The sequence below is a fragment of the Lynx rufus genome, unplaced genomic scaffold (genome assembly GCF_022079265.1).
Source record: "Lynx rufus isolate CCGP_SWC_20201006 ecotype Redwood Valley unplaced genomic scaffold, mLynRuf1.p SCAF_6, whole genome shotgun sequence".
Taxonomy (NCBI): domain Eukaryota; kingdom Metazoa; phylum Chordata; class Mammalia; order Carnivora; family Felidae; genus Lynx; species Lynx rufus.
In genome coordinates this window covers 47,802,505-47,946,683 of record NW_025814878.1, presented here as the reverse complement: position 1 = coordinate 47,946,683, position 144,179 = coordinate 47,802,505, and the positions used below count along the sequence as shown (strand labels likewise).

Below are 144,179 nucleotides of genomic sequence, written 5' to 3'. Positions count from 1 at the left end.
CTGAGAATAATACCTTGAACGTAGTTAACTCTTGATAAATATATGTTGATTGATGGTGGGTCCAACTTTTTATAAGGACATTGTCAAGAAAGTGGCACCTCGACTGTTGATGGCAATTGTCTGTGCTAATTGTGGAAGGCACATGGGATAGAATTCCACAGCCTACTAGATAAGCCTACTTTTTACATTAATCACTTTTCACAACAAGCTTTTATTGTTTTGGCAAACTGGAGTAAGATGTTTTTGCAATTTTTCTTATTTTCTCTCCTTTCAACTTTCATAAAGTTAGATGCTAGTTGACCCTTTATAAACTTGGAGCAAGATATTAAATCAGAATTTTAAGAAGCTAGGAAAGCAATTTAGTCTAAATAAGAAGGAATCAAAAACCCTAAAGGACAGTGGGCTTTGAGATGGGCAGGAGACCATTGGGCACATTTAAAAATTATTTTCCTACTTTGGGGCACCTGGGTGGCTCAGTTAGTTAAGCGGTTAACCAACTTCGGCTCAGGTCATGATCTCATGGTTTGTGAGTTTGAGCCCTGCATTGGGCTCTGTGCTGACAGCTCAGAGCCTGGAGCCTGCTTCTGATTCTGTGTCTCCTCTCTCTCTGCCCCTCCCCCACTCGCTCTCTCTCTGTCTCTCAAAAAAAAATAAGTAAATGTTAAAAAACATTTTTAATAATAAAAAAAATTATTTTCCTACTTAAAAGCAAGGCTTACTCCATAACTCATTTGACAAAAGCATACCAAAAAGCTCTAGTTCTTTTGTGCCAAATAATGATGCATACAAAGGATATTGTCAATCTAAAGAAGACTTATTTATTTCTGCCATCTCACTCGCCTAAGGATCTCAGTTGACTTTCTATAAATATATACAATGTAGCGAACTAAAAATGAACAGAGATAGGGAAAAGGAAAATGAAGGAAAATGAATACAGAATTGTAAGATAAAGACAAGGATAAAGTTAGTATGCAGACATGTATGCTAAAAATTCTTGAACTTCTCAGTTTGGATCGGAGTTTCCTGGGGACCAAAGCAAAGAAGGGAACAAAGTGGGTAATGAATTTCACAGTGTGTTTAAAATCAAACCTACTTCTTCTGTGTTTGCATGCCAAATACTGCATACCACTTCTCAGCGTTTTTCTCCACTTAGGGTTAGTTAATCTGATACCTGCCATGGTGGATCAAGTGTTTGAAACTGTAGTGTGGAGGGGAGCCCTCAGGTCAGTCTGTGGAGCAGCTGTCCTGTGTATAAGCACCATGCCCATTCTTTTCATGAGTCACCCCAATGAGGTTAGCTTTGTGAGAAAGGTCGGAGAGAGAAGAACTCATTCTCCATGACGGTAGCACATACAGGGTTGTCAGCAGTGGTCACAGACATGAGAGTTACTCCCAAAAAGACCCCAGAAAAGTTGAAAGAGGCAAGAGTCTTTAACATGTCCTTTGCACTTGACATCTTTCCTCTCTCTGCCTTTCAGAAACTAGGAGATTCTCTGGTGCTGAAAGTCCCAGTGGGCTTCTCTCAGAGTCCTCTGCCAGGTGCCCCTGGCCCCACGACTGCCTCTCTTCCTTTTCCAAAGGGGGGAAAGATGACACATTCTCTGTCAGATGGCTGGGAGGAGGAAAGCCATGTAAGCAAAACAATTAATACAATGATGTGCATGACTGATACATAAACCTCCCGGGAATAGATTTTATTTTTTAAGAGTGGCTTTTTAACCCACTTACAACTCTAATTGACTGACTAGAAGGTTGATTGAGTAATAGATTGTGAGCGTGTAGAGCAGAGTTAGAGACTGTAGAACAATGGCATCTTCTCTGTATCTCTCACACATTTTAGTGACCGTTTTGTCATCCGTCAAAGGCAAAGCATTCAGCAACTTGAACTCCAATGTCTAAAAATTTATAGCTATTGCCCTAGTGGTACATGAAACATACTGGGGTCACTTAAGCCAGTTACCTCACTAAGCTTTGATCTTATTTATAAAGGGGAATAACGATAGAATCATTTTAGGAAATTTGGACATGAGAGTAATAGGAATACTTTCTCTTCCCTCTTTTCCTATCACTTACCCTACCTCCCTCATCCTGTTGTCAAATGTAAACCTAATTGGGGCGCCTAGGTGGCTCAGTTGGTTGGGGGTCTAACTTCACCTCAGGTCATGATCTCGTGGTCTGTGGTTTCCAACCCTGCATCAGGCTCTGTGCTGACAGCTCAGAGCCTGGAGCCTGCTTCAGATTCTTTGTCTCCCTCTCTCTCTGCCCATCCCCCACTCATGTTCTGTCTCTCTCCATCTCTCAAAAATGAATAAACGTTTTAAAATTTTTAAATGTAAACCTGATTAATAACTGGTTTCATGCTTGAAATGAATGGCCTTAAAAGCACTTTTCTCTTTTCTAATTTTGTTTTTTGAGAGAGAGAGAGTTTGCATGAGAGCAGGGCAGGGGTAGAGAGAGAGAGAGAGAGAAAGAATCTTAAGAAGGCTTCGAGCTGGGCAAGGAGCCCATTGTGAGGCTCGATCTCATGACGGTGAGATCATGACCTGAGCCAAAATCAAGAGTCTAAAGATTAACTGACTGGACCACCCAGGCACCCCAAAGCACTTTCCTTTATACCATTCCTAAAGTTGCTCTGCTTCTGGAGAGTATACCATTTCTGCTCATGTATGACTCCACTGTCCAACTTCCACATAAATCATTCCAATTTGGTGTTGTCTTGCAAATAAGGCTATAATCCTGATGGTAGGGTCCTTGTGTCAAGGGGTTAGATGTGGGGTACTCACTGCTTACCACTCAAGGTGGCCCGTGCCACCTACCCCAGACTGCTCTGTCCTGCACCACTTGCCAATGGAATTGTCAGCAGCAATTATCAAGGGACAGTACCTTGTGGAGATACATATATTCTGTGCAATTTTTGTATTGAGGCCCAAATTTTGCTATAGTTTGTCCTACATATAGCTAGGTTCCAGAGATGAGCATTGGGGTCATTTTGAACTTCTCAATAAACAATTTCCAATATTTTGAACACACTCTATTTATTATTTTTAAATTCCAGTATAATTCATGTACAGTGTTATATTTTTTTAGGTATACAATATAGTTGATGCAACAATTCTATACATTACTCAGTGCTCATCACAATAAGTATAATCTTAATCTCCTTACCTATTTCTCCTATCCCTCTACCTACCTCCCCTCTGGTTACCAACAGTTTGTTGTCTGTATTTAGAGTCTGGTTTGGTTTTTTGTTTTTTGGTTTTTTTTGTCTCTTTTTCTTTGTTCATTTGTTTTGTTTCTTAAATTCCACATATAAGTGAAATCATATGGTATTTGTCTTTCTCTGACTGACTTATTTCACTTAGCACTACACCCTCCAGGTCCACCCATGTTGTTGCAAATGACAAGATTTCATTGTTTTTTATGGCCGAATAATATTCCATTGTATATATACATATAACCTCTTCTTTTTAGATTCATCTATCGATGGAAACGTGGGCTCCTTCCATAATTTGGCTATTGTAAATAACGCTGCTATAAACATATGGGTGCATATATCTTTTCAAATTAGTATTTTCATATTCTTTGGGTAAATACCCGGTGGTGGAGTTACTGAATCATATGATTAATCCTATTTTTGATTTTTTGAGGAAACTCCATCCTGTCTTATACAGTGGCTGTACCAATTTACATTCCCACCAAGAGTGCCCAAGTTTCCTTTTTCTCCCTATCCTTGCCAATACTGGTTGTTTCCTGTGTTTTTTATTTTAGCCATTCTGACAGGTATGAGGTGATATTTCACTGTGGTTTTGATTTACATTTCCCTGGTGGTTAGTGATGTGGAGCATCTTTTCATGTGTCTGTTGGCCATCTGGATGTCTTCTTTGGAGAAATGTCCATTCATGTCTTCTGCTCATTTTTTAATTGGGTTATTTGGGGTTTTTTGGTATTGAATTATGTGTTATTTATATATTTTGGATACTAACCCCTTTTTGGATTTATCATTTGCAAAGATCTTCTCCCATTCAGTAGGCTTTTAGTTTTGTTGATTTCTTTGCTCTGCAGAAGGTTTTTATTTTGATGGAGTCTCAACAGTTTATTTTTGCTTTTGTTTCCCTTGCCTTAGGAGACATAGCTAGAAAAATGTTGCTAGGGCCAACGTCAGAGAAATTACTTCCTGTGCTCTCTTCTAGAATTTTTATGGTTTCAGGTCTCACATTTAGGTCTTTCATCATTTTGAGTTTATTTTCATGTATCGTGTAAGAAAGTGGTTTCATTCTTTTGCACTTAGTTGTCTATTTTCCCAATGCAATTTGTTGAAGAGACTCTTTTTCTCATTGCATAGTCTTGCTTTCTTTGTTGATGATTAATTGACCATATAAATGTGGATTTATTTCTGGGCCTTCTATTCTGTTTCATTGAACTGTGGGTCTACTTTTGTGCCAGCACCATACTGTCTTGATTACTACAAGTTTGTACTATATCTCAAAATCTGGAATTGTGATAACTCCAGTTTTGTTCTTCTTTTTATTTTGAACATTTAAGAGTCTTCTCTCTCAAATACAGAGAACAAGAGAACAAATACAGAGAACAAACTGAGGGTTGCTGGGGGGTTGGGAGAGAGGGGAAAATGGGTGATGGGGATTGAGGAGGGCACTTGTGGGGATGAGCACTGGGTGTTGTATGTAAGCAATGAATCATGGGAATGTACTCCCAAAGCCAAGAGCACTCTGTACACACTGTATATTATCCAGTTTGACAATAAATTATATTAAAAAAAGAGTCTCGGGGCGCCTGGGTGGCGCAGTCGGTTAAGCGCCCGACTTCAGCCAGGTCACGATCTCGCGGTCTGTGAGTTCGAGCCCCGCGTCAGGCTCTGGGCTGATGGCTCAGAGCCTGGAGCCTGTTTCCGATTCTGTGTCTCCCTCTCTCTCTGCCCCTCCCCCGTTCATGCTCTGTCTCCCTCTGTCCCAAAAATAAATAAACATTGAAAAAAAAATTAAAAAAAAAAGAGTCTCTTATGGTTTGCCTCCTTTTCTGTTTTTATCTTATTTTTCCTTCTTTCCCCTATGTTCAACTGTTGTGTTTCTTAAATTCCACATATGAGTGAAATCATATGGTATTTGTCTTTCTCTGACTGACTGTGCTTAGTACAATACACTCTAGTTCCATTCACATTGTTGCAAATGGCAAGATTTCATTCTTTTTGATCGCCGAGTAGTATTCTATTGTATGTATATATGTATACACATGCACGCACACACACACATACACACACACACACACACACACACACACAGACACAGATACACACCACATCTTCTTTATCCATTCATTAGCATTCATTAGTCAATGGACATCTAGGCTCTTTCCACAACTTGACTATTGTGATAGCACTGCTATAAACATTGGGGTACATGCGTACCTTCAAATCAGCATTTTTTGTATCCTTGGGATAAATTCCTAGTAGTACAATTTTCTGGGTTGTAGGGTGGCTCTATTTTTAATTTTTTGAGGAACCTCCGCACTGTTTTCCAGAGTGACTGCACCAGTTTGCATTTCCACCAACAATGCAAAAGTCTTCCCCTTACTCCACATCCTCACCAACATCTGTTATTTCCTGACTTGTTCAGTTCAGCCATTCTGACAGGTGTGAGGTGGTATCTCATTATGGTTTTGATTTGTATTTCCCTGATGATGAGTGATGTTGAGAGCATCTTTTCATGTGTCTGTTAGCCATCTGGATGTCTTCTTTGGGAAAGCATCTATTCATGTCTTCTGCCCATTTCTTCACTGGATTATTTGGCTTTTGGGTGTTGAGTTTGGTAAGTTCTTTATAGATTTTGGATACTAATCCTTTATCTGGTATGTCATTTGCAAATATCTTCTCCCATTCCATCGGTTGCCTTTTAGTGTTGTTGTTTGCTTCACTGTGCAGAATCTTTTTTATCTTGATAAGGTCCCAAGAGTTCATTTTTGCTTTTGTTTCCCTTGCCTCTGGAGATATGTCTAGTAAGAAGTTGCTGCTACTAAGGTCAAAGAAGTCACTGTCTGTTTTCTCCTATAGGATTTTAATGGTTTCTTCTCTCACATTTAGGTCTTTCATCCGTTTTGAGTTTATTTTGTGTATGGTGTAAGAAAGTGGTCCAGGTTCATTCTTCTGCATGTCGCTGTCCAGTTTTCCCAGCACCATTTGCTGAAGAGACTGTCTTTATTCCATTGGATATTCTTTCCTGCTTTGTCAAAGATTAGTGGGCCATGGGTTTGTGGGTCCATTTCTGGGTTCTCTATTCTGTTCCCTTGATCTTTGTGTCTGTATTTGTGCTAGTACCATATTATCTTGATTACAACTTTGTAATACAGCTTGAAGTCCGGAATTGTGATACCTCCAGCTTTGGTTTTCTTTTTTAACATTACTTTGGCTATCCAGGGTCTTTTGTTCAATTTTAGGGTCGAATTTTAAAATTGTTCTAGCTCTCTGAAGAATGCTGGTGTTATTTGATAGGAATTGCATTAAATATGTATATTGCTTTGAGTAGTATGGACATTTTAACAATATTTGTTTTTCCAATCCATGAACATGAAACGTTTTTTCCATTTCTTTGTGTCTTCTTCAATTTCTTTCATAAGCGTTACATAGTTTTCAGCATTCAGATCTTTTACCTCTTTGGTTAGGTTTATTCGTAGGTATCTTATGGTTTTTGTTGCAGTTGTAAATGAGATCAATTCCTTGACTTCTCTTTCTGCTGCTTCATTATTGGTGTATAGAAATGCAACTGGTTTCTGTACATTAACTTTATACCCTGAAACTTTGCTGAAATCATGTATGAATAGCAATTTTTTGATGGTGTCTTTCAGGTTTTCCACACAGAGTATCATGTCATTTGATAACTTTTCAATATGTGCACAGCTTTCTTCCAGGGGCAGCAGACAACCACAGTCTCACTAAGTTGAGGAGTCAAATGGCTGGGTTTGGGGGAGAGGAAAGATTTAGGAAGGGAAGGAGACCTAGATGCAATGAATACCAAATCTGTAAAAAAAAAGAAACTCTTAGACTGACCATTAGATGATGTACTTGTGAAGAAATCTTAGGGCCCTGATGGAAAAACAGCAGCTGGAAATAAAACAAATTAACAGCCTACATCTCAGCTGCTTCCCATTACAGGGAAAGCAAAGCTTGAAGTTTGATCCAATAATGTTAACTATTTGCTAAAACAAAAATCACTCTTTTTTTTTTTAATTTTTTTTTCAACGTTTATTTATTTTTGGGATAGAGAGAGACAGAGCATGAACGGGGGAGGGGCAGAGAGAGAAGGAGACACAGAATCGGAAACAGGCTCCAGGCTCTGAGCCATCAGCCCAGAGCCTGACGCGGGGCTCGAACTCACAGACCACGAGATCGTGACCTGGCTGAAGTCGGACGCTTAACCGACTGCGCCACCCAGGCGCCCCAAAAATCACTCTTTAAAGTAACACAACAGAATCCAGAGACCCTGTTTTGAATCATTTATAATGTCCAGTGTGCATTTTTAAAAAGTCGCATTTTAAAAAGTGAGGGAAACAGGAAAATGTAACCCGTACTCAAGAAAAATAAAATTAATAAATTCTAATGCTGAGAAGTTGCAATAGTAGAAAAGGACTTTAAGTAAAGCAGCTCTTATAAATATGTTCAAGGAGTGAAAGAGAACAATACATAATAAACAGACAGGTGAAGGCGAAACTCAGCAGAGAAATTAGCTATACAAATAAAACACATAGAAATTCTAAAGGAGAAAAGTGTAACAATTAAAACAATAAATTCACTCAATAGATTTAACATTATATCGGAGTTGGCAGAAAAACGAGTTAATAACTGGAAGGTAATTGAATAGCAATCCAATCTGAAGAACAGAGAGAAAAAAAATTGAAGAAAAATAAATAGTCATAGACTTGTAGGATAATATCAAATCATCTAACATATCATTGGAGTCCAAGAAGGAAAGGAGAGAGAATCAATAAGAAAAAGTATCTGAAGAAGTAAGTCAGAACTTTCCAATGTAGTTAAAGATATAAACTTACACGTTGAGGTAGTTGAACAAACTTTAAGTAAAATAAATATACATCTAGTGGGATAGAAAACAGATCTAGGCATAGTATATAAAATCTCATGCAACATAAGAAAGTTTTGAAAGTTTTCAGAGTAAAATAATACATTTCATACAGGGGATCAACAATACAAATTACATTTTTCCTGTTCTAAGAAACAATAGAGGCTAGAAGACAATGGAATAAAATTTTTAAAGAACTGAAAAAAGAAATAAACCCATTCAGTATTGAATTCTGTCAGACATTTAGTGAAGTAATAATACCAACTCCATACAAAATCCTTTAGAAAACAAGGAGAAAAATACTCTTTAGAGACCACCATAATCCTGGTACCAAAATCCGACACAGGCATTAACAGAAAGGAAAATTAAAGATCAACATATCTTGCAAATATAAGACACAAAAATTCTTTTAAGTAGGCTTCACACCCAGTGTGGAGCTCAATGTGGAGTTCGAACTCATGACCCTGAGATCAAGACCTGACCTGAGATGGAATGTCGGATGCTTAACTGACCGAGCCACCCAGGTGCCCCAAGACACAAAAATTCCTAATAAAATAATCCATTATCACAAAGAAAATTTTATCCAAAGAATGCAAGATTGGTTACCATTTAAAATTCCAATAAATATATTCCGTTGTAATAACAGAATAACAAACGGATGATCAATAGAAAAGTCGGTTGACAGAATTCAACACTCATTCATGAAAACTTGAAATGAAACAGAACATCCTCAATCTGATGAAGGGCACCTATGAAAACCCTACAACTAATACCATACCTATTGTTGTAAGATGAATACTTTTCTCTAGGATATTGGGGAATATCTGCTCTTATCATTTCTATTCGACATTATACTGGAGCTGTTAGCCATCGTTATAAAGCAAGATGTGAAATTCAAATTAATAAATGTTAGAAAAGAAGAAGCAAAACTGTCCCTATTTACAGATGTTCATAAAAATCTATAAACAAAGGTAATTTGTATTTCTATGTAGTAGCAGAAAATAATTGGAAGAGACAATGAAAACCTCAAATGATGTAATTTATAATGGTAACAAATTATAAAATGTTTCACATTAAATTTAGCAAAAGACCCTTTATGTGGGTACAAAACCTCTGCACTGCAAACTCTGAAACACTGCTGAGGGAAATTAAGGGACACCTAAATGAATAGAAAGGTATGCTATGTCCACATGTTGGGTGATTTGATGTTTTTAAGGTGAGTATTTCCTCCAAATTAATGAATAGGTCCAATGAATCCCAACTGTAATCCCAGCAGGATTATGATTTTTGTGATAGTAATTGACAAATGGTTCTAAAATGCATATAAAAATGCAAAAGACCTGGGGCACCTGGGTGGCTCAGTCAGTTAAGTGTCTGACTTCAGCTCAGGTCATGATCTTGCAGTCAGAGAGCTGACAGCTCAGAGCCTGGAGCCTGCTTCTGATTCTGTGTCTGCTTCTCTCTCTGCCCCTCCCCCACTTGCTCTCTGTCTCTCTCTCTCTCTCTCTCTCTCTCTCTCTCTCAAAAAATAAAAAGCATTCAAAATTTTTTTAAAAAAATTGAAAAGACCTAAAATAACCAAAACATTCTTGAATAAGATCAAAGGACTTACCTACCGTGGTGGGCTAAATAATAGCCCCCTAAAGATGTTCATGTCCTAATCTCCAGAACCTGTGAATATGCTACCTTATTTGACCAGAGTCTTTGCAGACGAATTAAGAATTGTGAGATAGGACAATATTGTAGATGGTTCTGGCAGGATGAATCTGAAGGTTTGTGTAAGAGGGGCAATAGGATTAGAGTCAGAGAAGGTGATATCATTTCAGAAGCAGAGATGGGAACGCCATAGTCATGAGCCAAAGAATGCTGGCAACCTTTGGAACCTGAAAGAGGCGAGCAATGAATTCTCCCCTGGAGGCTCCAGAAGGAACCAGCCTGGACAGCATCTTGATTTTAGCCCTTAGCACTCACCTCAGACTTCTAACCTCCACAACTTTAAGAGACTAAATTTAGTGTTTTTAGCCCCCAAGTTTGTGGCAATCTGTTACAGCAGCATTAGAAACTAATACAGCTACTCTAAAAGATATACATTAGAAAGCTACGTAATAAAAACAGTGTGGTATTAGCATAGAAATAGTCATCACAATTAATGAAACAAAATAGAATCCAGAAATAGAGCCGCACATATACAGTCTATTGATTTTTCAGAAAGGTGCCAAGGTAATTTAATGGGAAAAGAGTAGTATTTTCAAAATGGTGCTGAACAACTGGATATGCACACTTGAAAAATGAACCTTCACTTCACATAATACACAATAATTATTTTGAGATGGACTATAGATAAAAAATAAAAGCTAAAATAAAAAATACATATAAGAAAATGTAAGATAATATCTTTACATCCTTGGATTTGGCAAAAATTGCTCAGATAGGAAATAAAAGTAATAACCATAAAAGAAAATAATTAACAAATTAGTCTTTATCAAAATTAAAATATTCTGCTTGTCAAAAGACATCATTAATAAAGTGAATAGACAAAGCACAGACTAGAAAATATTCATAAAATATGTTCTGACAAAGGTCTTACATTAGAATATATAAAAGAATCCTTACAACTCCATAATTTAAAAAATGAACAACATAATTTATTAAAGAAAAGGAAAAATACTTGAACAGACATTTCACAAAAATGAAGACAACAACAAATAGCATGTGAAAAAGTACTTAACCTCGTTAGTCACCAGGGAAATGGAAACTAAAACCACAATGAGATACCACACTATATCCATCAGAATGGCTAAAATTTAGAGGATCAATAAAGCTAAATGTTAGCCAGGATGTGGAGTAACTGGAACCTTCATATGTTGATGTATAATGTTGGATATATATGTTGGACTATAAAATAGTACAATCACTTGGAAAATGGCTTGACAGTGAGCTACGCTTTTACTCAGCAATTCCATTCCTACATATTTATTTACCCAAGAGAAATGAAAACTTACACACACACACACACACACACACACACCATTTGTACAAGAATGTTCACAGCAGCCTTTTCCTCAACAGTCAAGCTGGAAGCAAATCCATGCCCTCAATCAGATAGTAAGACCCATCTTACTATGGTTCTTCCACTGTAAGAACCAATATTCTCACCCTGAAATACTGCTCAGCAATAATAACGAAGGATTTACTCAAAAATATGGATGAACTAGGGCACCTAGAAGGCTCAGTTGGTTAAGCGTCCAACTCTTGGTTTCAACTCAGGTCATGCTCTCACTGTTCTTAGTTCCAGTCCAGCTGATAGCACAAAGCCTACTTGGGATTCTCTCTTTCCTTCTTTCTCTGCCCTCCCCCTCCCTCAAAATAAGTAAAAAATAAACTTAAAAAAAGAGTAAAAAAATATAGATGAATCTCCCAAACATTATGGTAAATGAAAGAAGGAAAATTCAAAAGAGTATGGTTCCATTTATGTGAAGAGATCTAGAACAGACAAAAATAACCCAAAGTGGAAAAGTCAAACCAGTGGCTGTCTCCAAGGAGGAGACATGGGGGAGCTCTCTGGGGGAAATGAAATGTTCTCCATTGTGATAGAGATGCAGGTTATGTGGGAGTATTCATTTGTCAAAATTGTACAGTTAACATTTGTATGTTTTAATGTGCTGAAATTACTTTCAAAAATGAACAGCAAAAATTATAATAATTGGTGGAGTGGGGGATAAAGATATACATGAAGCAATTTTGGCAGAATATTAATAATTGTTGAAGCTGTGGGTTGAGAACTTGGGGGTTCATGATACTGTTCTGTTTGCTTTGTATACATTGGAAATTTTCCATAATAAAGTTTTAAAAATATAATAGTCAATGTGTAATTCCTTTTGGCTATAGCAAGACCCACTGAACATTCTCTAGTATTTTTATTTTTTTTTATTTTTTATTTTATCTTATTTTTTTTTTTCAACGTTTATTTATTTTTGGGACAGAGAGAGACAGAGCATGAACGGGGGAGGGGCAGAGAGAGAGGGAGACACAGAATCGGAAACAGGCTCCAGGCTCTGAGCCATCAGCCCAGAGCCCGACGCGGGGCTCGAACTCACGGACCGCGAGATCGTGACCTGGCTGAAGTCGGACGCTTAACCGACTGCGCCACCCAGGCGCCCCTATTTTATCTTATTTTTTAAATAGGCTTTACACCCAGCATGGAGGCCAACATGGGTCTTGAACTCACGCCCCTGAGATCAAGACCTGAGCTGAGATCAAGAGTCAGTTGCTTAACCGACTGAGTCACCCAGGTGCCCTTCTATTATTTTTAACTAGCTGGAGGTTAAAAATAAGAAATTAAGTGGCTTGCTTCAGGAATGCATTTCTCTTTATTTCTTGGATCATCTTCATTTGTTTCCATGTTCAGAAATAGAAGGGATCACAGGAAGGCTGGAACTCTACAAGAAAGTGTATTGAGCTTTATAACTAACATTTCCTCAGAGAGCAGACTCAAGAATCTGATTTTATCAGAAAATTCACAAGTCTTCATGTTAGCAAACTGCATGAGAATGTATTTAATAAACCCAAAACATTAAATTTTCTGATTTTTAAAAAATTCCACTGAACTACAACACTTAAAACTGGTTAGGATGTTAAATTTTATGTTATGTTATGTTATGTTATGTTATGTTTGCCACAATTTAAAAATATTTATACAAGTAAAAGTTCCAAATGAAGAAATGAAATGTTTTCCTTTTTCCTCCATATACTAAATATTTATTTCTCTTGCCCTTAGATGTCACACGGGACTCACTGTCACAGTTCCTGGAAATAAAATACTTACAAAAATATTTCAAATAATTGTCAACTTTCCAACAAAGATCTGGGATACCAACATTCCCTGAAATTTATAAACATAAATGTTTCCTGAATAGTTGATTTGTCTGTTTACGCTTCTTGATGATTTTAAGTTTAGCAGTTTGTTTTATACCAGTCTTTTTATTTCATAATTTACAAGTCCCAATTTTGGTGTGGGAGTAAGAAGAAGAAACAGGGTGGATTCCATGTATAAAGAATATTTCCATATAAATTCACTGAAGCAATCCTTAGAGAAAGAGGTAGAATTGTTGAACTGACTTTTCACAAGGCTCTAATTTAGATTTTCTTCAAGTGTGTAAGCTTTCACACTGGAATGTCTCTGGCTGGGCTGCTGGGGGTTTTGAAATCTCTGTTTCCTGGGAACATGGTGGTTTTAGAAACAGAACAGATATTCCTCCAGGGCAGCTTTGGGTAACCAGGGATCAGGAACAACTCAGCAGACCTGGCCGGATAGTAGCACTGGAGTGGGAGTTTTCTGAAATGAATAAACACCCACTGCTATATTCTGTCCTTGAGTCACTTGGCTGGAGATGTAAAGTCCTGAGGGAAAGAGTGTAATTGACTGAACTTAGGTCTTGAGTCCGCCCCTGGCTGCTCTGGGGAGTAACAGGAGGTTTCTGCCAGAAAGAACCTCCAGGAACTCCTTCAGCGTTCTTCGTGATAGGATAGGCTGTCTCCAGTTACTGAACATAATGGAGGAAATGAAATTTCACAAAAGGAAATACGGTGCTGTTGCAGAAGGGGTGTGGATACTGAGTCTACTTCTGAGAGGGAAAGCTGTTTAGAAGGAACGCTTTTAATATGGCCACATGTTACCTATCATTTCATTTTCACTGGTAACATCCTCAGGCTCCGCCAGCCCCCAAAGATAGTCATGACTATGTTCCTGTTTCTCTCAGCCATCCTTGCAACACTGGACAGAGTGGGTAGATCAGGGTCCTTGGAGCTGCAAGGAAAGCCTCAATTCCATAATACGGAAAAGTATTATTTCACATAACAAGTAATCTGGAGATAAGATGGGTTGGTTGAGTCAGTAGCTAAGTAACATTATTAAGGATTTAGATTAATTCCGTCTTTCGGTTCTGCCATTTTAATGATGTCAGTCACTAGATGGCTACAGTAGCTCCAGGCTTCAAATCCTCACACACCACTATCCAGAGGCAGAACAAGGGGATTATTATGTCCTTGTGTCTCTTTTTAAAAGCTAAGAAACCTTTTTCAGAAGTCCCTCAACAGATGTCTCTCCATGCCTTATTGGTCAGAATTGGGTCATATGCCTCTTTTGCATCAAGGAGAATGGAATTTCCACAACTGGCTTAGTTAAAAAAGTTTTTTGTCCACCTAGACAAAGTTGGGTAAAGTTTTATGGGTATTTGTCATATTTATGGCTCCCTGCATTTGAGAAATTTCCCCCATTAAGAGTCCTGCCTACCTAAGATGGAAGCAAAACTCACCAGTAGGCAGGTATGTTTGGGTTACGTGTATGCTACCTGAACTCCACTAATAAGACACACCTACATAAGTCTTAAATTCAGAACAGAACAAAGTAAGGAATTAGGTGCCAGGCAGGATCCTTTTTCTAGTGAAGTTGAAGGAGCATTGCAGAAAGGCAGGGTGTTTTTCAGAGACAACTGCGTGGGAACATTCTGCGCATCGCATCCATGTTATAGGCAGCAATGGCCCTTGGTCTCCACTGGAGCAGTTTAGTGGTTTAATTTGGGTACTATTCCAGGTTATATAGCTTTCAAGCCTGAGTTTCCAGCCCTCCTTGGGATTTCATAAGCTCCCTACGTTCCTAAATAAATTCCTTTCCGGCTTAAACTAGCTTGAGTTGGTTCTGTTGTTTGCTACCAGGAACTCTGCAAGGAAGAAATGAAGGATGCTGTTGGGTGGGCAAAACCATGTCTACTGCAGTAGGGGATCAATATGTACTTGGCATTATAAAATACCAGCGGGCTGTATTCTGTTGGGGGTACCCCACTTACAGAGAAGGAAAGGTAAACAACGCCCCAGAAGCGGTGTCCTGCTGCCCAACCTGGCTTCCTTTGGGATGGCCCGAGGACTTTTACCTTTCTCTGGAAATCTGCTCTTCCTACTTCTCTCCTTAAGTGTTTCCGATGAATGGCTTCACACCCTGAGAATTTTTCCCCTTTGCCTAATGGGTAGGTGTAACTTAATCCCAAAGAGATCACAGACCAGTCTAACCAAGTCAAGCCAAGCATCAATTTAAAAAACTGAGGTACTGTATATGCTCAATTTTGTATCCTCTTACAAATAACTAAAAGGAAATGAAGCTCCCTTGCAATTTATTTCACATTTTTATTAAGAAAAAAAAATCATGGAAGCGAATGCAACTTCCAGTAACAGAAGGAACCGCTTTTATGATTCTGTCTCCTGGCCTTGACAGGGTCACTTGTGCCTCTTAACATTGCATTATTTGCATATCCCCACTGGGCCTTTATATTCACTGAGTTCAACATAGTTTACCTAACCACCAGCTACCCCTACTAGATATTTAGGAGGCTGCCAGCTTATAAACATTCTTATTTTAATTTGATATTAAACAGGTATAAAACATTGTCCTCCTTTCAGATAATGCAAGTCACTGAATCACATGACTATTTTGAATGCATTTGCCTAAAATTGCTGTTTTGCATTGCCATCAGAAATGTACGTGTGGAGGGGCACCTGGGTGGCTCAGTGGGTTAAGCGACCACTGTCAGCTCAGGTCATGATCTCGCCGTTTCCGAGTTCGAGCCCCGCATAGGGCTCTCTGCTGACAGCTCAGAGCCTGGAGCCCTGAGGCTTTAGATTTTGTGCCTCCCTCTCTCTCTCTTCCCCTTCCCCACTCATGCTCTGTCTTTCTCTCTCAAAAATAAATAAACATTAAAAAAAATTAAAAAAAAAAGAAATGTACGTGTGGACCAGTTTTACTACACCATCTCCAGCAATGAGTATGTTTTAAATATTTTACTAATTTAATAGAAGCAGAATGGAACATTATTGCTCTTCTATTTTGTAGGTTTTAATTATTGTTGAGGTTTTCCTATGATTCCAAGTGTAGAGTCCCTCATTCAATATTGTCATAGAATGTTCTAAGACAGAGTGAGCACCAGGCTCATGGATTGCAAATATAATAAAGATGTGCACATTATCAAGAATGTTTCAGACAGTGCCATGTGGTTTTTTTCAGGAGCTGGTTTTAGGCAGAATTAATCCTTTTAGAGGGTTATTATATTGGATTGTCCTACTTATGTCAAAGGATGGCCTGGGGGAGGGGATTTCTTCAATTTGTCTGAACATTGCTGTACATTTAATTTCAAATTTTCTGCTTAGTGCATAATGGAAAACATTCACCGAATTCGTAGGAGTGAACGTAAACTGTATTTTTGGCATTTGAAACATTTAAAATAGATTAATATTACAGAACTACATAGTTCTCTCGGACATCCCTTCCCAAAAATAAAACTGCTCTTTTCCAGATATATTACTCCTCCTTTTTTTTTTTTTCTTATTTTCTCCACTATAGACATTACCAGTCACTTAAAAAAAAATTGCCATTGAAAGAAATTTATATTCTGGCAAATGTGGCTTAATTTTGAATGCTTGTATAGAATTTCCCAGGTCCTGGAAACAGAATGTTCTTTTTTGAACCACATTTTGAAAAGGGAAATTAATTGTAACTCTTGCTTTTCCAGGCTGTGCCCTCTTGGGGGCGGACAGGCAAAAAGTAACAAAAATACTTTTTGGCTCCGAGGGCCCACCAGTGGAAATGCTGAAACTCACGTCCTCAAAATCCTTCCTTCTCCTAGGAGAGGCCCCTCTGGGTAAAACCTGCACAGTGGTGACCTGGCTGTTTATTATGCTTCCACTTAGAATCCTCTTCAGCTCCACCCCGTGGTGGCCTCAGGCTACCATTGCCGCCGCTTCCACTCAATTTGACCTTGTTGCTGTGCAAAAGCCACCTGTTCTCTGTCACTGCCCCCACCATCCTGCCAGCCTCAGGTGTCTTGCTGAAGCTGTGCTGGCTGAGGGAGGAGCAGGCTTTGTTTCCTCAGTGTGTTATGCAACTCAAGTGGAAGACCTCTTTGATAAGCTCACACCCTGAGGATCTTACAGCCCCTTTTCTTGAAACGCTCTACTCAGGTGGTTCCCCTGGCCCTGGATCAAAGGACATTCAAGTGGCACAATGTTTTATAGCCTCAAAGCCTTTCCCCTTCCTCAACAGCTGGGACAACTGGATAGCCGCTGTAAAAGAATGAAGTGTGACCGTTACCTACATTATATAGAAGAATGAACTCAAAATGGGTCGAAGACATCTAAAAAAGAGCTAAAACTAGAAAACTCTTAAAAGAAAATAGGAGAGGGGCGCCTAGCTGGTTCAGTCGGTTAAGCATCTGACTTTGGCTCAGATCATGATCTCAAGGTTTGTGAGTTGGAGCCCCACATTGGGCTGTCTGCTGTCAGCACAGAGCCTGCTTCAGATCCTCTCTCTCCTTCTCTGCCCCAACCCCATTCACAGACACACACTCCGTCTCCCTCAAAAATAAACATTTAAAAAAAAAAGAAAAGAGGAGAAAATCTTCATGACCTTGGATTTGGCAATGGATTCTTAGGTATGACACCAAAAGCACAAGCAATAAAAGAAGAAAAAAAAAACCTGGAGTGTGGCCAGCCATCTTGTATGACTGCACAAAGAGCCACGTCTGCTCTCCCACCTGCAGAAGCTCCTGGAAGCTGAATGGTGAACCTCCCCTAAGAGGTGACTTTGACTTCTACCTCTGCACTTGGCTACGTAAGCTGCGGTGGTTAGCTTCTGGGTGGGCTGTTTCCACTCAGTGCCCAGAGGAATGAACCCTCCTGACATGCCTTTCTTGGCTAACCGTTGATTTCCCACCACTCAGTCTCCTTTCTGTGCTTTTGTCGTCACTTCTCTCTCCTATATCCCATGGGACCATAGACTGATAAAACCCATTTTATTTAGCAGACCCAGGAACTGAGGGCCACAGAGCTCCCATGCTTTCTCCCACATTACCAAGTGGTTGAAAGAAAGAAAGATGTGAGGCTTGCCCTTGGACCCCAGGCCCTGAGCCCAGGGCTCTTTCCTGGATAGTTCATACCAGCACTCTGCTGAGTATAGATCTGGGAGGCTGGTGGCCAGGTACTTATTTGCAGGAGCATCATTGGCTCTGGCTGGTGTAAAAGGAAGGAGTCTTTTGGTGTGGAGAGGGAAAAAAATGGAGTGAGAGGGAAGTGAGAGAGATGGAGGAGAGTCTGACCCTTAGCCAGGCCTGTGGACTGGTTTTGAGCTCCTCGAGGGAGGTGCAAGGGAGAAGCTGAGGGTGCTGCCTGTGAGTGGCTGTGTCAGACTCTGGGCAGAAGCATTGCTGCCCCAGGGCTCTGCGACAGGTGTGCACAGAATCGGGGGAGCCTACCCCACCCCAGAGTGGCACCAGTGGGGAAGATGGCAGAACCATACTTTCCTGAAGGAAGGGCTCCCGTGGCTGGGGCAGCAAGGGGCCCTTGAGATGATGGGAGTTGGGGAGCATGAGCAGGCTTGTTTCTAAGCACAGGTGAGATGGCAGAGCCATGGGCATGCCTAGAAATAACTGGCAGGAGGCTAAGGGTGACTGTCAATGGAAAGATATCCTGGCTCATAAGGGCTACATATTATGATATGCTGACCCTGAATATCATGTTCTCAAGCCCACATTCATTTGTTCACTTATTCAAAAAATATTGACCATCCACATGCTCCAGCCACCATGCCTGTAGTGAGGATACCCAAAAGTGAGCAAGAGGACAAGATCTCTGCTCTCAGGTGCTTACCCGAGCTTAGCATTCCTATTCTACTCTTCTCGGGGCTCTCCTCTCTGTGACCCAAATGCACAAAAAGCATAATATAGGGTGAAAAACACAGTAACCAAAAAGACATGGTTTGGAGCATCTCTTAAAACATTCTGCAGAGGCATGGATCTTTCTTCTTGGTAAGCTGCTTGAAAGCAAGGACTATGTGTCAGCATAGGACTCCTGTACTGAGTGCTTGGGGAACATGAAATGATGCTGCTCCCTTCAGGATGAGCTTTCCTCGAAGCCAATCATGACCTCAGGGTGGCTTCTGGCTGGAGAACCACAGTGCCCTCCGTCTGGAGCTGCTCTAGGAGACCAGCTGGTACAAGATGCAGTCACATGGCTTAAGAACTTAAGCCACTTAGTGCAAAGCCTGGCAGTGCTTTAATGTGGGTGCTAGGCCGAGGCAGGAGGTGGTGCGTGGAGTGGTGAGCCAGGGTTGACTGGGGGCGTGGTCCCAGCAGCTTAAGAGGGACATAGGACCAGTGTGGGGCCTGGAACAGCTGCAGCCAATGGGCAGAGAGCAGCGGGGGGCCTGGTGGAGCCAGGGAGGGGGTCTCCACTCCTGATAGAAAATGAACTGCTTTGAACACTGCTGTCTATGCCAAAAATTCCTTCTCTTCGTTTGAGTCTGAACTCCCCAAATCAAACATGGTTTAAAAACTGAAAAGTTTGTTTCTTTCTATACCCTAATAAGAACTGTGACACTGATATTAAAAAAAAAAATTATAAGCCAATTATAACTCAATAAAGCTGAAAGTTTTAAAAATAAAATAAAAAAAAAAACCCTGTGATTGACACACTGTTTATTTTAACAATCTCTGGGTGTGAACTTTGAAAACGTCAAGAAACAATAATTTCACTGAGGTTTTCAGTGCTGAAATCCAATTTTCTTGGTCAGTTGAGGCCAATCCACTGCTTTCCAAGTTCCAGACAGAAATTGTTTTATCCAGACTTCATCGTGGAATAATCATCCTGTTTATTTCCCGATTTCTATGTCCTCTAAGTTGGCATCTAGGAGCCTTGCGGAAATGACATAGGAAGTGAGAGTGAAGCAGCTTATTTTAAACTTTTTCTTTTGAGATCACTGTGGATTCACATGCAGCTGTAAGAAATAATACAGAGAGGTGCTGAGAAGTCCCACACACGCTTTGCTCAGCTTCCCCAAAGGTGCCCTTTTGCAGAACTACATAGCACAATATCACAGCCAGGATATTGACATGGATTCAGTCCATCACCATATTCAGATTTCCTCTGTTTCACGTGTGTGTGCGTATGTGTGTGTGTATTTAGTTCTATGAAATGTGTTTTGAGCTCTGATGAAGAAAAGTGTTTTGTGAGTGCACAAGTGATTATTATGAGGTTTTAATTTTTTTTTTGTGGCTATTACTTTTGCATTCTTGGTAGATAATATTGTATATACCTATTTATCTAATACCTTTTGTCTGAATAGCATAAAGAATCATGACTATTCTCTTCCCAGTGAACATGTGTGCTTAACATCTTTAGCTCTTAAAGATGTTGCTATCAGAAGTTCAAACACCTTTGAGGCGACTGGGTGGTTCAGTCGGTTAAGTGTCTGACTTCAGCTCAGGTCATGATCTCAAACTCATGAGTTTGAGCCCAGCGTTGGGCTGACTCTTGGAGCCTGGAGCCTGTTTTGGATTCTGTGTCTCCCTCTCTCTTTGCCCCTCCCCCATTTACACTCTGTCTCTGTTTCTCAAAAATTAATAAACATTAAAGAAAAAAAAAAAAGAAGCCCAAATACTTTCAGTTAGATTTAGGACCTTCTGGGATTCCTCCTGTCTGAATATTTAAACCTCAAGCTGGACTCCGTATTTCCTTGACCACCTGAATTCCCACAGTTAAATTACACTTTGTTTTCCTCTATTTAAATTTCCTTCTTGTCATATTGCCAAGAGAATACATTCTTGGGCTGATAACTCAATAGTGTGTAAGCATATTGTTTTAAGAAAAGAAAAAAAAAGCTGAATTTGCGAGCTCCAAGAAACGGCAAAATCAGTGTCCTGGGTGGCCCTCTCTAAGCCCACAGGGTCTCCACACTAGTTAGAGGGTTCCTTCTCAGGGCAACCCACTGCTGTCATCACCCAGGAGAAACAGGAGGCCTATCTCTCCTGGAGTCCCAAGCCCTAGGGGCTGAAGGCTCTGTAGGGTGGCCCCAGGTTAGCATAGCACAAGAGTCTTGAGGAGCACACTACTGACAGGTCCGGTTCTTCTCTTCCCCTGCTCCCTCTCCATCAGTGCCTCCCATCACCCTGACTTTCTCCAGGGCAGCAGCCAGCCAGGCCACACCTTGGACCTCCTTTGGCTCTCACAACTGAGCCACCTCCCAAATCTCTAACCCTCAGTCCCCTCTCTGACTATAGCCTGTCCCATTCTGGAGAATTCTAGAGCTTGGCTGTCTCTTGGGGGTCGTTTAGTTCAACCTCCATATCTCATAGGTGAGAAAACTGCAGCTATTAGGTGATGCGCCCACAGTCACCCAGCTGAATGACGGCAGAAGCAGCAGTTGAATTAAGGTCTCCTGACTCTCAGCTCAGGGCTCTTTCTACCAAAGCACACCTCTCACTGCCCGCCTCAAACCGCCTTGTCTGCTCTGGGCCCTGGTGTGGCCTCAGTCCTCCACCCTCTCCCAGACCTCCCAGACCAGCATACTCCCCTCTCACTCTACTTCCCCGTGCAGCCCAGGCTTTCTGCCTTTACCCTCTGAGCCATCCCCAATCCTAGGTACTGCTCTTCTTTCTGGGCTGTGGGGTGTTGTATAGAAAGCCACAGAAGTGTCTTGACTAGATCCACCATGAACTTGACCGGTGGAAAACAGGAGGCAGGAGGGAATGGGCAGATATATTTTATCTTCTTTGTCTCTCCTATGGACTACTCCAGGGTAAGTGCCTCCTTGCAATACTTCCAATGTTCCATGAACATCATGGCTGAGTGCCTGGGGTTTCGAAGAGAGAGGCACCATCCAAAGCCAAGGCACAAAGGTGGGGAGATGCAGGGAGAGTCCAGGCAGTGGCAGTAGTCAGTCTGGCTGAGCACATGGTGTGTGTAGGGATATGGCCTTCAGAGTCAGACCAACTGGGCTTGAAGCCTAGATCCACCATTTTTACTACCCATGTGACCTGAGCAGGTGAGGACACTAAACCTCAATTCTCTTGCATGTAAAGTGAGGATAATCCTTGTGCTTTTAGTTTTGAAAGATTTACTGGTTTAAAGTCATCAAAGCACCTAGCACAGGGTCTGTTAGAACCGTCAAAGTAATCCTAGTTATCATAATAAGGCAGAAGTATAGGCTGTAGTACAGATTTCAGAGGATCTGGGATTTAATTTGGTGGTCAGCAGGCAGACACTGAGAGCTTGTGAGCAGAGACAGGCACATCCAGGAATGTGGTTCATGACAGTTACTTTGGTGGTGGAGTGAGAGAGGGGCAGAGAGAGAGCGGGAGACAGAAGTCTGAAGCAGGCTCCAGGCTCCAAGCTGCTAGCACAGAGCCAGATGTAGGGTGGCCTTGGAGCAGGTGGAGAATAGAGTGGGATCAACGGGGCCTAGTTGGAGAGTAGATCTAAAAAGTGCCCAAGACGGCAGTGAAACAGAAGGGAGGGATACCGAGGATAGCATGAGAGTCAGTGAGATCCATTCTTTCATCTCTGGGCATGCTGAGTCCTAATCTTTTTGCTCTGAAAGCCAAGGATTCTTTTTACATCCCTGCTTCTTCTTGGGTCCTGGCTGAGGCCCTCAGGTAGGAGAGCTCTGGTCTTCCCTAAGGCTGGGTTTCTCCATGCTGGCTGCTGCACATTCCAGCATTTTCCATGGCCCTAAAAACTGCAAAACCCATTCCCCTGTGCTCCCTTCTCCTGCAATGGAATCAGAACATCTGGGGTGCTGGGCAGAGATGGCTTTGGAAGCTCCCAGGGTAATTTAAACGGCAGCTAAGATTGAGCAGTGGTGAGACCAGGGACCATGGCCTCACTTTGGGAGTTAACACCAGACTAGGGTATCCGGCCTTGGTGTTACTTTCAGCTCTCTCCTTCCAATCAGAATGAGTAGCCTTCAAAATCTCTTATCAGGAGATACTCTTGGGGCACCTGGGTGGCTCAATAGGTTAAGCTTCCAACTGTTGATTTTGGCTCAGGTCATGATCTCATGGTTCATGAGTTCAAGCCCCATGTTGGGCTCTGCGCTGGCAGTGAGGAGCCTGCTTGGGATTCTCTCTCTCTCCCTCCCTCCCTCTCTCTCAGCACTTCCTTTGCTTGTGTTCTGTCTCTCCCTCACAAAATACTAAATAATAAATAAAAAAATAAAGTTAATTTAAAAATTAATTAAAAAAAAAAAAAAAGGAGACACTCTTCACTAGGTTAAGTTCACCCAGGCCATTGCAGCTGATGTCAGCATCTAACCCCACAGATGCTGGAAAGAACTCCCATTTGGTTCAGGTTGTGGCAGCAAAGTGTGCAGAGAAGATGGAATCCCCCAGGAGGCCCCAAACCCCAGGGGATGAACATTGACTGATGTAAATCAATCATAGTAATAGTGATCCATTCGTCTCTGGCAGGAACTGGCACTGTGGGCATGTGACACAGTTCTGAACAGCAAGATGTAAGGACAACACAGCTAAGAGGCTTCTGGGAAAATTTTCCCTTCCCCCATGTAAAGAGATGTACATGGAGAGGGCCGTGCCCTACCCCTACTCTGTCTTCCCTGTTTTGAGATGCTATCATGTGAGAATGCACAGCTTAGTCCTGCCACAGCCATCTTGTGACCATGTGGGGAGGCATTACTGATAGTTTTTAATGCCATCCCTGAGTTGCAGGAACAACACTGAAGCAGCCTGCTTTGAGATTTATTGTTTTTTTTTTCATTAAAAAAATTTTTTTAATGTTTATTTTTTGAGAGAGACAGAGTGTGAACGAGGGAGGGGCAGACAGAGAGAAGCAGAGTGAGAGTGAGGGAGGGGCAGAGAAAGAGCGGGAGATAGAAGTCTGAAGCAGGCTCCAGGCTCCAAGCTGTTAGCACAGAGCCAGATGCAGGGCTTGAACTCATGAACCATGAAACCTTGACTTGAGCCAAAGTTGGATGGTTAACTGATTGAGCCACCCAGGCTCCCTGAGATTTATTGTTAAAATAATAAATGTCCTTGGTATTTAAGCTACTTTGGATGGGGCATTCTGTCATTTGCACGCCCAAGCTCCCAGGCATGCTCACTTAGTAATCTTAGTAATCTAAGCAGTCTCACAGGTGAGGATGACCAAAAAAAAAAAAAAAAAAAAAAAAAAAAAGCTGCTTTCTGGTCTTAGTAGGTCTCTTTCAACATATCAGTCGGCAATTTAAGATGAAGCAATTCAGACGTAAGACTCCTACTGACTCAGGGGCGCCTGAGTGGCTCAGTCCATTGAGCATCTTGATATTGGCTCAGTTCATGATCTCACAGTCATGGGATCAAGCCCCGTGTGGGGCTCCATGCTGAGCATGGAGCCTGCTTGGGATTCTCTCCCTCCCTCTCTGCCCCTCCTCCCTGTGTGTCCACTCTCTCTTTCCTTCTTTCTCTCTCTCAAAATAAATAAATGAACTTAAGAAAAGACTGACTCCTACTGACTCAATCCCTGAAAACTAGAACACTCTCTCCTCCAATGAAATCCTAAGTAGTTAGAAATTCTTTGTAATAAACTGGTAATTAAATGAACCCTCATTCATTAGCATCCCTAGCAACAATTTGACTTGACTACTTCTGAGAACATGGCCTAGGGTGGTAGGGCTGCTCTGGTGGGAATGACGTGCTTAAAGGCAAAGTAACACTTAAGATGCACAGGTAAAAGCTGAGCCCCATTAAATAGAGAATTTTCATGTAGTTTTTTTTTTCAGCTGATAAATTTTAGCACCATTCCACAGTCTTGTAGTTATGCAGTTCCACTGAAGTTAGTTAATTTTCATTGCATTGTAAATTTCCACCAAGTTGCATTTTAATGTATTTGTACCTTGAAATTTGTATGCAGAGATTGCACAGGCTATCAATTTGATGAACTCCTCACAGAAATTATGTGATAAATATAATTAAAGCACCAAGATTCCATATTGACAACAGCAGAAAGTGTCTTGAAGTGAATGTTAGAGTTCTAAATTGGTGATTTTTATTCCATGCCAGAAGCAGTTCCCCCACCCCCCCCACCCCCACCCCGGGAGTCCATCTCTGTTATGTCATAAAAATCACTGGGGGAATTGTGAGCATTAGGGAAGTATTTATTTAACATGCATCTTTTCAAGAATATACCTAATATATAAACCAAGACAAACTTACAGATATTAAATATGAGATGTGTGTGATGGACACTATAATATAAACTATAAAATCCACTGGTAGCCTGTGGATAAAAGTAGGAGTTCAATATCTTGTTGCATTTTTGTATCGTAGAGTGTGTAAGATAACATTATTACCCATCCTAACACCTGTGTAATTCTCATCTTAACTCAAAATCCAAAAGTCCAACAGGCATTTTCAAGTGAATGTAAAGATTCTTAAGTTCCTCTTGATCCCTATAGCCCTACACAGGATGTACTCAGAGATAAGTGAAAGGAGAAAATGAACAGCATATCTTAACTGTTTCAGCAGCCTAGGAAGTACCTCTCAGTGCCTCTCAGAGGCGTCAGCCTGAAAAATTGCATTTATCTGTGTACAATGACAGGTGGCACATGGGACTGGGCATCAAAAACACCAGGTCTTACGTCACTTTACTAGCTCTGTGGCAGTGGGCAGATCAGATCACTTACCTTCTCTGAACTTCAATTTTGGCCAGTTTCAAATTGGGATAAGAATCCCAGAACTAATCACCTCTCAGGCTAATTGTAAACTCCAAATAACGCAATGAAAATGAAATGCTTCAAATAGATGCAATTTGGAAATTATAAAATGCTTTATAAATGTCAGGTACTTACAATTAATATTTTGTTTTCCCCTTTAATCTTTCTAAGGTGTAAAAAATAGCAATTTTGTGTCTAAAATAATTCCACTTGCAAATTTAATTATGTCAGATTCTGTTAAATAGCCATCAGGTAGCCATGTAGGAATAGCCAGGTCAGTATAACAGTCCATTGTTATGATAGCCTCAATATTTTCTCACGTCATGTCTTTCAGTGAGATAATCTGGGCAGCTTTATTGCTTTAAATAATTTCTTCCTAAAAGTCTTCCCTTGTCACTCTTTTCAATTGTTCTAATCTGTCTGGCAGACATTTTCCTGGCTATCTGAGTTAGCTGGCTTCAGGGTCCAGGAGTGAGCTTTCTTGTGTATTTTAGACCAAGACCCTGGGTGCAAAACCATAGTTAGCAATTGGCTGCACCACAGCTTTTTAAACTGCAGTTTCAGCTGAGATGGTAATTGAATAATCACCAGTCCCAATGTAAAGGTAAGGCAGAGTCTCCATAGGGCAAGTTATAGGGAATTATATAGACTCCTTGGACCCAAGTGTCCAGGCTGAAGCTAAACATGAGAAGCTAGAGAATGTGTGGGGAGGATGGGTGAGGAGATTTCTTTGGAGAATAGTGTGGGGTGCCAACTCCTTCATCTCAAACCCAGTGTGAGGACTTCCCAGAGGGGTCTACAAGAGACTGCAGTTAGGTAGTCTAGAAGACTGGAGTCTGACTTACTCTGGGAAAGCTAAAGCTCCACCCTATGACAGCATGGGGGGGCCACAGGAGGCTGCATTAGGATGTGCCTGCCCTCGCACTCTCAGAGTCACCGGGGAAAGAGATGTCTGTCGTTTTTCTTGGACAAGATGTGGTGCTGTCTTGGGACCCATCTCAAGGGGCTGGAGTAAACCCTGGATTTCTAGGGTCAGAGGAGGAGTTGTAAGCAAGCAGTGGATAGCTCTGCATCCACCTGAAGAGTTCCCTTGGAGAGAGATCTTCATTAATGGGAAACTCTGAAGAACCCAGGAGTGACCTGCATGGGCTGCTTTAATCATAGCCCAGGCACAGCAAGCTCAAGGCTATTCAAATCCAGGAAGAAGTGCTCCATCTCCTGGCTTCTCTTCTCCCCACTTCCTGCTCACCTCCGTCCAGGTGGTGTCTTTTTTTCTTTATGTTTATTTATTTATTTATTTTAAGAGAGAGAGAGAGAGAGAGAGAGAGCAGGGGAGGGGCAGAAAGAGAGGGAGAGAGAGAATCCCATGCAGGCGCCACGCTGTTAGTGCTAAGCCAGATGCCAATTGTGAGATTGTGACCTGAGCCGAGATCAAGAGCCAGACAGACAATCACCTGAATAAGCCACCCAGGGACCTCCACCCAGGTTGGGTCTTAAAGTAGCTTCTAGTGAATGGGGGAGTGGAGCCTAAGCCAATTGCATCCCTGCTGGGAAAGTCATCTGGAGACCTGTTACTGGAGAGGGGAATGAAGGGGGCGACTATCAGGTATCTAAAAATGAGCAGAAAATACAAGGACTTGACCCAACTTTCCATCTGGGGTCAGGGGAAGATAACCAACACTGAATATATCTTAAAACAGCTGTGAGACACAAAAATATAGTTGCATTTTAATTACATGTCACAAGTTGTGAATTCAAAACATTAGTTATGGTTTTATATTAAGTAGTCAAAGTTTCCTTTGCACAATGGAGTCCAGTGGCCAGTAAAAGGGAGTTGATGATGTGATAAGTCATGTTGACTCACTGGAAAAAAATTCCATCCCGGAAGAACACAAATACTTCGCTTCAGATCTTAAAATTACCCAACCAACTAAGTGTGTATTGTCTGCTATGTGTAAAGTCCTGTTGGATACTTTGAAGAATACTTACATTCCTTTAGTTTTCAGTTAGTATTTCCCAGCTAGCATGATGCCTTACACATAATATGCACTCAAGAATATTTTCAATTTAATTATTCTTTACAAGATACTTAGCACCAAGGCATGTGGCATTTTTTATGTTGACAACACTTCAGCTGAAAAATCCCCATATTTATAAAACGCAGTGCAAACCTGAATGGAGTGATTATGGTCTCACTTGTATTTAACACTGTAAATAAAGTGTTGCTGAATAGTCTAAATAGGAGAGAACAGAATTTAAACCAAAAACATATAAATGGGGTACTTTTTGCCAATCAACGGTAATGGCGCAATAAGAACAAAAAATGTTTGCCTATGGGAAGCCAAGACTTGAATCTATCACTGTCACTCACTACACCCTGGAACCCTATTTTGTCTCCTGTGAATGGGGACACCAGGCTTGCTAGGTCAGAGTGGCAGGGACGCTTCAAAAGAAAATATACAGTAAAACACCCTTTGTAAACGCTAAAGCGCTGCACCCATGCAAGGGCTTAAAAATAGCTAACAGTTCAACATTCATTCCTTGCCACGTGCATAGCGCTTTGTATCTATTTTCTCATTCAGTCTTGCCACAGCCACAAGACCTAGCTAGGTACTCCTAATTCCTTTCATTTTACACATGAGGAAACTGAGAGGTTAAGCAACTAGTTCAAGTCTATACAGCCCTGCAACTTGAATGAGTATACCCTGACTCTTAACCCTAAAGCACTAAGCTGCCATCCTGCATATTGTTACTTAATAGTGGTGCTGAGTTCTCGTAGGGTCTCAACAAATGTGGTTCCTAAGCTGCTAATTTAAAAGGTAACTCCTCGCCACCCGTCTTCCAAGGCGATGCAGCGCGCTCCCCGCTCGCAGCTTTTGCCCAGGATCCTCCCGCCAACGCACCGACCCGCGAGCCTCAGCATTTCTACGCATGCGCGGGGAAGGGCGGGGGCGGTGGTGGTGGGGGGGTGGGTGTTGTGGGTGACCCGCGCAGGCCCAGTGGCCGAGCGACGCCGGGAGACCTCCCAGTCTTGCCTCTCCGGGCCCCGCCCCGCCCCACCCCACGCCGCTCCGCCCCGCCCCGCCCCACCCTGCCCGCGCCTTCGCGGCAGACGCTGCCTCGGGAGAGCTCAAGGATGAGCTGAACCTCCGCAGCTGTTAATGTCACCAGCGCTAATCACAGGGACTTTGGGGCTGGCCGGAAGCCCCCTTCCCTGCGCCCACTCCCGGTTCATTTCCTGTCCCGTTCCGCCCGCCCAGCAGCGACCTGGCTCAGCAGGCAGGCGGCCCAGGCGCCCCGGGTAGGTAGTTTGTGTACGGTTACCATGGAGACGCTGGCAGGCCTAGTGGAGCGGGCGGGCTAGCGGGCCGGGAGGAGGGTGGGCTGGCAGGCAGGGTGACCACTCTGTGCCCTGGCCTGAACCCGTGGAGGAGGGGGCATTGCCGGGAGTGGGGAAGCTGCTGTCCGTACGGGAAGTGAGGTGTCCCTCGTGGGTTCACCGGGGACCTCTCCTGCCCTGGTCCCCCAATGTGGGGAGAGAGGCCCTGTGTATGCTCTAGGGGTCGGTTCGCGGCTGTCCTTATTTCTTCTGTACACTGCTCATTTAGCTAAGTGCATGGCGCTTAACAGAAGCTTGGAAATACTTGTTGGATGCCAGAGTGGTAAACCAAGGGGCTTTGTCTAGACAGCGACCTCGCCACCGTCACACAGATTGTACCCTTTTAGGCAACAGATAAGGAGGGCCCCAATAAATAAATAAAGGTGTGTGTAACAATATACAGTAAACTATATCGTATGTACATATAATGCCTCTTATTATCAGTTCCCACGACTATCACAGCAGGCCTTCCATCCCTAGAATTGTTTTAACTTGGTAGAAAAGCAAGTAGCACTCTGTTTGTATCCTGTTTTGTAAATCTACAAAACTGCTTAGTTGTTGATTTGGCCTACCTGATATTCGATAAAATACCTATTAAAAATTCTCCCTTTTCATAAAAAAACACTCCTCATGTAAACTTGAACTTGTGAAATTTATGGAAACACTGAAGAAACATCATTTACTTTCATTTTGCCATTTCTTATTTTAAATGCATTTTTTTTTATTCATGGGAGAATTCTTATTGTATCCTTTTATGACATAGTACCTGGGTAGTAGTTAACTTTTCCTTAAGGGCCAGGCACCATGCTAAAGCACTTTACATGAATTATGTCATTTAGTTATCAGAACAATCCTATGAGGCAATCAATTATTGTCACCATCGTCATTTTACAGATGAGGAAAAGGAAGCTTAGAGTCATTACAATCCTTGCCAAGGTCACCTAGCTGTGAATTGCCAGAGAGTATTTGGGCCCCTGTTCGAGCACTGCACTTTAACCACTGCCCCTCTGGGTGCTCAGATCAACAGAAAAGTATTTCAAAATCATGGAAAGGGTCTTGAGTACAGATGGCCCTGACTCACAGTGGTTCAACTTAAAAATTTTCAGCTTTACAACGGTGTGAAAGCAATATATATTCAGTAGAAACCATACTTTGAATTTTGATCTTTTCCCGGGCTGGCACTATGTTCTACGATACTCTCTTGTGATGCTGGGTAGTGGCAGCCAGTGGTAGCCCTCCAGTCAGCCATGAAATCATGAGGGTAAATGATTGATATGCTTACAACCATCCTGTACTCATACTGCCATTCTGGTTTTTACTTTCAGCATAGTATTCAATAAATTACATGAGCCCTTCAACACTCATTCTAAAATAGGCTTTGTGCTAGACCATTTTGCCCAACTGGGGGCTAATGTAAGTATTTCTGAGCATGTTTAGGCTGTGCTGTCCTATGATGTTCAGTAGGTTAGGTGTATTGAATGAATTTTCAACTTAATGATATTTTCAACTCACGACAGGTTTTTCAGGATGTCACTCTATTAGAAATTGAGGATGATCTGCATTTGATTTGCAAGGAATAGAGAGGTGGAGATGGTCAGCCTTTCTCTTGTCGCCAACATCTTGATAGTGCAGTGCTGCGTTTAGCAAGAAGGCTCTGGTTCAGGTGACTACTGGCAGCAAAGGTAAAGACAGGTCTTTATAATGAACTATGAATTTTTACAAATAATGACTCTGAAATGTTCCCCCAACGAGTGAGAAATATTTTGTTAAAAATGAAGTTCTCCAGCTTCAAGTATCCTACTGCTGGTGGTGTTCATCCTCTAGGGATCCTATGGACGTCGTAAACTCAGGACAATGATGCAAGACAGAACGCAACCTTTTTCTTCTTTCCCTTCAAAGTCTACTCCTGTTTTCTTTTAAAAAAGATCCCCTTGCCCTCTGATCCCACCCCTTCAGGTTTGCATAAAGTGTCACCTCTGGCTCCTTCCTGTCCTCTCTGACACCAAATCCTATTAGTTCTTCTGTTCTTGTTGTCCCTCACTTATTCTCATCTCTCTTCTTCCCTTTGTTTTGCCTTTACTCCTTTATCTCAGGCTTTCCATGCTGCATTCACAGATCACCCCGTTTATCAAGTCTTACTCCATGCCAGGCAACTTGAAGTAAAGGCAAGGAAGGAAAAGGGGACTGAATTTGATCTCATATCACCACATGGCATCAAGAATCAGATACCATTTGAGATAAAGTCCCATATGCCTTTCTAATCCATTGTAACAAATGTCTCCAATGAAAGAAGCCATATTGCCTTCAGCTGGATATTTCTTAGATCTATATTTGAAAATGGAGTTCAGCGATTCTACGAGTGTTGACCTCCACACCTTCAGCTGTGCCTCACATAAAGAATTGTGGCTCAGAGTCTGGTGAGGCAACACCAGGAGCACAGTGGGAGGGTGTACTGATAGAGGCCAACCAGTGACCTTGCAGAGTATGGAGGAGGAACACCTAACTGAGGCTGGAGGAGGGGGAGAGGCATGTCCAGGAATGCTTCCTTGAGGACCTCTAAGAGTTAGTTGGCTGATTACACAAGAACTACCTGATTTTGTCCCTTCTAGTCTTTTTCCTTTTCGTCCTACCCACCCCTGCCGGATCATATCATGCCTCAAAATCTATTAATTAATTTGCTCAGCAGCTTTTATTTATTTTCTTGACCTGCTATTCCATTTTCTCTCTGGTCCAACTCCAGTTTATATTTCCAGAGCTCATTCTTGTCCAGCACACACCCCATATGTTCTTGGCACTCTGCCTTGGCTCACCCATTGACTTTCCTGGAAATTCCTTCTCTACTGCAGCCCTGATATCAGCCATTGCCTCATGCTTCAAATTCAGCATTTTTCAGAACCCAGCTCAAGGACCAGCTCCTCCAGGAAGTCTCCCTGACACCTTCTCCCAGTCAGAAATCCCTTCCTTTTTTTGTAATAACATGGGAGTTATCTCAGTTTTTTTCATTGACCCCATCAGTTTCTACATTGTATTAAGATTATTTGGAAGCAGGGCTGACATTTACCTTGTACACTCCAAGAAAGCTGCTCCTGTTGTGAAAATATTGGCATGTCTCTATATTGGTGCATAAATAGCTGTAGCCCCAGGGCCTCTGACTGCCCTGCTCCTCCCACCCCATCTCATGAGTAACAGTTTGAATATCATCTCTGGGCATATGTCATAGCTTTTGTACTATTGTCTAAGACTCCCTCCCTCACAGAACTGCTGTAGGGATTAACTGAGAGGATGTACTTGAGACTGTTTAGCATAGTGCTTGGTATTTAATCCATACTAACTGAATGGATTTGTTCCAATTGTTAGGAGAATTTTTATAAAGTTAAAATTTCTGTGATACTATTGTCTTCTAGTTCAGGTGTACTTTACTATAAACAGACAAGCTTTCAAACTCTGAGTGATTGTTGAAGTTGGCAAAAATCCTCTTTGATAAGAATTTGTAATTTAACAAATATAAAGAAAAAAAATACTTCCCTACCCCCCAAAAACAAACTTCTAACTCAGTTCACTTATATCACTGAACATTTCCATATTTGATTTAATGACATATTAACATTAATATAATAATAATAATAGATTAACTGTGTAGATCTTACATTATTGAAACTGCTTCTCACAATGTAACTGTTAAGGTTTGGGAGGAGGAGAAAGGAAGAGGGAGAGAGAAAGTTGTGTTAGAATTAGTGGTAAAATTTATGTACAAAAATATTTTTAAGCCCATTATCTATATTATTTCCTCCAATATTTAATCAATTTAAATTCCTGTGTGCCCAAATAAAGTACAAAATCGTTAGCATTTGACCTGAGTAAATATTCCTGCTTCCTTACTCCATGAAAGAATGTAGTTTTCCATGCAAACTAAAATACAGAACCTCAGTCAGGAATGATGGTCCATTATCACTCATCCAAAGCACTTTCTCTAATCTTTATTGTTTGCCAGATTACCTTTGATATTGCTAGACTTATTAGTGCTATATGGGTCCAAAGGAATCACAAACCTGATTTGGGCTCTGGGGGACACCTGTTCATTATATAGAACTTCTTCTCACTGAGTGGTATACTTTCTTTACTGCAGTGGGCCTTTTAAAAACAAACAGGGCAAACAAAAGTGATATGGCCACTTGAAGTAGATGTGATGGGACTGAATTCATATTATTTTGCATCCAGAAAGAATACAGGTATGTCCTACTTCTGAAGATACATGTTATATCACTTTGCTTTTATGCAAGACCTGCATTAGGGCTTTCTTTGTAAAAGTGAAAATCCTCTTCAGATTTCTACTGGTGAGTGAAAACAGGTTATTAATGTAGGTCTTTTGTAAAAGCAAACTGGCAAAAAGTGGGGGATACCGTACTCTTTACGCCATTTCGGCTTACCAGAGTTTTCATAGGAATGCTCTACTTTTCGATAGCAGGGGAAACGTATATATGGCTCTATAAAAAACACTTTAGCGGTGCCTGGGTGGCTCAATCAGTTAAGCATCCGACTTTGGTTCAAGTCATGATCTCATGACTTGTGGGTTCGAGCCCCACGTCGGGCTCTGTGCTGACATCTCAGAGCCTGGAGCCTGCTTTGGATTCTGTCTCTGTCTCTCTCTGCCCCTCCCCTGCTCATGCTCTGTCTTTCTGTCTCTCAAAAATAAATAAACATTTAAAAAATTAAAAAACACTTTATACATATTTTTAATAATTAGCATTGAATATTTTAAAAAGAAACAGGCAATCATATCAGAAGCATTAGAAGCAAAATGTACTTGGCCTGTCAGTTTTTTGTGTTTTATTTTTAAACTTTTATTTTTTTTTTTATTTTTATTTTTTTTTAATTTTTTTTTTTCAACGTTTATTTATTTTTGGGACAGAGAGAGACAGAGCATGAACGGGGGAGGGGCAGAGAGAGAGGGAGACGCAGAATCAGAAACAGGCTCCAGGCTCCGAGCCATCAGCCCAGAGCCTGACGCGGGGCTCGAACTCACGGACCGCGAGATCGTGACCTGGCTGAAGTCGGACGCTTAACCGACTGCGCCACCCAGGCGCCCCGTAAACCTTTTTTATTTAAGAGAGAGAGTGAGCATGAGTGGGGGAGGGGCAGAGAGAGAGAGTGAGAATCCCAAGCAGGATCCATGCCATCAGTGCAGAGCCCCGTGTGGGGCACAATCATATGACCCTGGGATCATGACCTGAGCCAAAATCAAGAGTTGGATGCTCAACTGACTGAGCCATCCAGGCGCCCCTGGCCTGTCATAGTTTTTGTTAGTTGTATTAATGTACATGATTTTGGAGACTTTGCTTAAGTTCAAAATCCTAGATCAAAAATTCCTAGAATATGACTGCTTAAAGTAATTTTTTACTGTTTTACCTCACTGGGCCTTTCCATATGAAAGGAATGGCATATTGTTTGTGGTTTTCATCATGCTCTTTTCCTCAAAAACTTTTAGGGTAGGGCCTGGGTAGAATGAAACACATGTTCTTGTTGTCTGTTGTTATATAACAACTTAATGTATACAATCATAATATAGTAAATCCTCTTTACTTGTCTAAGGAATCATCTGTTGACTCTACTTATGGAAATGAAGTCTTTTTAGTTTCCTTGGGCATATGTCACAAAAAATTTTTTCTTTTTTGCAGAAGTTATTCTAAAATTGGGCACTGAAATATAGGAATAATTTCCAGTCCTCTTTCTCTTTAGAGATATAACATTTTCAGGACATCTGAGTAGTTACTGTTTGTTTTAATGAACACCTATTACCATATACTAATTAGAGTTATGTTTTTAAAATCCCTTTTTAAAGTTTAGAGCTGTAGAGGTGTCTTGCCATGTTAACCAGACCTCCATGGGGACACATCAGCATTTAAGAAGGATCTGCATTCTCAGGGTATCTGGGTGGCTCAATCAGTTAAGCATCCAACTCACAGAATCTGAAGCAGGCTCCAGTCCCCAGCTGTTAGCACAGAGCCTGACACAGGGCTCAAACCCACGAGCTGTGAGATCATGACCTGAGCTGGAGTCAGATGCTTAACCAACTGAGGCACCCAGACACCCCAAGCATCCAAATCTTAATCTCAGCTCAGGTCTTGATCTCAGGGTCTTGGGTTCAAGCCCTGTGTTGGGCTCCATGCTGGGCATGGAGCCTACTTAAAAAAAAAAAAAAAAAGAAGGATCTGCATTCTCATTGCCCTTGGACATGACTTTAACTCCTTAACTGAGAGAGTGAGCCTGGAAAAGGATATTTGATATTGATATTTAGCATTTATTCATCTAAGACACTATCTCAAATTGAAGGGGACTTGAATCAATTCATTCAAATACATCATGGGCAAAGGTGGGGCAGAAACTTAACCTGAGTTTACAAACTACTTTTAGAAAAGCAAATATAGCTTGGAAATAGGACTCATCTGCCTAAATCTAACCTTATACTAGCAGTTTGTGTGGAGGACAGTGGGGGGGAAAGGAAACTTTAGTTAAAATTTTAACAGATCCCCCCAGTGTTGTTGTTGTTGTTGTTGTTTTTTAACATATTAGAGAATATGAGATGATTTTCTCTTCCTAGTCTGTCTTCTTTCACGATTTATCGTCTTTCTCTCCAGGTTTAGCTTTCATCTTGACTCTCTTCCTTGAACATCATTTCCCTCGAGTAAGTATATTCCCACAGGCATAACTGTGCACATCAACCTATATTTTTGAAAGCTTTTTTTCCACCCTGATCTTGTAACTGTAACTGTCTGGTAGATTTTTAATTAAAAAATGTTTGTGACTTTTTCTAGTTTAGTTATAGAGGAATGGCTTAAGCATGTGTGGATGAGTTTAAGTACTCCTTTCTTTCTTTTTTTCTTATATTTTAACTTTATTTTTTAAAATTTACATCCAAATTAGTTAGTATATAGTGAAACAATGATTTCAGGAGTAGATTCCTTAGTGCCCCTTACCCATTTAGCCCATGCCCCCTCCCACATCCCCTCCAGCAACCCTCAGTTTGTTCTCCATATTTTTGAGTCTCTTGTTTTGTCCCCCTCCCTGTTTTTATATTATTTTTGTTTCCCTTCCCTTATGTTCATCTGTTTTGTCTCTTAAAGTCCTCATATGAGTGAAGTCATAGGATTTTTGTCTTTCTCTGACTGACTAATTTCACTTAGCATAATACCCTCTAGTTCCATCCACGTAGTTGCAAATGGCAAGGTTTCATTCTTTTTGATTGCCGAGTAATACTCCATTGTATATATATACCACTTCTTTATCCATTCATCCATCGATGGACATTTGGGCTTTTTCCATACTTTGGCTATTGTTAATAGTGCTGCTATAAACATGGGGGTGCATGTGTCCCTTCAAAACAGCACACCTGTATCCCTTGGATAAATGCCTAGTAGTGCAGTTGCTGAGTTGTAGGGTAGTTCTATTTTTAGTTTTCTGAGGAACCTCCATACTGTTTTCCAGAGTGGCTGCAGCAGCTTGCATTCCCACCAACAATGCAAAAGAGATCCTCTTTCTCCGCATCCTTGCCAACATCTGTTGTTGCCTGAGTTGTTCATGTTAGCCATTCTGACAGGTGTCAGGTGGTATCTCATTGTGATTTTGATTTGTATTTCCCTGATGATGAGTGATGTTGAGCATTTTTTCAGGTGTTGGTTGGCCATCTGAATGTCTTCTTTGGAGAAGTGTCTATTCATGTCTTTTGCCCATTTCTTCACTGGATTATTTGTTTTTTGGGTGTTGAGTTTGATAAGTTCTTTGTAGATTTTGGATACTAACCCTTTATCTGATATGTCATTTGCAAATATCTTCTCCCATTCTGTCAGTTGCCTTTTAGTTTTGCTGATTGTTTCCTTCGCTGTGCAGAAGCTTTTTATTTTGATGAGGTTCCAATAGTTCATTTTTGCTTTTGTTTCCCTTGCCTCTGGAGATGTGTTGGGTAAGAAATTGCTGCGGGCAAGATCAAAGAGGTTTTTGCCTGCTTTCTCCTCTAGGATTTTGATGGCTTCCTGTCTTACATTGAGGTCTTTCATCCATTTTGAGTTTATTTTTGTGTATGGTGTAAGAAAGTGGTCCAGGTTCATTCTTCTGCATGTTGCTGTCCAGTTTTCCCAGCACCACTTGCTGAAGAGACTGTCTTTATTCCATTGGATATTCTTTCCTGCTTTGTCAAAGATTAGTTCCCATACGTTTGTGGGTCCATTTCTGGGTTCTGTATTCTATTCCATTGATCTGAGTGTCTGTTCTTGTAAGCACTCCTTTCTAAAGTCCTGGATGAAAACAGTTAATATTTTGTACCATATGTTTGCAGAGTGTGGTGTCTACCTGAAGGACATTTTATTTTAAAAGGAAAGATGCTATCTCCAAATGATAAAAAGTTAGAAAAGCTGGATCCATTTTTTCGACCTTCTATGTCCAAGCAGAAGACCAGCGCAGAGATCATAAGTGAAGCACGAAATGCATTAAGAACAGTTAGGACCCAACGACCATTTACACCACGGGAAGACCAAAGAAAGCTATTTGGGTCTGCATCTTCAAGAACACCAGAAAATAGACCTCCTTCCTCCTTTAGGTAATGACATTTCTCTTGCCTGTACACTTGGATATGTAAGCTACCAGATGACATTTTCCCTTAATTCTAGTTATGGATAGTTGCTTTCTAAAGTTGGATGTCTGCTAATTGCACCTCTTGTATCTATTCAAGATTCCTAAAGATTAAGTCCAGACCTCGGGTCCCAGAAGTTGCTTTGGTTTAAAATGGTAAATAGTGGTTGTCACAGCAAATCTGTAAAGCAATATGAACAAAGCTTTTTTAAAAAATCACTGTATACATTTCTTCTCTTCATTATTCGGTAACTTTTAATCCCCCTGAAAGTAATGAAAAGACTTACTAATAAAATGTTCTAAGTACTGTGATTTTTTTTAAATTGCTTCTTCCTCAAGGCTTATGCATTAAATGCTTTTACTTGTTTTGGGCTAAAGTTAACTAACATATACTAGAAATAAATGATTCTTCACAAACTAATATTTCTGTTCCATCTCCTCTGCTAGCCTCCATGCATCCAGTTTTGAGTCATCTGATTCCAGGCCTATCTCCAGTGCTCGTCTCAGTCCACTAGAGCTTGTGAGTACTTTATATTTAAGTGCTGTGAAATGGAATTGGCCCAAAATACTTGGAATCAGTACCTATATATGCTAAGAAAAGGATCACATAGACCTAAGTATACTAATAATTTAATATGAAAGTAATTTATTTTATATTTTTTCAAATATATTTCATGTCTAATGAAACACTTCTGTTATTTATCTATAATTTCATAATAAAGAAGAATTTAGAAATATACAGTGACCTGGCAAACAGAATGTTTGCAACATTTTTTTGTTTTTCACAATTTTTTGGGTTTTTTAAAGTTTTGCATGTATATTATTTTTAATAGTTATGTATACAAATAAATTATATATATGTGTACATAAAGTTTCAAAGATTTGTTACCCAAAACATTCCAGTGGTCTCCTGTCCTCTTATTCTTCATTTTATCCTTCCCATTGGTTCTCACTTTAAACTCTTTTAGCACATTCTTTTGGTATATACATCCAAAATTTTAAATAACAGTGTCTTGCTCCTCTCTGGCTTATGAGATTGAGGAATTATCTAATGACTTCTCACTAAGGAAGATGAAGATTTAACTCTTGTCTGTCCTCCCACACATCATTACAACACATTCATCTTTTCTGTCCCCACTGCTACTCTCAATATAGATACATCATAATTTTGGTTAATCTCTTTTCTCTATGATTATATAAACCCTGTTTATAACTGAGCCTTGAACTATTGATGATTACTTCTCCTTCCCTGTACCACTTTTTGTTTTCCCTGGTATTAATAATTGCCTTGCTTTTTTATCATTTATCATTTATTATTATTTTAATAATTTATAATAAATTATTAAATTTATTATAATTATTATTTTAATAATTTATTTAATAATTTATTATTTATTATTATTTATTTTGTATTATTACCATTTCAACGTTTATTTATTTTTGGGACAGAGAGAGACAGAGCATGAACGGGGGAGGGGCAGAGAGAGAGGGAGACACAGAATCAGAAACAGGCTCCAGGCTCTGAGCCATCAGCCCAGAGCCTGACGCAGGGCTCGAACTCACGGACCGCGAGATCGTGACCTGGCTGAAGTCAGCACTTAACTGACTGCGCCACCTAGGCGCCCCATATTTTGTATTATTACCATTTCAACCCTAAACTCTTCTCCAAGATCTAAATCTCCTTCATATATTCAGGTACATGAGGTATTTTATTGATTAATCTCTTTGGAGAACTTTCCCCACTTTCTCTCAGACCATTTACCCTGGGCACCTGGCACACATGTAGCTCTCCTTCTTGTGATAGCTTTCTTGTTTCCTGTATCCCAGATTTTTCTCTGTCTTGATTTGCTTTTGGAATAGTTGCTCCAGTAGCTTCTAGAGAAAGAGTGTATGGGAAGTACATTATTTGAGACCTTGATGGCTGTTTTTGCTCTCTAGAAGTTTGTAAGATTTTTCTCTTTGTTTCCAGTGTTCTGAAATTCCATGACAATGGACCTTTGTATTAGTCTGTCTGTCATGATGGGTATTCTCAATGGAATCTCATGCCCTTCAACTCTGGGAAAAGTCCTTAAATTATTTTGGTGTCTCTTCCCCTCTTTTTTGTTCTGTTTGCTCTTTCTGGAATTTATTATTCCAATATAGGATTCCCTGGACTTGTACTTTAATTTTCTTTTCTTTTTTTAAATTTTTATTTCCCTTCTCTTTTTCGAAGAGACTATATCTTCTAATCCTTTTGTTGAGTTATTTTCATTTCTGCTATCATATTTTAAAAATATTTATTTTTAATTTTCCAGAAGCTTTTCCCCACTCTTAGGTTTTTTCTTTTTTTAAAAAAAATTTTTTAATGTTTATTCATTTTTGAGAGAGAGAGAGCCAGAGCATGAGTGGGGGAGGGGCAGAGAGAGAGGGAGACTCAGAAACCGACGCGGGGTCCAGGCTCTGAGCTGTCAGCACAGAGCCTAATGTGGGGCTCGAACTCACAAACCACGAGATCATGACCTGAGCTGAAGTTGGAAGTTTACCTGACTGAGCCACCCAAGTGCCCTGGTTATCTTTTCATATGTATACATGTATACATATGTATATACACACACACACACACATACATATACGTATGCATATATATATACATGTATATAGTATTCTTGTGTTTTATGGTTGTATCATCTTGTCTGAGTATATTAGTGATAATTTTGGTTTTTGAATTGTTTCCTTCTCCCTTTAAAATTTTTGCTGTTTGTGTGTGTGCATGCATCTTAAACAAGAGAAATTTATTTTCTCACAGTTCTGAAGATTAGAAGTCCAAGATCAAGGTGGCAGTAGGGCTGATTTCTACTGAGGCCTTTCTCCTTGGCTTGTAGATGGCCATCTTCTCCCTGTGTCTTTACATGGTTTTCCCTCTGTGTCTCTGTTGCATTTTTATGTTTATTTTGCTCTCTGTTTTTCATATCAGAGGCTCTCCCCTGATAGCTCATGCTGCTTGTTTGGCTGCTCTTATTTGGAAGTAGAAGCATGTGGAATGGGTTGATCAACCGGTAGGTGATACCTACTCATATCAGGGAAGTTTAGCTGGGCTGTGTTGTTTGTGAAAGCCCCAATGGTGGTAACTTTAGGAATTTTCTTGTGGCTAGTTTATTGGAAGTATCTCAGAATATCTTCCAAGCTCTTGCCTACAGGATAAAAGCTGGTTGCTAACTTACAAGAACCAGCTGGAGGATGAAGGTAGGAATGTCTACCATTCAGTAGGTAAATATTCAATTAATATCTATGTTTATAATAAGTACCCTGACACTCAACTCTGGAAGGCAGCTATGCTTAGCACTATACCACCAATGCCCGCTGTGACACTCAACTCTGTATGATTAGCCTGATGAAGAGATCCTCTGTTTTACCTTCTCTACAGAACAAATCTCCCATCCATGTGGCCTGACTTCATGGAACTGGGAGGGAAGGAGTTACACAGATTTTTACCCAGTCCTCCTTATTTCAGTCACCTCCCCTTATAGCCCTGCTGCATAAGTACCTGGTGATACCAGTCCTTTAGACTTTCATGGAATTGGGGTGTTAGTCAAGCTACTTTTCAATTTTTTCTAAAGTTTTATTTATTTTTGAGAGAGAATGAATAGGGGAGAGGCAGAGAGAGGGAGAGAGAGAATCCCAAGCAGGCTCTGTGCTATCAGCGTGGAGATCAATGCGGGGCTCAAACTCATGAACCTTGAGATCATGACCTGGGCCGAAATCAGGAGTTGGAGGCTCAACCAGCTGAACCACCCAGGCGCCCCTGCTTCTCGATTTTTATTACTATGCATGTATGCATATTTGTGTGTGTGTTTGTTTTTGATGAACTATTTGTGGTTTTTTTTGCTGAACTATTTGAAAGCAAGTTGCAGATCTTTTAAGACTTCATCCATAAAAGTTTAATTTGCATGTCATGTGAAAAAGGACAGTCTCCTACATCACCACCACATTATCATCACAGCTCAGAAAATTAACATTACTTGGTAGTATCATTTAATGCACAGTCCATGTCCAAATGACCCCAACTGTCTCAAAATGTATCTTATATTCTTATGCATGTTCTTATATTGCAGATGGCAAAAATAGGGTTCCAAAATAGTAAGCATGAACCGATATGAAATAAATACTTTTGCCAGCCATTTATTTATATGTAGTTTCTTACACTTACAGTCTTGGAGACCACTTGGGTTCTGGGCCAGCTACAACAAGAGGGAACTCCTGTTTGGCAGCCCAGTGGGTCCACCTTATCGTAAAGTGGCTCTCTATTTTATGATTCTGTCATTGGACTCCTATGAATTGTTTTTAACATTCTGTAGTTTTGGGTGATTCACTCAATAGGCCTATTGTTTTCAAAAAATTTCTAGTTGTAGAGTTAACCTGGTCCTTGTTACACTGGTACAGTCTTTGGACTGCAGGATTAGATGTTAGACAAAGATAATATGGACATTTGCCTCTGTTTAGGGTCATTATAATTTCATTATATTTTAGGGTCACTATATTTCTTTACTGCAGAATGGCTAGGTGCTATGTACAAAGTAAAAGTGGACTCAGAAATCCCCATGTCAAGTAAAATAGCTCTTTTAGTTTGAAATCTTTTTGTTATAGCGGACTATGTAAGGGTCTTAAGTATATTTCATTTTAAACATAATTAGAGTTTGGAGCCCCCAGTCAAAAAAATCCTAAAAGTGAACTTATGCTATTGCCCCTCCACCTTCTTTCCTCTTTTCCATCTCACCCCTGAGAGAACCTCTACTCTGGGGACTACTATCCTGGCAAAGTGGGGAAGTAGGAATGGAGGAGGAAGGAGTGGGGAAAAAGGAGGCAGCTGGAGGCTGGGGCTGGGGTAGCTCACAGATAAGGGGCTCACTTGTGGAAAGAATCTGTGAATACCTAACCAACAGAACCTCAGTACTTTCTGGCTCTAGGTTCCTTTCTTAGGCTAGTTTGGCTTTTAATGATGCCTTGACTATCAGTCAATCGAGGAAGAGGGACCAAGAAAGCAACCCATTCCAGCTCCTACATTTAACAAATCAGCTCTACTTCCTTGAGCGTAAATGTTCCCTTCTTCCTGTTTCTACCCCCCCCCCCCCCGCACCCCGATCTGGCCTGTGCTCCTCCCACTGCCCATCCTCCTGCAGGTGGTGGACTGTCTCTACTCAGGGGCACTCTGGCTCCTGACCACCCAGGCCTTGACTGCCCCTTAGCACTTGTAATCCTATAAGACAGGAAGTAAACATGTATACCTACTTGCTATATCAGTATGCCCTGGTACCCCTGTTTTCTTTCGTAGCAGCGCCCCACGTTCCCACGACAACTCGACATGTGGGGCTGCTGGGTGGTGGTTGTTATGGCTGCTTTCATTCTGCTCCCCTGGTTATAGCTGGTGTTCAGATTTATATTTACACAGGAACAGCTGCTCTCTTACTTTGGATTGTATAAAGTAGGAAAAGAGATGTGGGCCTGTGCATAAATAGGAAGTTTTGTCTTTCATCATTATTATTGTCAAAACTGAATTCTCTTGTGTTTCCTAAACTTACAAAGTCTAGTTGTTTAAACCCCAAGTGTTTTTTTATTAAACTTTTTATTGCCACACTAAAAAGACACAGATCATGAGTGCAGCTTGATAAATTTACACAGACTCAACATACTCTGTAACCAGCATTCAGAAAGGAAAAATAGATCATTACCAGCATCCCAGAAACTGCCTCCCTAGGGTGAATATTGTCTTGATTAATCACAGCATAGATTAACTTGAGCTATTTTTAAAATATTTTATAGAAACCATGCTCCAATTATTTGACAAGGAAAACAATGTGGTTTATTTTTAAAAGAAAGGACTTGGGGGGCGCCTGGGTGGCTCAGTCCGTTGGGCGTCCGACTTCGGCTCAGGTCATGATCTCACGGTCCGTGAGTTCCAGCCCCGCATCGGGCTCTGTGCTGATGGCTCAGAGCCTGGAGCCTGTTTCAGATTCTGTGTCTCCCTCTCTCTCTGACCCTCCCCCGTTCATGCTCTGTCTCTCTCTGTCTCAAAAATAAACGTTAAAAAAAAAATTAAACAACAAATAAAAGAATGGACTTGGAATCCCATATATACCTTGGGGATAGGGGAGATCCAGGGTAAGAAAAAGAATGAGAATGAGAATGTCAAAGCAATGTTCTTTCTGTCACCATTTCTGAATGGGAACATTACAACAGTGAATCACATGCTGAGAGTGACAGAGGAGCCCAGCGTACCTGTGGAGAAAATCATAGTAATAGAGGTGCACATACAGTTACCACATCCAAGAGTTATAGGCTTGAAGGAATTGTTTTAACAGCTTTACCGAGGTATAATTTATCTACAATTGTATCAAGACTCAGAGTTTTCCAGAGAAAAAGACCAGTAGATAGATAGATAGATAGATAGATAGACAGACAGACACACACACACAGATAGATGTATAGAAAGAGATTTATTTTGAGGGATTGGTTCACATGATTAAGGAGCCTGAGAAGTCTCCCTCGGTCTGCCGTCTGCAAGCTGGAGGCCCAGGAAAGCCAGTGGCCTAATTCCAGTCAAAGCCTAAAGGCCTGAAAAACTGGGAGGGGTGGGCTGGGGGGAGAGGGTAGCAGGTAGCCAGTGGTGTGAGTCCCCATTCGAATGTGACGGCTCGAGAACTAGAAGTGTTGGTGTCCAAGGGGAAAAAGATGGATGTTCCTGCTGAAGCAGAGAGGGCAAAAACACCCTTCTTCATTTCCAGGAATTTTTAATATTTGCTTTCTAACTTCCTAGAGGTCTTGTGTGTGTGTGTGTGTGTGTGTGTGTGTGTGTGTGTGTGTGTTTTGTTGCTCTGCAAATTAAATCATAGCAACTTCCTGAGGTGGGATATGGCAGACTCCCCTTCCTGTAGAATAGGGGAGACCCTGCCTTTCCATCTGGTGGTCCAGAGGAGCCATGCCAAAAATTGGTCAAGGCCCACGATACTGGGAGAAAAGTCAAGGCCAGGCAGATTCCTTAAATGTTCTAGGAATTTTGTCTTTTTCGATTGGGTTATTCTATGAAAATTCTTTCTTTCTTCAACAAACTCTAGAAGTTTGAACAGCCAGAACAGAGCTTAAAATCTTACTTTCTCAGTGTCCTTGATTATATTCAAGTCACTGGTTAGTGTCATGACACACAAAGTGACTGAGGTGAGGTTCTCAAGTGAAAATTTCAACTTACATTGTTCTCTGAAATTCTAAAATAAAGTGAATCTTATAAGAAAAAAAGTTCTTTTACTGTTTTGCTTCATAAAAGCCAGTTTGCTCTACAAAGTGGAAGAACATTTTGTAGAACCTGGCAGGATAGAAATTGATGTCTTGTTCAGTGGTTTTCCCTTGAAGAACTAAAAACACTTACATGTATTACTTATACTTTAAGTAGTCCAGTGAGGTATATGTTTAAATGGGATACATGATTTTAGTTAAGGACAATAGTCAAATGGGACTCATTTTTCACTATACAATGACTAATTTTGCACTAGGAAAATGGTATCTTTTATCAAGGGGCAGTTAAAGGGATTTATCTTGCCATCCAGAGATAATTGAGTTATTTTCCTTTGGATAAAAATTAGCTTTGCATATTTTCCCTTTTTATAAGATCTTTTACTTAGTACCCAACACATTCTCAATCTTTGTTTCAGATTCAGGGTACCTGCAGAGCACTGGCATTCTGAGATAAGAAAACCTCCTATCTACATTCAATATTGACATTATCCTTATATACTTCACCTTTCATAAAGCTCTTATTTTCCTGTATTATATTTTTTGCTTTTTTTTGTTACTATTAGTTTCATTACCTAAGTGGCATTCTTATGAATATTTTGTAACAATTAGACTAAACAGTAAAGGGACTATTACGTAAATATAGCATAATTTATACAGATAAATGAGTGTTGCCCCTTCAGAAGAGACCCCTCTGAATTCAAAATCTTTTTTTCCAGCAAAGTTGTGTCAGAGGCTAGGGCCTTGACTTTTGAGACTTAAAAGTAACTTGGAACCAAATCTGGTTAATAAAGGGTGAGCATCTTACATAGGGAAGGGAGCTTCATTTCTTGAGTTTCCATAGAGGGAATTGTATGTATGTCAGCGTCCCTGAAAGAAGAGGCCTCCTATCTCCATTTGGTAGCTGGGCAAGTTCAGAGAAAGGAATGGCCTGCCCAAGTTCACTCCACTACTAGTAAATCGACTGCACTCCAGTTTGGGTTTGATCTCAGAGTCATTTACTCTTCCCCTATATTAGGCTGATTATTTTATTTACCTTTAGAGAAGGTTTATTTACCTTCTTTATTTAAAGCCGCTTTATTTACCTTTAGAGAAGACACACTTCTCTAAAGTCATGAAGCTAATATTTTTCTATCTGGCTTATGGGTTGATTCTAATTGCAAATGAATGAAATGATACAAAAAAATATTTTGAAAAATATCATCAGTGTTGAAAGAAGCAACTTATTGGAAGGAGGAGTCTAATATAGATGTCAAGGTTCTATTAATGTATACGAGAAAATGAGTGTTGGGAATTATGTGCCATATATGATAGATAACCTCACTCATTTTTCCAAATTATCTGACTTAAATTTCACACTGGATTTTAAAGAAATTTGTTGATTAACCTACCAGATTGAGAATCACTCATTTCACATATTACGTAAGTAACTTCAGGAACTCTAACTCAGTTGTTTTTGGTTAGAGAGCTAAAAGCACCTGCTGCCATAAAATTGCTCGTTCATAAGCAGATGATCTTGTTAAGGTTGGAGAGAGGCAGGGTGGATCACCAAGCCACACCAGAAGTGGGAGTTGAGGCCCACGTGAGGTTCTGGCGCTGGGCTGGGCGCTGGGCTGGAGGGCACCACCCCCTGAAAGTGGGACCGCAGGGTGCTCTGGGTGGCACAGTGCTTGGTGCTGGTATTTCTATTTATTTATTTTTAAATGTTTGATTTATTTTTGAGAGCGAGGGAGGGAGGGAGAGAACGAGCAAGGGAGGGGCAGAGAGAGAAGGGGACAGAAGATGCAAAGCAGGCTCCATGTTGACAGCAGCAAGCCCAGTGTGGGACTTGAACTCATCATGACCTGAGCCGACGTCAGCCGCTCAACTGACTGAGCCACCCAGGCGCCCCGTTGTGCTGGTACTTTTAAAAGTCTTTAAGGAATTGGAATGTTGCCCATAATATTCCTTTTCAAGGGGTATCAGCATAGAATTCTGAGAGGTAGAAAATAAAACATTTTTATATCATAAGTCCAAGACAACTTCTTGCTCTTAGGTTTTATGACTTTATAATCTAAATTATTCAAGGATATTTATACTGTTAAAAAAATACTTTTCTGGAGTCCAAAATATGTTAAGGCAGTATTTATATTCCCCATAATTCTTGACATGTATGGGTGCCAAGTAACTGTTTTCTGAGCTGGCAGGAACACAAAAATTTACAAAGCATTTTGAGTATACTGTGTCAATATTACAGTCTCTTATACAGATACCTGTTTCCTAGCGTGCATAAATTGTTTTTTCGAATATGTTAAGCCCGATAGAGGATTTAATGCAATATATTTGACAAAAGCAATGGGAAGTTGCTACACATACACATACGTGAGATAAAATGGCCCGTGAGGTGTAGAATCGAGTGGCCGGGGTGAAGCGAAGCTGGAAGCCCCCCTGGAGGTGTCAGTGCCAGTGCCAGGGTGGGGATCTTATTTGAGACGCGGAAACTCATGCCAATCATTTGAAAAATCTCTTTCCAGAGACCGAAAGCTCCGGCATCTCCCGCCCCGGAGGAGGACCTGTGCCTTTCCTTTCCCAAACCCCCAGTGGACGCTGCAAAGATGAGAAGAATAAGCAGTGCCCGGGCGCGCTTATTCAGGGCGGCCTCCCAGGGGGCTCTTCTGCCTGACAGGACGCTTCCTCCCGCTGAGCGTAAGGCTGGGTAACATCCTTTAAACCGGGGGGTGGGCAGGTGATTTGAATTTGCACATACAAGTTATTTTTACAGGACTTTTTTTCAAACCCCACAGGATTTTTACAGTAACGCTTAGTTAATATTATGCAAAAGCTGGTGAAGAAACATTGCTCGTATATTTTTCTGGGCATTCATGAAGAGTACCTCAATATCACAGTTTTTTTAAAAAAGTTACTGGTAGGAAAAGAATATTAGGGTTAAGTGTTTCTAATGAAGGAGTTCACCTATATTAGAAATAAGTGATTTTTTAAATTAGTTCAAACAGTTGTTCGTTTCATTAGGCACATTTAAAGATTTATACAATGTGCCCTAAGCTTAGGTCTTTGAAGATACCTTTCCAATCCCATGTAACAAAGTAAGCTAAAGTTGGAGGCTTTTCCAGTTCTTTCCCACAGAATTGCTGGCAGGTATCTACACCTGGAGGCAGAGGTGCTACAAACCTCAAGCTCTAATGTGTGCCCCAAACATTGGAATCAACCCCTGTCCAGAGTACACTAAGAGTTTTTCAGATTCTGCAGGAAATGTCTCTTTAGTGGGATGACAGTCAGTCTAGAGCATCACACCAGTATTGAGAGGAAAAAAAAAATGAAATAGAATAGAATGGAAGACATCAGGGCACATCACAGATCGTAGGGCAAGTATTGCTTCAAGGAGACCTTACTGTGGTCACGTACATGTGTGTTCAGGGTCATATTATTAATTTATTATATATTATTAATTTATTATATATTACACTTATATTAATTTATATTATGAACTTATTATTACTGCATGTAGTCCAAAAAGTTGGAAAACCACTTTACTAGGGGCTGACAGAACGGGCCCTCCTTCAATCAATAAGATGAATAGGGGTAGGTATACAGTGACAGAGAGGAGATTATCTGAAGATGGATCCCAAAAGTTACAAGTCACTGCCTGAGGATCCTCCTTGTTTGATATTCAAGGGTTTTCTTTTAATGAGTCACCAACACTTAAAGGTAGAAGATCTCATGGAAGCATCCAGATTTATGACTTCTTATGAAAAAATTAGAAGATCTGGCAGTCCTGGGCCTTTGTTCCATGTGGCACCCATCCACTCCCATTAGCCTGGGGTATGGGCTGCAGTTCCCTATGTCTCCCCAGCCCACTTTACTCATGTTCTGGTCCCTCTGATCCCTGTAATCCCTGACATGGCCAAAGAGACTCATGAAGAAGTCATGAAGAAAGGGAAATAGGCAATCCAGGGCACTCATGTCACACGGTAACAGATGCTGTCACGGGATATATAATTAGGCAACTTGCTTTACCTCGATGTCCCAATTTGTTTCCTTCTAACAGTCAGTCAATCAGATATTTATTGAACCCCTTCTAAGTGCCAGATACCATTCTAGGTTCACAGGGTCCTGCCTTCAAAGAGCTTGTGAGGGGGGATAGACAGTAAACGGGAAAACAAAGAAATAAGATAATTTGGGTCCGACGAGGGCTATGAAGAAGATACACAAGATGACAGGATGGAGAATGTCATGGCGGGAGTAGCTCAGGTGGCACTGGAATGTGCTTGAGGAGGTGACCCCTGGGTCGAAACGTGACTAGGGAGAAAAAGGCAGGTATATAGAAACCTGTGGATGAGGTGCCCGTACTGAGGGACAGCGAGGCCCGAGACGGGGGGAGGCTCGGATGGTGGAGGCTGGGAAGGCCAGTGTGGCGGGAAGGTGGTTAACCGTGGGAACGTGAAAGGAGCGGAGGCCACAGCCCGGCAGGGCCGAGCTGTGGAAACCAGCCCAGACTTTATGCTGCTTGCACTGAAAAGCCAGGGCAGGGTTTAAGTGAGGGAGAGACCTCATCTGACTTCAGTTTCTCAGCTATAGCTGCACCTTAGGATCACCTGAGGAACTTTTCAACCGTTCCCCCACCAGGGCCCCAGTTAGACCAGTTAGATCCGGAAGGATTGGTAATTGCAGGAGCAAAGCCCCTGCCAGCAGGAGAGGGAATGGGATCTGGAGTCCGGGGTCAGGGGTTGAGGTCAGACCTAGAGAGGAACAGCGTCACTCCTTCTAAACGGGTGGTAGAGCTGGTGTGCCAGTACTGTTGTTTGCTAGATGTTTTGCTATCAAGCCTGAATGCCACCTCCGCGGCGTTTAACTCCTGGTTGCTCACCGGGGGAGCCTTGCTGCTTCCTGAGCTGTTCACGTCTACAGGTGAGTGACCGGAGAGACGGTGCTTCACCCACCATCCCCATCTTCTTTGCTTCCCTTGTGGCTCTGTGCCTTCCCTTCGAGGCCACCTGGCCCTTGACTGTGCACCCACAGCACACCTGTGCTTGGGAGGTGCCATCTGCGGCTGTCATTTCCCAGCACCGAGGCCGTCCCCACACCTCCGAGCGATCAGAAACAGGTCTTTGTTGCCGTCCTTTTATCCACCCTGTCTGCAGGTGCTCCCTGCTCATCAGCCCTGGGGTCTGTGTCAGCACTCAGGAAACAATGGCAGTAAAAAGTCGGAGTCATTTTAAAAGCACCGTTGCCCAATTAAAAAAATATGTTATATATTATTATATATGTTATACATGTATATTTTAATGCTGCAGCCTTGGAATTATTGTCATTTGTGCAGGAGCTCCCTGGGCTTTGTGTCAGAGACTCTATTGTTTAGTAAAGGTGTCTTTCGGTGGGTGACTGGGGTGTAAAGGCAGCTGTGCTTGGAGACAGAGGGTGTGCCCCTTCCTTTGATGTGAAGTCATCTGTAGCCGACTCTGCCGCGGGCAGGGCTGGGGGTGTGGTGGCAGGCTTGGAATTCCTGATTTAAGAAAATGAAAGGGGAAGAGAGGTGTGTAGTGATCTTCACAGGACCAGCAGTTTAATTGCTCTGTGTTGAAATAGGCTTTTCGGCTGGACATGGCAGTGATGCTAAGGCCGCCTCAGTTACTCAAGCTGGACAGAGACCTCGGGGCAGTCCCCCGCCTCCCCATCCCTGCCCTCTTTGCCTTCACAGAGAGAGCCCTCGACAGGCTTCCTAAATGGGCTTCCTAAGCATCTTCTGGGTCCGCATTTCCCTTTCCCACTACTGCTGCACTTCTGTTCTCACCTCTTGCCTTGTGCTTGGCCTTCTAGGCCCCTTTCTTATCCTCCCTCAGCTCACTGATGACCCTCAGCCCTTAGAGCAGCCAGAAGAGCCTGGAGAAACCAAGCTGCCAACCACACATGGCTGTGAGCAGCCGCCTTCTCCCTTCATCCCAGTGGACCGTGAAAATGATTATTTTCTGTGTGTGCCATATGGGCCAGGAAGCAAATAAAAATCAAATTGCATCATCTTCTTGCTGAAAACCCTTTGGAGGGCTCCCTGTGCCTTAAAGGAGTGTTTGCCAAACTGAGTTCCAGCATTCCCTTGGAAAAGTGGTTCAGCACTCAAATCAATCTGCCTGCTTCCTCTCCCTCTTGGAGAGTCCTGGCGCACATGGGCATATTTGAGGGTCAGTAAAGATGCCTATTTAATTTTAATTCAACCCAGCATTTTACAAATGTACTTGACTGTGGAATCTATCTTTTGAAAAATGCAGTTTGGGAAATGCTGACCTAGCACAGAAGTTGGCAGACTTTTTCTGTAAAGGGCCAGAGAGTAAATATTTTAGACCTCATGGGCCATATAGTCTCTGCTCAACCTACTCAACTCTGCTGTTGTAGTGGGAAAGCCACATAGACTGATTTATGGCCACTGAAACTTGAATTTCCTGTAATTTTCACATGACACAAGATAGTGTTCTCTTTTTGATTTCTTCCCAACCATTTAAAAATGTAAAAACCATTCTGAGTTTGTAGGCAGTACGAAAACAGGAGGCAGACTAGATTTGGTGGTTAGTTTGCTGACTCCTGGCCTAGGGGATAAAATCTCTGCTCCTCATCATGCACAGCTCCGTAGTGATCTAGCCTAACATTCCAGGCCCTTCTTTTGACTCTCCTTTCCCTACCCTCCACAGCCTGTGCACCAGCGGTTTGGAACTCCTTGCAGTTTCCCATCCTGGTCCTGCTGATTCAAGCCTCTTGCAGGAGCTGCTCTATAATTGCTGGACCCAGTGCAAAATGAGAATGTGGGGCTCTTTATTAAATTATTGGGAATTTCAAGATGGCAACAGCCAAGCATAGGGCCCTTCTTTGTGTGGGGCCCTGCTTGACGTTACAGCATGTATGCACATAAAGCTAACTCTGACTCCAGACTTCTGTTCCTTTTTCACAGAACTCCTTTTTGCCTCCTGTTAATCCTTGAAGAATACTTCTCAGGCTCTGCCTCCTCTATGAATCTTTCCCTGACCAACTTCCACACCCCTCAGGACTCTCCTGTTCTCTATACCACCCTTACTGGCTCAGACCATGCCGTACTGCATTTCTCTCTTTACATGTCCGCCTCTCTATCTCCCCTACTAGACTGAGCAGCTTCAGTAGGAAGAGAGGTTTTCTTTATTTCTTTCAGTAGGAAAAGAGCCTGAGAACCTAAAACAGGGTCTAATATATAGTAGGTGCCAAAGCAATATCTGTGAAATGGAACCGTTCCTGTATAGTAATACTATTTGTTGTAGACTTCTTTTTTTTAATGTTTATTTATTTTTGAGAGAGAGAGAGAGAGACAGAGTGTGAGCAGGGGAGGGGCAGAGAGAGAGGGAGACACAGAATCTGAAGCAGGCTCCAGGCTCTGAGCTGTCAGCACAGAGCCAGACGTGGGGCTCAAACTCATGAGCCTTCGAGCCATGAGGTCATGACCTGAGCTGAAGTCGGCCACTTAACTGATTGAGTCACCCCTGTTGTAGACTTTTGAAGTTGAGCCATGATCCATTACAAAATTAGTAAAATGTGCTACAGATATTTGCCAGGGACACACAGGGCATTGTTACGAATGCTCAGTTTAATGGTGGACATCCATCAGGAGGAAGACTGAGCCCCAGGGCAGCTCTTCGCTGTAGTAATAAGTGACAGCTCACTCCAATAGATTGTGAAGTTAGAGGGGGCTGCAGCAACTCCCCCTATGAGTATGGGTGTGTTTCCCCTCTAGAAGAGAAGCTCCCTGACCGCTGCGACTTCTTGGTTAGATCGCCAGCACCTGGAGCAGCACCTGGCATGTAGCAGTGAGTGCCTAGTAAATATCCATGGAGTAAATGAAGGAAAGAAACAAATGTTAAAATACAGGAATAGGCTAAAGATGCTTTGTGACCTAAAACAAAACATGTGCTTTGTTATTCAGTAGGAAAGATATTTAAGGCAGAGTGGTGCTACTGAGCGTGCCCTGGACCAGAAGTTGGGATTCTTGGGTTCCCTTAATGATGATGAAATAACTTCTGGGTTTTGAGTAAATCACTTTACTAGGCCAAATTGTTTAATTCTCACCACATCCCTAAGAGGCGGGGACTACTGAGAAAGGTGAGAGAAAGGTTGAGTGACCTGCCTGCGTAGGTCAGCCAGTACTTGACCCCAAGTCTGATGGAAGGGCAAAGCCTACGCTCCTCCTGCTGTATGGTCCCGGCTCTCCCCAGACTTGCTCTGTGAACTGAGACTGGCCACTTAACATTTGGGTTTTCAGTTTTCTCATCTGAAAATTGAAATTTGGGCTAGCTGATCTCTAAAGTTTCTTTCAGTTTTGAAATGCATTGTTTTGAAAGCAGGGGGCTTGGTCAGAGTGGACCAAGTGGTTTTGTTGGTTTTTATTGGTTTGCTCATTCAAGTGCAGAAAAAGACACTTTGGGTGTTTGCAAAACAGTGTTTTTCTATAAAATCTCATCCCTCCCTGCCCTTTTGAAAAAAATATTCTCTCAGAGATTCAAGCATGGTAGCAGCATCACAGATGAACTATGCCTAATGGCCATTTGTTGATAAACACTGTTGTATCACAAGTTTAAGAATCTGCAGTCATAGACACAATAGATGTTTCAGTTTAGAGACCGGACTTTTTGCAACTCTTATTATCTTACTCCTCTTTAGAAAGCCTTATAAGCCAAAGCTGTCTTCCTACCACCTAGCAGTGGTGTGTAAGGCCTCCACGATCTGGCTGCTGCCCCTCTGATCACCTCTCTTCTTCTTCTCCCTCACATACTCCACTCCTATTGTGCCTTAAGCATGCCAGGCACACTCCTGCCTTAAGACCTCCATAGCTGCTAATCCCTCTGCAAGGAAGATTGTCCCTCATCAACTGATAGCCAGATGCCTTGCCTCCATTAAGGGTTTGCCTACCATACCTACCCTGTTCAAAACTGCTACCTGCCGCCATCCCCAATCCTCTTTAGTTTTCTCCATTTTTCTACTTATGCTTTTTTTTTTTCCGTAGCAGTTATTCTATAATATACCTCATTTATCATGGTATATTATTTATTATCTCTTCATACCTATTAGGATATAAGCCCTAAGAAGTCAGGGATCTTTGTTTTGTCACTGCTACATCTTGAATGTGTAGGCCAGTGCCTGATATCATGGAGGCACTCAAGATTTTTTGAATGAAAAATTATTAACATGATCAAATTCAGGAAAAGGAGTCATCACTCTGGGATGCAGATGTATTTAAATGTGGATGGAGTTATTCATAAACCTAATTTGAGTGTTTGTCCTCTGGTAGACTCAGAGAGTCAAGAGAAGATCCCACTCGTTTCTGATGAATTGGTGCCATCAAGCCTGAAATAGTGGTGAGGTATTGTAGATGTCCAGGTAGGCTTTGGCCGTACAATTCCAGACTTCGTTATAAGTAACACATAACTTTTACATTGTACCAATTCTCAGACTGAAAAAAAAAAACAACATTGAAATAGTGATTCTTAAAGTAAGAAATACTTTGACGAAACATTTCCTTGATTGTTACAGCAAAGAAGACAGTGGAATCCAAAGAAACCGTTGTGAAGGGGGACCCTATGGTGAAAATAAATGGGATTTATTTAACAGAATCAAATGCCATGGGCCACTTAAAGAGTCACCCACTTCAGCTAACTTACGATGGAGGCTTCAGTGAAATTCAGGAGCAAGAAATGTTTAAAGGGACAACATCCTTGCCATCTCATCTCAGAAGTGGAGGGTCAGTATTCTTTTGATTTGATTTTCTGGTCTGGATAAGTGTCAATACCAGTTTGTTTCCTTATCTTATGGGATGATTGATTTGCATTTTCCCTTTACATAAACAAATTTTTCAGTTAATGATGCATGAATAGGAAAGACTTTTTTTCTTCATGGCTAGATGGAGTTGATTTTACATCATTCCCTATTTAATTCTTGGGAAAACATTTATTCATACCTGCCAAGTGCTGCTTTGATAGGACTGTCAATAGTCTTTGCTTTAGACTGTTCCAGCCAGCCCTTGAGTGATGAGTGATTGTTCTGTTTGTGCGTTATTTGGGATTCTTGCCTGGCCTGGAATCTCTTGTTCCCTCCCTTTGGACTAGTTCACTGTTGTTAATTCCATTGAAGAGTGGACACTTATTTTATTCTCCAGTAGATACTTGGATTTAAACATTCATTTTGTCAATGGGTAAACAGTTAAAACAGAAGAATCCTATAGATTTCTGTTATCCATGGTATCTCCCTACTAATACCTCATAAAATGAATTATTGGGAATCACTTATTTCATACCACGTTCCTAGGCAGGGCTCTCTAGGGCTTCCCCTAAAAAATTAGAGGAACAATTTTCTTATCATATTAAAGATTTGTGGAGAAATGTTCACTGTATAGACCATGTGAATTCTCACCCTGGTGTTTTCCTAAAGAAGCCTTGAATAACTAGGAATGGGGGTCAGGGGTGGAGTTGGGAGAGAAGCCTCTGTTCTCCAGTCCCAGCCAATAATGATGCCAAGATAGGCAGAAGGTCCTGGACTGGACAGGGTCATTCAGTTAGAGATATTTTTCTTTGACTTTCCATTGGGTCATTATGGACAATTGCCTGGTTCAAATTTGCTTAACAAGATTAAATTCCATGGGCCATTTTAAGACCGAGTGCTTGTTGCCCTCACTTTAGATTTTGGGTCTGACTTTGGCTTGTACACACGCAGCGTGCTTAAAATTTTCCCGGAACTGGCTGCTTGGCAGCTGGTTAGTTTAGCTAAACTGACCTTGTCTGCTGACACAGCCTGAAGAGTGTCGCGCATGTGGAATTTATATTAGGCAACCCAGCGGTCCTTGTAATGTTGCTTTGCGTTCAGAACATTTTTTAAATTAAAGGAAAAATGAAATGTCTCCTTAAGTGGAAGAGAATGACTTCCAATTGGGACTTTGGGAGCTGAGCACAAAACATCAAACTGGCCATTGCAACCAATCTTTTCCAGTCGGTGAGTAAGAATAGGCTGCAGACCTCAGAGCTTGCACATGAAAGACTGCGGGAGAGCTCGTGTTGCTCCAGCACTGAAGCGAAAAGGAAACATTTCTCTTGCTGCACCCATCCTTATAGTAATTAAAGTTGACGAGGAAAAACCAGACAAGAGCTGTTTTATTTTATTGTACTTTATTTTATTTTGCAAACCTTCAGATGTTGCAGAATAATCTGGCAAGCCAGAGTTCATTATGTCTTCCATCAGGGACAGCAAAGGCATTTTCAGTTACATATTTGATCCCACAAACAGCAAAGGAGAAATCAATTAGGGACTGGAATCACCTCTTCCTGACTGTCCAGAATTATGAGGTGTTGGCAGCGGCACTAATTGTTTTTTTTTTCTGTTTTGTTAGGATGGCTTTTGCGTCGTGTAATGATTGTGTCTGAGTTGGGTTTGCAGTGCACCCTGGCAAGTTTAACTTCCAGTAACATTTCTGCTTTATGAATCTGTACCTCCTTTCATCATCGATGGGTTTTTGGTGGAGTGGCGCCAAAAAGACAGTTTATACAGTGGGATTAAAACAAACCGGAAAATGGAAACTATTAGCAATTCCTTCATTAATTGCATTTGTGAATCAATCTGGGACACTTGATAATTGTTTCTTGTAAACATTTAAGTGAATAATTCCAAGAAATGATCTTTGCTATGCAGTGGAGTATTCCCAGTTTTGATGCTAAAGCGTTACTCAATTAACATTTTTCCATCTTTAAACCATAATGTGGAAAATGAAGGCTCTTGTCAGTGAGCTGGGCTGGCAGGAGAAGGGAGGGAAGGGAATGCAAAGTAGAAAAGGAGGAGGCATGAGATGACTCCGGCTTGAGGAGACCAGCAGATCTCTTCAAGGGGACAGAGGAAGTGAGCACCTGCTGCCAGTGCACGGTCCTTACACCGTGAATGGGGGAGCGGCCCTTCCCGCTGAGTGCTTCTCAGCTGGGGAGTGAAGGGGTCAGTTTGTTCCAGTGAACGAGAATTCACTTAGAATATGGACAACTCAGACCTGGGATGGACTGGAGTTTCACTTTATGCCGGTCGTGATGGAAAAAGGATTTGCTAAGCAAGGCATCATCATAAACAAGATCTTGGGGGACTATTTAACGTTCCAAAAGAGAACATACTCTCAAGCACTTATCAACCTGTCATCTTCAAACAGCGGTGCAATTACACCACTCTCTGTGTGTCCATATAAGGATCCATTTAAGGTTTGGCAGGCCTGCCCCGTAGCAACACTACACTGTCTCTTACTTTGAGTTGGCATGTGGATTGAAAATAATAAAGCTTCCATTAAAATACATATGTATATATATATATTGGTCCATCTGTCCAACCATCCATCTATCCATCCATCCAGTGGTTCAGTCTGATGAACCCTTTCATATATCTGCTTAAAAACCTTTTAAGGCTTTCTGTGTAAATATTCAAACTATTGCGGTTTGGAAATGCAGTCTTCAGGAGGAAAGCCCAAGAGCAGTCAAGAACTCTTTGCTGGGAGCTGTGATCCTTGGATTTAGGTTCACTTCTCTCTCAGCCATTTGATTTATCTGCATGCTGGGCTCAGTTTTCTAATCTGTAAAATGGAAACAACTGTGCTCCTTCATTCCCATCTCCTCCCAGTTTTCACTGTAGGTGGTAGAATGATTCATAAGGCTTAAAAGCCTTATTTGTAAGTTGTCAAGTGCCAATAGTGTTTTGGGAGTCAAAAATAAGAAAAGAGGAGGGCATTGGAGTGGCTCATTTGGTTAAGCGGCCAACTCTTGATTTCGGCTCAAGTCACGATCTCATGGTTTGGGGATCGAGCCCTGTGTGGGGCTGTGCATTAACAGTGCACAGCCTGCTTGGGATTATCTCTCTCCCTCTCTGTCTGCCCCTCCCCAGCTTGCATGCTCTCTCTCCCTTTCTCTCAAAATAAATAAATAGACATTTAAAAAAATAAGAAATGAGGGCTTCTGGTTAAAGATGGTAAAGCAAAGGCATTCTGCAGAAACTGAACAAAAGCAGCAGAGAATGAAAAACACAGAAATAAATGCCATCAATGAAATAGAGAAATAGTTCCAACCCCAAACTACAAAACATGGAGCAAACTTTACACTGCGTATGGGCTTGGTTATTTTTGTCTACCTAGCATACTTCTTTTTGGAGGGCGAGCCGCCTTACGTCGTATAATAAGTCCTGCTCAGTCAGTGTTTAGAGAGGGACTTTGTGTTCCCTAGATACCTTCCCAGGGGTGATTATGAGGCCCCGGACTGGCTATCAGAGTTCTCCAGCCCACCAGTCACAGCAGTTGGTCTCAGGGTGCGCACATGATCCCAAACAGGCCAGCTGAATTTCTCTCTGGGCCTTTTGCCAAAGCCTTTGAGGAAAGTGCTCTTTCAAGTTCGTAAGTGGTAAAGATGATGTGGTCTTAGAGCCAACAGTGGCCATTTCATTGCCTCGTGGAGGATAACTCTGAGAAGGGAAGTGATGTGTAAACAGAGCCAAGGAAATGGAGCTACTGACCAAGTTTAAGGATGATATATTTATATACCCCTAGATCTAGCTGTGCCTGAGACCACCATATCCACATTGTAGATAGCTCTGTTTTGTGAACCAATGTGTTCGTTCTTTCTTTCTTTCTTTCTTTCTTTCTTTCTTTCTTTCCCTTCTTCCTTCCTTCTTTCTCTCTCTCTTTCTTTCTCTCTTTCTCTCTCTCTTTCTCTCTCTTCTTTCCTTTCTCTTCTTTCCTTTATTTATTTTGACAGGGATGGCTTACGGTACTTTAGGTTTTTGTCACTTGGAATATTGCAACCAGAAGAGTCTAGTTAACCTGCCAGAGTCTATGGAATGTAGATGAAAACAAGGGGTAATTTGAGAGCAGACATTGACCTCCTCAGACATAGAGCAAGAAACAGATTTCCCCAAGAGTGAGTCTCTTAGTTCAGAAAGGTACATATCCAATAGTCTTTAATTAAAGAAATGAAACCTAAGGATGTGGGCCAGCCACAGAAGAAGGGGGGATGCCCCTGTTAAGACCCCATTCAAGATCCAGATAGTGAAAAGACAAGGGAACAGTGCTGAGGGTGATGGTCTCCTCCAGCTGGTGCGTGTCTGTATACATGGGGAAGAGGGTTTGCTAGATTAGAACTCAAGCAGCCTATCATGTAACAGGGCTTTTCTGTGAGTCACAGAAACTTGCTACACGCAGACCAAGGGAACACATGCTTCAGGTTAAGAAAAAAAAAACAAAACAGAAAATGGATTGTTCAAGAAAGCTAACTGAAGTTGAAGTCACAGAACATCCTAACTCTCTGCCTTGGTGGATCCTGTTCATTCTTCAACAAATAAATTGTTCTGTTTAAAGATAAATAATATGAGGACAAGCATTAACAGAGGACTCAAGCATAGATATGTAAAAAACATAACAAAAGACAGATGAAGAAAATGGATCACAAAAGGAACTGCCCTCTAAAAACAAGAGTTAGAACAGTTTTCCATAGTGTCAAAATTTTTTTTTAAAAAGGAAAAAGGAGCTCTTCTTTGGGTTATAAGAATTCAAATTAGAGATTCTAAGCCAACCTAAAGAGATGAAAAATATGTTTTCAGTTCTCAAGAAATGAAAGAAAAAAGTGTAAACATGGAGAATAAAGTCATATTAGAAATAAAGTGAGAATGAAAACAGTTGAAAATGTAATGAGACATGGTGTACAGGTTAGAAGAAACCACACAAAAGAAATGAATGAAAAGGTATGAAATGAGTGGAGCAATTGAAATTGATACGGGAGGCATGGCATTGGTATTCCTGAAGGAGAGGGTCCTCTTCCACGCCCCCTCCTAGTACTATCTTACTTTCAGCTAAGTGCCAGCCACTCTTCCAAGTGATTTACATACATTAACTCCTTTGGTACTCACAAGAACCAATTGAGAATGGAAGAGACAACTTTCTGAAATAAAAATTTGAATCTGAACCTCAATGGACACATCCTGTCCCAACAAAGTTTGAGGTGGAATACTCCACACTGAGATACTTCCGACGGTGTTTGGCACTAGAATACCCGGGACATAGTACACACTCAATTAGTAATTGTAGATTGGGTGGATAAATGGAAGAAGGTATCCTATGACCATTCAGGCTGCACAAGTGAGTCACACAGAAGGAGGAAAAGGCAGGCTGCCTCTGGCTTTATTAGAGCACCTCTGAGTGTCAGAAGACAGTGAAGTAGTGTCAATGAAGTTCTAAGTATAAGAAGGATAACCCAAGACTGTATCACCAGCCAAGTTGTTTTTGAGTACAAAGGCAACAGATAGACATTTCCAGATGTGAATGAACTTGGGGACTATAATACACATGCACTTTCTAGAAAAGTCTTGACATCAAAATGATGAGTCAAAATTCTGAAATGAAGAAGCTATGGTAAAGGCATTCATGGTGAGTATTGACTTTATTTTCATAGTGAGTTAAAAGTCTGAAAATGATGGCTATGGAACAGAAACGTTAATGATGTAATAGTCATGTAAATAACCAAAACCAGTACTTGGGAAGAAGTGTGAGTACTAATTATTTCACTTCATGAGAGGAAATAGATTTGTCAGTAGCTACAGTCTGGAAGTGAAATAGAAATTTAAAAAGAATACTTCAGCATCCTAATGTTTTTCATTATTTTTTTTTCTTAACTTCAGAGAGATCTTTTAGAAACTAATATCTCTTGGGAAGACCCATCCATCTGAAGTTCTACAATTCCTTCAGTTTCATCTCAGTTTCTGTTTCTCTGTTAAATTCAAGTAAAATTTATACTTAATACTTTAAAATTACAATGACACGTATGGTATGATCCCATTTATATGTGCCCTTTACTGCCCTCCCTCCAAGTCCCTCTTCTTTCTTTTCTCTTTTCATCTGAATATATGCAAAATATGTCTGGAATGATGTTTACCACATATTAATACTTATGGGTGGTTGGGTCCTGGATGGTTTTTTGAAAAATCTTCTTTGTACTTTCTTATATTGCCTGGCCTTAAAAATTTAATAAATGCATCATTTTTTTTTCAAAAATAATGAAGTCATTATTATTTTAAGAAATTAAGGGTAATGTGCCTGAAAAACTGTTTCCATTTGGAAAAAACAAGCACTGGCCAGGAGGATTTTGTAGAGTCCCACCTTACTCCACCGTTTCCATTTGATAAGCATTTCTCGGTAAGCAAAGCTGAGGGGTCGGGGTTGGGGGGGGCGGTGGTGGGAGACAGAGAAATGGACCCTGCCCATGAAGTGCTTGCACGGCAGCAGGCTGGCTGCTCAGGTGTGGGCTCTGGAAGAGCAACGTCAGCATCACCTGGGAGATAGTTACAAATGCAGAATCTCGGGCCCCATCCCAGACCTGTTGGATTGGAATCTGCGTTTTTAGAAGATATCCAGATGATGTGAATGCACACGAAAGTTTTGGAAGCACTGTTCAGTGATGAACTCCGATGCTGGGGGAACGGAAGCAGAGCTGGAAGCTGTGCCCTGGGAGTTTAGATTTGAGAGCACTTCATTCTGACTTGAAGATCAGGGGAGGCGACCTGGGGTGCGTGGTTTTGGGATGCCTCTTGTGGCTCACTTTCCGTCGGGGTCGTACATTGTGCTTTTTGCTAACAGAACGGCAGAAGCTGAGGATGTTTGACTTGGTGGCAGCAGGTTCAAAGAAAGGCAGGTGGCCCGGTGCGGCAGGAGCATGGGTCCGGAGGCTGTAGACTGCAGGGAGCCACTGACAGGTTTTCAGCAGAAGACAAGACGGACTCTGGCAGCAGAGTGAAGGGCAGGGAGAGGGGAGAGCCTGGGACAAAGGAGCCCACTGAGAAGCAGCGGTTGCAGCAGTTCTGGCGGAAGATGGCCGTGTGTCAGTACCCCGCTAGGACGTGAGGGAGGAAACAGAGAACGGAAGGTGCAGGTGCCCAGAACCAGCATGGGCAGTGACTCGCTCTGGAAGAGGGCAGCCACAGCTCCTCTCCTGGACGAGGAAGCCCCCATAGCTACCACCGTGGGAAGTCACAGGCTTTTTGCCTGAGGTGTCTTGAAGCCGTGGACTTGTACTCTAAGCTAGGGGAATTTGAGTCTTATAGGTCTCCCTTTATATGTTAGGGCACGTTTATCCCTCGCTGCTTTCAGAATTTTCTCTTTATCCTTGTATTTTGCCAGTTTCACTATGATATGTCGTGCAGAAGACCGATTCAAGTTACGTCTGAAGGGAGTTCTCTGTGCCTCTTGGATTTCAGTGCCTTTTTCCTTCCCCAGTTCAGGGAAGTTCTCAGCTATTATTTCTTCAAGTACCCCTTCAGCACCTTTCCCTCTCTCTTCCTCCTCTGGAATACCAATTATGCGTAGATTATTTCTCTTTAGTGCATCACTTAGTTTTCTAATTTTCCCCTCATACTCCTGGATTTTTTTATCTCTCTTTTTCTCAGCTTCTTCTTTTTCCATGATTTTATCTTCTAGTTCACCTATTCTCTCTTCTGCCTCTTCAATCCGAGCCGTGGTCGTTTCCATTTTATTTTGCAGCTCGTTTATAGCATTTTTTAGCCCTCCTGACTATTCCTTAGTCCCTTGATCTCTGTAGCAATAGATTCTCTGCTGTCCTCTACACTGTTTTCAAGCCCAGTGATTAATTTTATGACTGTTATTCTAAATTCACTTTCTGTTATATTGTTTAAATCCTTTTTGAAAAGTTTGTTAGCTGTTGTTATTTCCTGGAGATTCCTTTGAGGGGAATTCTTCCGTTTGGTCATTTTGGATAGTCCCTGGAATGGTGCGGACCTGCAGGGCACTTCCCCTGTGCTGTCTTCAATAACTGGAGTTGGTGGGCATAAGCTAGGGGAATTTGAGCTTCACTAAGTTAAGCTAACATGGTTAGCTATGAAGCCATGTCTAATCAAGTTTATGCAAGTACCACTCGAAGAATAACCTCTTAGTGATTACCGAACAGAGTATTGAGATTATATGTAGAATTTCTAAATATGTGATTTTTAAATCTTGGGCCACAAACCTTGGAAGACTTAAAATTTTGATCGTATGAGCATTTCTTTAAAATCATGTTTTTCAATTTCGTTATGTTTGTATGTAGCTGTTTAAGTAGAATTCTATTTTTAACATTAGTTATTAAGACAGAATGCTAATATGTCTGGAAACTATATGTCTGGGGCTTCAGGCTATGAAAACATGATTAAAGCCCCCCCCCCCCACCGCAACTCCTTGGTGATGGCCTTCTCAAATTGCAGTCAAAGAATCTAAAGAGATTACAAAGCAGGGGTAAGCAAACTGAGCCCCGTGAGCCAAATCCAGCCTGTTACCTGTTTCTGTAAGTAAGGTTTTATTGGAACACAGCCACACCCATTCATTCACCTATTGTCTGTGGCTGCTTGCCCACTTCAGCAGCCAAGTTGGGTAGCTGTAGAGACTGTGTGGCTGCAAAGCCTAAAATATTTACTTCCTGACTTGAATCTGTACAACTTGAGTCTAATTCTAAAAATGAAGTGTCTTTTTCTTAGGGTAAGGAAAGTTTAGCTCAAAATTTGCTAAATTTTCTTTTTATCGTATGCTTATGATAATTAGCACATTTAAAATTTAAATAGGCTTTAAATTTTAAACATACCTTTAAAATTTTCTTTCCCATTTTCTTACATGGGATTTTTTTTCCAAATGGAAATAAATTTATTGCTTTTTTTCCCCTCGCTTCCAAATCCTTCTTAGTGTCTTTATAGTTCTGCTTTAAAGCAGGAGTCAACAAACTACAGCCCAGGAGCCAAATCTGGCCAGCCACCTGTTTTGTTTTGTTCTTTTATACAGCCCTTGAGCTAAGAATGGTTTATACATCTTTAAGTCATTACACTTAAATGGTTACAAAAGTACTTACATAATAGCTTCTATTTTGCCATTTGGCCTGCAAAGTGTAAAATGTATACTGTCTGGCTCTTTAAGAAAACGCTTGCTGAACTCTGACTTAATCAAAATAATTGAAAAACCTGTCTAAATAATAGAGAAATCTGAGTTTTAGAATATTTTTAAAGAAATATACTTTATTTCTTCAGTGCATATGTGGTCCAGAAGTAGGTGTTGCTATTGTGACTGATTGGTGGATGAGCAGTCAGCCTGTGTGTGGCATTGCCTTGACGACAGAACTTGGTTCTGGTGTTCAGAGTGAAATGTAGGACTCCAGTCAGTGACTGGGAAGAGAACACCTTACTTTTGCTCCGATCGGTAGTCGATCAGAGGCCTGGGAATGCCATATAGCCATTTCACCTTCTTCACGACTCCAGCCTGATTACAAAACGAAGGAAGGGCAGAACCGATAGAACTGCAGAAAGATGGAGCCAAAGCCCCGATCACACCACACCTAAAACCCACCCTAGTGTTCAACTTTTAGATTATATGAGCCAATATATTCCATTTTGGGGGTAAGTCTGTTAGAATTAGGTTTTTGTTGTTGTTATTGTTATTTGTAGATGAAGATACCGTAACTAATTAAATGGTGTTATTCTGCCTCCTAGAAGAATTTCACAAAAGATCTTTAAAGAATGATTTTTGGAATTGTTTTATTATTGGACATCAAAAATCATTGCACGAAAATTAATTATGGTCTTTGACAACATGGGACAGGAAACTGGGAAGAAGAACAATTATACTGGATGACTGAATCAAAATACAGAAACATCTGATAGACAGGAACCCTTTGCCAAATATAACTGTGAAATTTAATGAATCCACCATGGATGGAGAAAATCTGCATTTGCTGCATATGTGAGAAAAAAAACAAGAATTGACCAACACTGTGATGTGACCACCAAAACCACTAATGTAGCTCTAGGCTGCATTATTTAGAATCTCTCTTCTTTGTTCCTCAGGCCATACCTTTATCTCAGTGCCGGGTTCCAGACTCTAAATGGATCCTGACAAACTGCCACTCACTCAGAGTAACTGAATAGGCTGGCAAAGAGATTTGAAACCACATCCCATGAGGATGCATTGAGGGACTGGAGAAATTCGTTGCTGACATCAGTGATGGCAGCTGTAATAACAGTAAACATTTACTGGGTACTTACTAGGTACCTGGAATTCTGCTAGCAATCCCACATTGGATCATTTAATTCTCACGACAACCTTATATAGAGGGTTACTATTATTTACCACCCCCTCATATATAGATGAGGAAACCAAAGCTTTCCTGGTTTGGAAAATGGACCTGGAGTCACACAGCTAATTAGTATGATGATAATTAGCTAATGATGTAGCTAATTGAACCATGGGATTTAAACCATAGGAGATGATGTTAAGTGGTCACACCACATTTTTAAATATGTGAAGGATTGTCAAGAGGAAGAAGGATAAAGATGTGTTTCATATGGCTCCATTTAGTACATAGAACCAGGAAGTTACAGGAGAACAGATTTCCACTAACTATAAGGCCACCCATTCTTCTCTTCTCTGGCAGGGAGAGGATTTTCTTTTCTTGATGCCCCTCTCCCCACCTCACTCCTATTGTGGGACTTCTGTACTGCTCCCCAGAAGCCCTGTAAGGCATACCCTGGTCAGACTAGACAGTTCTTCCTCAGTTTTCGTCTTCTTTGACCTGAGTTAGTCATGCCTGTCTTCTCAGCATGCTTGAGATGCATGAGAACATATTTTATTTCTCTTCTTCCTTTGCACTCCTTTTCCCCTTGCGATCCTTTATATGAGTATTTGACAAGGCCTTGTCCTGAGATTCTGGTCTCCAAGCCACAAACCTGATGACTCTAGTCCCTATATACCACTTTGAGCTTTAACAGAACTCTTTTCCTGATTTCCACATCTTCTTTGCCGATACTCCATTTTTCACCTGAAATCAATATGGCAAACCTCACTTGTGCTTTACTCCTCAAACCCCCTAACCTTCCCGTTTCTGTTGATGGCAACCCTGCTATCCTGCTTCTCCAAGTGCACTTTCTGTCCTTTCTTCTACCTGAAATCAACCACCAATCCTATCAGCTTTTCATTTACAGAATCTCTTCAATTTGTTGTTTTCTCCAGTCCCACTGGCGCCCCCGAAGAATTAGTTCTTGTTACCTGTCTCCAAGTCTCCTAAATGTTCTTGGCACAACTCCAGATCCCATTACTTCCTTGCGATAGAACCTAAGACAGCTCCTTACTGCCCAACAGACCAGCCCATTGCCTCTACCCAGAGTTTCAGGCAGCTGTTCCCTGTATGCCCCAGCAGAAACCTCCTATTCCTTCCTTGCTGGCCCTGTGCAATTATCCCTTACTCTGAGTACCAGGCTGCTCATGCTTCTCTCCTGAGAGTAGTGTTATCACTTGCTGGTTCAACTTTTATTCTTTAAGACCCACTTTGTGGCCCACATCTCCCTCTCACTAATCACTTCCTTCTCAGCATCCCTCCAGTTCTTATAAACTGCTGACTTTCACAGTTGATTAGAGACTCCATTGGAATTTTCCATTAAAAAAAAAAGGTGCTTAATTCTTTCAAGTAGATTTTAGACTTCTTCAGGGCAACTCTTCATATATTCTTTATCACAATAACATCCAGTATTGGATTATTCAGACAGGTGCTTGTTGACCCAGAACAAAAGAAAATACTAACATTGACTGTTAAGTTCTTCAAACATACCAGTCACTGTACTAAGGAGAGGAATTGCCCTCATATTAAGATTAGAAAACCAAGGCTAAAAGCTTAAGTAAGTGGCCCAAATCCACATAGCTGATAAGTGTTGGACCCAGGACCCAGGGAGTTTGGATTCAGAGCCTGCAAACTCAATCACTGTATACTGATGATCACGGAGGGTATTAGTAAATCCCAATCCATGCTCTTTTTGAGAATTAGTCAGACCCAGCACTGTTGAACTTTGGTATATCATAAGAAAAAGGACCCTTCTTTTTTTTTCCCCCACCCAGAAGTGGGGATACATAAATGTGGTATAATTTAGGGAGGCAACCTCATCACTGGCCATGACTCAGAGGGAGTGGACCAGTGACTTTGGAAAGCTATTAGTTGAAAACTATCCTGCTTGATTTCAGTAGTTGCTTAGGACAATAGTGAAAAGAAGGACTTGCCTCTACTGTGCTCAGACTTTCTTGTTATTTCTAGGAGTGATGAGTGTGAGAACTTCCTTGGCCTCACACCCTGTCACACTCTTGGTATTTTACCTTCTCATAGGGTAGGTTTACTTTATTTTTGTCTTCTTTGAGATCTGTTCCATTTGAATCTCAACTCTTAGAGTGTTGACAAAGAAGATCCATCTCAACCCACACTCTTTCTTTGATTCGCCAGGGAGATCTTGCTACCAGATCTATGTTTTTCCACTGAATAAAAATAAAGCAATTGTCTCAGAGTATGAAATAATTAGACATTTTGAGGAAGATTAGCTTGATCTTTAGTCTACTAAATGATAAAACGAAGTGTCAAATGTTTTTAAAAAAAGGACATTTTATGGAAAAAAGTGATATTTGGAGAAGCTAATCTTTAGGGCAGCAGTAAAAGCCAAGGGCCAGGACGTAGCATCGAACATTTCCTGGGAATCTTATTACACGGGCACACATTTGGATGCTTGTGAGTGACCCTGGCCACAAGTATATCCGTTCTTTGTGATTTTTTGATAAAAAAAAAAAATGTTGTAAAACTTGCTCTCAGTGTTTTTTACCTTGGAATTTTGTACAGATGTTTAAAATAAGTGCTTTTAAGTATCACTGTAGCTAAAGAAAAGTTGTATCCTTCCCAGATGGTCTCTACATTATAACCTTAAAAAGGCGGGGGGGGGGGGGGCAATATAATCCTGCTATTGGCCAGCCACTAGTCTTTTATTTGGAACACAAAATATTATCATCTGGGGGCTTCCTGAATTTACCTTCAAATTTTTTCACATTTAGACTGTTTCTAAAAATAAAGCATTTTGAGGAACACTAATGAATTTTTAAAATGGAAACAGGATACTCTGTGATGAAGTAGAAGGAACTGTGAACTGGAAATTATGAGACCTGGGCTCCACACCTGACCCTGCTTTTTGACCTTGGGCACATCTGACCAATTTGGGAATAATTTTCTTGTGTGCAGGGAGAGAGAGGAAGGGCCTCTTATAGCTCCTGAATGCTGGTCTTTTGTGATTCCTGCATACCAGAGTTCTTTCTTATTGTAACAGTGACCTCTTGTGGTATATATCCTTATCAGTTTTTTGATTTGCAAAGTAAACTTAGGATGTATGTATGTATGTATGTATTTATTTATTTATTTATTTACTTTTTGGTGTTTCTAGTAACTATATGTAATATTTTAAGCAAATCCGACTTGTTTTTTGATCAGTAAATCTTAGTTGGAAATCAGATGTTATAATTAAAGGGGTATAGAGTATCAAACCACATCTTATAAACAATTCTCTGTGGTTTCTTGACAAGCTACATATAACCAGCTCTACACTTATAGAAAGAGAAATACTTTGGTTTTTGTGCTGAATGGTGTGCGTATTCCTCTTCCTCCTAGGGAGCAGGGGAAGAGGTGTTCGAGAGCCTCATCATATTCCAGCAGCTCAGACGTGAGCCGACTGGAAGCCAGAGCAGGTGAGGTGCTTGTGTTCTTAAAGGTCTCCAGGGCTCCTTCCTCATCAGCATCTCCAGTTGTAGGAAAGACATTTACACTGAACATGTCTGCTGTCGGCTCTCTGTTTGAAAACTCTAGTAACTTCGTCCAACTTGGTCTCACATCAACATTTGTTTTTATACATTTTTTATTATTTTTACAAGTCTTAAAATTCTTACATTACCCAGTTCTAGTGCCCCAAACATTTATAGATTACAGTATCAGTGATTGTACGAGAAATTATTTTGTAAAAGCACTTGGAAAATTGTAAAACCTGACACTGACATAGTTCTTAAGTTCAAAACCTGAGTTCAAAATCATTGCTCACTTACAGGAAACTGTATTAACTGTGTGAATTCAGCGTTTTGGGGCTTTAATCTGTTTGAGAAAAAAATATATGACAATATAAATCACAGACTAGAAATGATGCAAAATGTATTCATGCAATGAAATATGGCGGTTAGAAACATGAATTAGACTACACTTATAATATTGACTGAAATGAGTGCATATAATATTACATGAAAACATTAAGTTGCAGAAACAATGACATTATGCTGTTTATGGATGCAGATCCAGGTGGTGACATGTGAAGTCAAACATGATAAAAATAACCACCTGATTTAAAATGGCAGTGACCCGGGATGCTGGGTGGCTCAGTCAGTTAAGCGTCTGACTTCAGCTCAGGTCATGATCTCATGATTCGTGAGTTTAAGCCCCTGCGTCAGGCTCTGTGCTGACAGCTCAGAGCCTAGAGCTTGCTTCAGATTCTGTGTCTCCTTCTCTCTCTGCCCCTCCCCCACTCACACTCTTTCTCTTTCTGTCTCAAAAATAAATAAACACTAAAAACAAAGAAATTTAGAATGGCAGTGACCGTTGGAGGGAGAGGAAGGAGGGGGAATGGGCAGGGGGAGGCACCTATATCTGTAATGTTTATTTCTTTGAAATAAGGGAGAGGCTAAAAATACGATTCATATTTGACCAAACTATTTGTGGGTACACAGGTGTTTGTTATATTCTTCGCACTATTTTTGTGCACATGAAATTTTATGAAACCAAACTATCGGGCTGAAAAAGTATTTTATTACTTTCACAACTAACTTCTTATCAATAAAATGACTTTTGTGGCCAATGGGAATTTCTGTAACACTCAGGAAAATCTTAGACTGATTTCCACATCAGAATTGTTGCTAAGGATTTTACACTTACTTGCTAAAAACATCAGCCAATAAACATTGTGTCAAGTTTTTGTATCCAGAACTCAAAGCTGTGGTTAAAACCTATAACCACTGAGACAGCAAAATCGTCAAAAACATGCTGAAATTTCTGCTTGACTTACCCAATTTCCTGTTGAATCATAATTTTTATATTTAGCAAACTGTGAACCTAGAGGAAAGTGCTTTCTAAAATATTAGGTTGTTGCCCAAGACTGAGGCAAAGTTTATTTATTTAGTTTTTGTAAATCTTAAAAGAGTAATCACAGGATTCCATGCTTCAGTTGCTAGAATGGAGACTGGTTAAGTATATAAAATGGGATTTTTGCAGAAAGCAGAGTTGGGGGAGGGGCACAACGGGGGGAAGACGTGGAAAGGCTGGGGCTGGGCACCACCGCTCACACTGATTCTTGGGAGAGGGCTGAACCCTTACGCCACAGTGTCTGGTTCACTTCTCTGAGAGGAGACAAGTCGGAAGAGCCTGCAAGAACCTTTCCTTTCCCAAGGTTAAACAAACTGTTCTGTGATTTCTGGCTCCCCCCTGTAATTCAGTTCTTCCCAGGGTGAGCATGTTATTGATTTTGTTTGTCCTGAGAAGCAGATTGATAATCATGGTTTCTCACAGAGCTGTTTTATTTAACAGCATGTTGCATGGGAGGTAAAAATGCTGATTTGGACTTACTGGACTTGGAGTCTGTATTTCTAGTAAACTTAAGTATGTCATAAATATTTGGTGATTAAATTATTTGTCTGAGTTATTATCTTCTGGCTTTTCACTTGCCTTGATATATGTTGACTTTATTCACATTCTTTGGACTTTGTGTCAGATACTTGGGACTATGAGCAGCCATGTATTCTGCTTGAATATTCAGGTTTACTTTTAGACTCCGTACCTGTAATTTATCAGGTTAGGGTAGGCTCATAAAAGTAACGACCCAAAAGATTGAGATGGTGGTCTAGCATCCATTACCTACGGTTCTGAAATCCCAAAGCTGCAGCTTGGGAATGCTCTGAAAGCTGAAGTATTTTTCAGACTCATTTAGTGGCCGTGCCTGACCTGAACTGATGGTAGGCCAAGATTAGTCTTTCTTTTATTGGTGTGAATATGCACATATCTTGCTGCAGGGTGCTGCCGGAAGACGCTACTGGGGGTGGTGTGTAATATGCAGTGCGTGTACCGTTTTGCCTTACTAAGGTTCAAAACTTTTTGAATCCCAAACCACGTCTGCTCCAAAGGCTTTGGATAAGGGATGGTGAACCCGTACTAACGTGGACCGATTTTGTCCTAAAGACATTGCACCTTTGTGTATTATGGTGAATTTTTCTTTATGGGTTAGACAGATTATGTGAAGCTGTGCTATGCAAACTGTTGACAGCACACCTACACTATTTAATTATAGCTTCGTTGACAACCCCTTTCTGTCTACTTTTTCTGCTCAAATGCTCTTCAGACCCAGTGTACATCATCCCCTCTTCGTATCAGGAAGCCTTGATAAGAGGCAAGCCTGGACTCACTGCAACTGGAATGGCTATTCCCAGGGTGGAGCGGATTAGAGGGGGCCTCCGTGCACTGGGAGGCATGGGTAAATTGCATAGTCTCCCTGCTTCTCCTGGGTGACATCGTCACCGTGCACCTGCGAAGTTTAGACTGTATTGTATATTTCTTTTCTTCTCAAGAGTAATATAAATACAGGAGCACTAAAGAAATTAATAACCCCTAATCCTAACTTGGAAATGACCCTTGTTACCTCATTTTACAGAGCAAAGTGATGCGACTTGCCCACAGTCTACCAGCTAGTAGGTGGGAGAGCTAGGATTCAAACCCAGACAGTGAATCTAGAACCTGTGCTCTTAACAGGCCTCCCTGGTCAGCTGGTTGTTTGTTTTGTTTTGTTTTGTTTTGTTTTGTTTTTTGTTTTGTTGCCCAGTTAAAACAATCTAAAAATAAATAGGCCATACACCTTTTCATTGCTCTCTCTCTCTCTCTCCTTCCTCTCCTTGAAACCCTCGTTGTACTTATCATTTCTTTTCTTTCTTTGTGTGTTTATTTATTTTTGAGAGAGACAGAGCACAGGCAGGCAAGGGGCCTGGGAAGGAGGGAAGGAGACGCAGAATCTGAAGCAGGCTTCAGGCTCTAAGCTGTCAACACAGAGCCAGGTGCGGGGCTTGAACTCATGAACTGAGAGATCATAACCTGAGCTGAAGTTTGACACTTAACCAGATGAACCACCCCATCTCTATCATTTCTAAGTCTTCATGTGATATATGTAGGATCTAGGCACCCACTGTGGACACTTGACTGATCGGTACCGGGTCCACTCTGAGCGGGCACAGACTCTAAACCAGTATAGACTGGGCACCATGTGAAGGCCTTATGGGGCAGACTTCAGAGAAGGGAGGCTAAGCACTGCTCCTGAGGGTTCGCACAGCAGTGCCTCCTCCAACTACACTGTCTTGCTTTAGATAGTGAGATATAGCCTGTGTGAAATGTAATCATGATTTGCAGTTTCTAATATGATTCACATTTCCCTCCTACCTTTCAGTTTACCGTTTTTGCTGTAGGGGTGGAATAGCATAGAGAGAGGTCAAGTGCAAGGGCTATGGAACTATATGACCGTGGGCAGGTAACTTAATACCCCTGAGCCCCACTTTCTTCATCTGGAAATGGAGACAATTTGGGCACCTCCTCGTAATGTTGTTACAAAAATTAAATAGAGGCATGCTGCATCTTAAAGTACCCAATCAATCGTAGCTATTACTCTTCTACAGCCTTCATTCATGGGCAGCATCTGTTTTTGATAATTCGCTGGTATCATGCAGCTGGATAAACTTCAGACAGCAATGGGCTGTTGCTTTTTAATTAGGAAAATGAAATTCACATTTGTTGTTGCTAGACGTTAGGCACTGGGCTCTGAGCTTTACCTATATCATGTCTTTTAATTCTCATAGCCCCGAAGGCAAAGATTTTCGTCTTCTGTTTCACCGATGAGGCTCAGAAAGGGTGAAAAACCAGACCCCGGTCACCCAGTACATCTGTGATGAAGCTGTGATCTGAACTGACATCTGTCAATGCCCAAAGCACAGGCTTTTCCCACCACGCCGCACAAAATCTCAACGGCCCCACAATGATGTGGACATTTTATTTTCTATAGGAAAGAAAGTTTCTGCAGGCCTTCTTCCTTTGAGAAAAATTTTCATCAAACATTTTCAAAATCCTTATTCTTTACATATCTATAGTTTTCTATTTATTCCATATTACGGAGAGTACAGAGTGGTACATTTAAAATAAAAAATAACTCAAAACTATCTGCCTTCCTGGGCACCTGGCTGGCTCAGTCAGTGTAGCATGTAGCTCTTGATCTCAGTGTCATGAGTTCATGCCCCGTGTTGGGTGTAGAGCTTACTTGAAAACAAACAAACAAACAAAACAAAAACCACCTGTTTGCCTTACAATAATTCCAACATTGACAAAGTTTAAGACATTACACAATGTCCCAGCCAGAGTTTAAAGTTCTAATTTCTTTACGTGATCTTATCTTGAGTTTGATTTGAGGTGATTTTATTAAGAGACACATAGTTCTAATTAGAATTAGTTGGGCTTAGGGGGCGAGGTATAATTTAATTACAGAGTTGGTTAATTTTAGTGATGAATAGCAGACCTGGGATGGTGCTCTAGGTACAACTCCTTTTTCACAGCTTTCTCCTGATCTGGGTTTCTTTTGCAGTCTCAAAAGCCAACTTGCAAGAAAAGGATACAGAAATAGAAGTAGACGAAGTCTTTTGGAATACAAGGATCGTACCGATTTTGCATGAATTAGAAAAGGGTAAAAAAAAAAAAGTTTGTTTTAAATTGAGAATATCTGTAGTTATTTATATGTTCCCCATTGCACTGATATTTTTAGTATGCTTTGACTACCATTTCTGTGAACATGTTCAAAAACAAATGGAGTTATCTCTTTATTCACCTAATAATGTATATATGAAGTACATGCAAACCTAATTTTTAGTGACTAAAAATTACACTTTAAATGCTGGAAGAGAGCTTACTTCTAAAATCCCCCATGGAATATAAACGAATTCATCACCTTCTATCCGCCCAAGGAAATGCTGGTTTGAACTCTCCAGGGTGACAGTTAATACATGAAAGTGAAAGATTAAAACAGATTTCAGGCCCCTGAAACTTTGACTAAGTCTCATAGACTGGCATCTGTGGCAGGTGTGCCGATGGTTTTCTAGATCCAAAGGTGTATTTCCTACTCTTGTAAGGCTCCCACACCTGTTGGGAATGCCACTCAGAGCTGGAAGCAACCTGGAGTGCGCCCAGCCCTCATACTCTGAAGTGTCCCAGCAGTAAAGGCCGGTGATCAGTGGGTCTCTGCAAAAGGTGACCTGTGGAAAGGTTGTCAGGAGCATGACCCCTGCCGTCTCTCCTTCGCGGCTCCTTAGGGATTCCATTTCTGTAGTGAAAATGGGCTCCCTCTGGAGCTGTAGTCACGGCTCCGGGCTAAGCTCAGCAACTGGCACACACACACAGTAGGCCCTCACCAGGCATTGTGGAATGAGTGCTCCGTGGAGGAGCAAACCACAGGATAGCCTTGGGAAGAGGACCTCAGAGAAGCAGGGTAAGTAAGTCCTCCCCAGCAAGCAACGAAGTCATGTAAAAGACCTACTTCCCAAAAGGTTCGAATGGCCTCACGGCTCCTTGGCTCCCTGTTGTACTTGGCTGTGTTTGTGGTTCATGCGGGAGCCCTGGGCAGGGTTTCTGGCTCCGGTGTTGCTACTAACTAAGCCTGTGGCTGTGGGGGAACCACCTAATCTCTGCACGGCAGTGTTCTCATGCCAGGTGATGGTGGCTTAGACTGGACCATCATCTCTGTCCACTGCAGCTCAAAACCACTGAGTGATGACTTTCCTCCCTCTGCAGCTACTAATTTTCACCCTCAGATTAGCGAGCCAGCCTAAGTTTGGGCCCTTTATTTTAGGAGATGTGTGCAAAAACTAGTGACAAGAGCAATCAGTCTGGGCAAAGGTTAAAAAAGGAGAACATGCTAGGGAGAGCACAGTAGGAAGAGTGGCCTGTGGCATGAAGGCCTGTCTCAGAGGAAGTCTTCAGTCTGGAAGATTTTACGAGAGTTCTGAGAACACCAACAGAGAAAATTGAACTGGAGTTTGGGATTTGAAATGTGGGTGAATCTGCCTTCTCGGAGGATTGTTGGCCCTGAAGTATGGCATCTCTCCCTCTCCCATATGCAACTTTAAGAACAGTACATGGGGGAAGGACTGGGTTACTTGAGCTTTTGAGCATCTTTCTTTCTTCCTTCCCCTTCCATCCATCCTTCCTTCCTTCCTTCCTTCCTTCCTTCCTTCCTTTCCTCCCTCTCTCTCCTCCTTGCCCTCTCCCCCTCCCTCCCTCCCCCTCTCTCTCTTTCTTTTTCCCTCCCCTTTCCTCCTCTCCCCTCCTCTTCCCTTCCTTTAATTCTTATTTTCCTTTTTATTTTTCCATAATTTGAGTTATAGAAAAGTTTCAAGAATAGTACAAAGAAATCCTGTATGTCCTTACCTCAGATTTCCCAAATATAAATGTTTTACCACATTTACTTCATTATTCTCTTTCTCTCTTCCCCCCTCTTGCTCTCTTTTTCTCAGTGTCCCCCCCACCACCACCACACACACATAGGCATTGTTTTTTTTTCCTTTTTTGAACCATTTGAGAACAAATTGCCAACGCGATGTCCCATATCCCTAGGACTCTGGCACACATTTTAAGAAACAAGGACATTCTGTTACATATCTGCAAATTATCCTACAATGCTATACAAACCATATTCAGAGTTTGCCAGTTACCCTAATAATTTCCTTTATAGAAAAAGCAAATCCCGGATCATAAGTTCAAGTTATTTGTCATAGCTCTTTCATGATCTTGACATATTTGCCAATTATTTTATAGACTGCCCCCACAAGCTAGTTTTCTCTGGTATTTTCTCACAGTTAGACCCAGACTAGGCATTTGGGGAAGGTGTGTGGCATGAGTACTGCTGTGTCCTTCTCAGTGCATCATAGCAGAAGGCACATGATGCTGATCCGGTCCATTACTGGGGGTATGAACTTTGATCACTTGGGGACGGTGGTATCTAGGTTTTTCCACTGTGAAGTTACTGTTTTCTCCTTTGCAATTAATAAGTATCTCATGGGGGAGAAGTTACTTTGAGGCTACATTGCTTTCTGTTACTTATCAAACTTTCACCCACTAGCTTCAGCCCTTTGAGAATCTTGAAAGCTCTTAAGTTCAAGTTGTCTTTTGAGGCTATATGGCATTTATTACAAACCAACTGGTGTAAAGTTAATTTGATCAACAGTTTAAAATTTGACCCATGAGCCTTTCCTTTTTAACTTATTTTAAGCTAAAACAGCTACTCCTAGTTGAATGCCCCATGCTGAAGAGTTTGCAGAGGGAAGTATTAGACAAATGCCTTGAGGTCTACCCTCTACCAGAGAGTGGTCCACGGCCTGGACTTGGGGTTTGTGAAGAAACTGCCAGTAACAGAAGAATCAAACAACAAAACAAAAGCGTTCTTACAATAGAGCTCAGGTTTTCCCCTTTATTTAAAGTTAGTCTAAGTCATTTCCCAAAAATTCATTTATTTAAGTGCATAACTGAAAGGCATTGAAGGTTACTGAGCTATTGAGGTTTAAAATTTTTTCTTAGATGTTATTGTTGAAAAGAGCTAAAAATGGCCTGAGTCATTTCCTTCTTCAGGCACACACTTCCTCTATGTGGGCTTTTAAGAGCACATTATGGTATTTATTTAAGATTGGTTTCGTAATTTTAAATTCTGTGATGGAATCTACCAGATAATATTTTTCAACTGAATATCTTAGACCTTGGATTCTTATATTTCCCCTCATATTCCATTTTGTGTGGTAATTTTCTTCCTTTATGCCTATTGGTATGGATACCACTTTCAAAAATTGTTGCCCTCAGACTTCTAACTATAAAACAAGATGTTCTAGGTTTCTCCTATTTTCCAACTAATGCCTTTTTTTTTTTTACTCTCCCCTCTCTTGTAATAACCACCTGTAAATAATGGTGGGTGAGGTGACATTTTGAGATTTTGTTCCATTTGAGCCCTCTTTTCTCAGATAATGAGCATTGTTCTCAGAGAAAAACATTGATCATTGTTTTCATCAACAGATATATTAGAAAGCCAGTATATATGAAACTATGTTATAGATTGTCAGTACAGTATTCTCATTGTACCATGCTCTGTTGATGCAAAGATATGTACAGTATTCTCATTGTACCATGCTCTGTTTGATACAAAGATACAAAGACACAATTCCTACTCACTTAGCATGGCATCTGTTTGAGAGCACTGGGCATATAACACAACACTCGTGTGTATGTGGAAAAAAAAAAAAACAGGCTACAGAGTAATGTTTGTTGAATGTAGAAGGCTGCGACTTTTCTGGAGGAGCCAGAATATAAACAGAGCCTTAAAGGACCAAAATCAGTAGGAATGAAGATGAGGAGAACATTCTAGGCCAGTGGAACTATGCCACAAAGGTTTGGAGGCAGAGACACAGTGCCGTGCTTCGCTGAGACTGAACCAACCAAGCACTGTGAGGTGGAAAGCATTTGGAACAAAGCAGACCCAACTGGAATAGGTGCAATTCATTCTTTACTGCACTCTTTGAAAGACTGTGTGTTCTAGATAAACTGACCGATGAGTAAATAAGTCAACATTATAGGGGGTGGATCAACAAAAAGGAAAAAAAAAGCAGGTCGATGGAAATTACAAGAGAAGGGGAAAAAAACATTCAGGGATTTGAAGATGTTCTGGGAAATAACAACGGGGTTTTATACTTACACTGTGTTTGACACACTTGAAAGCTTGACCTTAATTAGTAAGTGCCGCTTTACTCTCTTTGCTCTGACAGAAGAAAACATTGAAACAATTTGTGCTGCTTGCACACAACTTCATCACGCTTTAGCGGAAGGAAACATGCTTGGAAATAAGTTTAAGAGAAGAAGTATTCTCCTGAAGACCCTATATAAACTAGTTGATATTGGTTCAGACTTGCTCAGCCTTAAACTTGCAAAACTTATTCTAGCAGTAAGTTTTTCTTTCCTCTGGTCTAGTAGACTGTAGCACTTAAAAGTTTTATCTAACGCTTTGTTTGTAAATATTACAAAGAAGATTAGAAATGCAGTGTGTTCCTTTAGAAGCTTGAAAAGAAATTAAGGTAATAAATTGACATCTCAGAATTTGGGAAGTACTATCTAAGGAACTAAGGCTGAGTACGTGGAAAATGCTCAAATAAACGCTTACATTTGGACTGTGGCTAAGCTTCAAAAAAAGGTGACAATAGGCAAATACATGCAAAACAGCTTGTCAAGTAACTTGAGATCAGTATCGGAGCATGCAGGCTGTGGTTTCTGCCCCATGGTTTCTGCTCGGTGCTTGATTCTGCTACATGATTTAATAAATAACTTAGGATAATGTGGGCCATGGACACAATGGCCAGGTGCTTTATGAACCAGTATGAAACAGAGAAACAGCTGCATGTGGTCATGGGAAGGTGGTAACAGAAGGCTCCCGTGAGGTGTTAGAAGAAAAGGCCAGACACCAAATAAAAGTCTGTAGAAACTCTGTCTCGAACAAAATGATATCATTGTTTGAGGGGAACGCTTTGTTGCCACAGCCATAAACAGTTGGAAACAAAAGATAAGACACAGTTATTATAGAATGTTCTAAAAGAGCCGCTAAAACAAATGAATGAAGCTTTGTTGACCTAGTTTCATAAAAGTGATAGCTATTATGTTAACACCCATAATTCATATAATTTAAAATCTGAAAGTACACAGGGAAGGTAAGCATTGGCATACTTAGAGTTTAGTAAGAGTGCCCGCCGTTCCTTAGTTTGATGTCTTTGATGAAGCAGAATATTCTGACTACGTACTCTATGTAATTTTTTGAAGAAGCTACATTCTTATTCAGCTGTCATCAAAAACTATTCACCCTCTTGTAAAAAAAAAAAAAAAACAAACTGTAATATGTGACTCAGAAAGTAGCATTTCTTTGAAATAGTGATTTCAGCAGTATTTTAATCCCCTCATTGAGGATAACTGGTCAATCAGTTTTAATGAAGCAAAAAGAGCATAAGCCACAGAGATAATTCAAGTCAAAAGTTGTAGGTAGACTATATATGTTAACTAACTGGAATTTAAACATAAGCTTGAAAAAGAAAAGAAAAAGTTGTAGGTAGAGGCAAAAAGATATCTGCCTGCTTACCCTGTTTCCTCTCTCTGACCCTGGGTTTGGGGTACTCCCTTGGCCCAGGAGAGCCCCTGTGAGCTGGAAGCCTCTACAGTGTAGCTGCCCCAAGATGCCAGCTGCTGAGGGATTGACTGCCTTTGGTTTTTCATCTGGATCCTAGACGTTTTGCTCCAAACCAAGCCAAAAACTAGAGAGAGGAGGAGGAAAATGCCACAAATTAATCAGTGCTTTGCCGAGAAAATATCATTTTGGTTATAAAAGGTGCCATTCAAATTAATTATACACATGACACAATTTATTTTAGGGCAAAGGGCTAAGTGATTGCCAGGCAGCGATCGCGTTCTGAACCAAATTTGATTAGATAAGGCTCTCTCTGTGACATTGACTGCCTTGCTGAATCAGAGTCAAGACTGGCCAGGCTGCACTCCAGAGTGCGGAGATGGGCAGGTTGTTCCTTCTGATTAACTATAGAACCAGGTCAGGAGGGACTTCCAAGGCCATCAATCCCAACTTCCCATCTGCTACCTGAATCTCCCCTAATGTTCCAAGCAAGACACCGTGTTGGAATTCTATGTAAGTTTTAAAAAGGCCACATCATAAAAAGCTGTCGAAAAAGCAAATAATAGTAATAATAAAGATATATGGAACCAAGATGTTTTTAATATCTTCTCTAGTGTCTGCCAATATTTTACCTACCAGTGTAGTGTTACAATTCAGACATTTAAAATTATTTATAGTTAAAAAAACTTGGTGAGCATAATGTCAGTTTTTCTGATTTCTTGCCTTGTTTTTCTTTTTGGTTAAGTAAGTTGGGGGGTTTGCCAGACAGTGATTTTAATTTTAACCTTTGTGTCAAAAGATCTTTCTGGAGCGCCTGGGTGGCTCAGTCGGTTAAGCGTCTGACTTTGACTCAGGTCACGATCTCGAGGTCCGTGAGTTCGAGCCCCGCGTCGGGCTCTGGGCTGATGGCTCGGAGCCTGGAGCCTGCTTCTGATTCTGTGTCTCCCTCTCTCTCTGCCCCTCCCCCGTTCATGCTCTGTCTCTCTCTGTCTCAAAAATAAATAAAGGTTAAAAAAATTTAAAAAAAAAAGATCTTTCAAAAATTTATCAGTCTACATTAAGAGATTTTTTAGGGGCACCTGGGTGGCTCAGGTTAAGTGAATTGGTTAAGTGTTTGACTTTGGCTCATGTCATGATCTCATGGTTCGTGGGTTCGAGCCCTGCATCAGGCTCTGCATTGACAGCACAGAGCCTGCTTGGGATTCTCACTCTCCCACTCTCTCTCTCTCTCTCTCTCTCTGCCCCTCCCCCACCCCCCCAAAAAATAAACTTTTAAAAAAAGATATTTTTTAGTACAAATGTATACACAATAAATGCAGCTATATTCAGGAGGGGGGAAAATCTAGTTCTCTGTACAGGGGGGAGAAACAGAAAAAAAAAAAAAACCAAAAAACACCAATATGTCAACAGTGATTATGCATAGTAAGTAGAATTATAAGTGTTTTTAAACTTCTCTTTAGTTTTCCAAATTTGCTTTATAGAGAAAAGACTGCAGTCTTGAATGTAAGAAATAAACTACCCACTGTAAGAACTTACTTTGTGCCAGGGGCCCTTGACCCTGGGGATCCAAGTGAATGAAGTAGCCTCTGCCCCTTCCTGGCTGGCACTGTGGCAGGAGAGATTCTGCTAAACGCAGAAAATGCCCAACGGGGAGGATGAGTACTGGGGGCCAAGTGCACTGCACAGGAAAGGGGATGGACAGTGTGGGGGAAAGAGCTGTTTCATGTGAGGTTGTCTGCGCTCCTTGCATGCAACTTAGGATTACTTTTTCATGCTCCAGAGTCATAATTTTACAGTGATCAAAAGAGAAGGTATAGGAATGCACTTTGAAAGTAATTTGACCTTAGAGCAGACTTGGAAATTGTAGACTGACTGTTTGATTGATTGATTTTTTTAATGAAAACCCTGACATGAGTTGTTGTAATTTTTCCTCTGTCACTTTTCACTAAAAATGTAAGACTTGGGTGGGGGGCGGGGGGTGAGGTTAGTTGTATTCATTCATTCATTCATTCATTCATCAAGTTTTATGTTATGTTATTTTTAAGATTATTTATTTATTTTGAGAGGTGTGGAGGGGCAGGGAGAGAGAGAATCCCAAGTAGTCTCCGCACTGTTAGTGTGGGGCCCCGCGCAGGGCTCCAACTCACCAACCACGAGATCATGACCTGACCGGAAATCAAGAGTCAGACGTTTAACTAAGCCACCGAGGGGCCCTGTTCAACAAGTTTTATTAAGTACACAACACGTGCTACATATCACAGTGTCATAGGGGACTGTTAACTGATTAAAATGTATTCCCCTTGTTGTGATGAGCACTGGGTGCTATATATAAGTGATGAATTGGTAAATTCTACACCTGAAACCAATTTTATCAAATTTGTTAACTAACTAGAACTTAATTCAAACCTTAAAATATATTCCCAAATACCAAGGACAATATATATTTCCATTCATTTAGAATTTCTTTCTATTTTCTTTATCAGTTTATTTTCTCAGTTTTTAAATTATTTTTTAAACACCTAAGCATTAAAATTTTTTGTTTAATTTCCGTTTCCTTTTTCCTCCTGAGAACAGAAGGAATCCCCATCCTGCCATGTGTTAACAGTTTGTGAGGCTTCCACAAGGCAGCTTCTCAGACTTGCATGTGCACTGGATCCCTGGGCAGCTTGTTAAAATGCAGATTCTGATTCAGCAGCCGCTGGGTGGGGACTATGAGTCTGCACTTCTGATACTCACCCAGATTCCTCAGGTGCCAGATGGAAATGACAACACCTAAAGTGCAAGGTGGCTCTGAGGTAACACGTGGAGGGGCCCAGTGCAGGGAGGCGCATGGAGGCCACTCTCTGGATAAATGCTTCCATCCCTCTGCCCCTCCGGCACAGGGCTGGCCATGTTCGTCCTTGTGCTTCAACAGTGAACAGCACTGTGCTTGATACACGGTAGGAGCCCATTAGTATTTGCGGATCAAGCACAGAATGAATCTTTAAAAACATGTCTGACAAATCCCATTATCTTTTTTTTAACGAACTGATGTTGAAGATAATTTTAAGGATACTTTTTAATGATAAAATAATGACCCATATGCCATCCTTTTCACACAGATATTTATTTAGATGACCTCATTCCTACTAACATCTTTTACATTCTTGCAATGAGGGCACATAATATTTCCATTTTGCAGTAGGTTATAAATGTCTTTTTTTAACGTTGTGTTCACAGTTACACTTTTTATGACTGCTCAATATGAGTAGTATTGATGTTCCACGGTTTATTAAACTATTTCCTAATATCACTTAGGATGTTTTTTATTTTTAATTTTCACTACTTTAGAGAGACATACAGCTGATTGAGACCATTTGATGTAGTTGGTCCCCCTCTACTGTGCTTATTTGACGTATACTTTATTTCCCCTGTGCTTAATTTACTTGAATGTTTTTCTATGGTTTAGAAGGTAATTTTAAGCTTTGAACATTACACGCCATTATCTCAAAGCATTACAGGAATAGCCTTAAAAATGAATATATAGGTATTATCTAATCAAAGAGTATTGCTTTTTTGGTTTTCTTGTATTTAAATGATAAGAATTGTACTTTCCCCCGTCTAGGTATTCTTTTCTAAGTTAATTCAATCTGAATTTTGGTATCTGTGTTCCTTTACTCTTGTACGTTAAAGCAATCGCCCCATTTAGTTAAGTTTCTCAACATCCTCCCCGCTTTTATCCTCACATACTCTTTAAAAAGTAACTAATAACCACATATGTAAGGATGAGACTTTATGAACTGAGAAATAAAGGCTTATCATTAAAGCATGCTTACGCTAAAGATCATTTATATTGAATTTACCATAAATGAGTTAATTAAATACTATAGTTGGCAAGTTTGTAGCCTAAACTTAGAATTCTTCTTTACATTTTAAAAATACTCCTACAGCACTTTTAAAATAGATGTGCGTGTTAAAAAATTACGGCGCGTCTTTATTTCCCTCTGCGATAAAAACATAAGTGTTTCCTTTCTCCGCAGCTTAAAGTGAGTAGAAAGAATCTTCTTAATGTCTGCAAACTTATATTCAAAATTAGCAGAAGTGAGAAGAATGACTCTCTGATTGAAAATGACAGCATTCTGGGTGAGTATCACTCAGCACCACCACCGAGTGAATGTCGCACTTGAGTGTGAATGAGAAGTTTGGGGAGCAAAGTTCTCACTAATGGTGGCTAGAATATCTTTATTTTCTACTAATTCCAGAAGCGATGCGATGCCTATTGTTGCTCTGTCCGTCTCTGTGTTTTCCACATTCCTTTGAATGTATCCTCGTTAGCTATTTGTTTTAAATGTCTGTATTAACATCATGTGACTATCAAGTGTTGCCTGTTTAAAAATTCATCTCCTGGTCTTGGATTGACTGTCAGACAAAATACACTTAATGGCATTTAACATAATTGGAATTTTTGGTCTTTTGATGTAGTAGAAATGACAAAAACTTGGAAGACAAACTGGAAGACAGGTGTTGTAGGCATTTGACATCAAAGTGTCTCAAATGTGTTTCAAATATGTAGGTAGAGAAATTTTATTGCCCTGTAGCTAGCTACATAATGTTTAAATAGCTAATAATGTTTAAATCTTAAACATTAAATAATTAAGATACTTCAATAGTTATCTAAATAGAAATCTTTTATGAATTAGTATTGCTGATCGACGGGAAGGCAGCGGAGTTCTTTTTTTGCAACATAGGATAAATGACCTCTTTTTTTGACCTCAGCAGACAGTTTTTGAGAGAGACAGAGACGGAATGTGAGTGGGTTAGGGGCAGAGAGAGAGGGGGACACAGAATCCGAAGCAGGTTCCAGGCTCCGAGCTGTCAGCACAGAGCCTGATGCGGGGCCCGAACTCATGAGCTGTGAGATCATGACCTGAGCCTAAGTCAGATGCTCAACCGACTGAGCCACCCAGGTGCCCCAAGAATGTGTTCTTATTTATATATTAATTATCCCATCCTTTTGCTGTTACTGTTATTACAGAGATTTGTCTTTGCTACATGTAAGCTTTCCTCTTTACATCACATGAGTAACCCTTAACAAGCATCTGTATGTAGGTTCTCACTAACATTTTAGAAATTATGTTTGGTGTTCACATGCAAGTGCTTTAAAATGTCTCTCTCCAGCTGTTATACATTTGTCATAATTCATCTTCTTGACAGAATCATTATTGGAGGTCCTGAGAAATGAAGACCTGCACACTAACACTGAAGCTTTTTTATACTGTATGGGGGCTATCAAATTCATTTCTGGAAACCCAGGATTTCTCGATGAAATGATCAGCAAAGGTGCTGTGGAAATATTGGTGAATTTGATAAAGCAAATCAATGAGAACACCAGGAAATGTGGCACATGTCTGCCTAACTCAGGCCACTTGTTAGTCCAAGTGAGTATTTTACTTGAAAAGGTTATATGTGTAAAATTAGTTTTTATGTTACCTAACACTAGTTACCTGCCAGGTGTAACAGGTAACAAGGGGGCTGTTACCTAGTCAGGTGGGGGTGCCTGGCCTTGGGGTTCAAGAACAGCAGCCACTGCTCCACCTCTGCCCCACTGTGTGCCCATTTTCCCTGGAAAGGCCACTCCATGGCTTTTCACCAAACAGCTCTCTGTGTGGCTTTGAAATCCATTTCCGCTACCCTGCAGAGAAAGTAGGCCTGAGACAATAAAAAGTAGCCTCTCTCTGCAAAACAATTGCATGCTATTACCAGAATTTTAACATGCAGAGTTTTAACTTTTAGAGCTTCAAAGACTGAAGATTGTTCATGGTAGCTAATGTCACGGATCTCGTACCTCCAGTAAAAAGCAGAAGTTAACAATACTGGGGTGTGGAGATGACCCACAGGCCTGAGACTATAAGCATGAAGGTTAGCAAAACTAGATCTGTTTAACATGACCAGGGGCAAGAAAAAAGAGATTTGTTCCGTGTTAGTTTTATTACTTCTTTTGTGGCAGATTAAATTTCATAGTTAAATTATTTTCATTGGAGCTGCTTCAGCTCTCATGTTCATTTTTAGATGAGATTTTACTTTTTAATAGGATTTGTATATCAGATAATAGCATCTTTGATGTAATACTTCATGAGATTTGAAATGTGCCTGCCAATTAATGAAGATTGATTGAGCACTCAGGGTGCTGGCAGCTTTGGGGAAAGTGTGTTAAAAATTAGATTTGAGCCCTGCCTTAAAGATGCTTAAAGTGTTTATGATGATCATTAATTTTGGACTTTGTGGTCTGTCTCCATTTTGAAAAAAGATTAAGAAAACCCCTTTTAGTCGTGAATGATTCAGAATTATATGGGATGAGCCATCTTTTGTCTAGGGAGGCTTAGAAACATTATTTTCTTACTGCCAGTGTTATTGAGTTATTCAAAAGTTTTCCTCAATGAAAATAATTACTTTGGTTATATAATTATTATATTTCCTTATTAAAATGCAAAAAAAGTATCAGGAAGAGTGTAAAATTGCCTGAAATATTTTTACCCTGAGATAATACACCTCCAGCATTTTAGCAAACATTTTCCCATGCATTTTATGTATATATACTTACATATGCATAATTTTATATAATTCTTACGTTTTTATCATGAACCATCTTATTTTTAATAGCTATTCTCACTTATTTTCCCTTATTTTCCATTACCCTCTTCCTTCCTCATTTCTCCTGTTCCAACCAGTTATTGTCCACACTGATGTGCTCAGTACCTTTTAATGCAATCATAGGTTTTCAAAAATGGGATATTCTATGCACTTCTCTGTTCTCATTTAACAATACATTGTAAGAACCCCTTGGAGACTTATTTTACTTTTTTTTTAATGACTGCACAATATTCTGTGATAAGGATGTACCTCAAATTCTGAACTGTTCTCCTTTTGGGATATTCACTCTTTTTAATTTTTATGCAATGGCTTTTAGAATTCTTGTCTGATTAAAAAATCTCTTTCCAACCCATTTATATACACATATATAAATATATATGTAAATATACTATACTATAATATATGTTGTAATATACAACAAAATAAAACATATGCAAATTTATATGTTTATTTATATATTTATATACTTATATATGTTAAAATATATACTATATAGAAGTAGGATCAGTTGGTATAAAGGAACATTGACCGTTTTTCAAAATATTTATGTATTTATTTTGAGGAGGGGGAGGGGCAGAAAGGAGGGAGAGAGACAATCCCAAGCAGGCTCCAGGCTGTTAGCGCAGAGCCTGATGTGGGGCTGGAACTCACAAACTGTGAGATCACGACCTGAGCCAAAATCAGTAGTCGGACACTTAACCAAATGAGCCACCCAGGTGCCCCAAGGAGCACTGAGTATTCTTGTAACCTGGATCGCCAGTCCCGAACTAGGACCAGTGTATACCAGTAAGTACAGGGTAATCCCCATGTTCCCCTTCTTTCCCTTCCACCTACACTCAGCATCCTTAGGTTCACTAGGTTAGATGTCTTTTTCCTTTCCTGGCATCCATGCACCCCGCTAGGTGGTGTAACAAGGGGCGCTCTAGTAACTTCTTCCTCTCTGCCTGCCACTGCTCACCAGGCACTGTCATTGTCCCCAGATCCCTCCTCTGAACCTGTCTAGGATCTGGCATAGCCAGGGCTTACATGCCTGAGGTTTCTCCCTGGAGCACAATCCAGCAGGAGAAAGTGCCACCACCTGAGAACGCACTCCTGCGATGGGCACCAGGCCCCATTTGCACCATCTATACAGTGTCACTCTGTGTGTGTGTGTGTGTGTGTGTGTGTGTGTGTGTGTGTTTACAGATCTGGGAGGAAGGAGATCTTGTTTTAGGCTATTTTATCATGGGACCCCCTGAACTAGACATTCCCTCATATTTAATTAAAAGGAAGAAAAGCTGTTGTGTATCATACAGTTGATAAAATGTAAGCAACATGACTTCATTATAGGAGCAGATGAAAATCTCTACTCCTGTGAATGTGTAACACTGACTGGCTGTTCAGTAGCCGGCCCATGTGCAAATTCAACCAAACAGATCTGGCCATGCACAGAACTGTTTGTTCATACTAGTTTTCAGAACTTGGTAACTCTAGCTCATGAGACATTTTTAAAAAGCAACTTTGTTCAATAGAAAAAATAAGTTGATTACAGTGGCTGTACCAATAAAATGTCTGTAAGCCAGAGAGAACCTGGCAAGACCAAAACGACAAGGGTAGGTAACTGTGACTACAAGGGTAGTCACAGTTGTGACTTCCTCTTTTCTATGACTTTCAACCCGGAGAACCTCAGTAGCTTCAGCACACTTTCTGGGCACCTCCTGTTATAGAGCTATACGTTCTAGCATGTGGCCCAAATGCTGGAGTCATTCTGTTTCCCCAAAGCTGCCCTCTTGGGCACCCAGAAGCTGGAGCCTGAAGCTTGTGTAGGATTTGGGAAACTGGCACGAAGCGAATGGGATAGGGTGTGTTTGGGGAATGCCAAGCAGGTAGGCTTGTCCAGAGCCGAGAGGTTCTGTGAGGTTCAGAGGCCACAGCCCTGAGTCTCGAACACCAGGCTATCGAGTGTGGACTTGGAGGAGCCGCTGGAGGTGGGGGCATGGGGAGGAGGAGGGGAGATCAGAGTGGCAGAAAGACGAACATGCACGAGACAATAAATTGGAAAAGACCAAGAAGCTGACAAGCGATGGGAGGGGACTGTGTCAGTCGCACAGACTGGTTGGAGGGCAGAGCTCTCACACACAGCAGCCCCAGTTAAGAGGCATTGCTGCAGTTATTAGGGTCGGGGCAGATTATAATAGAGCTAAAGGGAAGAGGTCAAGGAGTGGGTGTGGAAGGAAGACTCCTCCACAGCATCTGGGCTAAAGCTGCTTACAGGAAAACACGAAGTTCTGAGATCTTGAAGGTTTTCTTTATGTTGTTTCTCACTTGTATATATATATATGGAGAGGGAGATGGATATATATATATATATATATATATATGTATATATATGTTTATGTTGTTCACTGTGTGGCTGAAATCAAGAGAGATTGATTTCACAGGTGTTGCTCTGTGCCAGGCGTGTTCTGGGTGGGGTAAGGAACACAGTTGCCAGTAGGGGCCTACCGTCTGGAGATACCCCGTGTCCAGATAATAGTATTCTGATGCCTCATTCTTCTACCATGGAAATCATGGTATTTACACACGTTCAATGCTGCATTCAGTTCTGCCTACCATATACTTAATAGCATTTTGAGAGGGTGACTGTAGCTGCTCAGAGGAACCGAGGCATCGCTGCCTATGTGCCAAGTACAAGTATTAATACAGAACTGGAGATACGACTTTGTAAAATGGCAGGAGTAAAGAAGTTTAAACTGTGTAGGTTTACTGAATTCTAGAATGCTAGGATTTCAGGAGAGCCCCCCAAAAGTTGGAAAAAGACAAATATAGGCCAGACAAAAGGCAAGACCCCCTAAATGCCAGTAGTAAATTGTATCGCCCAAGGAGGTGACAGACAGAAATAGGGATTTGTCAATGTTGGTCTTGAATGAATTATCAGGAGGTGTTAGGTTCATGTCTGACTTCTAAAGCCTAGCATTTGGGAAGGTATAACATGAGAGTGGAGGTAGACTACTAGAATCACCTCCATCATAAAGTTTGTTGTGGTCTCCATCATACCCCCTTCCTAGGGAATGGGGAAGAGTCTTCTATATATGTCATAATCACAACCAAGCTCTGATTGCCCTGGTGTCTTGTCTGTCCTCTTGCGTTTTGACAACATCATGTACACAGCTGCTTTACTGTAATTGAAGAAATCTCAAGGTATCACATTTATAGTTAGGTAATTTATAGGTATATAATGTAACTATTTTTTAACCTTTTTTTTTAAGTTTATTTATTTATTTTGAGAGAGAGAGAACACAAGCCAGGGAGGGGCAGAGAGAGAGGGAGAGAGAAAATCCCAAGAAGGCTCCACACTGTCAGTGCAGAGCCCGACCAGGGCTGAATCTCACCAACTGTGAGACCATGACCTGAACCGAAACCAAGGGTCAGTTGCTTAATGGACTGAGCCGCCCAGGAGCCCCTATAATGTAACTGTTAAAACCCAGATTGTCTTGAACTAACATTCCTACTTTTTCTTATTCCTTTGTATTTCCAACCTTTCTGCTTTACAGCTTGACCCATTTGAATTTGAGTTTAATCCATAGAGAAATACATTCTTTCCCTGCTTCAGATACAACATTTTTTACTGTTTTGTGACATCCAGATAACATGGTTCGCTTCCTTCCCCTCTTCTCATGTCCGGCTCACTTCTCTGGCCTCGAAGCCTTCAAGTGTCACCCCAGAGGGTCCTTCACACCCTAGTCGCCTCCCTCCTTTGCCCAGTGCATCTCCTGAGTTATCTTCTTCCTTTTTCTCAGAGAAAATTTCTTAGTAATGTTAGTCCTCATGGCCCTCGTCATTCCCTGCTCCATTCCTTCACTTTGGCTTGCGTTTGGGAGAAGGAAAGTGAATTAAACCAAGAGAGATGACTCAGACATTTTGAGCCCGGATGGTTCAGAAAATGATACTATCATCATTAGAAATTAGAGAGTTATACAAGGAACTCATTTGGTGAGAGAAGGAAATTAATTACGTAATTAGTCTTAACTGAAAATTTTAAAGTGCCAGCAGAATAGCCAAGTGGGGCTGTCCAGTAAGCGACTGCAGTTATGAACGGGTGCTTAGCAGAGAAAGTAAAGCTGAGAAAACAGATTTAGGGCCGTCTGCATGGAGGTGATAGTTGAAGTCAAGAAAGACTAAGGGGAGGGGTGACTGGGTGGCTCAGTCGGTTAAGCGGCCGACTTCGGCTCAGGTCATGATCTCACGGTCCGTGAGTTCGAGCCCCACGTCGGGCTCTGTGCTGACAGCTCAGAGCCTGGAGCCTGTTTCAAATTCTGTGTCTCCCTCTCTCTGATCCTCCCCCGTTCATGCTGTCTCTCTCTGTCTCAAAAATAAATAAACGTTAAAAATAAATAAATGAATAAATAAAAATAAAAAAGAAAGACCAAGGGGAGAGTATAGAAAGTTAGTAGAGGAGGTCAGAGAACAGATTCTATAAAATGGCCACATTTATGGAATGGGGGAAGAAAAGAGAAAATGCAGAGGCCCGGAAACTATGTACAGGAGAGTAGAGATCTTAAAAGCACGGACTGGGTTGGTCAGCTCCGGGAAATGCTGTGGAGAGCACCCACGGGAAGAGGGCACGTGTTCTTCGTGTGGAGAAGTTGGAGTAGGTGGGTGCGATGGAGTCATGCTCCAGTGCTCCGTGCTGTCTTGGAAGCTTGTAGGAGTTCTTTATCCCTGTTTTTTTGTTTTGTTTTTGTTTTTGTTTTTTGTTTTTTTTAATGAAAAGGTGTTTTGATGTAATTGATTTTTTCAAAAAATGTCTAAGCCCCAGAGTAGACTCCCTGCTTTGAGTCATTGGAGTTCACTGCTGTATTCTGTGTGTGGCCCTCCTCCACCCCGTCTTCAAAAGCCTGAAGGTCCATTTGGCTTTGTACCCAGTGCTGGGACAGGGCTGTCTAGTGAAGAGAGCACACGCCTGAGCTGGCCTTTGGTCTCTGACCCTAGCAGCGCTTCTCAGCCTCTGAGCCCTGCTTTCCTCGTGTTTAAAGGACCAGCGTAACATGTAGTTGGGAAAATTAATGAGCTAATCAAAGCACTAGAATGGGATATGGCACATAGTTGGTACTCAGCAGAAATTTATTAAATAAAATAAAATAAAATCAGAGTTTCCAAAACCTGAAGTTTTAATTGAATAGCAATTTCTTCTGATGAGAAAAAAAAAATTAATCACAAGAAATTAAGATGATAGAAGTAGATTTCAAATCTTGGATCTTTTTATGTTCTTCCGTCTTTGACAAACTCTGTGGAGAACCATGCTGAATAGAAACTAAAATCTGGAAGGGGGTGCTATATTGGCAACGTAGGATTCTGGGTACTTCACGGACCCCAAATTCTCAGAGTCAACTATTCTCTGCTTCAAGGATTTAGGGAATTTAAGTGATGCCTTTGTCTGAAGGCTGGAGATTCAGTGAAGCGGTGATTTACATTATGTTAGTGATTAACAACTGTACCTGTAAATCTTGCTTGGGGTCCTTTAAATCTCCTGTTAGTTATATTTAGTCATTTTAAGATGTATTTAGGTAGTTAATTATTATGAGTATGCACACTTAACTAGGAAAGTATGTTAACTCCCTTTCTGTGGCTTACCCTGCCTATGGGAAATCTACCTCTCAGACCATAAAATCAGAAACAAGGCAATAACTTCCACCTGATGGAACCTTGTTCTGGTTATTGGAGGAAATAAACTGCATACCTATAAAATGAGAGCAAATATTCCCATGCTTATATTTCTTAAATTCTTATAATTTTCTTGGAGATTTGATGATTAAGCAGAAATATTTTTAAAGCATCTTTTTTAAAGGTTTTGTTTGAGTAGGAAGAGGCAAATGAGGTAATTTATTTTCTTATTGTTTTAATTGAGGCATATAATTTACGATCCAATGAAATGCTCAGATCTTATATGTTTGATGAGTTTTTTTATATATGATTTCTTGTCAAATTGGCTTCCATACAACACCCAGTGCTCATCCCAACAAGTGCCCTCCTTAATGCCCATCACCCACTTTCCCCTCTACCCCACCCCCCATCAACCCTTAATTTATTCTCTGTTTTTAAGAGTCTCTTATGGTTTGCCTCCTTCCCCCTCTGTTTATAACTTTTTCCCCTTCCCCTCCCCCAATGTTTGATGAGTCAAAAGCATACAGGGGGGTGGGAGGGAGGGGAGGGTGGGTGATGGGTATTGAGGAGGGCACCTTTTGGGATGAGCACTGGGTGTTGTATGGAAACCAATTTGACAATAAACTTCATATATTGAAAAAAAAAAAGCATACAGCCGTGTAATCCACACCCCTGTCAAAATTCAGAAGATTTCTATCACCTCAGAAATTTCCTCCCACCGCTTCCCAGTTAATTCCTATTCTCCTACCCACAAAGGGAACCATTTTTCTGATGTCTTTCACCATAGATGAGCTCTGCCTATTCTAGAATTTAACAAAAATGGAATATATGGTGTGTGCTTTTTTGTGTCTGGCTTGTTTTCTTTAACTTTTATTTCGAACCAAATATAGGTTCACAAGATGTTGCAAAAATAGTACAGAGGAGTCCTGTGTACCCCTCACCCAGCTTCTCCCAGTGGTGACATTTTACATAACTATCGTACATTATGAAAACCAGGAAATTGAATTGTATAGTACAGTTAACTAGAGTACTATTTCTGGTTCAATTTGCTTATCAGTATATTGTTTTTGAGATGAAATGAAACTTTTTTTGTCACAATCTTTGGTATTGGCCACTAGGCTTGCTAATTTTGTAATGATGTATTTGTTAGTGGAGAGGGGACCAGCATTTGCTACTTAGGAGGCTTCTTTCCTATAAGGAATACCCAGTATAACTAAAAAAACCTAATCAGCCAACTGGCATGGGGGGGGTGGCAGTCATAGCCCTGGCCCTTCCTCTTCACTTCTCCTCCCTTTCTTGGGAAAGACCTATGAATAGGTAACTCTTGCTCACCTCAGATTCTCCAGGGGTAGCATATCTAAAGATTTGGGGAGGGGCGCCTGGGTGGCTCAGTCGGTTAAGCGTCCGACTTCGGCTCAGGTCATGATCTCATGGCTTGTGAGTTTGAGCCCCGCATCGGGCCCTGCACTGACAACTCAGAGCCTGGAGCCTGCTTCAGATTCTGTGTCTCCCTCTCTCTGCCCCTCCCTGACTCATATTCTGTCTCTCTGTCTCTCAAAAATAAATAAACATTAAAAAAATAAATAAAACAAGTAAAAAGATTTGAGGAGACTCAGAGACTCCAGACATGTAATGTAGCGTCTTGGGTTTGAACTTAGAAATAAGAGAAAAACTAAGGCAGATGGGGATGGGGAGAAAGTTATCATCATGGTTGGAACTTATAATTTATAGGTGAGGCAGACATACATTCTCAACCTGAATCCCTGAATTAGACCATCACAAGCTGTATCTGCCTCAGAAGGAGCAGAGGAGAGCATCCTGTGCTCCCTAGTCAGGAAGTAAGGGATGGAGACGGGTCGGGAGTATTATGCTAGAGAGTATCTCTTCACAAGGAAGGAACATCAAGAGTGGGAAATAAATATTCCTATGCCTACTGTTTCTGGGAAGAAACATTTACTTCTTTAAAAAAATTTTTTTTTTAATGTTTACTTATTTTTGAGAGAAAGACAGAGAAAGAGCTTCAGTGGGGAAGGGGCAGAGAGAGAGGGAGACACAGAATCCAAAGCAGGCTTCAGGCTGTAAGCTGTCAGCACAGAGTCCGACCTGGGACTCGAACCCACGGGCTGTGAGATCATGACCTGAGCCTAAGTCTGTCACTTAATCAACTGAGCTACCCAGGCACCCCTTAAAAAAAAGTTTTTTTAATGATGATTTACTTTTGAGACAGAAAGACAGAGTGGGAGTGAGCGAGGGGCAGAGAGAGGGAGACACAGAATCCGAAGCAGGCTCCAGGCTCTGAGCTGTCAGCACAGAGCCTGATGAGGGGCTCAAACCCACGAACCGTGAGATCATAACCTGAACCAAAGTCCAGTGCTTAACCGACTGAGCCACCTAGGCATCTGACACTTGCTTCTTAATTACTGTCATATCTGCTCAGCCTCATCTCTTCGTTGTAGACATATCAGTTCTGGCAATAAAGAAATGTCACTAACTTCAACATGTAATTAGGAAAATTGGTGTTATTACTTGGTAGTTCTTGGTATTACATTATCTTTTTCCGATTCATTTTCCTCATTTTACCATATTGACATACTACATAGTTTATATAACATTCAAAACTTCAAGTATGCTGATACATGTAATAGCTGCAACTAGCAGAATCAGCTACCTCCTCATTTTACCAAAGTAACTGACACAGAGACAGTAAATGAAGAAACAATCACGAACACAGGCGAGTGTTAGTCTCTGAGCAAGGCATTGGGTGTTTGAGGAGGACGGAACCACTTCCTGCTGAAGTAGGACACCCATGATAGGAATGTGCCAAGTGGGCTCCATAGCCAGGCACCAAGCATTATCAAGGATTATGAATTATTATCACTTTCATGTGCATATATCTTAACTCCAATAAAACGCTTAGGAATTTGGGTGCTGGTGGTTTCATGTGTAGGTGGCATCATTGATTTCTCTCATCTCAGCCAGAACTGTATTAATCATATATGAGACAATATGAAACTTCTTGGGTTACCACAGAGGCTCTGGGTTAGGCATATATTGTGGTCGCATTTGGGCACAAATCCAAAAAATGAGTGTGCTTTTATTAATAGAGGGAGATGGTTTTGCTGAGGTTGGAAAATGGTGTGGCTTTGGCTCTTAAATCATTTTACACTGTCTGTGGTCTCTGGCGGCTGTGTTTATTCTTTCACATCATCAGCGGGAAGTGAACCATTTTGCAGTTGGCAGTTAAGTCGGGATAAAGCTCGAGGGATTTTGGTTATGGATATTCCAGGTGATTGAGAAATAAAATGAATGCTTTTAGAGACAGCCAAAAGGAGGGGGAGACAACAAACAAGGAGTCAGAGCTTAGGATGTTCACCTACCTGGTAGCCGGTGGACTTTCTGAGCCTCAGTTTTCTCATCTGAAAAGTGGGGCTCATAATACCTTTCCTGTCTGCCTTAGGGGGCTGGTATAGGGAGCAAATGAGATCACGTTCACAGGATAGATTTAAAAACCATAAAGTAAGCTGCTCAAATTCCTTCCATGATAGCATTCAATATAGAAAAATAACTAAAACTGAATCTTGATGCCGATTTTGGTAGAGGAAACATAATAATTTTCAAATTAATGGTGCAGTCTTCAGTTGTGTTGTGTTCAAAAGGTTTCTTTGAAACCTGGTTTTTTTGAAATAGGGAAAAGTGTTTCTCCAAGGAACAATACCATGATTGATGGTGAAGTTCCAGGGCCAGCCAAAAAGCCTGTTGAACTTCTGCTGCACCACAACGGGAGTTCTGTGGTGGACTGTGATCTGCAAGCCCTTCTGCGCTGGAGCAGTCCTCAGGGTGGAATGCCTTCTAGGGCAGAGGCTGATTAGTCCCCTGGGGGCTGAGGATTCTGATGGATGAAGGTCCAAAGGGAAGAGAGAAGGCTGTCCTCTCTGGAAATGCACAGTACGTGGAGGCTCAAGTCAACCAAACAGCCCACCCTGCCGTGTGCCCCCCTGCCCCTTGCCCCTGCAGGAGAGGCTGCAGGAATGAGGCCCCAGCTGCTGGGCCTATGCTGTCATTCTTTTAAATATTTTTTTTAATGTTTATTCATTTTTGAGAGAGAGAGACAGAGTGTAAGTAGGGGAGGGGCAGAGAGAGAGGGAGACACAGAATCCAAAGCAGGCTCCAGGCTCTGAGCTGTCAGCACAGAGCCTGACGTGGGGCTCGAACCCATGAACCGTGAGATCATGACCTGAGCCAAAGTCAGATGCTGAACTGACTGAGCCATCCAGGTGCCCTGTGCTGTCATTCTTAAATCCTGTGATGTAAATCAGGAAGGCCTCATATTTTAAGACAATGATTTCTTGTGTTTGCTGAAGTATTTCAATTAATAGTTGAGAACATAATTTGAAATTGATAATTAAGTGCCTATAATGAAAAAGTGCCTATTTGAAAAAAAATAGGTGCTTTTGAATTCTAATTTTACTGTACTAAAATGCTGTTTATAAATTATAAAAGCTTCATGAATCATCTCATCACTTCTCCATGTAATCTTTCCCTTTAAAATGCGTCTCCCATGGGGCACCTGGGTGGCTCAGTTGGTTAGGCGTCCAGCTTCAGCTCAGGTCATGATCTCACAGTCTGTGAGTTCGAGCCCCATGTTGGGCTCTGTGCTGACAGCTGAAAGCCTGGAGCCTGCTTCGGATTCTGTGTCTCCCCCTCTCTCTGCCCCTCCCCCACTCATGCTCTGTCTCTCTCTGTCTCAAAAATAAGTAAACATTTTTAAAAAATTAAAAAAATAAAATAAAGTGCATCTCCCAGTGTTGACTACACAGTGAGAACGTTCAGTGCTAGATAGGACAGCTTTGCCAAAGCCATCAGGTGTTTTCTTGGAGATTCTGATGGAGGGTGAGGCCCAGTACCTCTTATGAACAAGAAATTTGGGGAAACTGGAGAGAAGAAGCTGCCTCAGAAAAAATGAGCACCATAAAGTTGTAGAGTGTAGCTCTGTCATTTTTCAGGAGTAAATTAGTAACGGGAATCACACCAGAATGTTTCTTTCTTGATATATACCAAAAATGTGGGCGATGCCTCAGACATCATCTAACCACTACTAATAAGCAAGGACGACTAAATTCTTATTAATCATCTTGGGAGATGATCAGTTCTATATTCTTCTCCTTTTTCTTCTTCCCACTGCTTGCCTCGCTGCCCCCATGCAGTTGCACTGTTAGGAGACAGGAAAAAAAGAATCGAAACTCATGTTCTTTGGTTTGCTATTTCTTTGTGAGATGACACCTGGGAACTGCTCCTTTAGAAGCTCAACAGGCATCTATGTAACCATGTCACTTGCGCTTCTTTTTTGTGTCCCAAAATAAAACAGAAAACAATATAAATTACAATGGAAAGTTAAGAGATGGATACACTTCCACGAGCATAAAGCTTGGATTTTGGTGAACTCCTGTTTTAGGGACAGGCCCATTGGGTGGGCTTTCCAGGGGGGATGGAAAACTCATTAGTGATTTCTGCAAATATATCTCTGTTAAAAGTTGGAGCAAGGCTGAGAGTTAAGTGGGTTGACTAGAAATTTGCCTTTACTGTCACGGCAGTATTTAACTAGACTCTCCTCCCACTGATCTTTTACATTTTTCCCAGAAACAGCCCCTTGTCTGTGCTCCGTGGTCAGCCCCACCCCCACCCAGCAGTGAGATTGGTGGCTCCCTGCCAGCCTCTCAAAATGGGGGGCCTGCATTGCTTCCTCCCCCTGGTGACCTCCTCCTGATCTGCAGCCCTCAGGGCTTTGAGCTCTGGTTTACCACCAGGCCTCTGTTAATCCCCTGCACTTTTTTTGCCAGAGTCTTCTTAAAGGGGAAGGTCCTCCTTTTCTGCTCCCTTGTCCCTTCAGCTCCTTGTCCTCCTTTTCTTCTTTCTCCTCCTCATCTCCTTTTTATCCCCTTCTTCTGTGCTTCATCCTGCCAGCTTTTTGTGGGCTTTTTATTTACTATCTTCATAGTAGAAAGAAGAATAAGAAACCATTTGTATACAAAGGAGCTCACAGTGGGAGAGAGGGTTCATGAAACCGTGGCTTTGCTTCTGTGCTGGGCATGGTACAGGCATGAACAGGATGGTCTGTTAGCCTACAGGAGATCGTGACCAGGTGCCGAAAAGTCTGCACAGAAAAGTTTTCCACAGAAAAGTAACCCTGAGCTGGTCCAGGGGATGGGCAGGCTGGAGAAGAAGTGGGAAAGGGATTGAAGAGGCCATTCTGGACTTGTCAAAGGATGTGAGTGTGGTGCAGCATTTGAAAAGAGGAAGGGGGACAAGAGGTGAGCTTGGAGGCGTGAACTACACTGTGAAGAGTGAGCACCCTTAAGATATGCATTGTGCCTGATAGGCCAGCAGAAGTCAGAGGAGGCCTTTGAACAGGGAAGGTTAGAGTTTGAGATGCTTCCTGTGGCCACAGGGAGTCATGTGGAGAGATGAACAAGGCAGGGGAGAGGCTGGAAAGAGCCTGTTGAGAGGTCTGTAGAGTTTGGGAAGGAGGTGACACAGGCTTAAATGGAACCAGCAATCCCGGTGATGGAAAGAAGAGGAAGAACAGGTGACCCTTAGGTGTGAAGGGGGAAGAGTTTAGCGCCTAGAAAGGAGCTGCTATAATCAATAAGATGGAATAGAGAATGCACAGACAACTGGGCCCCCTCCAGGAAGTCCATTTTTCTTTCATCCGTTATTTTTTATTCCTCTGCTCCTTTAAAATCACCTTAAAATCTACTTCAGAGATATTGTCTGATTAATTCGGGGCTTTCTGATATCCTAACCTTTCTATTTATCCCAGTCTTTCCTTTATAGGTATTCACCCATTCAGTCATTCCATCCACAAATGTTTATTGAGGACCCACTGTGTGCCAGGCACTGGCTTTGGGCATAGGGGCACAATGATGAAAAGACTGTGCATAGGCCCTCACTAAAGCTTCGAGTATAGAGGAGTGGACAGACAATAAAACATAATACTAAATAACCTAACATTAAACAGCTTGTGGGGGGGTGTAAGGTAGGAGATGAAGTTTGAGGGGTTGGTGAGAGTCAGATCATACAGGGCCTTGTAGACCATGGTCTGAAGATGGAATCTTATCCCAGGAGAAGTGGACAAAAAGCTAGTAGGGCTTGTGGTGACAGAAAGCAGAAAGACATGGTTCTGGGATGTCACTGAGGTTGGGGCTTGAACAACCAGGTTGACGGTAGTGGCATAGATTGAGGTGTTACTGTGTATTTTTCAAGTATGTGGCTCATGTTGCACTTAAGTTATTCTACCAGCATCACAGCTAACACACCTGGCAATACTTGGTGTCACATCTCACTCAGCTCTGCACACTCCCCACAATGTGACACGTGCAGTACATGGAGAGGCCATGTCACATGTAAACGTGTGCCTCCACTCTTGACTTGGGCCATTGAATCAAAGCTGCGTTTGGGAGTAGAAGAACCTTGAGCTGTTTTAACTTTTTCTAATGAGGTAAGAAAAATGGTCGAGAGAGGGAAAAACTGAGGCCGAAACAAGAAAATAAAAGCTAAGAAAACTGTTCCTTTTGCTGACAGCAGAGGCTGGATGTGGGGAACAAGAGGATGGCAGTAGATCGAGGTGCCCAATCCGTGAAGCCTTAGGGACCAGGGAAGAGGACATGTTTCTGTGCGTGATGATTAGAATGCATGTTCCCTGGCGTCTGATGGCCTGGCTTCAGGTCAGGATTCACATGGGCATCTGAGCTCTTTGGACTCTGAGTTGGGAAAGCTTGTGAGTCATTCCTCGGGTTGATGTAAACAGCAGTGCTTGAGTGAGTGCCTGGGCTGTCTCTGGAGAAGGAGAACAGATAGAGCCAGGGTCTGATGATGAGAATTTTCCATTTTATGGTGGTGATGGCCTGGAAAGCCTAGAATGATTTATTAGCCTTCACACAAGACCATTCCTTAGCTTAGGAGACTATATTGTATAGATCCACGGTGAAGTGGAATGCTCAAGTGGTTTGTTTTCCCCTCCAATGTTTTGGATGCTGAAGCTTTCAGGGAATACTTTACTGAATTGCTGTGTAATTGAATTGACTTCAAAAGGCTTGAACACATTTACCTGAAGCATTATTTTTATTTTCTCTGATTTCAAGGTAGTTATATTTTAACAAAATCTTTTTGTTGCTGTTGTTACAAAGGAAAACTAATCAAAGATATGTACCTTAATAATTGTTTTTAAAGTTTATTTATGACTATAATGAAGCCTTGTATTTACATAATGCTTTACAATGCACAAAAACATTGTCCCATGTTTCCATTTTATACACACAACTACCCCAAGAGGTGAGCAGGGATTGGAACCCCTTTTCACAGATGAAAGGATGGGGAAGTTGTGCAATGAGTGGGTGCCTCAGTCACATAACTAGAAAGAGATTTGGGACTTGAATCTCTACCATTTGACTCTAAGGACAGGTATCTCTCTTCTGTATTTTGGGTGTGAAGTCCCACAAAAAATGTGGGAATGGGACACACGATATTTGAACTCCTGTTTGGTGATGGGCATTGGTAATGCCCTTCACACATCTTGTCTCATTGAATCCTCACAACTCTAGGGCAATTATCACCATCCCCACTTTATTGATGAGAAAAATGTTCCCCAGAAGGTTCACAAACTAACCAAAGCTAGTGAGTGGTGGGGCTGGGATTTGACCAGGAATCCAAATCCTGAGCTGACTCTTCTTAACCAAGAGCCTGTCTGTACTGTTCCATGAGGAAAGATCACACTGCATCAAAATCCTAGAGGAGAACACAGGCAGCAACTTCTTTGATCTTGGTCACAGCATCTTCTTACTAGACACATCACCAAAATCAAGGGAAAATGAAAGCAAACATTATTGGGACCTCGTTAAGATACAAAGCTTCTGCACAGTGAAAGAAACAATCAACAAAACTAAAAGGCAGCCTAAGGAATAGGAGGAGATGTTTGCAAACAATATATCTGATAATGGGTTCGTATCCAAAATCTATAAAAAAGTATCAAAGTCAACACCCAAAAGACAAACAACCCAGTTAAGAAATGAGCAGAAGCCCTGAATAGACACTTTTCAAAGAAGACATCCAGATGGCTAACAGACACATGAAAAGATGCTCAAGATCACTCATAATCAGGGAAATACAAATCAAAACCTTGATGAGATACCACCTCACACCTGTCAGAATGGCTAAAATTAACACAGGAAACAATAGGTATTGGCGAGGATGTGGAGAAAGGGGAACCCTCTTGCACTATCTGTGGGAATGCAAACTGGAGCAGCCACTCTGGAAGACATTATGGAACTTCCTCAAAAAACTAAAAATAGAACTACTCTATGACCCAGCATTTGTACTATTACCTAAAGAATACAAAAATACAGATTTGAAGGGGTACATGCACCCCAGTGTTTACAGCAGCATTTTCAACCGTAGCCAAACTGTGGAGAGAGCCCAAATGTTCACTGACTGATGAACGGATAAAGAAGATGTGGCATATATATACAATGAAACATTAGCCATAAAAAAGAATGAAATCTTGCCATTTGCAATGACGTGGATGGAGCTAGAATGTATTATGCTAAGCAAAATAAGTTAATCAGAGAAAGACAAATGCCACATGATTTTACTCATGTGTGAAATTTAAGAAACAAAACAGGTGAACATATGGGAAGGGGGGGAGAGAAGAAGGGGAAACCACAAGAGACTCTTAATGATAGAGAACAAACTGAGGGTTGATGGAGGATTGTGGGAGATGGGCTAGATGGGTGATGGGTATTAAGGAGGGCACTTGTTATGATGAGCACTGGGTGTTGTATGTAAGTGAAAAAGCACTGAATTCTACTTCTGAAACCAATATTGCACTGTATATTAACTAACTAAAATTTAAATTGAAAAGGAGAGACTTAAAAAATAAACGTATTACGGGGCGCCTGGGTGGCGCAGTCGGTTAAGCGTCCGACTTCAGCCAGGTCACGATCTCGCGCTCCGTGAGTTCGAGCCCCGCGTCGGGCTCTGGGCTAATGGCTCAGAGCCTGGAGCCTGTTTCCGATTCTGTGTCTCCCTCTCTCTCTGCCCCTCCCCCGTTCATGCTCTGTCTCTCTCTGTCCCAAAAATAAATAAACGTTGAAAAAAAAATTAAAAAATAAAATAAAATAAACGTATTAGGTAACAGCAGCATTAATTTTACTAAACTTTACTAAATTCAATTTACTAAATTATTCTCTTCTTCACTTTTAGACAAAGATAGCTCTCCTAAACATTTTTTATAAAATAAGACGAATATGCAAGAAATAAACTTGTCTCTTGGAAGAGAATGAAACTAAGTCTTAAATATCCTTTGGTCACAGCAATATTTGATGCTACTCTTAAGACTATGGACTGAGGGGCACCTGGGTGGTTCAGTCAGTTGAGAGTCCGACTTTGCCTCAGGTCATGATCTCACGGTCTGTGAGTTCAAGTCCCGCGTCGGGCTCTGTGCTGACAGCTCAGAGCCTGGAGTCTGATTTGGATTCTGTGTCTCCCTCTCTCTCTGCCCCTCCCCCACTCATGCTCTGTCTCTGTCTCAGAAATAAATAAACATTAAAAAAAAAAAGACTATGGACTGAGAGGTTTCTTTTTTTAATATTTTTCAAAAAGTTTGTTTTGAGAGAGAGTGTGCATGCACGTGTGTGCATGTGAGTGGGGGAGGGGCAGAGAGAGAGAGACAAAGAATCCCAAGCAGGCTCCCCACTGCTAGTGGGGTCCAATACGGGGCTCAAAATCACACCGTGGGATCATGACCTGAGTGGGAATCAGACGTTTAACCGACTGAACCACCCAGATGCCCCTGGAAATGAGATTTCTAATCTGTGAAACTGATGTCGCATGTCTCAGTGTGAAGTGAAAGTCTTATTATGGACAGCTAACAAACCCGGATGATGATCTATTTAACCCTAGGGTTTTGGTATAATAATTGCTTATTAACATGAATTTCTCATTCTTCACCTTTGAACCAAAGTAGGCTCTCTTTGTATCCATTTTTTTTTTTTTTCATGCTACTTGTCCTTAGGCCCATGTTCTCTGGTAGGAGATGCTTAAAAGGGGCTTGGTTTTGCTACTGATTTAATGAAGCTTGTAGGATGAATCGTGTTGTACTGATTAGTATTGCTGTATTTTCCAATTAAAAACAAAATGGCGCAAATGTGCTTTTATCCCAGATGACTGCTACACTGAGAAACTTGGTTGATTCACCACCAGCAAGAAGTAAGTTGCTAAGCATCAGTGCCCTCCCCCAGCTCTGCGCGGTGATGGGACAGTACATGGCTGACAAGGATGTCTGCACCAATATTGCCAGAATATTCAGGTAGGTGGACTAGGAAAACAAAGCAGCCTTACACAAATGCTAAGGCTTAAATTTGGGGGGGGGGTATCTTTAATATTTGCGTGTGTGTGGCTGGCAAGGAATCCTATTTTGCTTCTGCACCTAAAAAAAAAAAAAGTAAATCTAATGGCCTAAGTTCAAAAAAAATGATTTAAACTGATGACTCTCATATGGTTTTCTAATGCGATTCTAAATTCATCCATTGTAAGTCACCTTAGTTCTTTGGTGAGTCAGGAGTTATCCTAGGGTTTTTACACAAACAAAAATTCCTCTTAGCTTATTGGAGATAAATAGCTATATCACAAAACATGGTAAACTTTCTAGTACACTTGGAAACGGTACTTAAGGGTTTTAACTCAAAAAGGGGAACGTTGCTTAGAAAGTCTCATCTGACCTGATTTGTAAGAGAAGGTTATTTTATTTCAGTTGTTTGACTGAACTTTGGCTCACACATTCACTAATCATGTTCACACTTCACTCCAGGAATGATGACCATCTGAATCCAGGTTGCTTTAAAGCAAGATGTTTAATTTCAGAACAGTCTTTAAATTATTATATTTCCTCCCTCACTGCTCCTTGAGCCAATGTTTTAACATAATTATCTTTCTCAAGAGACCTGGGCATTTCTTGAACTTCACTGTAATTGTTTAGCAAAATAGAAAATTTCCTGAACACTGAATTGGTAATTGACCACAGTATGAGGATGAGTCCAGATTTGATTTTCAGCACTGTGCTTTCCTGCCTGGATACTTAATTTGGGGTACTTATCACTCTCATTTTGAAGCACTGTAAAATCATAAGTTTTGTGTTTATACATGGTGGCATGTAGGGATCCAATTTTCATTTTTTTTCCACGTGGATAGTCGGTTGTCCCAGCACTTTTTATTGAACATGGCATTTTGTTTTTGCACTGATTCTAAATGCCTAGTTAGTTAAACACAAGCAAGGTTCCTTATACTTGTAGGTCTGTTTCTAGGCACTTTGTTTGGTTCGTCCTCAGACCAGTACCACACAGTTTCCAGTGTTATAGATTTAAGTCTTGCTATAAGGTAAGATGAGTCCTTTGCCTCTTTTCTCCTTTAACGTCCAAATTCTTCCCTCTTTCTCATGAATTGGAGAATCAGCGAAGGTCTGGGATAGGAACTTTAGCATTTTTCATAGAACAGCACTGAGTATGTAGAGCAATTGGGATGCAAGAGTGGAGAATTGACACCTTTATGATACTGAGTCTTCCACCAATAAACATTTATGATGTCTTCTTTTATATTTTTCCATAAAATTTTATTATTTTCTCCAAAAAGATTTTGCACATCTTTTGTCAGATTTATTTCTTCATGGCTTTTGCTGCAATTATGAATGCAATCTCTAAACATATTTTTAAGGGGACTAAGAGGTACAAACTTCTACTTATAAAATAAATAAGTCATGGGGAAGAAAATACAGCATAGGGAATACAGTCAGTAATATTGTAATAACTTTATGTGGTGACAGATGGTGACTACACTTATCATGGTGAATATGTTATAATGTATAGAATTGTCAAATCACTGTGTTGGAGACCCGAAACTAATGTAATAGCACATGCTGACTATAAAAAAAGTATATAAAATATTTCCTAATAGGCTGTTGCTGGTGTACATAAATAGTATTTAATATTTGCTTATTAATTTTAATCCAGGAATCTTAATGAAATTTACATCTAAGCATTAGTCTATAGATTGTCTTGGATTTTGTATGCAATTTGTCTGCAACTAAGAATAGTTGCGGGTTTTTTTCCCCATCATTACAACTCTTCCCTGCTGTTCCCACCTCTTTCTAATTGTATCACTCAGGATGTCCCATACAAAGTTGTAAGAGTGTTGGACCTGCTGCCTTTCTCCTGCAGAGAAATATTTGAAAGAAAATATTTGAAAGAAATATTTTTGTGGTTTTACCAGTTAAAAATAATATTTACTGCAGGTTTTTGTAGATACCCTTCAGAAGGTTAAGGAAGAATTTTCTTGCACTAATGGGTGTTAGATTTTCTTGAATGCTTACCTAGTATCTATTTTGATTATGTAGATTTTCTTTTCTAAATTCATTAATATAGTAGATTACAGATTAATAGGTTGTCTGATGTTAAGCTGCTATACATTGCTAGGTTGAATTGACTAATATCTTGTTTAGGATTTTTCATCTATGCGTTAGATGAAACTTGTACTTTTCCTTTTGCATTGTCCTTGTTTGGTTTTAGTGGCAAGTTTATACCAGCCTCATAAAATGAGTTGGGAAGTGTTCCCACTTTTTCTCTATTATCAAAGAATTCCTGAAAATTGAACTTATCTGTTTCTTGAAAAGTTTGTAGGACTTGCTTGGAAAGTTATTTTATCCTGGTGTGTGTGTAAGATTTGTGTGTATCATTGACCACAGATACACTTTCTTTAGTGGCTATATATCCAGCCATATTTCCTCTTGGGTTAGTTTCAAAAAGTTCTATTTTTATAGGAATCTATAAAAATCGATAGCACTACTAGGAATTTACCCAAGGGATACCAGAGTGCTGATGCATTGGGCACATGTACCCCAATGTTTATAGCAGCACTTTAAACAATAGCCAAATTATGGAAAGAGCCTAAATATTCATCAACTGATGAATGGATAAAGAAGATGTGGTTTATATATACAATGGAATATTGGCAGTGAGAAAGAATGAAATCCTGCCATTTTGCAGCAACATGGTTGGAACTGGAGGGTATTATGCTAAGTGAAATAAGTTAGGCAGAGAAAGATAGATATCATATGTTTTCACTCATGTGTGGGTCTTGAGAAACTTAACAGAAGACCATGGGGGAAGGGAAGGGGAAAAAAATAGTTACAAACAGAGAGGGAGGGAGGCAAACCATAAGAGACTCTTAAATACAGAGAACAAATTGAAGGTTGATGGGGATGGGGGAGAGGGGAAAGTGGGTGATGGGCTTTGAGAAGGGCACTTGTTGGCATGAGCACTGGGTGTTGTATGAAAGCCAATTTCACAATAAACTATATTTAAAAAAAAAAAAAGTAACCCTATGTGTATTTGAGCTTTCTGGAAACCAAAACAAAACAAAACAAAAAAACCAAAGTTTATTTTTATTTTCCCATTTGGCATTTCTGCAGCAAACTTACTTCTTACCATGACTGCTGTGCAGCCTTGGCCAACTGTTCCAGATGTTATGCCTTGTTTTTGAAAGTGATAAACAAATACCAGAAGAAACAGGTCAGTTCTTCATGTATTTAATTCTTCAGTTTGTCTTTGCATTGGGGTATTTGTATAAGCCCATGTTAAATGACCTTATGTTTTGAACGTACAGGTTTCTATCAGAAGCTTCCATTTGATGTGTAATGGGCAGCCCCAGGAGTCAGAGTTATCTGTAGGAGTTGAGGAGAGACTAGTTGGAGGGAGAAATGGCTACAATGGGATGTTGATGCGGTAGGATCCCTGGTTTAGGGAAGAGGATGGATGCACAGTGTTGTTGCTGCCAGTGATCCCTAGACACTTAGACGAGAGTCATCCTGGGGTGGGATGGGGGTTATTTGCAGGCCCAGTCCCAGGCTTGCTGAGTGGGTGGGAAGGGGCCTGGCCATCCACACTTGACTGAGAACCACGGGGACTTCTGATGCAAAGCACAGTTTGGGATCCCCTGCACGGGTATACTCTAAAGATTCTTCTAGACTGGAAATTCTCTAATTCTTTGACACTTTAGTATTTAGAAGATGAATCATTCCAAACAAAGGTAAATATTAGAAAGAAAACAGAGGCGCCTGGGTGACTTAGTTGTTGAGCGTCTGGTTCTTGATTTCATTGCAGGTCATGATCTCACAATTCGTCAGATCGAACTCTGCATCAGGCTCTGTGCTAGCAGCCCAGAGCCTGCTTGGAATTCTCTCCCCTCTCCCTGCCCCTCCCCTGCTTACTCTCTCTCACTCTGTCTCTCAAAATAAATAAATGAACGTTTAAAAACGTTTTAGAAAGAAAATAATTTGGTTTTAATGAATTGGGTAATAGTATATAGAGCTATTTAAAAAAGGGAAAATGTCACAAATGACTCCACCTTAATATAATCATAATAGTACAGACATTAAATTTTATTATGAGTCTTTGAATATTCATTAAATGCAGTTTATTCAGATTTATAAATGATTACAGTTACATCAACTGTTTAGTGACATATTTTATACATGAACACAATATATATTTCAAATATGGTAAGTTTCATCAGCTTTAAACCAAATAATTTATATGTATACTAAGAACATTTTAATATAAAGCTTTTGTGTTTGTTTATATTGGCCATCTCAAAACCACCTCAAAATATAACCCATGTTTCCACAAATAGCGCTGAATTTATTTTTACCCAGCCAAGTACTTCTGCTGAGAATAACTAAGTTTGTCAGATTTTATGCTATTATTAGCTAATTTATTAAAATGTTACTAGTCTCTTTTTGGTTATACAGATGACAGAGAAGTATCTATGCTCATATTACACTATTACTGCATTTTAAAGATGGTAAAACCTTGCTTAAAGTGTTAGTAATTTTTATTTGGCTTTTAAACACTGATCTACAAATGCGTACTTGAGTTTCTGATTCTGAGAATTTGGGTTACAAATGCTTTCACCTACATATTTTGTATTTTTTTCTAAATTACATACTTTGAAAGATTTCAAGGTATAAGAATTTGCTACGTCAGGTGAAGAATGATTTGATTAATCTACCTGAAAGATTCTCCATTGCTGTTAAGTGTCCATTAAGCATTTGTCTAGATCTTGGCATAATGTATTATCATAACTGTAATCTTAGGGCAAGTGAATTAATCTGGTGAAAAGCTTAGACACTCCTATTCCTGGTTTTCTTTTTAAGTAAAAGAATAAAATGGCAGAAATATATTTTACATTAAAAGAATTCTTTTAGATCTTATACTTTAAAAGTTTAGTTATGGATTTTGTTTGTAAATGTGCTTTTATGATTTTCATTGTAATTTTATTTTACCATCATTATTCTTTTTTGCTTTGGTGTTTTGATTTTGGATGATTTAGATAACTATAACTAGAGAAGGCATCTTTGCTTGCACTAGAATTTTCAAATGAGGGTTAAAGAATGCATTTTGGTTTAACAACTTGAATTCAAGTTATGTCATAACCTGTAAATTTTTAAAAAGGAAGAATACACATCAGTTCAGTACTGATAAATAGTCCTATTGTTGTGTAGCATTACTAGTAAATAACCGTTTGTTTTTCTGATTATAGCTTGGATGATGGCCGTGTTTAATAAACAGACAAAAATCCTGGTATCTTGCCAATATAAGACATTTGAGATGTCAACACAGCTAAGGGTATGCTTTTGCTGGTGTAAGGGACTATATATCTTAAAGTTTAATCTGCATAAAATTTTACTGTGGCTCTTAGCAAACTACTTTTCACCTTGGACCAAAAGTTCTCATAAAGCAAAATTGGTGTTTCAAAGCCATCTTTTTTCTCTATTGATCTATATGACAATTTTGTGTTCCTATTAAAATTATTTTGGTTAGAAGAAGAATGAAGAGCACCTTGGAAACTATGTACAGTTCATGTTGTTTCCAGAACCATCAAGGAAATGCATAATTTATTAAATTATTTTAATCATTGCAGTGAAGATCATATTAAAATATATTAAATATTTCCTTGCTTTCTTAGAAGACACTAAGAATAATTTAATCTCTTCTTGATGCCAAAGGTCAATATTACAAACATTAATTATTGCTCTAGAGGCTATTTGTCCCATAGTGCGAGCATGAGTCTGTTGATGAGATTCTTTTTTTTTTTTTTTTTTGAGAGGGATACAGAGGGTGAGCAGGGGAGGGGCAGACAGAGAGAGAGAGAGAGGCACAGACTCCGAAGCAGGTTCTAGGCTCTGAGCTGTCAGCACCGAGCCCCACGCAGGGCTCACAAACTGTGAGATCGTGACCTGAGCCCAAGTCGGACACTCAACCGACTGAGCCACCCAGGCATCCCTGATGAGATTCTTTAAATGTTTTTGTCCTTTCTGTAGATTTCTCTCTCTTCCCTTTCTATTGATTGTTAACTCTGTCCTTGGTAGTCTTTACTTGTCTTTACTTTCCTTTTGCAATTATTTGCTTGCAATTAGTAGGAGAACCTCATAATAAAACTTGTTAAAAGTATCAGCTAAAAGGGGCACCTGGGTGGCTCATCGGTTAAGCGTCAGACTTCGGCTCAGGTCATGATCTCACAGTTCATGGGTTCAAGCCCCGCGTTGGGCTCTGTGTTGACAGCTCAGAGCCTGGAGCCTGCTTTGGATTCTGTGTCCCCTCTCTCTGCCCCTCCCCACTCACACTCTGTCTCTCACTCTCAAAAATAAATAAAACATTAAGAAAAATAAGTCTGTTTTTATTTATTTTTGAGAAAGAGAGTGAGCATGAGTGGTGGAGGGGCAGAGAGAGAGAGAGGGGACAGAGGATCCCAAGCAGGCTCTGAGCTGACATCAGCAAGCCTGGTACGGGGCTGTAACTCATGAACCTTGAGATCATGACCTGAGCCAAAGTCAGACGTTCAAGTGACCAAGCCTCATGTCTTCTGCTTTTTGTGCCAATAGCTGGAGCCTTTCTTAGCTAGAGAAAATGAGATGGTTTATTAGACTCTTCCGTGAATTTTTTCTGCCAGACTTGTGTCAAAACAAGTAGTCCTGGAAAAAACAAGACAAACAAAAAAACTAGTCCTGGGACCAAACCCGGTGATAACATTGATAATGCTTTGATAACACAGCCAATCACACTGATGAAGCTTCAGGCACTGGTCAGAATGAACCACTTAGATTCATTCAGGTGAATTCAGGTCTTCTCCTGCAGGACCCTCAGAATGGCTTGCAAAAGGCAGGGCTCATTAACCTCAGTTAGCTAGACAGACCATGAGTTGCTGATTCGTAATTGGTGAAATAATCCCCAAATTTTATTGTTAAAATAATCACCAAATATTCCTACCGATGTCCTGCTTTGAGAAAGTTCAGTATATACCCATATTGAAATTTTGTAAGTTTGCAACAGATAAATTTGAGGAAGATTAGTGCATATACAATCAAATGATGGCCCAGTTTTTTCCACCCCTCTTTGCACTTCTGTGACGTGGGCCTGTGTCTGAAGGCTGTGCTACCAGCCAGGGTTTCTGGTTTATCAACAGTCTCAGAGAAAAGGAATCCACCCCTCCCAGCTCTTACAAAGGACTTCCTCAGGGAGAACAAGGGAAACTTCTTTGGCTCCTGTCTGGGAGGTTAATTGGTCCAAAATCCATGGTACGACTAATCACTCCAGTTCCCATACACACAAAAACGGAGAGCGAAGCACAACGTTTCGGTCAGCTCGATGCAGTTTGAAAGCTAAACTTTAGCATTAGGTAAAGCCTCTATTAAAAATGGTAACCCAAATTCAATTAAATGACAAATCTCATTTAAGAAATGTGCACATATTGTATGCTCTCTGGTGTAAACTACATTTGGTACAAACCAAATGTACAAACAGATGGGCCTAGTAACGCAGGGATGAGCAGGGTCAGTATCAGCCTTGCAAATCAGGGCCTGCCCTAGGAGGTGCCTCTGACGTCACCATTGCTGCATTTAGCATCTCCGCAAAATATGCTTGGGTTTGTTTTTTGGAAGAACATGAAGGGATTTTCCCCATTTCTTCTGTAAATATCTACTGGGCAAGAGATCCAGTAAAATGCCTCAAATGAGATTTGTATGATGGGCAATTTTTTTACGGAGGTCATGGTCTAAAAAGAATAACCTTTATCTACATTCCCATCACATGCCCATCGAGCAACTGACTATCTGACTCTCTCCATTTGAGATATGGCCAATTTCTTGTTTTTGTTTTTGTTTTTTTTTTTTTTTTTGTTATTGTTGTTTTTGTTTTTGTTTTTTTTAAATAGAACATCCAGAGGTAGGACCCTCATCAGAGCCTTCAAAAACACTGTCTGGGAATTGCCCGACATGTCCTTGCTTGTGCTGCTTTTAAAGTCATGCCTCTCTCATTCCATTTAGACTTCTTTTAGGGTAAGCGATCATGTTCGGCCACGTACGCACAGCAAACACTGTCTGATTTGGAATGCTCAGGCATCGTGGTGTTGACAGTGAGACCTGGAATGTCTGAAGGGTATGAGCTGAGAGCACAGACATCTGCCATTTTTCTCGCTGTTCCTCTGTGATGCAGCCACAGCCATGCAGCCGTCCAGAGATAACGCGACCTCTCTCTCCCCTCCATCTTTTTTGGGGCCAGTGAGGATTTGTTAGGGAGGCGCCTCCACCCCTTCCCCTGGAGCCTTTATATGGTAACTTGGCTCCTGGCTCACCCTCTTCCTCCTGCCTGGCAGGAGCGTGCCCTGTGGCTGTATTCCCAGCCCCTCTGCAGACACATTCCCACTGCTAGCATTTGGCTGAGCTTGCTCCTTTTTTCAGCCTTGGCCTTGGTCTGCACCCCTGACCGGGCGGGCAGCACAGTAAGCCCTTAGCTTGTTCATTCTTTCCAGCTCCTGCTGCTTTGCCCTTGTGGAACTGGCTCTACCCCGCTCAGCACGGAACCCAAACGCCTGACTTATGTCTGCGGACTTAAGAACAGAACAGAGCACAGTGAAATTCTAGCCTCGCCTGGTGCTTTTGAGGGATAGCCACGTCCAGAAGCATATAGTTGGTGCTCAGGAAATGGCTGCTGATGGAATGGATAGATGAACGGAGGCATCAAGTATAATCCCTGCAGGTTTTTAAATGCTCCTCTACTTAGAGTCTGGGTATTGAGTCACCAGCATCCCAGATCCTGCCATTTTGTATGGTTCAGCACTTATGCAAACTGCTGACCCACTTTCAGCACCGCAGGGTTAATTAGCGTTTTTGCCGTGGTGCAGTGTGTGTTCCAGATTGGTAAAGTTTATCTGTTCTTCAGCTCACCTGTATGTTCAATTCATGTTGAGGTTTCGTTCGAAGGTGGGAAGTTGGGTAAATGTTGTAAAATTGCAAATCGTGATTCAGCTCGCAGATCCAGATTGCATGAGAAGTTCCTAACCACATTTTAAATGGGGCATCTTGAAAATCTTTCTAAAACGTTTTCTTTTACTTAGTAGAAGTAGTTCTCTCCTAAGTAAGTGGAGTCTGATGAACATAGTTTATTCTTTCTGTGATAGTTTGATGTAGTTCCTTCCCTATGGTCAACATTATACACACCAGTTATTTTCAGGCCAGGTGGGAAGGGTGTGGGAAATGAGGAGGAATGTGTTCACCTTGGCTGGCTATGTGCGGGGAGTAATAATGTCAGGTAATGCAGAACTGGTCACATGGGGCTGGATGGTGCATTGGACACTGGCTTTGACATTTAACAGGCAGTGGATGTTTTTGAGCAAGGAAATGATGTAAGAGCTGTGCTTCAAGAAGTGGTATTGACAGGCGCCTGGTTGGCTCAGTCAGTTGAGTGTCTGACTTCGGCTCAGGTCATGATCTGACAGTTCAGGGGTTCAAGCCCTGCGTCGGGCTCTGTGCTGACAGCTCAGAGCCTGGAACCTGCTTCAGATTCTGTGTATGTGTCTCTCTCTCTGCCCTTCCCCTGTTCATGCTTTGTGTCTCTCAAAATTAATAAACATTAAAAAAATTGTTTTTTAAAAAGAAGTGGTATTGACAGGGGCATCAGGGTGGCTCAGTCAGTTAAGTGTCTGACTCTTGATTTCGGCTCAGGTCATGATCTCAAGGTTTGTGAGTTCAAGCCCCATGTCGGGCTCTGTGCTGACAGCACAGAGACTGCTTGGGATTCTCTCTCTCCCTCTTTCATTGTCCCTGCCCCACTCATTTCTCTCTCTCTCTCTCTCTCTCTCTCTCAAAAATAAACTTTAAAAATTTTTTTAAAATTAAAAAAAAAAAAAAGTGGCATTAACACTGATCACAGAGGGAGGATCCCACCAAGGGTCTGTGACAGGAGACTACAGACAGATTAACCAGAACAGGCATGGGAAGGAGGCGGTGGGGGGAGATTTTGAGATGGCAGAGCAAAGGGAACTCAGTGACTGGTTGGTGAGGGGAGTGAGTAATCAAAGATGCCTGTAGGACCAAGTCTGAGGGATCTAGCAGATGAGGGTTATGGTGAATGAGGAGTTTCGGAATCCGTCTGTAAGCACAGATGGCCAAGGTCCTGCCTCTTTTCCTCACCAGGGTTGGACTTTGGGGTCAGCAAGCCCCGTGAAGCCTGAGTCTCCACATCTCTGGGTAGAAGGAGAGCCTCCTTCGCTGACTTGAGGCCAGTCTCTCTCACATGGACAGTCACATCGACAACTGCTGCTATGGGAGCTTGCCGGCCGCTCAGCCGTGTCCTGCTCCTGGCTTTGTTCCAGTTAAAGCAATTTCATTTACAGCAGTGAGGGGCCCATTGAGACCGAGTAACGTGCTGGCTCCCAAGGGCACAATATATTTGAAACTAAAGAGAATATCCCACCGGCTATAACTGGAGGGTACAGTTGAGGTCAGGTTTCTTGCAATAGGTGTACCTGTTTGTCTGAGTTCTGGTTGGCCGTAACTGTTGCTAGGCTGACTCCATTTTTATGCAAAATTTGAAAGTCAGTATGAACTAGTTGTACTAGACTGACTTCTTAAAAAAAAAAAAAAGTATCTCTCCTGATTCATCTTCATTTTGCTGTTTCCAAACTACAAAAGCTATTGCATATATATATATATATATATATATATATACATATATATATATATGCAACATTGTATTAAATTTGATAAAAATGCTCTAAAAGTTCAGGGTTGATTTATAGGTGGCTGTCAGATACTGTCAGAGAATAAAAGAGAGTATCTGTATCTCAATGGAGAATTGTATACCGATGAAATAATTTCTGCTATGGAGTCAGTCAGTGGTCTCTACAAATCGCTGATGTTGGCCTTTGTCTAATTTTTTCAAAACTGTATAGAATGTTTAGTTAAGTGGCGTTTTGGAGACTTGCAAAAGATTGGCAACAATCCTTAATCTCTCTTTGTGGACCAGTGAATAAACCTCTCTATGACACTGTCCAAGGCGGTCCTCTGCACGGTGCGGGCCGCCCACGGTGAGCCATGGGGCCTTGCAAAGCCCTCTTGCTCAGCCGGGGTCCTGGGGCCTCCAGATGAGTTAAGATCGGCACTGGTGTGGGGATAAGGAAGCACCACCTCTGCCAGCCTCCCGGGAGACTGCTGCTATTTTGGCCTGTTCCACGTTCCCTAGATTTGCAGAGAATAGATTTGTGAAAGGGGGTGAGGGGGAACGAAAAGACGCCGGAGCCAACCCTGAGAAAGAGGACAGAAACAGTGAGCGTAGCAGTTGCTGGAAGCTTGGTGCTACAAACAGCGCAATCTGCCACCCCCATTTGTTGATCCCGCGTGCCATCCTTCAGTTGGCCCTGCTGCTGCCAGGAACCACCCCCTCCTTTTTCCATCTGAAGGCAGGGAGAGAGGTACTGTGGCAGTGTTAACTCTTCCTGCCCTAAAGCCTAGAGTTCCTTCTTCGTGCAGCGTATGCCATGGTAGGATCCACACAGGTATTAGAATAAAAGAACTGCGGAAGTTGAAGGGGCCGAGGGAATTTTCTGAGAAAAGCAGCACTCAGCCTTCCCAGATTAGACCACATGTGACCGTGGAGGGAGGAAACTTGAGTTTGGAAGAATGATGATCTCTAAGGAAAGCTGCCTTTGCCTCCAGCCTGGGATCTGGTCTGCATACCTGGCAGACCAGCAGTGATGGGTAGAGATGGTACAGGGCCAGAGACACCTGCTGAGTTCTGCTAAGGAGGAAAATAAACATAGGAAGAAGAGGCCTAGGAAGAGGGAGAAGGGAGAATAGCGTAGCATCCTTCAGAAGGCAGCTGTGATGTTTTACAGGGTAAACTGATTAGTCCTCATATGAATGAGCAAAGAGGATGCAACCACTTTTTAAGTTTTTAAGGAAGTCATTCAAAATCACATATAACATCTTTCCTGTCTTGCTTCACATGCTCCTGAGGAAATGAGGGAGGAGCTCAATCCGGGGAATAGCGTGAGGTCCAGCAACGTCAAGAGACTACTGTTAAGTGCCTGAGGGAGGTGACTACGGGTAGAGATTGGGAACACTTTGTTCAGATTAAAGGGCTACAAATTATGACTTTTAACGAATTTGCATATCTAAATGCTTGGGACGGGGCCCGGCACGTCAGAAACACTGTGTGTTCATTCCTGCTGCTGCTGCTGCTGCTGCTACTGCTATTATGGTTGATTATTAGAATTTTTCAGAGGTAGGAGTCATGTAGAGTGTCTTTAATCAGAAATTATATTATCAGAGTTTATGCAAAAGGCTCATATTCCTCAGCTTAGAAAATACAAAGTGGAATATCCTTCGAGGAGCCTAATTCTTAGAAATACCCTCTGCCCTGGTTGGAAAGGGTTCTGCTTCTCTGTGGGTGTGTCCAGGGTGGAGGAGGGCTTTCAGTCCAGAGCCCAGGGAGGAACCTCTGCCATCGGGAATTATGTGAAGTAACCGCCGCCTTTATGTGAAATGATGAGTGTCATAATGAAATTGTGTGTCCTTATTTAAGATTTGAGAGCCACAGACTTCAGCATTTTTAGGGAACTGCCTGGTGATCAGAGACAGACAAGGTGAGCCCAGTACCCAGGAAGGGGACTGTCCCAGGTACTTTCTCAAGACCTGCTCCTTTTCGCCTGGCTAACCTACCCCGTCCTCCCCTGCATATATCTGCATTTTATACATTTTTTAACGTTAGACTCAAATTCGTTGGAGGTTATTTTGCCAACCCCCACCACTGTTCTCTGGGCATCTTCTGATCTAAATTTCTCGGAGACTGTCGGGTCCGTCCTGCACAGTTAAATGCCACTAACATGTTACTGATAGTACATGAAAGTGGTTCCGAGCAGTGCCTGAATCATTCCTCATGATTTGTGCTTTACCTGTTTTGTCTCATTTACCCTCAGTACAGTACAATACGATACAATACACTACAACACAATATTTCCCCCATTCTACGAATGAGTTAATAGAGGCATAGAGAGGCTAAGCAAAGTCACATGTATGAACCAGACTGCCTGGCTTTCAAGCTGGAGATTACAATCCCTTTCCGTGTCTAGCTTCCTGCTTGGCCCTTTTAGTCTTTGCTCTTCCCCCACGCTTTGTTAGCCTTGTCTTCTCAAATAGATTCGGAGCTCTTCAGAGCACGGTGCCTCACCCTGTTTCTTCGAGTGTATTCTCCCAGGCTCCCAGCATTCAGAGTTCCCTAAGGGCTTCAGGCGCGCGGTGGGCCAGGAGCAGGTTCTCCTGACTGGGATGACCGGGTGCCATTGGTTGCAGGCTGAGCTGAGGTTTTTCCCAGTGTGAACTCTCTCCTGGACCCGCTCCAGTTCTTGCTGGCGTGTCAGCCTCCGACTTTCTTAATGTTGACAAATGGTTCCCAGCTGCACAAGCAGTGGCCTCGCTTCTTCTCGGCCAGTGCCAGGGAAAACTTTTCTTTCAAGAACAAGCAGCAACAAGTTGGTATTGGCAGAGGAGCCCCAGGCAAATCCCATTTTGTCCTTTGCCTGTGACCTTCCACTCTCTGCCACTGACAGTCCCTGTGCTGCCCAGCCCCCAGCCCCAGACCCATCTAGACCTGGCTCCCCCATTAAAACAGGTCCGGGCCTCTGCCCTTTGTCCCCAGTCCTTAAGTCTGCTAATTACTAAAGATCTGGTCAACAAAGTCCAGTTTATAGGGAATCCCTCCTGGTGACATATTTGGGTTTTAAAAGGAGATAACTCCTTGACTGCTCCGCATATGGGAAGGCAAAGAAGATCCTTAAATGACAGGCCATGTGGGAAGCAGGGCTTGGCTGCAGAAATGACTCTGGATCAGGAGAATCCTGGTTTCCAATCCTGACTCACCTCTCACTAGCTGTGTGACCAGGCAGCTTGTACGAACCCCAGTTTCTTGCCTGTCAAATCGCACAGTGCCTGGCACAATGAGAATTAGCACCCAGGTCAGTGGTAGCCCCTCAGTGAGTGTCTCTGTAAAGTCTCTTCCTCCCACAGGAGTTTCCTCACTCTCCATGGGTATGGGTGAGGCCAAGAGTACTCATCTGTCTGTCGTTGTCGAATTAAGAACATAATTATTTTTGCATTCTGCTTAGTTGTAAATTGTTCTCAGCTTGGGACTTTAAGAAATATTTATTTATTGTGAAATATAGTTTATACACAGAAAAGTACATGAAACACACATGTGCAATTTAGCAAATAGTGATAAGGTGTCTCCCATGTAACCACTACCCTGATCAAGAAAAACAAGTGATGAGGTTTTGGGGTGATAGTGGGTCAATGGCCAAAAAAGAATTCTTGGCGACGTCTTTGGTGCAAAAGGGTGATTTTATGAGAGCACGGGGACAGGACCCACCAGCAGAAAGAGGGGCGCTGGGGTTGTGAAGAGTGGCTCCTTATATGCTATGGGGCTGGGGGAGGTAAAGTCAAAAGGGACATTTCCAAAGAGATTTTCATATTCTAAGGACTCACAGATTACTGGAGGTCTAGCTATTGTCAAGCTAAGGCATTAACATTAAGACAGTAGGGAGTTCCTGGAGAAAGGTTTTACTCTGCCTGCCTTAAGTGTGTGTCAAAGGGCTGCAGGTTATAAGGAAATCTAATTTTATCTGCCATTTCCTTCTTGCCTTTGTTTCCCACATCACTATGGAGGGGAGGTTGATGCTGGGGCTCCAGGAAACTCAGTCTATAGGTTTCTGGAGATTAGGCTGTTGATAAGATTGCCTTTGTCTTCTAATTTACTAAGATAGTTGTGAACTGATGGAGACTTTATCAGTTTAACCATTTGTTTTTGGTCCTTTCCTTTGTCCTTGGGCAGCCTGGAGTGCCTGAGGAATGCCACACACATCCCACCTAGGAGGGCTGGGTAATGCTAGACTGTGCTTGGCCCTCAGTTTGCCTTATGTTCCCTCATCACTAAGTGGTGGCTTTATATAACACAGTGATTTGATTCTCAGCTGGGGCTGATTTTGCCCCCAGGGGACATTTGAGCCTTTTTGGTTGTGGCATCTGGGGAGGTGCTCCTGGCACCCAGTAGTAGGGGCCAGGAATACTGCTACTAAATACAGCCCCCCAACAGCAAAGATTATCCTGCCCCAGATGTCTGAGTCAGGAAAGCCTGCTGTAACGCAATCTGATTAGCCATTGTGCAGAACACCCGATTTTTAGAAACACGATGCTTCAGTAGGAGGTGAACTTTTAGGAAAAGATTTGGGTGCTCAAGAAACCTGTTAGTAGCAATACTTAGATTTACATAACACAATATCAGTAATCCTATGCCACTCAACTAATTGTTCTCTAGGGGGTTAAAAAAAAAAAAAAAAAGCCGGCCAGAATTTCAGATGAAGGATCTGAAGTTAATAGCCCTTCTAATAGTATCAATCGGTTTGTATTCTTTCATTGTTGCCAAATGCTTTTAATCTCCTCTGTCAATTTGCACCAGTCTTGGGACTCAAATACTAGACAAGTTAGTAGAAGCCAGATGTGTTCCATTTTGCTATTAATTAAGTCGTGAATAAATTAAATACTGTACCCTTTCCAACAACTTGTCCCAGCCCCTATGCACTTGTAATGGTCTTCCCTTTATTGCAGGATTTAGTTGTCCGTATTGTCTTTATTCTTGGCAACCTGACAGCGAAAAATCACCAGGCTCGTGAACAGTTTTCCAAAGAGAAAGGGAGCATCCCGACCTTGCTGTCGTTATTCCATACATTCTACAAACTGGACCTGTGCGCCGAGGAGCAGGCGGGAGGAGCCCAGCAACCCAAGGTGCAGAGGTCGCGGGCCCCCGCGGAGGACGTGCTCATCAAGCTGACCCGAGTACTGGCCAACTTAGCCATCCACCCTGGCATCGGCCCGGCCCTGGCCACCAACCCGCACGCCGTGGGCCTGCTCCTCGCCACGCTAGGTAAGGCTGCTCCCAGCAGGGGAGACAGTTGTGTGGCTCCGGTGCCCCTAGGGGTTTAGTGGCACCACTGGCTCGCTTTAATGAGCCTTCACAGCTGCAGGAAGGAAAATTCCTCCACTGTGCAGAACTTCCTCAAAGGTAATACAGGTAATATTTTTTAAAATTTGTGAAAAGAAAAGAAAAAAAGAAAAAGAAAAAATTGTTACTGAATCCCATTGAATTGTACACCTGGAAAGGGTGAATTTTATGGTATGTGAATTTTATCTTTTTTTTTTTTTTTTTTTTAAGTATACTGGAGGCGCCTGGGTGGCTCAGTTCTTTGAGTTTCCAACTCTTGATTTCTGCTCAGGTCATGATCCCTGGGTTGTGGGATGGAGCCCCACATCGAGCTCAGCTCTGAGCATGTAGTCTGCTTGGGATTCTCTCTCTCTCTCTCTCTCTCTCTCTCTCTCTCTCTCTCCCTCTGCCCCTCTTCCTCGTTTGCATGCTCTCTCTCTCTCTCTCTCTTTCTAAAATAATAATAATAAAGTATACCAATCAAATTACCAAAGATTGGCCAAACTAACCACAAAGAGTTTAAAATCCTTAATTTTTCCTGGATTAGCCCATGTGATTAAAGTTTATTTATATTTTTATTTTTCAGGCTTTCATAGTATCTATAATTATGGCCCCCAATCATTTGTGTCCCATTTCCCCCCTTTATTAGCCATCTCACTCTTCCATAACAAAATACCACAGACTGAGTAGCTTAAACAACAGAAATTTGTTTCTCATGGTTCTGGAGGTTGAAAGCCCAAGGTCAAGGTGCCTGCCAGTTGGGTTCCAGATGAGAGCTCACCTCCTGGCTTGCAGACAGCTGTGTTCTCACCCTGTCTTCACATGGCATTTCCTCAGAGTGTGCACTCAAGAAAGAGAGAATGATCGCAATCCCCACCCTCCTCTTTCTCCCCCTCCTTATAAGACCACCAATCCTATGAGATAAGTAGTCCACTCATACGACCTCATTTAACTTTACTTCCTAAAACCCCTATCGCACATACAATCACATTGGAGGTTAGAGCTTCAACATGTGTATTTGGGGAAGGGGCTGCATTTCAGCCAATAGTATTCTGCTCCTGGCCCCCTGCCCAAAATTCATAATCTGTTCTCATAGTAGGATTAGTACCTTATAAGAAGAGACACCAGAGAGCTTGCTCTTGCTGTCTCTTCACCATGTGAGGACACAGCAAGAAGGCGGCCATCTGCCAGCCAGGAAGAGTTCTCACTAGAACCCAATCATGCTGGCATCCTGACCCCAGACTTCCAACCTCCATAACCGTGAGAAAATAGATTTCTGTTATTTTAGCCCCAAATCTGTGGTATGTCATTATGGTGGTCTGAGCTGACTGAGACAGATGCACCTTTTGAGTATTAATTATTGTGGGTTCAAATGCTTGTAAGCACATTTAAAGCATTATTAACTATTTACTTTTGTGGGGCTAAATGCACATAAAGTGCTTGGTGCTGTTCATGATAGATGCCTCATAGCTGTGAATGCCTACCCTCTTGCCCCTGATGTCAGTCACTATTCCTTCTGGCCAAATGTGTAGTCCTACAGAAGGTGGTGATACAGAAGAGGTACCCCCCCCCCTTTTTTTCTGGACAAGCTAATGAATTGTCCTACCAAGGCAAGAGACAAAAAAACAACAGATTCCCAAACACTGCCCATGGTCTAGCGTCGTCAGTGGGGGGTAGCAGGAACCAGGGCTCCTAACTGGCATTGCTACATCCACCAAGAGATGAGTCTGAAGGCTGAGTAGAAGGCAGGGACAAAATGACTAAGGGCCTTATATGCTAAATAAAGAGTTAATTCCTTCACTCATTCTTGCATCCAGCAATTATTTATTGAGCACCCCTATGTGCCAGATTCTGCTCTAGGTGCTAGGAATGCAACAGTGACTAAAACAGATACATCCCTAGTCTTGTGGAGCTTCCATTTTAGTCCTAGAAGACAAACATTAAACACTGAACAGGTCAGGTGATTATATGTGCTATGGAGAAGATAACAGTAGGGTAAGGGGAGGGGTGCTTGGGAGATTCGGTTGAGTGTCCGACTTCGGCTCAGGTCATGATCTCACAGTTCGTGTGTTCGAGCCCCCTGTCTGGCTCTGTGCTGACAGCTCGGAGCCTGGGGCCTGTTTCGGATTCTGTGTCTCCCTCTCTCTGGCCCTCCCCCACTCATGCTCTGTCTGTCTCTCTCAAAAATAAATAAACATTAAACAATTTTTTAAAAAGTAAGGTAAGGGGAAGAGAATAATGGATGCTATTTTATATAGGGTGATTAAGGAATGTGTGCTCAATAAGGTGATGTCTGAGCAACAACCTGGAGGATGTGAGGAATAAACCAAGTGGATAACTGGAAACAGAGTATATTCTAGACAGAGGGAGTAGCAGCAATACAAAGGTTCAGTCAGGATCATGCTGATATGTTAAAAAAAAAGGGGGGGGCAGGAAGACCAGTGTGGTTGGCACTGGGGACCTGGGGGCTAGAACGTCAAATGAGGCCAGAGACGTCAAGATTAGGGCTGCCCAGGTAGGGCCTGATGCCCACGTAAGACAAGTGACCTTAGCTGACTTACTATTCAAGGATCATCGTGTTAAGGATGGGCTCAGGGAGGAAGCTGGAAGAAGAGTAGCCAGTTAAGAGGTGAGGGATGGGCTAGGTGGTACTAGAGGAGGTGAGAAGTGATCAGAGTCTGCGTGTTTGGAGGGCAGCACTGATAGGAGTTATGGATAGAGTTTACCCCCAGGATCGTTCTGTTGCGAGGTGGAAGTGTGGGGAACAGACTGGAAGTGTGGGGAACAGACTCGCAGGGTGGAGCCCCCAGAGAGCTCAGGAACACGGCAAACCAGTGGGGGTGAGAGAAGCTCAGCTTGCTGGTGTGTTGGCACCTCCACTTTACTACAAACACAGGGCCTAGATCAGCCCAATTTGTCCAGACCCCCTGGCTGGAGGGACCGAGCTTAGAGTGTTCTAAAACCTGGCCAGGAGTGGTCCTCTGCTTTGGATGCACTTCCACGCAGGAAGCGTCCTGGGAAATAAAGCAGCGAACAGTGCCCTTGCACAGACCTTGCCTGGGACAGTGGCTTGTCCCTGGGGCTGCTGTTGCTGCAGTTAGGATGTCATTGTTTCTGCCCCTGCAATGAGCCTTTGATACCCTTTTCCTTACTGTGTTTCAGAATACAAGTCAATTGAGGATTGCGAGGAGCTGGTGATCAATACTACAGCCACAATCAACAACTTATCTTACTACCAAGTGAAGAATTCCATAATTCAAGACAAAAAGCTATATATTGCTGAATGTAAGGTTCAGTGTTGGGTTTGGGTGGATGAATATTTAACATTTTGACTCTATTTGCTAAACACAGACCTGGTGGCATTCCTATTTTCCGATTTCTGGTACAGATATCAAAGAGCCTCGTTCAATTCTAAGAAATTGGAATATGGGGAAAAGTTAGTGTCCAAGTTCTTGCTAAAGTCTCTTACAGTTTGTGTTTTATTATTGCTTTAAGATTTTGACTTATCAGTATTTAGTATAATACTGGAGCCTAATAGCCTTTAAATTAAAACTTAAATTCACTGGTTTTATTTCTCTGGTCCCCAAACCCAGTGCTCATAAAGCTTCTTGTGAGTAATAACATGGATGGAATCCTTGAAGCTGTGCGTGTTTTTGGAAATCTCTCCCAGGACAATGACATCTGTGATTTCATTGTGCAGAAAAATGGTGAGTTAATGATACTCCGTGTTCATCAGCATGTACTTCTTGCCAATAAACAGCTAAGCAGTTCTAGAGCTTGGGTCATGACAATGTGATACTTGTTTCTGCTTTGGGATGAGTAGTGCTTGACATGCCGTTCCATGCATGTGGAAGGCTCTCCACTCGATATGCCAGGATAGATCTGGCCAGTGTTCTCAGGGTTCCCCTCTCCCTTGTGCATGGTCTTCCGAGTTCTGAGATGGTGTGTGTGTGTGTGTGTGTGTGTGTGTGTAAGGGAAACAATCTATAGTCATTATTACTGTCCATGAGAATGGACTCAGTTGACATTCTCCTTCATGTACTAGAATGTCCATTACAGCCCTACTTGTAATAGCAACAAATGGAAAAAACCTAAGTGTGCATACATCATGATATGTTCATGCAACAAAAAGTTCTACATCAATTAAAATAAATGAACTAGAGATTCATGGATCAACATTGATCAGCCTCAAACATAATATAGGAGCAAAACAGCTAGTGATTGGAGGGTATATACAGAATAATGCCATTAATATAGGTTTTAGAACATGCATAACGATCTTGAGTATTGTTTATGTAATGTATAGTAATGATGTAAAGGTACAAATGACATTTGGAAATTGTAAACTCCATACTTAAGACAGAAGTCACCATTGGAAGGGAAGGCATGCCCAAAGATATAAAATTGGATCTGTAACATTTTTTTTTTAAGTTTATTTTTTTATTTTGAGGTCGGGAGGGGCAGAGAAAAGGAGATAGAGAATCCAAAGTAGGCTCTGTGCTGTCATCCATGGCTCAATTCCAAGAACCATGAGAGTATGACCTGAGGCGAAATCATGAGTTGGTCACTTGGGGCACCTGGGTGGCTCAGTCAGTAAAGCGTCTCTTGATTTTGGCTCAGGTCATGATCTCACGGGTTTGTGGAATCGAGCCCCTAGTCCAACTCTGTGCTGACAGCATGGACCCTGCTTGGGATTCTCTCTGTCCCTCTCTCTCTCTGCCCTTCCCTCCACTCATGCTTTCCCTCTCTCTAAATAAATAAATAAACTAAAAAAAAAAAAAAGTCCAGGGGTGCCTGGGTGTCTCAGTCAGTTAGGCTTTGGCTTTGGCTCAGGTCATGATCTTGCAGTTTTGAGTTCGAGCCCTGTGTCAGGCTCTGTGGTGACAGTTCAGAGCCTGGAGCCTGCTTCAGATTCTGTGTTTCCCTCTCTCTCTACCCCTCCCCCACTCACACTCTGCCTCTCTCTCTCGCTCTTAAAAATAAACATTAAAAAAATTTAAAGAAAAAAAAAGTCGAATGCTAAACTGACTGAGCCACCCAGGCACCCCTGTAACATTTTATTTCTTAAGCCGGGTGGCAGGTACACAAGATAACCACCTCTATACATCTCAAATATTTCATGTAAGTATAATACCTAAAACTTCCTAATTATCCATGGTAGCAAATTTAGGTAATACAGATATTAAGGAGAAAAAGCAGCAGCAGCAAACTGTCACCCATAATCTCACTCCCCCAGAGATAACTGTTAACGTTTTGGCGCATTCTTTAGATTCTTAAATACACACATGTATGTGTCTGACCCATCAATGGGACCAAAGTCAGAACAAGATGGCCACCTCTTAGGTGATAGGGTGGAGGCAGAACACACTTTATCCAACCTCCCCCAATCTTTTGCCCAGCCCCTTCTGGGGGTATAAGAAACCAGGATAGATGGTTCCATTTCCTAGGTGTAAAGGAAAATGGTTCCTAGAGGTGGGAAGCCTGTCTTGCCCTGAGCTGCCCCCTACCCTGGAAGTCCTGCCTTGCTACAGGCCAGTTTCCAGCCATCTGAGCAGTTCTTTTACAAGCCCTGGAAGACTTTAGAGATCTCAACAGGAGCCTACTTCCCCCCCGGGGTTCTGTATTTAATTTTTTTTTAATGTTTCTTTATTTTTTTTGAGAGAGAGAGAGAGAGAGAGAGAGAGAGAGAGAGAGAGGACCAGTGGTGGGAGGGGCAGAGAGAGAATGGGACAGAGGATCTGAAGCAGGCTCTGCGCTGACAGCCCTTTGCAGGGCTCCACTTACGAACCACAAGATCATGGCTTGAGCCCGAGGCAGATGGTTAACTGACTGAGCTACCCAGGCACCACCAGGGGTTGTGTATTTAAAGAAAATTGCTGCAAAGGTTCAAAGGGGCCCTTGAGAAGAATCAGATGTTAGAGATGAATGTCACCTGTGTGGTTGGACTTTGTGATTTTTTTTTTTTTTTCCCCCTTTCTACTGGAAGGGACTATATCATTGCCCTGGGGAGGGAGCTGCTGCCTGGGTCAGATGCAGCACTGCTGGAGGACCAAGGACTTGGGGGATGGGGAGCAAGTTCTAGATGCAGTGGATGTTGGCAAAACCACAGCTGGGCATGAGTAAAGCCTTAGGTAGAATGGATTAAGTCCCCTAGCAGAGTTTCCGGTTTTTCGAGCCACTCCTCATTTCCCCTTTGCCATTTATAATCTAAGGTACAGCTGGGAACCCTGAGCCTTATTGGTCCACATTTGTTCTCTGTCCTCCCAGTACACAAGTTCATGATTGCACTGCTCGATGCTAAGCATCAGGATATTTGCTTTTCTGCCTGTGGCGTTCTCCTAAATCTCACTGTGGATAAAAACAAACGTGTCATCCTAAAAGAAGGAGGTGGCATTAAAAAGTAAGTTTCAAGGCATGGAGTCCTGACTCTCAGATGTCAGAGGGAATGGTTTCCCATGGAGCTTGGGCCCCTCTCATCACTCTTCTGGGGTGGAGGTATTTCAGCATTTGGAACTGCCAAGCTACGGGCTGAAGAGGAAATTTAGGTGCCACTGGACTCTTAAAACCGTTCAGAAGTAGGTTATTGCTACTTTGTAGCTACTTAAATTTATAGATGTGAAATGTTAAAAAAACCACTGAATTACATATAATACATATTAAATAATACAGGATGATCGTCATTATGCTAAAAATACAAAAATTAATAAGATTCTGACCAATAACTTTTCTTTTTAAGTTTATTTATTTTGAGAGAGATAGAGACAGCTTGAGTGGGGGAGGGGCAGAGAGAGAGGGAGAGAGAGAGAATCCCAAGCCAAGTTATGCACCGTGAGATCATGACCTGAGCCAAAACCGAGAGTTGGACGCTTAGGTGACTGAGCCACTCAGGCTCCCCACTAACAACTTCTTAATTTGACTTTTATTGACTTAGGTTGGTGGATTGTTTAAGACATTTTGGTCCTACCGATTGGCAGCTGGCCTGCTTGGTTTGCAAAACTTTATGGAACTTCAGTGAAAATATCACCAACGCTTCATCATGTTTTGGAGATGAAGACACCAACACATTGTTAGTCCTGCTACCATCATTTTTAGGTAAGACTCCAGACTGTGAGTCTGTGAGTTTTATCAGAGTAGGAGAAATGTTCTTTTCTGTGACCAGCATGGGTAAAGATTGGTATGTGTTTGAGTAGCTGTGTAAATTTGGAAATATCCGAGAATAGGCAGAATGTTATTTACAATGGGGACACAAGGACTCCAACTCATTGGATTCTGTCATGGTTTTTTTCTGTGGCTTTTCTCATTTTTTTCTTTTCTGAATTTTTTTATAAACTGCCTAAATACCAGATGTGAGCATAAATTATTGGTGTTGTTTAAAAATATATAACATTGGAATTGATAAAATATGGCTAAAAGTTACTCTCAAGTCATGGTTTTAATGGATCTATACATTTTAATTAGCAACTATGTTATGTGGAGGAGGGTCTGTGAAATTATTTGACATTACAGTGGGGTTCAGACCATTGAAAGGGAAGAAATCACTGATACAAATCAAAGGAAAGGATAGTTTCTTATGTTAAAAAAAAAGTTTTTTTAGGAGAATTTTTTTCATTCTGGATTAGGTCTAAAAACAATGACTTAAATAAGTGAATGTTTTCAATAATCCTTTTTCTCAAAATGGAGACCATGTCTGTACCATTGCCCAGCCACAGTGTTGCATCTGCAAGGCCATGTGGAAGCTCTCATTGTGGCTCAGAAGCTGTGGATTCCAATGCTGGTGTTTTCTTGTGGTGTGATTTGACCAGAGAATTTCAGGACCTGTCTTTTCATCTCTGAGATGGGGACATGATAACCCTAGCCCTGCTCTGGGGAGTAGTGAGGATCAAATAAGCATCTGAGTGCATAATGGAAAGACCACAGGGCCCATAGCACTCCGTTCTGAGTTTAAGCCCTTGCTTTTGTCACGTGTAAACTTTTAATGTTGGGCTTAACCTCCCTGAATTTATATTTTTTCATCTCTAAGCTAGGGACCATTGATGGCCACTTTGTGGAGTTGTTAGAATATAAAGGAGGAGACATTGTACAGAGAGCCTGACAGAGTACCTGACACACAAGGAGTCCTCAAAACAGGGCTGTGAAAGTGCTTTGTAAATGCTAAGTGTTGTAACAATGTTATTAAACAGGAACTCAGAACCAGAAGTTACTTGAAAGAATCAGGATTGCTAGATGGATGTGAAATTTGCTCTTTTCAGGTAAATCTAATTTTGTGGGTGTAGGAGTAAGAAAAAAAAATGAACATGATTTTAAATCACTGAGGTTCACAGTCTGCTCTGGTAACACTGAGCTTTCTCAGGTTGCCAGGAGCAGAAGTCTGTGCTCAACTTGCCTTAATTCAGTTCTCAAGTGGGGCAGAACATTGGAATTGGGTGTGGAATTTAAAAAACACACACTCTTGTCCTGGCCCCATCCCCAGGCATGCTGATTGAGGAACTCCAGGGTGAGGCCAATTGTCTGTGTTTTTTTTTCAACGTTCCACAGGTGAGTTTGCTATGCAGCCAGGCTTGAGAACCCCTACCTGCTCAGTGAAGGAGTTTCAGGGAAGGGTGCACAGGGAAGAAAGAAGCCAGGAAATAAACACATTGCCCAAAGCCTGCTGGAGGGGCACTCAGGACCTAGAAGGTCGTTCCGGATGAAACCAGAGTCCCTGAGTGACCCCTTCAGTGGCAGGCCATCATCTGCTCCACCCTGCTTGAAACTCAACTCTGCTCGGTCTCCGCTGTGATGCAAAAAGTCCCTAGAGGCTCCTGCTTGGTCATGCTTCAACTCTCTCGAGGCTTCTTAGTGCTGCCCTCAGCATGTGTCTCCTCCGTTGTTGGCATGTCTTTCTATGTGTCTCCTGTTTGGGGAAGAGGTGTGGTTGCTTTCCTGAATCACTCCCTTGGGGTGTAGGGCTTTCAGGGCTAAGGCAGCAGCTGCCTGTACCACAGCCTACCTGTGGCTTCCTTCCCTGGCTCATAGGTCCAGAGTGGTCAACCATAAATAACAAAATGGTGGGGACATGTTACATATGGGCCCCTTTGAATTTTTTTTTAATTAAAAAAAAATTTGTTCTTAAGTTTATTCATTTTTGAGAGAGACAGAGTGCAAGTGGGGGAGGGGCAGAGAGACAGGGAGACACAGACTTTGAAGCTGGCTCCAGGCTCCCAGCTGTCAGCACAGAGCCCGATGTGGGGCTCTAACTCACGAACCGTGAGATCATGACCTGAGCCGAAATCAGGTGCTTAACTGACCGAGTAACCCAGGTGCCTCACATAAGGGCCCCCTTAAACCCCGTGTGGGCACGGGCAGCTTCTCAGCAGAATGCAGTACCCGGCAGGCACTTCATTCTAGTAGCCCCTCCCTCAGGCTTCCCTTAGAACCAGGGCAGGCTTCTCCTTGTGCTTCCCCAACCTCTGAGCCTTTGCATGTGCCTATCCCATCCAGGTGCTGCCCGTCCCTGCAGACCCTTCTCACACAGCTTTTCAAGCCCACAGTGTAGTCATAGGAAATCTGTACTTCTTAAATAGCAATCGTGAACTGTGTAACTTCTCCTGTGTTATTGTTTTGTAACTTTTATCTTGTTTCCCCACTCCAACTGAACCACTTTAGGGAAATGATATTGCCTCATATGAAGTAGGTCCTTGATAGATGCCTGTAGATTGGCTTGCTTGCTTGCTTTCTTTCTTCCTTTCTTTCTCTCAAGTTTTTTTATTTTGTGAGTGAGAGAGAAGGAGAGAGCATGAGCAGGGGAGGGGCAGAGAGAGCAGGAGAGAGAGAATTCCGAGCAGGCTCTGTTCTGTCAGTACAGAGCCGGAGGCGGGGCTCGGTCCCAGGAGCCATAAGATCATGACTTGAGCCAAGATCAAGAGTCAGATGTTTAACAGACTGAGCCACCCAGGTGCTCTGATTGACTAACTTTGTAAATCCTCACCCAAACCCATGGAAGGGAACTGTGGTGTGGAGAGCAAAAATAAACACATTTGATCAGGGAGCCACAGTGTGTCAGGGATTTCTCACGTGGTCACTAGGCCCTCCTTACAAATTCTAAGGACTGAGCTCTTTCCTGGTGTTTGCCTGTGTGGTGCCAGCCTCAGACCCTTACCTCTGACAGGGCTGTAGTATGTCTGACCAGCCAGGACGCAGCAATTAGTATGGATAGGTGAGTGAGAGTGTACTGGAATTCCAGTTGTTTCACACAGATAGCTAAAAAGCTGGTCATTTTGAAAACAGAATGAGCTGTTAAATCACAAAGCCCACATTGAAGTGTGCACTGCTTTTAGAAATAACAACAAGGCAATTGATACAGTAATAGAAGTTAGCCAACTTTTTTTTTTTTTTTTTTTTTTTTATGGGTGACTGAGGAAAGACAAAAAAAAGGAGAAAGTAAGGGTCCTTAACATGGTTGGGACATTGGGACGTTGATGTTCTTTTTGGAAAGTAGCTTAAAAAGAAAATTGTCTGAAACGTCTTGATGTATTGCAGTCACTTCTTATAAATTCATCAGTAGTGTGTTTACCTTGATGTTTATCTTAAGTGATGTACACAAGTCTGGCATACTGTTCTACCATGAGCTTCTCTCAGGAGAGCTGGTAACTGGTGATCAGTGTGTGCAGTTTACTAACACAAAGAACACAGGTTATTTTATGTTCATCGTAACATATGTTCAACTTAGCACCTAGGTTGTGAGACAAGGGGTAGAGTGAGGCCTGGTGTTCAAGTTAAAGGATCACATTAAAGGGGCTCCTGGCTGGCTCAGTCAGTGGAGCATCCGACTCTTGATCTCAGGGTTGTGAGTTCAAGCCCCATGTTTTAAGTAGAGATTACTTAAAAATGTTTTTCTAAAAAAATTAGAAGAAAATAAAGGATGACATTAACAAGTCCACACTGAAGAGCATGGACTGTGAGGACTGGGCCTTATAACAGGAAAATAACAGAAAACTGGGAGATAGTGAAGTAAGAGAAGCTTTAATTGACGCTGCAGGATACTTAAACTACAACAGAAATCGTGATATAATGATCACTGAGGAATTTATTGTTTTGGGTTCTTTACTCCTTTCTATACCTTTCTAAAACTTTCCTTTAAATTCTAGTATTAGAAGTATGCTGTTCACACAGAAAGCTTAAGAATGATTGGTTATCAAAATCAGTGCTTTCCATCCTGTGTCCAACATCTTTAAAAAAATGAGGTGGTAGCAAAGAAAGAAAATATCAGAATATATTACATGCAGTAAGACTATTCTATTGTGAAATGGTTGTTAATTGTAAATAAATATGTAAGTCATAATGTACAGTCCTGACGTATGTATCTTTTAGGTCAGTCAAGAGTTTGAAAATCATAGATATAAATTGTTCTTGAATTTGCCTCTGCTATTGTTTCTTAAAAAAATTTTTTTTTAATGTTTATTTTTGATGGAGAGAGAGAGAGAGAGAGAGAGAGCATGAGTGGGGGAGGGGCAGAGAGAGAGGGAGACACAGAATCCAAAGCAGCGTCCAGGCTCTGAGCTGTCAGCACAGAGCCCAATGAAGGGTTTGAACTCGAGAACAGCAAGATCATGACCTGAGCCAAAGTCAGACGCTCAACCGAATGAGCCATCCAGGCGCCCCCTCTGCTATTCTTTACTGCAAAGACTACACATTCCAAAATATAATATCTAGTGTAGTAGGGCACTTTCTTATATATTTGCTGTATTTACTTTCAAACTTCAGACTGCTTTTTGCTTTTACTTGTAGCTGTTGGGCCACTTTTGTTTCCTTGTCTAAACCAATTTACAATTAATAGGGTTCGAGTGTGGATTAACTAATCATAGGCCAGACCTCAAGAAAAGTAACACAGTCTTGACATTAGATTGAAAAAAGCCCTAAAACACCCAAATAGAGATTTGCTAAATCCACTAAATCCAACTAAAACCTGTGCAGAGGAAGGAACTGCCAAGTGCCTGGGCAGCCGGCAGCCCTAAGCCTCTTTGGAAAGAAGGGCATTAAATAAGAGAATTCATCGTCTGACATGAGTTTGTGCTCAGAAAACCTGGAAAAGAGTGAGCAGGAAGAGGATCGAGAAATCTCTCAGGCTTCTCATGTCTGGAAGTAGCTCCATATTGGCTTTGAAGGCCCAGAAGGCCGTCGGCATTCTCCTCCCCTCGAGGCCCTGGTTAGCTTGTGGGTGGGGAGGTCTAGGTTTGCCTACAGGAGCTGGGAGTGCCTCAAAGGGAGTGCCTTGCTGAAGTGTTTGTGTCTGTCCAGAACTTATCTCTGAGCGGCAAGGCTGTCCTCTTGGTTGGAGGAGAGGTGGGGGAGGTCCAAACTGGGATTGCAGGCTGCCTTATCTTACTCAGGGTACTGACACTAACACCAACAGTGCCAAGGTACAAAGGATATATGAAGATACACAGTGCAGACAATTTGATGTAAACAGTAATGAAGCATTTGATAATGGGATTTTAATTGGCCCTATTAAAAAGTTTGCAAGTTACGTAAGTAGCAATATTTGTGGTCATTTTAGGGCTTGGTGGTTACCACTTACCATGTCTGCCTCAGCCACAGACCTAGGAAGTGGAAGAGCCAGTCTTCTGACCGGCAGGCCAATCCATTTTCCTAAAATCCTTCACATACGGGGTGCGAGGCCCAATATAAACAAGCAAAATATTGGCACAGAACGCTTAGTGGCCATTTATCTTCCTATTTGGGTTGGATAGACTTTCAGTGTTTACAGAATTCAGGGTGCCCTTGGAATAAGAAGCAAATTAAGGTTGTAATTTTTTTTTTTTTTACTAGTGCTTTTCTACATTATACGTGGACTCACTTGGGATTCTAATACTACTTCACTACTTCAGATTCTCAAAGTCTCCCACGTTTCACTGTTATTGGTGAGAGCATAGGGGCCTTTACAAAGAAGTACACTGAGGCTGCTTTAAAGCCAGCAAAATTGATTTTCAAATCAAGTGTCAAATTCAACTGTGTTACTTTCCGAAAAGATTTCCTGACTCCTTTTAGATCTGTCAACCACTGAAGTAATTCACTTTTCTAATGTGCAGATAAGGAATATCTATTCATATTTTGTTTCTCCTGAGAAACTGTGATCTGACTTTTGGATGTGGATATAAACACTTGGGGATTAGTTGAAATAAGAGCTCAACTTAATCCAGGATTTTTTTTTTCTTTTGAGAAGATTATTGTCCTTTTTATAGTGAAGAACTACTTCTATACTTTTTTTTTAATTTTTAAATTTATTTATTTATTTTGAAAGAGAGAGCGAGTGGGGGACAGCAAGAGGGAGAGCATGAATCTTCAGCAGGCTCCACAACCAGTGTGGAGCCCAACTCTGGGCTCGATCTCACAAACCGGAATGTCATGATCTGAGCCGAAATCAAGAGTTGGGCACTGGACCACGCAGGTGCCCCAAGAATTACTCCTATAAAAAACAAATGTAACCCCCAAATCATATCTGTGTTATATTGAGATGAGAGATGACCCAGGATGAATTTAACTTATGCCATCAAAATTTAAACTTTAACCAGTAGGATTACATGCCAAAATAATTGCTGTAATTTTAATTTTTTGGGTGCAGATGAAGAACTAGCACTGGATGGCAGTTTTGATCAAGACCTAAAAAGCTATCACAAACTCCAGTGGGAAACGGAATTCAAACCTGTGGCCCAGCAGCTCCTGAACCGAATTCAGAGTCATCATACCTTCCTGGAACCACTGCCTATTCCTTCTTTCTAACATGATGTAGATTAACAACAGAAGCAAGAAGTCAGGTCTCCTTCATTCTTACAGAGTGGTAACATGCATGAACATTTGTTTTTCAGTATGGACAAATAGTGAAAGTTTTTCAGATACTGATTTTAGTGAGTAGTCTAAGTATCTTAGAAGAAATAGGCATTTCTTCTCGTTAGGTAGGTATTATGGAAAAATGAATATAAATGTGCTCTCCGCTATGAGATATGTAAGATGAAAATATATTCACAGTTTTTCAAAGTACATGACTTCTTTTTCTATTCTGTATTAAATACTTCGGTTCCAGTCTTAAAGTCTGGATTTAACAACTTTGGAATTTAAGTGTTTGTCAGTTCAGTAAGTGAACCGTGCAATGAAGACTCCTAGATTTTGTATCTGGGCAGAATAGTGATCAACACTGTGAGGACCACATCACTACATAACCGTCTGTACTAATTCTTTGTCCTCTAATAATAATTTTCTGGTCAGGTACCAGTATTTTTCTTGTTTTCATGTTAAGAGCGGGAGTAAGCAGAAAAATTTAGAGACACTGCTTTGGGCAATCTACTCTATTAAATAAGTAAAATAGATGAAAAAGGGAGTATTTTACCTCTTTCTTTTCATTTGAAATAAAATGACTAGACCACACAGTCCTTCTAGTTGTAACTCTCTGTGATTAGGGAGGTGATAGAACATCCTCAAAAGGGTATAGGCTTAGGTAAATGGCAGATCTCAGCTTGAATCCTAGCTATCTCCTGTGTGGACCTTGGGAGAGCAACTTAATTTCTTTAACTTCAACTGTAAAATGGGAATAGTAAAATAGGAATGTTTTATTCTAGTGCAGTTTGGGAAAATAACAAAAACATTAAATGGGCAAGTTGCCTAGCATAGTGTCTGATGTGTAAGTAGGTGCTCAATAAATTATAGCATGGTGATGGTAATTTTTTAGTTTACTATTCTTTGCAGGGTAAGTTTGGCCTTTGAAAAAATGATAAAAACCAAAGAAATTGAGATTATTATTCTATATTAGCCAAATGAAGATTTGGAAATAAAAGCAGATGAACTACTCTGCTTGGAGAAAAGCTGTTATGAATGGCTCATCTCTCACCCTACAAAATACCAAGACTAATGGGAAGAGGGCATGTACTCCAGACTGGATGGGCTCTCAAAGACCATTAGAATATAATATCTAAATTTTCAGGAATAAATAGACTTTCCAAGGGCCCTTCTAGTCTGGGCCTAGTCTCTGACAAGGGCTCAGCAAAATCCCCTAGGGACACTTATTGTATACCTTATTGTATAGTCTGAGGGGCTGATCTCTCAAAACCATTTAAGGGTCTAAGTTTTTTTTTTTTTCTTTTTTTTAATCCATAGCAGGCCATATATTCTACTTTCACTGAAAAAGATCAAACTATTTCTCCCCCCAAAACAGCCCCCTCAGTATTTATAACTAATATAATAACTCATGGTGGAATACCATTATTCCTATTCTCCATATAAACTCTTCACCCTCACACTCATGTGCAAGCTGGACCTTTTGGAACAACCTATCTGCCTTCCCCTTCGCTTTTTAAAAATATTTTTTTAGGGATCTCTACACTGTACATGAAGCTCAAAATCACAGCCCTGAGATCAAGAGTCACATGCTCTACTGACTGAACCAGGCACCCTTGTTTTTTTTTTTTTTTAAGTGATTAAAAAAACACATAAAATTTACCATACTATTTTTAAGTGTACAGTTTAGTAGTGTTAGGTATATTCACATTGCTCTGCAACAGAGCTCTAGAACTTTTTCATCTTGCAAAACTAAAACTATATTCATTAAAAAAAAAATCCCCATTTCCTCTTCCCCTCAGCTCCTAGCAACCACCCTTCTACTTTCTGTTTCTATGAATTTGATTAGATACCTCACATAAGTGGAATCATATGATACTTGTCTTTTTGTACTGGCTTATTTAACTTAGCATAATGTCCTCAAAGTTGATTCTTGTTGAAGCATGTGACAGGATGTTCTTCCTTTTTAAAGCTGAATAATATTTCCTTGTATGTATATGCCACATTTTGTTTATCCAGTCATCCATCAGTGGACATTTGGGTTGCTTGTACCTCATAGCTATTGTGAATAATTCTGCTGTGAACATGGTGTGTAAATAGCTCTTTGAGATCCTCCTCCTTTCAACTCTTTTGGGTATATACCCAGAAGTGGAATTACTGGATCGTATAGTAGTTCTATTTTTAATTTGGGGGGAATATCTATAATGTTTTCCATTGAGGCTCCACCATTTTACATTACCACCAACAGTGCACAAAGGTTCAAATTTCTTCATATCTTTGCCAATGCTTGTGATTTGTTTTTTATAGTAATCATCCTAATGGGTGTAAAGTGATAATGTCATTGTGGTTTTTATTTGCATTTCTCTAATAGTCAGTGATGTTGAGTGTATTTTCATCTGTTTGTTGACTGTTTATATATCATTCCTGGATTAATGTCCATTCAAGTCCTTTGCCCATTTTTTAGTCGGTCTGTTTGGGTTTTTTGTTGTTGAGTTGAAGGAGTTCTTTATATATTCTGGCTATTAATCCCTTATCAAGTATATGATTTGCAAATATTTTCTCTCCTTCCATAGGTTGTCTTTTCACTGTTGATTGTGCCTTTTGATGCACAGAAGTTTTTTGTTTGTTTTTATGTATGCCTGTCATGGGGCTCAAACTCATGACCCCAAAATTAAGAGTCACATGTTCTACTGACTGAACAAGCCAGGTGCCCCATTGATACACAGAAGTTTTTAAGTTTGATGTAGTTCCATTGGTCTATTGTTTCTTTTGCCTTTGCTTTTGGTGTTATATCCAATAAATCATTGACAAACCCAATGTCCTGAAGCTTTTTCCCTATGTTTTCTCCTAGGAGTTTTATAGTTCTTATATGTAGGTATTTAATACATTTAATTAATTTTTGTGTATGGTATAAAGTAAGGGTCCAACTTCATTCTCTTGCATGTGGATGTCTAGTTTTCTGAGCACCATTTATTAAAGTGATTGTCTTTTCCTCATTGAACAGTCCTAGCACACTTGTGCTTAATTTGACCATACACATGAGGGTTTACTTCTGGGCTCTCTGTTCTATTCCATTGCTCTGTATGTCTGTCTTTATGTCAGTACCACACTGCTTTGATTACTATAGCTTTGTAATGTATTTTTAAATCAGGACATGTGAGACCTCCAACTTTTTTTTTTTTTAATGGAAGTATAGTTGACCTACCATATTATATTAGCTTCATGTGTACAACATAATGATTCAACAATTATTTACATTACAAAATGCTCACCAAAATAAATGTAGTTACCATCTGTCATCATACAAAGTTATTAATAACATCATTGACTATATTACTTATGTTGTACTTTTCATCCCCATAAGTTCTTTATAACTGGAGGTTTGTACCTCTTAATCCCTTTTACCTACCTTGCCCATACTCCCATGTCCTCATCTCTGTATTGTTCTCTGTACAGAGATTGTTCTCTGTATTTATTAGTCTGTTTCTGTTTTTTATTTGCTTGTTCACTTGTTTCTTAGATTCCACATATAAGTGAAATCATACAGTATTTGTCTTTCTATGTCTGATTTATTTCACTTAGCATAATACCCTTTAGGTCCATCCATGTTGCTGCAAATAGCAAGATTTCATTTTTTCTTACTGCCCACTAATATTCCATTGTGTATATATACCACATCTTCTTTATTCATCTATCAGTGGATGCTTAGGTTGCTTCCATGACTTGGCTACTGTAAACAATGCTGCAAAAAACATAGGGGTGCATATATCTTTTCAAATTAGTGTTTTCTTTTTCTTTGAGTAAATACCCAGTAGTGGAATTACTTGATTGTATGACATTTCTATTTTTAATTTTTTAAGGAACCTCCGTACTGCTTCACATAGTGACTGCACCAATTTACATTCCCAAAAGTGCATGAGGGTCCCCTTTTCTCCCCATCTTTGCCAACACTTGTTAGTTCTCGTCCTTTTTATAATAGCCTTTCTGTGTGGTATGAGGTGCTATCTCATTGTTTTGATTTGGATTTTCCTGATTAGTGGTGTTGAGCATCTTTTCATGTGTCTGTTGGCCATTTGTATGTCTTTGGAAAGATGTCTGTTCAGTTCCTCTGCCCATTATTGAATCAGATTCTTTGTGTTTTGTTTTTTTTGTTTGTTTGTTTGGTGTTGAGTTGTAGGAGTTCTTTATATATTTTGGATATTAACCCCTTACTGGATATAGCATTTGCAAGTGTCTTCCCCAATCAGTATGTTGTTTTGTGTTCATGGTTTCCTTCACTGTGCAAAAGCTTTTTAGTTTGATATAATCCAACAGTTTATTTTTGCTTTTGTTTCCCTTACCTAAAGAGACCAATCCAGAAAAATGTTACTAAGACTGACATCCATGAGTTTACTGCCTATATTTTCTTTTAGGACTTTTATAGTTTCAGATTTTACATTTAGGTCTTTAATCCATTTTGAGTTTATTTTTGTGTATGGTGTAAGAAAGTGGTCCAGTTTTATTCTTTTGCATGTAGCTGTCCAGTTTTCACAACACCATTTATTGAAGAGACTGTCTTTTCCCCACTGTATATTCTTGCCTCCTTTGTCATGGGTTAATTGACCATATAAGTGTGGGTTTATTTCTCGGCTCTCTATTCTGTTCTGTTAGGATCTAAGTGTCTGTTTTTGTGCCAGTTCCACATTGTTTTGATTACTTTGTAGTGTAGTTTGAATCTGAGGTTGTGATACCTCTAGCTTTGTTCTTCTCAAGATTGATTTGGCTATTTGGGATCTTTTGTGGTTCCACAGAAATTTTAAGATTTTTTTTCTTCTAGTTCTGTGAAAAATAATATTGTTATTTTGATAGAAATTGCATTGAATCTGTAGATTGCTTTGGTAATGTGGACATTCTAATAATATCCTTCCAGTTCATGAGCATGGTATGTCTTTCTATTTATTTGTACTGTCTTCAGTTTTTTTCATTAACATCTTATAGTTTTCAAGGTACATATCTTTCACCTAGGTATTTTATTCTTTTTTTTTAATTTATTTTTTTTAATTTATTTTTTTTTCAATATATGAAATTTATTGTCAAATTGGTTTCCATACAACACCCAGTGCTCATCCCAAAAGGTGCCCTCCTCAATACCCATCACCCACCCTCCCCTCCCTCCCACCCCCCATCAACCCTCAGTTTGTTCTCAGTTTTTAACAGTCTCTTATGCTTTGGCTCTCTCCCACTCTAACCTCTTTTTTTTTTTTTTTTCTTCCCCTCCCCCATGGGTTTCTGTTAAGTTTCTCAAGATCCACATAAGGGTGAAACCATATGGTATCTGTCTTTCTCTGTATGGCTTATTTCACTTAGCATCACACTCTCCAGTTCCATCCACGTTGCTACAAAAGGCCATATTTCATTCTTTCTCATTGCCACGCAGTATTCCATTGTGTATATAAACCACAATTTCTTTATCCATTCATCAGTTGATGGACATTTAGGCTCTTTCCACAATTTGGCTATTGTTGAGAGTGCTGCTGTAAACATTGGGGTACAAGTGCCCCTATGCATCAGTACTCCTGTATCCCTTGGGTAAATTCCTAGCAGTGCTATTGCTGGGTCATAGGGTAGGTCTATTTTTAATTTTCTGAGGAACCTCCACACTGCTTTCCAGAGCGGCTGCACCAATTTGCATTCCCACCAACAGTGCAAGAGGGTTCCCGATTCTCCACATCCTCTCCAGCATCTATAGTCTCCTGATTTGTTCATTTTGGCCACTCTGACTGGCGTGAGGTGATATCTGAGTGTGGTTTTGATTTGTATTTCCCTGATAAGGAGCGACGTTGAACATCTTTTCATGTGCCTGTTGGCCATCCAGATGTCTTCTTTACAGAAGTGTCTATTCATGTTTTCTGCCCATTTCTTCACTGGGTTATTTGTTTTTCGGGTGTGGAGTTTGGTGAGCTCTTTATAGATTTTGGATACTAGCCCTTTGTCCGATATGTCATTTGCAAATATCTTTTCCCATTCCGTTGGTTGCCTTTTAGTTTTGTTGGTTGTTTCCTTTGCTGTGCAGAAGCTTTTTATCTTCATAAGGTCCCAGTAATTCACTTTTGCTTTTAATTCCCTTGCCTTTGGGGATGTGTCGAGTAAGAGATTGCTACGGCTGAGGTCAGAGAGGTCTTTTCCTGCTTTCTCCTCTAGGGTTTTGATGGTTTCCTGTCTCACATTCAGGTCCTTTATCCATTTTGAGTTTATTTTTGTGAATGGTGTGAGAAAGTGGTCTAGTTTCAACCTTCTGCATGTTGCTGTCCAGTTCTCCCAGCACCATTTGTTAAAGAGACTGTCTTTTTTCCATTGGATGTTCTTTCCTGCTTTGTCAAAGATGAGTTGGCCATACGTTTGTGGGTCTAGTTCTGGGGTTTCTATTCTATTCCATTGGTCTATGTGTCTGTTTTTGTGCCAATACCATGCTGTCTTGATTATTTTATTCTTTTTGATGCAATTGTAAATTGGATTGTTTCTTAATTTCTCTTTCTGCTATTTTGTTATTAGTGTATAGCATTGCAACAGATTTCTGCATATTAATTTTGTATCTTGCAACTTTACTGAACTCATTTATTAGTTATACTAGGTTTTTGGTGAAGTCTTTAGGCTTTTCTATATATGGTATCATATCCTCTGAAAATAGTGATAGTTTTACTTTTTCCTTACCAGTTTAGGTGCCTTTTATTTGTTGTCTGATTGCTGTGGCTAGAGACCTCCAGTACTATATTGAATGAAAGTGATGAAAGTGAACATCTTTGTCTTGTTCCTAGTCTTGGAGGAAAAGGTTTAATTTTTCACCATTGAGTATGTTAGCTGTGGGTTTGTCATATATGGCTTTTATTATCTTGAGGGATGTTCCCTCTACACCCTCTTTGTTGAGAGTTTTTAATCATGAACAGGTGTTGAATTTTGTCAAATGCTTTTTATGCAGCTATTGAGATGATTGTATATATATATTTTTTATCGTTCATTTTGTTAATATGGTGTGTCATGTTGACTGATTTGCAGATATTGAATACCCTTGCATCCCTGAAATAAATTCCACTTGATGGTGATAAGTGAGACTTTATAAATGTATTTTTGAATTCAGTTTGCCAAAATTTTGCTGAGGATATTTGCATTCATGTTCATCAGGGATATTGGTCTGTAATTTTATTTTTTTTGTAGTGTCTTTGTCTGGTTTTGGTATAAGGGTAATGCTGGCCTTATAGAATGAATCTGGAAGCATTCTTGTATTTTTTTTGGAATAGTTTAAGGTATTAGCTCATCTTTAAATGTTTGGTAGAATTCACCTGTGAAGCCATCTGGTCCTGGACTTTTTTGTTGTTGTTGGGAGTTGATTACTGACTCAATTTTGTTGCTAGTAATCAGTCTATTCAAATTTTCTGTTTCTTCCTGATTTAGTCTTGGAGTATTGTGTTTCCAGGATTTATCCATTTCCACTAGTTTGTCCAATTTGTTGGCATATAGTTTTGCATAGTAGCCTCTAATTATCCTTTGTCTATCTATGGTGTCAGTTCTCTTTTATTTCTAATTTTATTCTTGAGTCCTCTCTTTTTTTCTTGATGAGTCTGGCTAAAGGTTTATCTTTTCAAAGAACCAGCGTTTAGTTTAATTGATTTATTTTTAAGTCTCTACTTATTTCCACTCTGATCTTTTTATTTTTTTCTTCCTTCTATTAAGAGTGGGATTTGTTCTTTTTCTGATTCCTTTAGGTGTGAGGTTATATTGCTTATTTGAAGTTTTTCATGTTCCTTGAGGTAGACCTGAATTGCTATAAACTTCCTTCTTAGAAATGCTTTTGCTGCATCCCAAAAGATTTTGAACCATCGTTTCCCATTTTCATTTGTTCCAGGTATTTTTTTTATTTCCTTTTTCATTTCTTCATTGACTCATTGGATGTTTAGTAGCAGGTTTAGCCTCCACTTATTTGTGTTTCTTCTAGTTTTTTTTCTTGTAATTGATTTCTAGTTTCATACTGTTATGTATAGAAAACATGCTTGATAGGTTTTTAATGTTAAATTTACTGAAACTTGTTTTGTGGCCTAACATGTGATCTATCCTGGAGAATGTTCCATGTGCACTTGAAAAGAAGTGTATTCTGCTTTGTTTGGATGGAATGTTCTGTATGTATCTGTTAGGTTCACCTGCTCTGTGTCATTCAAAGCCACTGTTTCCTTATTGACTTTTCTGTCTGGATGATCTATCTCTTGATGTAAGCAGGACATTAAAGTCTTCTACTGTTATTGTTTTGCTGTCAATTTCTTTATGTCTGTTGTATTCGTTTTACATATTTATGTGCTCCTATGTAGGTGTGCATAGATATTTATAATTGTTACATCTTCTTGTTAGATTGATCCCTTCATCATTTTGTAATGCCCTTCTTTGTGTTTTGTTACAGTTTTTGTTTCTAAAGTCTATTTTGATATATAAGCATTGCTCCCCCTGCTTGTTTTCCACTTCAATTTCATGGAATATCTTTCTCTATCCCTTTACTTTCAGTTTCTATGTGTCCTTAGGTGTGAAATGAGTCTCTTGTAGGCAACATATAAGTGGATTTTCTTTCTTTTTTAATCCATTCAGTCCTTTGATTGGAGTATTTAGCTCATTTAATTATTGGTAAGTATGTACCTGTTGCTATGTTGTTAATTGTTTTCTGGTTTTTATAGTTCTCTGTTCCTTTTTTCTTCTCTTATAGTTGTCCCTTGTAATTTGATGACTTTCTTTAGTGTTATGGTTGGATTCCTTTCTCTTTATTATTTGTGTATCTATTATAGGCTTTTAGTTTGTGGTTATCATGAGGTTCATATTTACCATCCTAGATATATAGCAGTCCATATTAAGTTGATGGTTGCTGAAGTTCAAACACATTTTATTTTTTATTTTATTTTATTTATTTTTAAACATTCATTTTTGAGAGAAGAGTGCAAGCAGGGGTGGGGCAGAGAGAGAGAGAGAGAGAGAGAGAGACAGAATCTGAAGCAGGCTCTAGGCTCTGAACTATCAGCACAGAGCCTGATGTGGGGATCAAACCCACAAACCATGAGATCATGACCCGAGCTGAAGTTGGATGCCCAACCAACTGAGCCACCCAGGTGCCCCAGTTCAAACACATTTTAAAAGCACTACACTGGGGCGCCTGGGTGGCTCAGTCGGTTAAGCAGCCGACTTCAGCTCAGGTCATGATCTCGCGGTCCATGAGTTCGAGCCCTGCGTCGGGCTCTGTGCTGACAGCTCAGAGCCTGGAGCCTGTTTCGGATTCTGTCTCTCCCTCTCTCTGACCCTCCCCTGTTCATGCTCTGTCTCTCTCTCTCTCTCTCAAAAATAAATAAACGTTAAAATAAATAAATAAATAAATAAATAAATAAATAAAAGCACTACATTTTTACCCCATGCACGTTTTACCCCATGTGTGTATATGATATCATGTTTTACATATTTTTATTTCATGTATCCTTAACTAATTTTTATAGATATAATTGTACAACTTTTTATCTTTTCACCTATATGCTAGTTTTATAAGTGATTGATCTATATCTTTATATGTTTGCTTTTACTGGTGAATTTTTTTTTCCATAATTTTCTAACTTCTAGGTATGACCTTTTCATTTCCATTTAAATGTGCCCTTCTGGGGTGCTTCAGTGGCTCAGTTTGTTGACCATCCGACTTCAGCTCAGGTCACGATCTCACGGTTCATGGGTTTGAGCCTTGCATGGGGCTCTGTGCTGACAGCTCAGAGCCTGGAGCCTACTTCAGAGTCTGTGTCTCCCTCTCTCTCTGCCCCTACCCTGCACACACTGTGTGTCTCTCTCTCAAAGATAAACGTTAAAAACAAAATCAAAATAAAATTTAAAAAAATTAAGATGTCCTTTTAACATTTCTTCTAATGTTTAGTGATGATGAACTCTGACTTTTGTCTGGGAAACTCTATCTCTCCTTCAATTCTGAATGATAACCTTGCCAGGTGGAGTATTCTTGGCTGTAGGATTTTTTCCTCTCAGCACTGACTATATCATGCCACTCACTCCTTTCTGGCCTGCCGAGTTTCTGTTGAAAAACCAGCTGATAGCCTTATGGGATTTCCCTTATAACTATTTTCTTTTCTCTTGCTGCTTTTAAGATTCTCTCCTTATCTTTAATTTTTGACATTTTAATTTTTATATGTCCTGGTATGGACCTCCTTGGGTTCAACTTTTTTGAGGTGCTCTGTGATTCTTAGACTTGGACGTCTGCCTCCTTCCTCATGTTGGGGAAGTTTTCAGCTATTATTTCTTCAAACAAGTTTTCTGTTCCTTTATTTCCTCTCTTCTCCTTCTGGGACCCCTATAAGGCAAATGTTATTATTTTTGATGTTGTTGCAGAGTTCCCTTAGCATGTCCTCATTTAAAAAAATTTTTTTCTTCTTGCTGTTCAGCACGGATGCTTTCCATTACTCTGTCTTCCAGATCACTGATCCGTTCTTCTCTATCCTTTAATCTGTTGATTTCCTCTAGGGTATTTTTCATTTCAGTTATTATATTCTTCAGTTCTGATTGGTTCTTTTTTTAAAATATTTTCTATCTCCTTGTTGAAGTTCTCACTGAGTTCATCTACTCTTGTCTTAAATCTGTTAAGTATCTTTATGACCATTCCTTTGATTTCTTTATCAGATAGATTGCTTACCTCCATTTTGCTTAGTTCTTTTTTCTGAGCTTTTTGTCTTATTCTTTTACTTAGAACATATTCGTCGGTGTCCTCATTTTGTCTAACTCTCTGTGTTTGTTTCTATGTATTAGGTAGGTTAGCTACATCTCCTGGTCTTGAAAAGAGTGACCTTATGTAGACAGTGAGTGTCCTGTGGGGCACAGTAGCACAGTCCTCCCTGGTCACCAGAAGCAGGTGCTCTTGGGTGTCCCCTGTGTGGGCTGCATGTGCCCTCCCATTATGACACAACTGCTGTGTGCACACTGGTGGGCAGGGTTGGTTCCCGGGGTGGGTGACTATAATGACTGGCATAACTATTACAGGTGCACTGGTGGACAGACCTCCCCCCACCAGAGTGACTGGCTGCAGTGACTGGCATGACCATTGTGAGCATGCTGGTGGGTGAGGCTCTCCAATTTCTTAGGGAAGGATTTGCTTTGGAAGGGTACCAGTCTTGCTAGGGCTGCCTACGGGGTTTGGTGGGGCACTAGTGACTCTGGGGGGATACTGGTCCCAACTCAGGTGTGGTGGGACAGGAGCCAATTTCGGAGGGGTGCCTACTTGAGGTGGGTCCTCAGAGAAACTCCAGGGCACCATGAGCAGTGTTAGCAAGGTAGATGGAAAACAATAGAACTGGCTCCTCCCAGCTTCTGGCCAGCTAGGCTGAAGGTAGGCAAGAAAAATGGTGCCAATTTGCATTTCTGTTCCTGGAGAAAGCTCCTACATATGCCTGCCTCTCTGGCACATACCATAAAATTAGTTAATCTCCTTCATGTATAATCCAAGCAATTTTAAACTGCTGTTTTTGTGCTGGGTTTTAGAAAGAGTTATATAGCACTGGCCCTTTAAGAGCCAAGTCTCTGTTTCCTATAGCCTTCCAGCTCTCCTGGAGTTAAGCCTCACTGATTTTCAAATCCATTTGTTATGAGTGCTTGTTTCCTTAGTGCAAGTCTTGAGGGCCGGAATGTCCAGT

General features: G+C 41.1%; 1 protein-coding gene across 1 annotated transcript; it reads left to right on the top strand.

Moving 5' to 3' along the window:
* The first annotated feature begins 37,316 nt into the window (after nucleotides 1-37,316).
* ARMC2 (armadillo repeat containing 2) lies at nucleotides 37,317-132,450 on the top strand. Its single transcript, XM_047102467.1, has 17 exons — nucleotides 37,317-37,577; nucleotides 38,057-38,129; nucleotides 47,383-47,554; nucleotides 54,407-54,614; nucleotides 68,365-68,441; nucleotides 73,400-73,498; nucleotides 77,613-77,788; nucleotides 83,032-83,134; nucleotides 84,206-84,429; nucleotides 102,499-102,644; nucleotides 105,798-105,897; nucleotides 118,320-118,635; nucleotides 121,855-121,977; nucleotides 122,286-122,399; nucleotides 124,960-125,092; nucleotides 125,624-125,784; nucleotides 132,293-132,450. The coding sequence occupies exons 1-17, from the start codon at nucleotides 37,360-37,362 to the stop codon at nucleotides 132,448-132,450; spliced, it is 2,601 nt and encodes an 866-aa protein (XP_046958423.1). The 5' UTR covers nucleotides 37,317-37,359.
* Nucleotides 132,451-144,179: the final 11,729 nt, after the last annotated feature.

Coding starts and splice junctions, on each gene's coding strand:
- ARMC2 (XM_047102467.1), top strand. CDS start 37,360: ATGCTATCTCCAAATGATAAAAAGTTAGAAAAGCTGGATCCATTTTTT. Junction 47,555..54,406: donor GACGCTTCCTCCCGCTGAGC/GTAAGGCTGGGT, acceptor TGATTGTTACAG/CAAAGAAGACAGTGGAATCC. Junction 54,615..68,364: donor TCTCATCTCAGAAGTGGAGG/GTCAGTATTCTT, acceptor TCTTCCTCCTAG/GGAGCAGGGGAAGAGGTGTT.